The sequence below is a fragment of the Balaenoptera physalus genome (assembly GCF_965194825.1).
Source record: "Balaenoptera physalus genome assembly, contig: HAP1_SCAFFOLD_1560, whole genome shotgun sequence".
Classification (NCBI taxonomy): Eukaryota; Metazoa; Chordata; class Mammalia; order Artiodactyla; family Balaenopteridae; genus Balaenoptera; species Balaenoptera physalus.
In genome coordinates, this window is record NW_028125236.1 from 27,423 (window position 1) to 164,586 (window position 137,164).

A 137,164-nucleotide genomic window follows, 5' to 3' on the forward strand; every position below is an offset into this window, starting at 1 on the left:
ACACTCACAAGCTACCAGGAGGCAAGTAATGGTTAGCGCTGGTGTGGTTAACTCCTTTATAGATAGGGAGGTTGAGGCATGGGTATTGTGGAATTTGCCATGTTTAGGCATGGGTATTGTGGAATGTGCCTAAGGTTATACTATAGCACTGTGTTCTGACTCAGATTCATTCAGATTTATTCCTTCTCTTTCTGTCTCCTGAATTAACTCTTTGTAATTTTGACCTAGGTGTGAGGACACGAAAAGGGTTTTTTCTGTATCTGACGTTTAGTGCTTGTTTTATAGAAGCAATATAGTATAGTTTTTAGAGTATGCACTTTAGCATGTGATTTTTTTTTTTTTCTTAAGTCTTTAATGAATTTGTTACAATATTGCTTCTGTTTTATGTTTTGCACATGCCGGAAAGGTAATAGGCCTTGGCCCCTGGGCCTGGACTTCGTCTCTTGTGCTGTCTCCTGTCCCTGTTGCCGCCGCGCGCTGGCCCGTCCGCGCTGTGTCAGGGCGTATTGGTCGTCTCGCGGCTCAGTTCACAGTAGCTGAAAGGGACAGTGTGTTATGTTCTGATTTCTCCCCATCGTTTTCAAAGGGAGGCTCTGGCCATTGCTCCTCGGGTAAAATGCAGAGGGAGTGCTTTTTAAGATGGGACTGTCAGTGTTGGGGACACTCCTCAATTACCAAAACGGAATCCCCTTCAGTTCCTCCAGCTGTGTTGTTTTGGCACAGAAAATGTGAGTAATAGGAATTTGGAACTAAGTTGGAGTGAAAAAACGCACCGGTCCCGCCGAATTTTCCATCGAAACAGTTGATTTGTGCTGTCTCTAGGAATTCTAAAGGGCGTACCGTTGCTTCCTAACCGGTGTCATGTGGGAGATCTACCTCTGTACGTTCAAATGATTAATGTTGAGACTCTGCTCATGTGTGCAGTAAACCCTTTAATTCCCTAAGACCTTCCTTTCCTCCATCTCATACCCCATTAAGCCCGCCTCAGTTTATCTCCTGAATTTCTCTGGAATCTGTCAGCTCTCCCTCAACATCCTAATACTGAACTTGCCTGTCTGTTGCAATTAGGTCCTAACTAGTGTCCATATATCTTGTTTCCCTCCAATCCATTCTTCACACAAGAAAGCTTCAAAGCAAGTTGGAACATTGCTCATAAACATCGCTCACAAACATTGTTTTGAGAATAGAAAACACACACTGGTGGCCTTTAAGACTCTGCGTGCTCTAGAATCCTCTCTGCTTCTCTAGCCCCATCTTGTGCCACGTTTGCCCTCACTTTCTATGCTTCAGATACACTGAATTAACCTTAGTTCTCACTCATCTGACAGAAGTCAGTTGAGAAATTATTTTTCACTGTGATTCCTAGCATTAAGGAATTTGATGATCAGGTTTTGTATGAGGACTAAAACTAAACTGGGAAGTGGAAGAATTGCGTTTCAACTGTTTCAGTCAACACGCATGTATTAATGATACCTAAGTATTGAACACCGGGCTAGGTTTCATGAGGGATACAGAAGTTCTGGCCATCTCTGGTTTTGGGTATCCCTTATTTGTTGAGACCTTTGCGTTGTTTGGTTGCCTTTTGTCTGTTTTCCAGATGGGAAAACAGGAACAAGGGAAGTATAGGTTATTACTAGGTGGGGTTGAACAAGTGGAGCAGCAAACTGCAAAGCAGAAAGAAGAGGGACGTACTATAGAGGGATGTGATTTCCATTTTCAAGGCGCCTGCGTCCTGTGCAGGGAGACAGCCTAACATAAAATGTGCCTAACAAAAGATCTATTGACTTCTTACTAAAAATCTCCAGTTCATATAACCCAGGGGTTTATACCTTCTCCTTTAAAAGTTCTATTCCTGGGACTTCCCTGGTGGTCCAGTGGTGAAGACTCTGCGCTTCCAATGCAGCAGGCGTGGGTTCAATCCCTGGTTGGGGAGCTAAGATCCCACATGCTGCGCAGCCAAAGAAATTTTTTTCAAAAGTTATACTCCTGTGTTGTTGAATTTAGTGGTTTAGATTTTGTTTGAATGTTAAGAAGATTTCAGTTTATTTACCAGGAACAAACAAAACATAATGTAAAAATAGTTTCCCAGAAACGATTTCCATCGTTCTCTTCTTCCCTTTCTCCCGCAGACTGACTGGTGTTTCATCTTGACAAGTTCTCTGAAGTTCTCTGTCATTCCATAGGAAAGCGGTCTGGCTTGGAGGTTGCAATCCCAGGGAATTTTTCATCAGCGGGGAAGTCTCCATCACTACAGAGGAATCAAGGTTGAAGTCAGTCCCGGGTAAGTGAGATGCTCCCCCAAAACACCAACACAGCAGTCGTGTACCTTTCAAGGGGTTCAGGGGCAAGATGGGCAAGGCATTTCTACTAACTCTTCTTAAGGATCATGGACAGTGTGCCCTATGCTACGAGGTAAGCGGTGACTGTTGTAATTCTTACTGGTGATCATTTCATGTCACTGATCCTTGGCTCTCTTTGTATCTCATAGGACTGTTGTAAGTCCAATACAAAATGAGTCTTCTTTTTAAAAAACTGAAATGTTTTACAAAGCCTAGCATTCTCATAGAGAGTCCTTTGAATTCTCCCCACTTTCCCGAGAGGCTAAGAACACTTCACACCATGAACTAGGAGAGGGGGTAGAGCCCTTTCTGATGAAATATAGAAACAAAGACAGAGTCTTAGCCTGCTTGCTCTCTGGACAGGATCTCGGACCACAAGGTCTTAAATCCTGGTATAAATGACGGAAGTGAGGACACTTCAACTGGCACTCTCATAACAAGAGTTCTGAGACACCTTCCAAAGAGACTGTAGCAGTAGACGAGGGAAGGGAGTGCTACAGTGTGGTAGTACAGGGGGAATGCTCGGCTACAGCAGTGAAAAATGTGGTACCTATTGGTGTGCTCTTGGGGTTCTTGTACATGTAGCATAGATGACCTTTACAGTGTCCCTCCCACCTTCCCACCTGCATTAGGTGTTCTGTTTTTTTGTTTGTTTTTTTTTTTTAATTTACGTTTATTGATTGATTGATTGATTGAACTTATTTATTCTACGTATTTATTTTTTTGGCTGCACTGGGTCCTCATTGGTGTGCACGGGCTTTCTCTAGTTGCGGCTAGCGGGGTCTACTCTTGGTTGCGGTGTGCGGGCTTCTCATCGCGGTGGCCTCTCTTGTTGCGGAGCATGGGCTGTAGGCGCGTGGGCTTCGGTAGTTGCGGCTCACGGGCTCTGGAATGCTGGCTCAGTCGTTGTGGCACATGCGCTTAGTTGCTGCACGGCATGTGGGATCTTCGCAGACCGGGGCTCGAAGCCGTGTCCCCTGCATTGGCAGGCGCCACCAGGGAAGCCCTAGCTGTTCTTATATAGAGTCTAAAAACAGAGAGCACTGAGAGAAGGTAGTGGTTATTAAAGGCTCAGGATCTAAATTCTACCTGTCTCTACACCCCTTCCCAGCTGTCGATTTGACCCCGTTTGTGAATGCCGACCTCATTCTTCAACTTTCTCTGCCGTTTGTATACTCACCTTGAAAACTTGTTTCTGTGATGCGTTGAGCAGACACAGGGTGGCAGATTGCAGAGGTGGAAGCTGGTGGTCGGATATTTGTGGGCTGAATCTCCTTCAGTCCCATTCCCATTTCTGGTTGCGCAGAGGCCCTACTTCCTGTGTATGACGCGGAGCCATAGGATTGCGGGCAGGAGCCAAGTTCTCCATACAGTGAAGACCCCAGTGTGCCTTGGTTATAGTAATATACCTGGCTTCCTTCCTGGTAGGGAAGTGACAGGCGGCTATGCCCCTGATTTGTTCGTGGGCCTCCTGATACAGCAGTTCCCTTGGCTCTGGCCCTGTCGTCAGCTGCCCCTAGGAGGACTCTGAGCCCTAGCCACTTCTCTGGTAGATTTGCCTATTCCCCCACTATAATCACACCTGAATAAGGCAACTCAAACCTTTCAGAGATGTGTCGTGAACCTCTTGTTTTCTGAAATACCTATCTGGTGGTTGTGAGACTTAAGGCCAACCTCCCCGAGAGACTTTGTTTCTATTTCTCCTAGTAAACCTAGACTCATCTCCTGTCACCTTCAACTCTACTCCAATTGTGTTCTTTCAACCCAGACCCCTGACCCTGCTTTTTACTTCTGCCATTTCATCCTCACTCCTGCTTCCTTTCCTAAATCCATACGTCTCTTTTGGCCTTCCTAGCCCTGGGCCAAGTTCCTTCCTCTTTCCTCAGTTTTTACCCCTTTCCTTCATTCTCCCATCCAACTTTCAGGCCTTCCTTTCTCACGCCCCAGTTAGCAGCATCTCAAAATTCGAAAGGTTTATTACTCATCTATTAATTCTATTCCATTTACTTATTCGGTTCTATACCTATCTTACCTATGTATGGAAGAACCGCTGGTAGCCAAGGTGGCAGCAAGAATCCTAGCAGCTGTCACCTGACGTATCCGTAGTAGTCAGCAATTTCCATTTCTTTGTCCCTCTGGGTGAAAAATTGCAGCTTCCCCGAAGAGGTGTATCTGGCAGCATTCTCCCGTTGTTGTTGAGCCCGCCTCTTCATGGCCTCTCGCTCTGGCCTCTGCTCTTGTTCGATGGGCTTTGACATGACTGGCTCAGGCACGTTGGGTTCCCTCCATGGAACTCGTTGCTTGCTGAAGTCTTGGAGTAGAAGTTGGGTTTGGAGCTTGGGTGGGGACTGGCGCTTAGTCACAGCAGGGGGAACAGGCTCGCGCTGGAGAGAAGCGCCAGATGAAGTTTTGTAGGGTGCAGGCCTAGGAGCAGCAGGCTGAGGGACACGAGGCTGGGTATGGTTGGTCCAAGCCGGTTGGGTTGGGTTGGCCACAGTTGGCTGAGCTGGTTTGGCGGGACCTGGCAAAGAGGCAGGAGCTGGCTGGGATGAATTGACTGCAGCAGGTTGAGCTGAGTCAGTAGAACCAGGCTGGGCACGGTAAGCCACAGCAGGCCGATGTGAGGCCAGAGACTGTGGCCTCCGAGGAGCGGGTCGAGCTTGAGGCTTGTCCCAGGCAGAAAAAGGCAGAGGTATCAACTTGACCTTCCCAGGAGGAGGCCGCTCACACTGGGATGGAGATGGACACTCTGTTTCAGCACTGCTGTCTGCTTTCTGGGCTTGGACTTGCGTTTTCTCAGGCCTCTTACCCTCACGTGGGGTATGCCGCCGTGGCTGGATCGCTGGGGGTGGCTGGGGGTCTTTGGGGTTGCTTGAATTTCCCAAGAGCCGACAGGAAGAGAGCCCAGTTTTCGTCTCATTCTTCTTCCCCAGCGCATGAAGAACCTTCACAGACTCCAGCATGCGCACGCCAAGGGAGGTTCGAGGCTTTTGAAAGCTCTCTTGGCGAAGCTCAGTTTGGTGTTCCTTTCGCTTCGTGTTGGGGATTGCTGGCTTGTCTTCTGCCTTGACTTTGTTCCCTGACTGCTTGTTCTCTTCAGCCTTGTTTCTTCCTCTGGTCCTTTTGGTCTTTTCCTGCCCATGGCTCTCAGTTTTGCTGATCTTTCCGGATGCAGCTTTCTGAGGTTTGCCTTGAGAGTGCTTGGCCGTGTTCGCAGGAGCCCTGTCACTGACTGCAGCAGTGCATATAACCGCTTCTCCCCCTAACAGGCACTCTGGATCCTTTGGCTGGATTTTGGCCTTGGGAGCACCACTGATAGGCTCAGAGGCTTTCTGTTTGTTCTTCCTGGGTTGATCAGAGGGAACCTTTACGACACTTGGCTTTTCCTGCACCTGATTCACCTTAATGGCTCTGGTGTCTTCAGCTTTGATCACGTTGGGACCTTGGGATCGATCAAGATCTTTCCAAGAATTAAAGAGCTGGGGAAGGTGAATATCCTCCGCCAGTGTAGTAATGTCTGCAAGACCACTGCTAGGTTCAGTCCCATTTTCAAGTGTCCCTAGGTCCTGACGACTCAGGCTGTTCTCTCCCAGATCAGCATTTTCAGAACCAGGCTGCTTCTCTTGGCTGAGGGGATCGGTGCAGGCCAGCGGCTGGGGAATATCAGGGATTCCCAAAGGGAGTAGTGGAGGATCTTGGTTTTCTATTGGGATCTGGTAGGCCTCCAGAGGCTTTGACAGCTTGGTTTTGATATCCTCCACGTTCTTACTCTCTGTTTGTCCCTGGCTTGGAGCTGGAGGCAGGGCCAGGAGACGCCTGGCACTCTGGACTGGAGCTGTCACTGAAATGTCCCCAAGTTCAGATGGTGGGTTACTCTCAAGTATGTGACTGTTTCTGCTACTGCAGGACTTGGGGAGTTCTTGAGTTTGTGTCACACAAAACGTCTGGCTTGGAGGTTGCAATCCCAGGGAATTTTTCATCACCAGGGAAGTCTCCATCACTACAAAGGGATCAAGGGAGAAGTCAGTCCCTGGTAAATGAGATGCTCCCCCTAAACACCAACACAGCAGTCATGTACCTTTCAAGGGGTTCAGGGGCAAGATGGGCAAGGCATTTCTACTAACTCTTCTTAAGGATCATGGACAGTGCCCTATGCTACGAGGTAAGCGGTGACTGTTGTAATGCTTAACTGGTGATCATTTCATGTCACTGATCCTTGGCTCTCTTTGTATCTCATAGGACTGTTGTAAGTCCAATACAAAATGAGTCTTCTTTTTAAACAACTGAAATGTTTTACAAAGCCTAGCATTCTCATATAGAGTCCTTTCAATTCTCCCCACTTTCCCGAGAGGCTAAGAACACTTCACACCATGAACTAGGAGAGGGGGTAGAGCCCTTTCTGATGAAATACAGAAACAAAGACAGAGTCTTAGCCTGCTTGCTCTCTGGACAGGATCTCGGACCACAAGGTCTTAAATCCTGGTATAAATGACGGAAGTGAGGACACTTCAACTGGCACTCTCATAACAAGAGTTCTGAGACACCTTCCAAAGAGACTGTAGCAGTAGACGAGGGAAGGGAGTGCTACAGTGTGGTAGTACAGGGGGAATGCTCGGCTACAGCAGTGAAAAATGTGGTACCTATTGGTGTGCTCTCGGGGTTCTTGTACATGTAGCATAGATGACCTTTACAGTGTCCCTGCCACCTTCCCACCTGCATTAGGTGTTCTTTTTGTTTTTTTGTTTTTTTTAATTTACGTTTATTTATTGATTGATTGTTTGAACTTATTTATTCTACGTATTTATTTTTTTGGCTGCACAGGGTCTTCATTGCTGTGCACGGGCTTTCTCTAGTTGCGGCTAGCGGGGTCTACTCTTGGTTGCGCTGTGCGGGCTTCTCTTGTTGCGGAGCATGCGCTCTAGGCGCGTGGGCTTCGGTAGTTGCGGCTCACGGGCTCTAGAATGCAGGCTCAGTCGTTGTGGCACATGGGCTTAGTTGCTCCACGGCATGTGGGATCTTCCCAGACCAGGGCTCGAACCCGTGTCCCCCGCATTGCATTGGCAGGCGGATTCTTAACCACGGCGCCACCAGGGAAGCCCTAGGTGTTCTTATATAGAGTCTAAAAACAGAGGGCACTGAGCGAAGGTAGTGGTTACTAAAGGCTCAGGATCTAAATTCTACCTGTCTCTACACCCCTTCCCAGCTGTCGATTTGACCCCATTTGTGAATGCCGACCTCATTCTTCAGCTTTCTCTGCCGTTTGTATACTCACCTTGAAAACTTGTTTCTGTGATGCGTTGAGCAGACACAGGGTGGCAGATTGCAGAGGTGGAAGCTGGTGGTCGGATATTTGTGGGCTGAATCTCCTTCAGTCCCATTCCCATTTCTGGTTGCGCAGAGGCCCTACTTCCTGTGTATGACGCGGAGCCATAGGATTGCGGGCAGGAGCCAAGTTCTCCATACAGTGAAGACCCCAGTGTGCCTTGGTTATAGTAATATACCTGGCTTCCTTCCTGGTAGGGAAGTGACAGGCGGCTATGCCCCTGATTTGGAATCTGAGATGGTGCTCCCTGAGCAAGCCTGGCAGAAAGTGATGGATATAGAGGGACCATGTTATTGGCGTCTGAAGTTTTATCATACTGGGCTGCCATAAACATGGAGGAAGCAGCTGGGTGCCGGTCAGTGAGTGCCAGAGTAAAGTCTCCGAGTGAAGAGGAATTCTTTTCAGTGCTTCCTGTGATGTCCCACTCAAGAACACCTGGATAGGAAGGAGCTGAAGTGGAGATCTGGCTGTGGTCAGTAACTCCAGATAACATAGTCGTGCTGGAATGTTGGTAAAGGTAGGCACTACCCATGAGTGTCTGGAAAGAGGTACCGGTAGCCGATGCCGAACTGACGGCAGGGGCAGAGACTCTGGAGAAGTTGCAGACACTTCGTGTTAGGGAAGTTGCATTGCTCACCACAGGAAGAGAATGCTGCAGAGAATTTAGAGTTCCAAGTAGAGATGGATTTTGGAAATTTTCTGTAAGAACAAGAGGGTCATGAAAAACTCAGGGAGGTTGAGAAATTCTCACTACGTTTGAGGAACAGCATTATCTTAAGGTTCTTGCTCTCAGGACACCTCTACTATCGACCCTTCCTGAGAAACCCAAAATCAGACAGTTAATGATGGCTGTAAGGACTGAGCAGTTTTCCACTCTTCTGTATTAACTGCCTGTGCTCCCATCTTGGGCACAGATGGGCAGAAGAGCCAAGTGGTATGGTTCAGACATTGTTCTCTAGGCTGGAAGCAACCTTCTCCCTGCCCTGTCTTTCCCTTCAGCCTGCACTCGTACTGACTTCTATGCTATTTCCTAGACTGGAAGCATTTTAGAACTAGGAGGCCCTTAGAGAACTTTCTCTTTTTTCAGTCTCATTTCACGAGTAAGGAAACTGAGGCTCAGAGAGGTCGGGTTGACTTGTTCAAGTTCTCTCATTATGTTAGTGTCATTACCAGGTTTCAGAACCTAAGTATCCTGACTTCCTTGCCAGGACTCCACTCTGAGCATGATAGTGCCAGAAAGCAGGAGAAATAGAACTTATAATATAAGCATTTTTTTTGTCCATTAGAAAACAGTACGGCCATTACCATTGTCATCTTCAGTGTCTCCCTTTGCTTGTGCAGTTCCCACGCTATTACCTAGAGTTGACGTATAGCTCAGTCCAACTGGTGAACTGAAAGAGTCATTTTTGCCCTCTTCAAGCCTGGTTTCTCATCCTACCTCAAAATGATTACCCGAAAGTGGATTTCTTAAGTGCTTTTGGAAAGAGAAAAGTTATCTGATTACTTCAGATTACTCATCTATAAAGTGGTTATAACACCACCACCAATAATAATAGCAGTAATAATTAATAGATGAATAAGCTGATCTATTGCGTATGATTTATATGGAGGAAGATACAATAAGTTCTAGAAAGACAAAGAAAAATCATGAAAAACATGTTACGTAACGAAAAAGAAATCCATAGATATTAATGAAAACTGGGGTATGTGGGCAAGTATCAAAGCCTAATGAATTTACTAACAAATGACATTCTGTACCATACATGCAATATTATGAAAGTGAATTTTGCCCACTCTATTTTAGTGAATACTATTAACCAAAAAACACGATGGAGGTGATAGAGGTGAATGAATTCCTAGCCAATGCATACAGACAGAGACGATAAATCAGTAAAAAATGCACAACAAGCAACAGAATGCAACAAATGTGAATGTATAGGTAGCCACAACATATATAGACAAGTATTTCAATGAAAACCGGTACAAAGCAGACAGCAAAATAGTAAGTGTAAAAGAGTTTCATTATTGTGCTCATTCATATTTTTACCCAGCAAGTAACAGGTATTAAGCCTAGGAGAAATATATCTTTCCATGAATATAACTCATATAATAAGCAGAAAGGAAGCTTAAAAAGTATCAAGAAGGTTTTTGTATTTATCCTAGAACTTAGAATCATCTTCCACATCCAAGAAGATGACATCCCAAGACCTCAAAAAACCATCATCCCTAGAATCCAATTAAAAAAGATTTTCAAATGTAAGAAAATCCAAAGGACTCCACAACATTGTTTTAGATAAATGTGGATGTTTGTGTTTTCTTTTTTTCTTTTGCCGCGCCGCGTGGCCCTGGCCGTGAAAGCACCGAGTCCTAAGCGCTGGACCGCCAGGGAATTCCCTAAATGGGGAATTAGAGATGTGGGGCTTGACTTTTTCTTTTTCTTCTCCGGTAGCTAAGATCTACAAGCGAACGATGGCTGTTGATCAATGTGCTCTCTGTGTTAGGAAGGAAATAACTGTAAAAATTGAAAAGCAACCTTGCCTTAGAAGCTACATATCACACAAAGGAAATAGTCCTTCTGATTCAATGTAGAAGATATCATTTAAAATGTTTAATTGGTCAAATGTCTACCTAGTTTAAAAATTAGAAAGAATAGAACACTGAAAAGCAGCCCCCTAGATAACCACTTTGGTTTCTGGTTTCTAGGAAGCATCATTTCTAAAACATACTTCTAAAATGTTTCTATTCCAAACTGTCAAGTGCCAGCTGTATTCAGAGAGGCAATAAAAGAAAGAAAACGGAGTATGACTTTTCTGATAGGCTGCCCTTCCTGGTGATCCCCTGTTCTGGCCTTACTTTCCTTCTTAGTCTGTTAATGTAAGGATTTGCTACCATCAGCTTTGTTTTGCCCTGCTCTGAGCAGACTTCCCTCTGTGCTGTTTCTGCTTTAATTTAAAATCTTTGGCTCCCATCAACATTCCATGGCAAACTGCCTCTTTCTTGAGAGCTCCTCTATGCTTTCCCTCTTCATTCTTATATTTTTTTCCCATCTCTTGGTTCCTGTTGGCCTGTGCTAATGAAAACAATCCTAAACTTGCTTACGTTTGACTCTGTGCCTCCCTATATAGCCCAGTACTCTCCATCCTCTCTCCCTATTCTCTCTTTTCAACTAGTCGAAATACTAGTGGAGGGAGACCATTGGAGATGAAACATCTTGGTATATATCGCTAGTTTTCTGTGTCACCTGGCTTTTCTATGTTTCTGTTGAAACACTCTTTTGAGAAGTCTCTGATTTCATTTTCTACATGGGTACCCTTTAAGGCTGAATATTGGAAAAGAAGGGGATCAGAGTGATCAACCCAATGTGGTATCCTAACGTAACAGATAAGGAAAGCAGCAGGCTTTGTGAGGCAGTCAGTGATTTGTCCAAAGTCACACAGACAGTAAACGTCAAAGTCAAAACTGAAATTAGGTCTCCAGACTTGTAGTTCAATACTTTCCCTCATTATTCCACGCTATTTTGAATCTCCTCCTCAATTTAGGGGCAAAAGAAATCGAACGCAAAACTTTCCAAAGTTTCTTTTCTTACCTGACATGGTCAGAGAAGAGGAGACATCAACTGCAGGTACAAGGGATGAGGAGACAACACTAGAGGATGTCTGAGTGGCTGCAGCTGAACGGCGCACGTGTCCAGTACAAAGGTCACTGGTTACTGGTCCAAACGGCTCCACGGAAACCCCAAGACCTCTACCAAGTGGTAGTAGGTTTGGTAGGAGAGTGATGTCACAAAGCAGGCAGTTGAAAGGTATGAGCTAGCCAATAGGGAGGTCCGATCCCCAACAGGAGGGCGGGCTTGGGTGAAGAGAGCGTAGGAGAGCTAAAACAACCCCTCAATTTCTGAGCTCTGGGGAGGAAATCCTAGAAGACAGATTTACCTCCCCCAGGCTCTTCCATTAGGGAAATCATTGCAACATTTCTTACAGACGTTCATTAATATAATTAACTAACAGTTACTTATATTCTACAGAGTATTCTATTTTATGTATCATATACTTAGAGCTATATAGATCTTATTTAACTAGTATCCTTAGGAAGGAAAGAGCCATGTAGTTTGAACTATTACAGTTGTAACTTGGTTAAAGAGCAGGGTGAAGTTTGTTGAGTGTACCCTGTGGAGAATGTTGTGGTCCAAGGCTCTTCTCTTTTAGTTTCTTCTCCTTGACTCCTACCTTCCTTGGGCTGGGCTAGGCTGGGGGCCAGGTTGGACTTGCGACTTAACATTTCTCTTCTGCTTTCTTTTTTTTTTTTTTTCTTCCATTATGGGCATTGCTTCTAGGACAAGCCTTGGTCTTGCATTGGATGTTCCTTCCTGTCAACTTCCAGCAGCAGGAGTCTTCTTTTCAGTGCTTGATGCTTCACGAAATAGACTCTGCCCATTGGCAGCAAATACCAGAGAGCCAGGAGACAGAGCTGGTTGCAGACCTTTCCTCTTCCAGCCTTTGGTTGCAATTGTTTTGCCCATGATTTGCTAGCTCTAGTTCCTTGGGCCACACAGGTATCCTGCCATCCAGCTCTTTTTATATGTGAGAGACATTCTGAACACTGTCCCTCTTTCTTTGCACAGAAGTATATACAGTGTGGCAGTTACCGTAATCTCCTCCCCCTTGCAAACAGCCCCTCTAGAATCTCGGACCTCTAGGACTCTCTGTCTTGCATGCTTGGGTGCAAGGCCAAGCACAATGAAGAGGAGAATAATTAGAGAAAGAGGAGGACATTGGTGGAGAACTGGGAGCAGGTAAGGTGAAAGGGCACCGGAGAAAAGAGATGCATGTAGGTTTTTTGGTTTCTGTGGGAAACAAGTTGACACACTTGGGCCTCATTTTGTATTAACAGAACAGAGAGTTGTAGATATAAGTAGCTAGATCGTGCAGCAACTGCCATGAAGTCTGTACACTGAAGAGAACAGTCTCACATCTAGTTTTCATTTTGTTTTATGTCATATTACCTTATTTATAGCATTCACTGGTATGTTTGTAGAACGCAGATGTTTTCAAATGCTCTGGTTTTGTCTACATGGTTATTTCCTTGTCCTATTTGTAAGGAATCCAACATTGTAAGACATATTGCATGTTTTTCTCTTGACGATTGTTTACCTTGAAGCGTCATGAACTAACTTGAGCTGTTGGATTTTGTGGAGAAACTTTAAAAAGGGTCTGTGAAAAAGGCATTGTGGTGAGTCGCATTATGCACCCGAGCGTAAGGAGCAGATATCTGCCACCAGCCCAGCTTGGCCTGGATTGCCTCTGTGTTAGTTCCCCTGGTTAGTGCTTTTCTCCCTAACCACTCTTGTGACTGTGATAATGTGAGTTAAGGGCTGAGTTGCTAGTGATTTATGTGTGAGGTAGGCTGGTTTGAGGGAGGAAATCTATGGACCTAGTCATTTTCCTTGGTGGTAAGCTTTCAGGGGTGCAAAGATCGATCTTCCTGGGGACTTCTCTGGTACCAGGAAGATATCGCATAGATGGGACCTCCAAAGACACACATTTAATTTTTAGGCCTGTTGTTCCTATTATGAGATGTGAGTTTCTTCACTGATGGGGATGCTGCTTATCTGAGAAGAAACTGTGAAAGGTGGTGTAGTATAGAGGTGTGGCTTAAGCTTTTAAGTTTTCTTCAAGGTTTTTCCCCTAAGCTTCATACTTCAGACGGCCTACTTACATGAGACTAGTATGTGATGTCAGGCTAACAACTTCCTAAATACCTGCAAGCCAGATCAGTGTCTCTTTTCTCTATATTCCCATGGAAATCAAGGGTCCCGCCGAATTTTCCATCGAAACAGTTGATTTGTGCTGTCTCTAGGAATTCTAAAGGGCGTACCGTTGCTTCCTAACCGGTGTCATTTGGGAGATCCCCCTCTGTACGTTCAAATGATTAATTTTGAGACTCTGCTCATGTGTGCAGTAAACCCTTTAATTCCCTAAGACCTTCCTTTCCTCCATCTCATACCCCATTAAGCCCGCCTCAGTTTATCTCCTGAATTTCTTTGGAATCTGTCAGCTCTCCCTCAACATCCTAATACTGAACTTGCCTGTCTGTTGCGATTAGGTCCTAACTAGTGTCCATATATCTTGTTTCCCTCCAATCCATTCTTCACACAAGAAACCTTCAAAGCAAGTTGGAACATTGCTCATAAACATCGCTCACAAACATTGTTTTGAGAATAGAAAACACACTGGTGGCCTTTAAGACTCTGCGTGCTCTAGAATCCTCTCTGCTTCTCTAGCCCCATCTTGTGCCACGTTTGCCCTCACTTTCTATGCTTCAGATACACTGAATTAACCTTAGTTCTCACTCATCTGACAGAAGTCAGTTGAGAAATTATTTTTCACTGTGATTCCTAGCATTAAGGAATTTGATGATCAGGTTTTGTATGAGGACTAAAACTAAACTGGGAAGTGGAAGAATTGCGTTTCAACTGTTTCAGTCAACACGCATGTATTAATGATACCTAAGTATTGAACACCGGGCTAGGTTTCATGAGGGATACAGAAGTTCTGGCCATCTCTGGTTTTGGGTATCCCTTATTTGTTGAGACCTTTGCGTTGTTTGGTTGCCTTTTGTCTGTTTTCCAGATGGGAAAACAGGAACAAGGGAAGTATAGGTTATTACTAGGTGGGGTTGAACAAGTGGAGCAGCAAACTGCAAAGCAGAAAGAAGAGGGACGTACTATAGAGGGATGTGATTTCCATTTTCAAGGCGCCTGCGTCCTGTGCAGGGAGACAGCCTAACATAAAATGTGCCTAACAAAAGATCTATTGACTTCTTACTAAAAATCTCCAGTTCATATAACCCAGGGGTTTATACCTTCTCCTTTAAAAGTTCTATTCCTGGGACTTCCCTGGTGGTCCAGTGGTGAAGACTCTGCGCTTCCAATGCAGCAGGCGTGGGTTCAATCCCTGGTTGGGGAGCTAAGATCCCACATGCTGCGCAGCCAAAGAAATTTTTTTCAAAAGTTATACTCCTGTGTTGTTGAATTTAGTGGTTTAGATTTTGTTTGAATGTTAAGAAGATTTCAGTTTATTTACCAGGAACAAACAAAACATAATGTAAAAATAGTTTCCCAGAAACGATTTCCATCGTTCTCTTCTTCCCTTTCTCCCGCAGACTGACTGGTGTTTCATCTTGACAAGTTCTCTGAAGTTCTCTGTCATTCCATAGGAAAGCGGTCTGGCTTGGAGGTTGCAATCCCAGGGAATTTTTCATCAGCGGGGAAGTCTCCATCACTACAGAGGAATCAAGGTTGAAGTCAGTCCCGGGTAAGTGAGATGCTCCCCCTAAACACCAACACAGCAGTCGTGTACCTTTCAAGGGGTTCAGGGGCAAGATGGGCAAGGCATTTCTACTAACTCTTCTTAAGGATCATGGACAGTGTGCCCTATGCTACGAGGTAAGCGGTGACTGTTGTAATTCTTACTGGTGATCATTTCATGTCACTGATCCTTGGCTCTCTTTGTATCTCATAGGACTGTTGTAAGTCCAATACAAAATGAGTCTTCTTTTTAAAAAACTGAAATGTTTTACAAAGCCTAGCATTCTCATAGAGAGTCCTTTGAATTCTCCCCACTTTCCCGAGAGGCTAAGAACACTTCACACCATGAACTAGGAGAGGGGGTAGAGCCCTTTCTGATGAAATATAGAAACAAAGACAGAGTCTTAGCCTGCTTGCTCTCTGGACAGGATCTCGGACCACAAGGTCTTAAATCCTGGTATAAATGACGGAAGTGAGGACAGTTCAACTGGCACTCTCATAACAAGAGTTCTGAAACACCTTCCAAAGAGACTGTAGCAGTAGACGAGGGAAGGGAGTGCTACAGTGTGGTAGTACAGGGGGAATGCTCGGCTACAGCAGTGAAAAATGTGGTACCTATTGGTGTGCTCTTGGGGTTCTTGTACATGTAGCATAGATGACCTTTACAGTGTCCCTCCCACCTTCCCACCTGCATTAGGTGTTCTGTTTTTTTGTTTGTTTTTTTTTTTTAATTTACGTTTATTGATTGATTGATTGATTGAACTTATTTATTCTACGTATTTATTTTTTTGGCTGCACTGGGTCCTCATTGGTGTGCACGGGCTTTCTCTAGTTGCGGCTAGCGGGGTCTACTCTTGGTTGCGGTGTGCGGGCTTCTCATTGCGGTGGCCTCTCTTGTTGCGGAGCATGGGCTGTAGGCGCGTGGGCTTCGGTAGTTGCGGCTCACGGGCTCTGGAATGCTGGCTCAGTCGTTGTGGCACATGCGCTTAGTTGCTGCACGGCATGTGGGATCTTCGCAGACCGGGGCTCGAAGCCGTGTCCCCTGCATTGGCAGGCGCCACCAGGGAAGCCCTAGCTGTTCTTATATAGAGTCTAAAAACAGAGAGCACTGAGAGAAGGTAGTGGTTATTAAAGGCTCAGGATCTAAATTCTACCTGTCTCTACACCCCTTCCCAGCTGTCGATTTGACCCCGTTTGTGAATGCCGACCTCATTCTTCAACTTTCTCTGCCGTTTGTATACTCACCTTGAAAACTTGTTTCTGTGATGCGTTGAGCAGACACAGGGTGGCAGATTGCAGAGGTGGAAGCTGGTGGTCGGATATTTGTGGGCTGAATCTCCTTCAGTCCCATTCCCATTTCTGGTTGCGCAGAGGCCCTACTTCCTGTGTATGACGCGGAGCCATAGGATTGCGGGCAGGAGCCAAGTTCTCCATACAGTGAAGACCCCAGTGTGCCTTGGTTATAGTAATATACCTGGCTTCCTTCCTGGTAGGGAAGTGACAGGCGGCTATGCCCCTGATTTGTTCGTGGGCCTCCTGATACAGCAGTTCCCTTGGCTCTGGCCCTGTCGTCAGCTGCCCCTAGGAGGACTCTGAGCCCTAGCCACTTCTCTGGTAGATTTGCCTATTCCCCCACTATAATCACACCTGAATAAGGCAACTCAAACCTTTCAGAGATGTGTCGTGAACCTCTTGTTTTCTGAAATACCTATCTGGTGGTTGTGAGACTTAAGGCCAACCTCCCCGAGAGACTTTGTTTCTATTTCTCCTAGTAAACCTAGACTCATCTCCTGTCACCTTCAACTCTACTCCAATTGTGTTCTTTCAACCCAGACCCCTGACCCTGCTTTTTACTTCTGCCATTTCATCCTCACTCCTGCTTCCTTTCCTAAATCCATACGTCTCTTTTGGCCTTCCTAGCCCTGGGCCAAGTTCCTTCCTCTTTCCTCAGTTTTTACCCCTTTCCTTCATTCTCCCATCCAACTTTCAGGCCTTCCTTTCTCACGCCCCAGTTAGCAGCATCTCAAAATTCGAAAGGTTTATTACTCATCTATTAATTCTATTCCATTTACTTATTCGGTTCTATACCTATCTTACCTATGTATGGAAGAACCGCTGGTAGCCAAGGTGGCAGCAAGAATCCTAGCAGCTGTCACCTGACGTATCCGTAGTAGTCAGCAATTTCCATTTCTTTGTCCCTCTGGGTGAAAAATTGCAGCTTCCCCGAAGAGGTGTATCTGGCAGCATTCTCCCGTTGTTGTTGAGCCCGCCTCTTCATGGCCTCTCGCTCTGGCCTCTGCTCTTGTTCGATGGGCTTTGACATGACTGGCTCAGGCACGTTGGGTTCCCTCCATGGAACTCGTTGCTTGCTGAAGTCTTGGAGTAGAAGTTGGGTTTGGAGCTTGGGTGGGGACTGGCGCTTAGTCACAGCAGGGGGAACAGGCTCGCGCTGGAGAGAAGCGCCAGATGAAGTTTTGTAGGGTGCAGGCCTAGGAGCAGCAGGCTGAGGGACACGAGGCTGGGTATGGTTGGTCCAAGCCGGTTGGGTTGGGTTGGCCACAGTTGGCTGAGCTGGTTTGGCGGGACCTGGCAAAGAGGCAGGAGCTGGCTGGGATGAATTGACTGCAGCAGGTTGAGCTGAGTCAGTAGAACCAGGCTGGGCACGGTAAGCCACAGCAGGCCGATGTGAGGCCAGAGACTGTGGCCTCCGAGGAGCGGGTCGAGCTTGAGGCTTGTCCCAGGCAGAAAAAGGCAGAGGTATCAACTTGACCTTCCCAGGAGGAGGCCGCTCACACTGGGATGGAGATGGACACTCTGTTTCAGCACTGCTGTCTGCTTTCTGGGCTTGGACTTGCGTTTTCTCAGGCCTCTTACCCTCACGTGGGGTATGCCGCCGTGGCTGGATCGCTGGGGGTGGCTGGGGGTCTTTGGGGTTGCTTGAATTTCCCAAGAGCCGACAGGAAGAGAGCCCAGTTTTCGTCTCATTCTTCTTCCCCAGCGCATGAAGAACCTTCACAGACTCCAGCATGCGCACGCCAAGGGAGGTTCGAGGCTTTTGAAAGCTCTCTTGGCGAAGCTCAGTTTGGTGTTCCTTTCGCTTCGTGTTGGGGATTGCTGGCTTGTCTTCTGCCTTGACTTTGTTCCCTGACTGCTTGTTCTCTTCAGCCTTGTTTCTTCCTCTGGTCCTTTTGGTCTTTTCCTGCCCATGGCTCTCAGTTTTGCTGATCTTTCCGGATGCAGCTTTCTGAGGTTTGCCTTGAGAGTGCTTGGCCGTGTTCGCAGGAGCCCTGTCACTGACTGCAGCAGTGCATATAACCGCTTCTCCCCCTAACAGGCACTCTGGATCCTTTGGCTGGATTTTGGCCTTGGGAGCACCACTGATAGGCTCAGAGGCTTTCTGTTTGTTCTTCCTGGGTTGATCAGAGGGAACCTTTACGACACTTGGCTTTTCCTGCACCTGATTCACCTTAATGGCTCTGGTGTCTTCAGCTTTGATCACGTTGGGACCTTGGGATCGATCAAGATCTTTCCAAGAATTAAAGAGCTGGGGAAGGTGAATATCCTCCGCCAGTGTAGTAATGTCTGCAAGACCACTGCTAGGTTCAGTCCCATTTTCAAGTGTCCCTAGGTCCTGACGACTCAGGCTGTTCTCTCCCAGATCAGCATTTTCAGAACCAGGCTGCTCCTCTTGGCTGAGGGGATCGGTGCAGGCCAGCGGCTGGGGAATATCAGGGATTCCCAAAGGGAGTAGTGGAGGATCTTGGTTTTCTATTGGGATCTGGTAGGCCTCCAGAGGCTTTGACAGCTTGGTTTTGATATCCTCCACGTTCTTACTCTCTGTTTGTCCCTGGCTTGGAGCTGGAGGCAGGGCCAGGAGACGCCTGGCACTCTGGACTGGAGCTGTCACTGAAATGTCCCCAAGTTCAGATGGTGGGTTACTCTCAAGTATGTGACTGTTTCTGCTACTGCAGGACTTGGGGAGTTCTTGAGTTTGTGTCACACAAAACGTCTGGCTTGGAGGTTGCAATCCCAGGGAATTTTTCATCACCAGGGAAGTCTCCATCACTACAAAGGGATCAAGGGAGAAGTCAGTCCCTGGTAAATGAGATGCTCCCCCTAAACACCAACACAGCAGTCGTGTACCTTTCAAGGGGTTCAGGGGCAAGATGGGCAAGGCATTTCTACTAACTCTTCTTAAGGATCATGGACAGTGCCCTATGCTACGAGGTAAGCGGTGACTGTTGTAATGCTTAACTGGTGATCATTTCATGTCACTGATCCTTGGCTCTCTTTGTATCTCATAGGACTGTTGTAAGTCCAATACAAAATGAGTCTTCTTTTTAAACAACTGAAATGTTTTACAAAGCCTAGCATTCTCATATAGAGTCCTTTCAATTCTCCCCACTTTCCCGAGAGGCTAAGAACACTTCACACCATGAACTAGGAGAGGGGGTAGAGCCCTTTCTGATGAAATACAGAAACAAAGACAGAGTCTTAGCCTGCTTGCTCTCTGGACAGGATCTCGGACCACAAGGTCTTAAATCCTGGTATAAATGACGGAAGTGAGGACACTTCAACTGGCACTCTCATAACAAGAGTTCTGAGACACCTTCCAAAGAGACTGTAGCAGTAGACGAGGGAAGGGAGTGCTACAGTGTGGTAGTACAGGGGGAATGCTCGGCTACAGCAGTGAAAAATGTGGTACCTATTGGTGTGCTCTCGGGGTTCTTGTACATGTAGCATAGATGACCTTTACAGTGTCCCTGCCACCTTCCCACCTGCATTAGGTGTTCTTTTTGTTTTTTTGTTTTTTTTAATTTACGTTTATTTATTGATTGATTGTTTGAACTTATTTATTCTACGTATTTATTTTTTTGGCTGCACAGGGTCTTCATTGCTGTGCACGGGCTTTCTCTAGTTGCGGCTAGCGGGGTCTACTCTTGGTTGCGCTGTGCGGGCTTCTCTTGTTGCGGAGCATGCGCTCTAGGCGCGTGGGCTTCGGTAGTTGCGGCTCACGGGCTCTAGAATGCAGGCTCAGTCGTTGTGGCACATGGGCTTAGTTGCTCCACGGCATGTGGGATCTTCCCAGACCAGGGCTCGAACCCGTGTCCCCCGCATTGCATTGGCAGGCGGATTCTTAACCACGGCGCCACCAGGGAAGCCCTAGGTGTTCTTATATAGAGTCTAAAAACAGAGGGCACTGAGCGAAGGTAGTGGTTACTAAAGGCTCAGGATCTAAATTCTACCTGTCTCTACACCCCTTCCCAGCTGTCGATTTGACCCCATTTGTGAATGCCGACCTCATTCTTCAGCTTTCTCTGCCGTTTGTATACTCACCTTGAAAACTTGTTTCTGTGATGCGTTGAGCAGACACAGGGTGGCAGATTGCAGAGGTGGAAGCTGGTGGTCGGATATTTGTGGGCTGAATCTCCTTCAGTCCCATTCCCATTTCTGGTTGCGCAGAGGCCCTACTTCCTGTGTATGACGCGGAGCCATAGGATTGCGGGCAGGAGCCAAGTTCTCCATACAGTGAAGACCCCAGTGTGCCTTGGTTATAGTAATATACCTGGCTTCCTTCCTGGTAGGGAAGTGACAGGCGGCTATGCCCCTGATTTGGAATCTGAGATGGTGCTCCCTGAGCAAGCCTGGCAGAAAGTGATGGATATAGAGGGACCATGTTATTGGCGTCTGAAGTTTTATCATACTGGGCTGCCATAAACATGGAGGAAGCAGCTGGGTGCCGGTCAGTGAGTGCCAGAGTAAAGTCTCCGAGTGAAGAGGAATTCTTTTCAGTGCTTCCTGTGATGTCCCACTCAAGAACACCTGGATAGGAAGGAGCTGAAGTGGAGATCTGGCTGTGGTCAGTAACTCCAGATAACATAGTCGTGCTGGAATGTTGGTAAAGGTAGGCACTACCCATGAGTGTCTGGAAAGAGGTACCGGTAGCCGATGCCGAACTGACGGCAGGGGCAGAGACTCTGGAGAAGTTGCAGACACTTCGTGTTAGGGAAGTTGCATTGCTCACCACAGGAAGAGAATGCTGCAGAGAATTTAGAGTTCCAAGTAGAGATGGATTTTGGAAATTTTCTGTAAGAACAAGAGGGTCATGAAAAACTCAGGGAGGTTGAGAAATTCTCACTACGTTTGAGGAACAGCATTATCTTAAGGTTCTTGCTCTCAGGACACCTCTACTATCGACCCTTCCTGAGAAACCCAAAATCAGACAGTTAATGATGGCTGTAAGGACTGAGCAGTTTTCCACTCTTCTGTATTAACTGCCTGTGCTCCCATCTTGGGCACAGATGGGCAGAAGAGCCAAGTGGTATGGTTCAGACATTGTTCTCTAGGCTGGAAGCAACCTTCTCCCTGCCCTGTCTTTCCCTTCAGCCTGCACTCGTATTGACTTCTATGCTATTTCCTAGACTGGAAGCATTTTAGAACTAGGAGGCCCTTAGAGAACTTTCTCTTTTTTCAGTCTCATTTCACGAGTAAGGAAACTGAGGCTCAGAGAGGTCGGGTTGACTTGTTCAGGTTCTCTCATTATGTTAGTGTCATTACCAGGTTTCAGAACCTAAGTATCCTGACTTCCTTGCCAGGACTCCACTCTGAGCATGATAGTGCCAGAAAGCAGGAGAAATAGAACTTATAATATAAGCATTTTTTTTGTCCATTAGAAAACAGTACGGCCATTACCATTGTCATCTTCAGTGTCTCCCTTTGCTTGTGCAGTTCCCACGCTATTACCTAGAGTTGACGTATATATAGCTCAGTCCAACTGGTGAACTGAAAGAGTCATTTTTGCCCTCTTCAAGCCTGGTTTCTCATCCTACCTCAAAATGATTACCCGAAAGTGGATTTCTTAAGTGCTTTTGGAAAGAGAAAAGTTATCTGATTACTTCAGATTACTCATCTATAAAGTGGTTATAACACCACCACCAATAATAATAGCAGTAATAATTAATAGATGAATAAGCTGATCTATTGCGTATGATTTATATGGAGGAAGATACAATAAGTTCTAGAAAGACAAAGAAAAATCATGAAAAACATGTTACGTAACGAAAAAGAAATCCATAGATATTAATGAAAACTGGGGTATGTGGGCAAGTATCAAAGCCTAATGAATTTACTAACAAATGACATTCTGTACCATACATGCAATATTATGAAAGTGAATTTTGCCCACTCTATTTTAGTGAATACTATTAACCAAAAAACACGATGGAGGTGATAGAGGTGAATGAATTCCTAGCCAATGCATACAGACAGAGACGATAAATCAGTAAAAAATGCACAACAAGCAACAGAATGCAACAAATGTGAATGTATAGGTAGCCACAACATATATAGACAAGTATTTCAATGAAAACCGGTACAAAGCAGACAGCAAAATAGTAAGTGTAAAAGAGTTTCATTATTGTGCTCATTCATATTTTTACCCAGCAAGTAACAGGTATTAAGCCTAGGAGAAATATATCTTTCCATGAATATAACTCATATAATAAGCAGAAAGGAAGCTTAAAAAGTATCAAGAAGGTTTTTGTATTTATCCTAGAACTTAGAATCATCTTCCACATCCAAGAAGACGACATCCCAAGACCTCAAAAAACCATCATCCCTAGAATCCAATTAAAAAAGATTTTCAAATGTAAGAAAATCCAAAGGACTCCACAACATTGTTTTAGATAAATGTGGATGTTTGTGTTTTCTTTTTTTCTCTTGCCGCGCCGCGTGGCCCTGGCCGTGAAAGCACCGAGTCCTAAAGCGCTGGACCGCCAGGGAATTCCCTAAATGGGGAATTAGAGATGTGGGGCTTGACTTTTTCTTTTTCTTCTCCGGTAGCTAAGATCTACAAGCGAACGATGGCTGTTGATCAATGTGCTCTCTGTGTTAGGAAGGAAATAACTGTAAAAATGAAAAGCAACCTTGCCTTAGAAGCTACATATCACACAAAGGAAATAGTCCTTCTGATTCAATGTAGAAGATATCATTTAAAATGTTTAATTGGTCAAATGTCTACCTAGTTTAAAAATTAGAAAGAATAGAACACTGAAAAGCAGCCCCCTAGATAACCACTTTGGTTTCTGGTTTCTAGGAAGCATCATTTCTAAAACATACTTCTAAAATGTTTCTATTCCAAACTGTCAAGTGCCAGCTGTATTCAGAGAGGCAATAAAAGAAAGAAAACGGAGTATGACTTTTCTGATAGGCTGCCCTTCCTGGTGATCCCCTGTTCTGGCCTTACTTTCCTTCTTAGTCTGTTAATGTAAGGATTTGCTACCATCAGCTTTGTTTTGCCCTGCTCTGAGCAGATTTCCCTCTGTGCTGTTTCTGCTTTAATTTAAAATCTTTGGCTCCCATCAACATTCCATGGCAAACTGCCTCTTTCTTGAGAGCTCCTCTATGCTTTCCCTCTTCATTCTTATATTTTTTTCCCATCTCTTGGTTCCTGTTGGCCTGTGCTAATGAAAACAATCCTAAACTTGCTTACGTTTGACTCTGTGCCTCCCTATATAGCCCAGTACTCTCCATCCTCTCTCCCTATTCTCTCTTTTCAACTAGTCGAAATACTAGTGGAGGGAGACCATTGGAGATGAAACATCTTGGTATATATCGCTAGTTTTCTGTGTCACCTGGCTTTTCTATGTTTCTGTTGAAACACTCTTTTGAGAAGTCTCTGATTTCATTTTCTACATGGGTACCCTTTAAGGCTCAATATTGGAAAAGAAGGGGATCAGAGTGATCAACCCAATGTGGTATCCTAACGTAACAGATAAGGAAAGCAGCAGGCTTTGTGAGGCAGTCAGTGATTTGTCCAAAGTCACACAGACAGTAAACGTCAAAGTCAAAACTGAAATTAGGTCTCCAGACTTGTAGTTCAATACTTTCCCTCATTATTCCACGCTATTTTGAATCTCCTCCTCAATTTAGGGGCAAAAGAAATCGAACGCAAAACTTTCCAAAGTTTCTTTTCTTACCTGACATGGTCAGAGAAGAGGAGACATCAACTGCAGGTACAAGGGATGAGGAGACAACACTAGAGGATGTCTGAGTGGCTGCAGCTGAACGGCGCACGTGTCCAGTACAAAGGTCACTGGTTACTGGTCCAAACGGCTCCACGGAAACCCCAAGACCTCTACCAAGTGGTAGTAGGTTTGGTAGGAGAGTGATGTCACAAAGCAGGCAGTTGAAAGGTATGAGCTAGCCAATAGGGAGGTCCGATCCCCAACAGGAGGGCGGGCTTGGGTGAAGAGAGCGTAGGAGAGCTAAAACAACCCCTCAATTTCTGAGCTCTGGGGAGGAAATCCTAGAAGACAGATTTACCTCCCCCAGGCTCTTCCATTAGGGAAATCATTGCAACATTTCTTACAGACGTTCATTAATATAATTAACTAACAGTTACTTATATTCTACAGAGTATTCTATTTTATGTATCATATACTTAGAGCTATATAGATCTTATTTAACTAGTATCCTTAGGAAGGAAAGAGCCATGTAGTTTGAACTATTACAGTTGTAACTTGGTTAAAGAGCAGGGTGAAGTTTGTTGAGTGTACCCTGTGGAGAATGTTGTGGTCCAAGGCTCTTCTCTTTTAGTTTCTTCTCCTTGACTCCTACCTTCCTTGGGCTGGGCTAGGCTGGGGGCCAGGTTGGACTTGCGACTTAACATTTCTCTTCCGCTTTCTTTTTTTTTTTTTTTCTTCCATTATGGGCATTGCTTCTAGGACAAGCCTTGGTCTTGCATTGGATGTTCCTTCCTGTCAACTTCCAGCAGCAGGAGTCTTCTTTTCAGTGCTTGATGCTTCACGAAATAGACTCTGCCCATTGGCAGCAAATACCAGAGAGCCAGGAGACAGAGCTGGTTGCAGACCTTTCCTCTTCCAGCCTTTGGTTGCAATTGTTTTGCCCATGATTTGCTAGCTCTAGTTCCTTGGGCCACACAGGTATCCTGCCATCCAGCTCTTTTTATATGTGAGAGACATTCTGAACACTGTCCCTCTTTCTTTGCACAGAAGTATATACAGTGTGGCAGTTACCGTAATCTCCTCCCCCTTGCAAACAGCCCCTCTAGAATCTCGGACCTCTAGGACTCTCTGTCTTGCATGCTTGGGTGCAAGGCCAAGCACAATGAAGAGGAGAATAATTAGAGAAAGAGGAGGACATTGGTGGAGAACTGGGAGCAGGTAAGGTGAAAGGGCACCGGAGAAAAGAGATGCATGTAGGTTTTTTGGTTTCTGTGGGAAACAAGTTGACACACTTGGGCCTCATTTTGTATTAACAGAACAGAGAGTTGTAGATATAAGTAGCTAGATCGTGCAGCAACTGCCATGAAGTCTGTACACTGAAGAGAACAGTCTCACATCTAGTTTTCATTTTGTTTTATGTCATATTACCTTATTTATAGCATTCACTGGTATGTTTGTAGAACGCAGATGTTTTCAAATGCTCTGGTTTTGTCTACATGGTTATTTCCTTGTCCTATTTGTAAGGAATCCAACATTGTAAGACATATTGCATGTTTTTCTCTTGACGATTGTTTACCTTGAAGCGTCATGAACTAACTTGAGCTGTTGGATTTTGTGGAGAAACTTTAAAAAGGGTCTGTGAAAAAGGCATTGTGGTGAGTCGCATTATGCACCCGAGCGTAAGGAGCAGATATCTGCCACCAGCCCAGCTTGGCCTGGATTGCCTCTGTGTTAGTTCCCCTGGTTAGTGCTTTTCTCCCTAACCACTCTTGTGACTGTGATAATGTGAGTTAAGGGCTGAGTTGCTAGTGATTTATGTGTGAGGTAGGCTGGTTTGAGGGAGGAAATCTATGGACCTAGTCATTTTCCTTGGTGGTAAGCTTTCAGGGGTGCAAAGATCGATCTTCCTGGGGACTTCTCTGGTACCAGGAAGATATCGCATAGATGGGACCTCCAAAGACACACATTTAATTTTTAGGCCTGTTGTTCCTATTATGAGATGTGAGTTTCTTCACTGATGGGGATGCTGCTTATCTGAGAAGAAACTGTGAAAGGTGGTGTAGTATAGAGGTGTGGCTTAAGCTTTTAAGTTTTCTTCAAGGTTTTTCCCCTAAGCTTCATACTTCAGACGGCCTACTTACATGAGACTAGTATGTGATGTCAGGCTAACAACTTCCTAAATACCTGCAAGCCAGATCAGTGTCTCTTTTCTCTATATTCCCATGGAAATCAAGGGTCCCGCCGAATTTTCCATCGAAACAGTTGATTTGTGCTGTCTCTAGGAATTCTAAAGGGCGTACCGTTGCTTCCTAACCGGTGTCATTTGGGAGATCCCCCTCTGTACGTTCAAATGATTAATTTTGAGACTCTGCTCATGTGTGCAGTAAACCCTTTAATTCCCTAAGACCTTCCTTTCCTCCATCTCATACCCCATTAAGCCCGCCTCAGTTTATCTCCTGAATTTCTTTGGAATCTGTCAGCTCTCCCTCAACATCCTAATACTGAACTTGCCTGTCTGTTGCGATTAGGTCCTAACTAGTGTCCATATATCTTGTTTCCCTCCAATCCATTCTTCACACAAGAAAGCTTCAAAGCAAGTTGGAACATTGCTCATAAACATCGCTCACAAACATTGTTTTGAGAATAGAAAACACACTGGTGGCCTTTAAGACTCTGCGTGCTCTAGAATCCTCTCTGCTTCTCTAGCCCCATCTTGTGCCACGTTTGCCCTCACTTTCTATGCTTCAGATACACTGAATTAACCTTAGTTCTCACTCATCTGACAGAAGTCAGTTGAGAAATTATTTTTCACTGTGATTCCTAGCATTAAGGAATTTGATGATCAGGTTTTGTATGAGGACTAAAACTAAACTGGGAAGTGGAAGAATTGCGTTTCAACTGTTTCAGTCAACACGCATGTATTAATGATACCTAAGTATTGAACACCGGGCTAGGTTTCATGAGGGATACAGAAGTTCTGGCCATCTCTGGTTTTGGGTATCCCTTATTTGTTGAGACCTTTGCGTTGTTTGGTTGCCTTTTGTCTGTTTTCCAGATGGGAAAACAGGAACAAGGGAAGTATAGGTTATTACTAGGTGGGGTTGAACAAGTGGAGCAGCAAACTGCAAAGCAGGAAGAAGAGGGACGTACTATAGAGGGATGTGATTTCCATTTTCAAGGCGCCTGCGTCCTGTGCAGGGAGACAGCCTAACATAAAATGTGCCTAACAAAAGATCTATTGACTTCTTACTAAAAATCTCCAGTTCATATAACCCAGGGGTTTATACCTTCTCCTTTAAAAGTTCTATTCCTGGGACTTCCCTGGTGGTCCAGTGGTGAAGACTCTGCGCTTCCAATGCAGCAGGCGTGGGTTCAATCCCTGGTTGGGGAGCTAAGATCCCACATGCTGCGCAGCCAAAGAAATTTTTTTCAAAAGTTATACTCCTGTGTTGTTGAATTTAGTGGTTTAGATTTTGTTTGAATGTTAAGAAGATTTCAGTTTATTTACCAGGAACAAACAAAACATAATGTAAAAATAGTTTCCCAGAAACGATTTCCATCGTTCTCTTCTTCCCTTTCTCCCGCAGACTGACTGGTGTTTCATCTTGACAAGTTCTCTGAAGTTCTCTGTCATTCCATAGGAAAGCGGTCTGGCTTGGAGGTTGCAATCCCAGGGAATTTTTCATCAGCGGGGAAGTCTCCATCACTACAGAGGAATCAAGGTTGAAGTCAGTCCCGGGTAAGTGAGATGCTCCCCCTAAACACCAACACAGCAGTCGTGTACCTTTCAAGGGGTTCAGGGGCAAGATGGGCAAGGCATTTCTACTAACTCTTCTTAAGGATCATGGACAGTGTGCCCTATGCTACGAGGTAAGCGGTGACTGTTGTAATTCTTACTGGTGATCATTTCATGTCACTGATCCTTGGCTCTCTTTGTATCTCATAGGACTGTTGTAAGTCCAATACAAAATGAGTCTTCTTTTTAAAAAACTGAAATGTTTTACAAAGCCTAGCATTCTCATAGAGAGTCCTTTGAATTCTCCCCACTTTCCCGAGAGGCTAAGAACACTTCACACCATGAACTAGGAGAGGGGGTAGAGCCCTTTCTGATGAAATATAGAAACAAAGACAGAGTCTTAGCCTGCTTGCTCTCTGGACAGGATCTCGGACCACAAGGTCTTAAATCCTGGTATAAATGACGGAAGTGAGGACAGTTCAACTGGCACTCTCATAACAAGAGTTCTGAAACACCTTCCAAAGAGACTGTAGCAGTAGACGAGGGAAGGGAGTGCTACAGTGTGGTAGTACAGGGGGAATGCTCGGCTACAGCAGTGAAAAATGTGGTACCTATTGGTGTGCTCTTGGGGTTCTTGTACATGTAGCATAGATGACCTTTACAGTGTCCCTCCCACCTTCCCACCTGCATTAGGTGTTCTGTTTTTTTGTTTGTTTTTTTTTTTTAATTTACGTTTATTGATTGATTGATTGATTGAACTTATTTATTCTACGTATTTATTTTTTTGGCTGCACTGGGTCCTCATTGGTGTGCACGGGCTTTCTCTAGTTGCGGCTAGCGGGGTCTACTCTTGGTTGCGGTGTGCGGGCTTCTCATCGCGGTGGCCTCTCTTGTTGCGGAGCATGGGCTGTAGGCGCGTGGGCTTCGGTAGTTGCGGCTCACGGGCTCTGGAATGCTGGCTCAGTCGTTGTGGCACATGCGCTTAGTTGCTGCACGGCATGTGGGATCTTCGCAGACCGGGGCTCGAAGCCGTGTCCCCTGCATTGGCAGGCGCCACCAGGGAAGCCCTAGCTGTTCTTACATAGAGTCTAAAAACAGAGAGCACTGAGAGAAGGTAGTGGTTATTAAAGGCTCAGGATCTAAATTCTACCTGTCTCTACACCCCTTCCCAGCTGTCGATTTGACCCCGTTTGTGAATGCCGACCTCATTCTTCAACTTTCTCTGCCGTTTGTATACTCACCTTGAAAACTTGTTTCTGTGATGCGTTGAGCAGACACAGGGTGGCAGATTGCAGAGGTGGAAGCTGGTGGTCGGATATTTGTGGGCTGAATCTCCTTCAGTCCCATTCCCATTTCTGGTTGCGCAGAGGCCCTACTTCCTGTGTATGACGCGGAGCCATAGGATTGCGGTCAGGAGCCAAGTTCTCCATACAGTGAAGACCCCAGTGTGCCTTGGTTATAGTAATATACCTGGCTTCCTTCCTGGTAGGGAAGTGACAGGCGGCTATGCCCCTGATTTGTTCGTGGGCCTCCTGATACAGCAGTTCCCTTGGCTCTGGCCCTGTCGTCAGCTGCCCCTAGGAGGACTCTGAGCCCTAGCCACTTCTCTGGTAGATTTGCCTATTCCCCCACTATAATCACACCTGAATAAGGCAACTCAAACCTTTCAGAGATGTGTCGTGAACCTCTTGTTTTCTGAAATACCTATCTGGTGGTTGTGAGACTTAAGGCCAACCTCCCCGAGAGACTTTGTTTCTATTTCTCCTAGTAAACCTAGACTCATCTCCTGTCACCTTCAACTCTACTCCAATTGTGTTCTTTCAACCCAGACCCCTGACCCTGCTTTTTACTTCTGCCATTTCATCCTCACTCCTGCTTCCTTTCCTAAATCCATACGTCTCTTTTGGCCTTCCTAGCCCTGGGCCAAGTTCCTTCCTCTTTCCTCAGTTTTTACCCCTTTCCTTCATTCTCCCATCCAACTTTCAGGCCTTCCTTTCTCACGCCCCAGTTAGCAGCATCTCAAAATTCGAAAGGTTTATTACTCATCTATTAATTCTATTCCATTTACTTATTCGGTTCTATACCTATCTTACCTATGTATGGAAGAACCGCTGGTAGCCAAGGTGGCAGCAAGAATCCTAGCAGCTGTCACCTGACGTATCCGTAGTAGTCAGCAATTTCCATTTCTTTGTCCCTCTGGGTGAAAAATTGCAGCTTCCCCGAAGAGGTGTATCTGGCAGCATTCTCCCGTTGTTGTTGAGCCCGCCTCTTCATGGCCTCTCGCTCTGGCCTCTGCTCTTGTTCGATGGGCTTTGACATGACTGGCTCAGGCACGTTGGGTTCCCTCCATGGAACTCGTTGCTTGCTGAAGTCTTGGAGTAGAAGTTGGGTTTGGAGCTTGGGTGGGGACTGGCGCTTAGTCACAGCAGGGGGAACAGGCTCGCGCTGGAGAGAAGCGCCAGATGAAGTTTTGTAGGGTGCAGGCCTAGGAGCAGCAGGCTGAGGGACACGAGGCTGGGTATGGTTGGTCCAAGCCGGTTGGGTTGGGTTGGCCACAGTTGGCTGAGCTGGTTTGGCGGGACCTGGCAAAGAGGCAGGAGCTGGCTGGGATGAATTGACTGCAGCAGGTTGAGCTGAGTCAGTAGAACCAGGCTGGGCACGGTAAGCCACAGCAGGCCGATGTGAGGCCAGAGACTGTGGCCTCCGAGGAGCGGGTCGAGCTTGAGGCTTGTCCCAGGCAGAAAAAGGCAGAGGTATCAACTTGACCTTCCCAGGAGGAGGCCGCTCACACTGGGATGGAGATGGACACTCTGTTTCAGCACTGCTGTCTGCTTTCTGGGCTTGGACTTGCGTTTTCTCAGGCCTCTTACCCTCACGTGGGGTATGCCGCCGTGGCTGGATCGCTGGGGGTGGCTGGGGGTCTTTGGGGTTGCTTGAATTTCCCAAGAGCCGACAGGAAGAGAGCCCAGTTTTCGTCTCATTCTTCTTCCCCAGCGCATGAAGAACCTTCACAGACTCCAGCATGCGCACGCCAAGGGAGGTTCGAGGCTTTTGAAAGCTCTCTTGGCGAAGCTCAGTTTGGTGTTCCTTTCGCTTCGTGTTGGGGATTGCTGGCTTGTCTTCTGCCTTGACTTTGTTCCCTGACTGCTTGTTCTCTTCAGCCTTGTTTCTTCCTCTGGTCCTTTTGGTCTTTTCCTGCCCATGGCTCTCAGTTTTGCTGATCTTTCCGGATGCAGCTTTCTGAGGTTTGCCTTGAGAGTGCTTGGCCGTGTTCGCAGGAGCCCTGTCACTGACTGCAGCAGTGCATATAACCGCTTCTCCCCCTAACAGGCACTCTGGATCCTTTGGCTGGATTTTGGCCTTGGGAGCACCACTGATAGGCTCAGAGGCTTTCTGTTTGTTCTTCCTGGGTTGATCAGAGGGAACCTTTACGACACTTGGCTTTTCCTGCACCTGATTCACCTTAATGGCTCTGGTGTCTTCAGCTTTGATCACGTTGGGACCTTGGGATCGATCAAGATCTTTCCAAGAATTAAAGAGCTGGGGAAGGTGAATATCCTCCGCCAGTGTAGTAATGTCTGCAAGACCACTGCTAGGTTCAGTCCCATTTTCAAGTGTCCCTAGGTCCTGACGACTCAGGCTGTTCTCTCCCAGATCAGCATTTTCAGAACCAGGCTGCTTCTCTTGGCTGAGGGGATCGGTGCAGGCCAGCGGCTGGGGAATATCAGGGATTCCCAAAGGGAGTAGTGGAGGATCTTGGTTTTCTATTGGGATCTGGTAGGCCTCCAGAGGCTTTGACAGCTTGGTTTTGATATCCTCCACGTTCTTACTCTCTGTTTGTCCCTGGCTTGGAGCTGGAGGCAGGGCCAGGAGACGCCTGGCACTCTGGACTGGAGCTGTCACTGAAATGTCCCCAAGTTCAGATGGTGGGTTACTCTCAAGTATGTGACTGTTTCTGCTACTGCAGGACTTGGGGAGTTCTTGAGTTTGTGTCACACAAAACGTCTGGCTTGGAGGTTGCAATCCCAGGGAATTTTTCATCACCAGGGAAGTCTCCATCACTACAAAGGGATCAAGGGAGAAGTCAGTCCCTGGTAAATGAGATGCTCCCCCTAAACACCAACACAGCAGTCATGTACCTTTCAAGGGGTTCAGGGGCAAGATGGGCAAGGCATTTCTACTAACTCTTCTTAAGGATCATGGACAGTGCCCTATGCTACGAGGTAAGCGGTGACTGTTGTAATGCTTAACTGGTGATCATTTCATGTCACTGATCCTTGGCTCTCTTTGTATCTCATAGGACTGTTGTAAGTCCAATACAAAATGAGTCTTCTTTTTAAACAACTGAAATGTTTTACAAAGCCTAGCATTCTCATATAGAGTCCTTTCAATTCTCCCCACTTTCCCGAGAGGCTAAGAACACTTCACACCATGAACTAGGAGAGGGGGTAGAGCCCTTTCTGATGAAATACAGAAACAAAGACAGAGTCTTAGCCTGCTTGCTCTCTGGACAGGATCTCGGACCACAAGGTCTTAAATCCTGGTATAAATGACGGAAGTGAGGACACTTCAACTGGCACTCTCATAACAAGAGTTCTGAGACACCTTCCAAAGAGACTGTAGCAGTAGACGAGGGAAGGGAGTGCTACAGTGTGGTAGTACAGGGGGAATGCTCGGCTACAGCAGTGAAAAATGTGGTACCTATTGGTGTGCTCTCGGGGTTCTTGTACATGTAGCATAGATGACCTTTACAGTGTCCCTGCCACCTTCCCACCTGCATTAGGTGTTCTTTTTGTTTTTTTGTTTTTTTTAATTGACGTTTATTTATTGATTGATTGTTTGAACTTATTTATTCTACGTATTTATTTTTTTGGCTGCACAGGGTCTTCATTGCTGTGCACGGGCTTTCTCTAGTTGCGGCTAGCGGGGTCTACTCTTGGTTGCGCTGTGCGGGCTTCTCTTGTTGCGGAGCATGCGCTCTAGGCGCGTGGGCTTCGGTAGTTGCGGCTCACGGGCTCTAGAATGCAGGCTCAGTCGTTGTGGCACATGGGCTTAGTTGCTCCACGGCATGTGGGATCTTCCCAGACCAGGGCTCGAACCCGTGTCCCCCGCATTGCATTGGCAGGCGGATTCTTAACCACGGCGCCACCAGGGAAGCCCTAGGTGTTCTTATATAGAGTCTAAAAACAGAGGGCACTGAGCGAAGGTAGTGGTTACTAAAGGCTCAGGATCTAAATTCTACCTGTCTCTACACCCCTTCCCAGCTGTCGATTTGACCCCATTTGTGAATGCCGACCTCATTCTTCAGCTTTCTCTGCCGTTTGTATACTCACCTTGAAAACTTGTTTCTGTGATGCGTTGAGCAGACACAGGGTGGCAGATTGCAGAGGTGGAAGCTGGTGGTCGGATATTTGTGGGCTGAATCTCCTTCAGTCCCATTCCCATTTCTGGTTGCGCAGAGGCCCTACTTCCTGTGTATGACGCGGAGCCATAGGATTGCGGGCAGGAGCCAAGTTCTCCATACAGTGAAGACCCCAGTGTGCCTTGGTTATAGTAATATACCTGGCTTCCTTCCTGGTAGGGAAGTGACAGGCGGCTATGCCCCTGATTTGGAATCTGAGATGGTGCTCCCTGAGCAAGCCTGGCAGAAAGTGATGGATATAGAGGGACCATGTTATTGGCGTCTGAAGTTTTATCATACTGGGCTGCCATAAACATGGAGGAAGCAGCTGGGTGCCGGTCAGTGAGTGCCAGAGTAAAGTCTCCGAGTGAAGAGGAATTCTTTTCAGTGCTTCCTGTGATGTCCCACTCAAGAACACCTGGATAGGAAGGAGCTGAAGTGGAGATCTGGCTGTGGTCAGTAACTCCAGATAACATAGTCGTGCTGGAATGTTGGTAAAGGTAGGCACTACCCATGAGTGTCTGGAAAGAGGTACCGGTAGCCGATGCCGAACTGACGGCAGGGGCAGAGACTCTGGAGAAGTTGCAGACACTTCGTGTTAGGGAAGTTGCATTGCTCACCACAGGAAGAGAATGCTGCAGAGAATTTAGAGTTCCAAGTAGAGATGGATTTTGGAAATTTTCTGTAAGAACAAGAGGGTCATGAAAAACTCAGGGAGGTTGAGAAATTCTCACTACGTTTGAGGAACAGCATTATCTTAAGGTTCTTGCTCTCAGGACACCTCTACTATCGACCCTTCCTGAGAAACCCAAAATCAGACAGTTAATGATGGCTGTAAGGACTGAGCAGTTTTCCACTCTTCTGTATTAACTGCCTGTGCTCCCATCTTGGGCACAGATGGGCAGAAGAGCCAAGTGGTATGGTTCAGACATTGTTCTCTAGGCTGGAAGCAACCTTCTCCCTGCCCTGTCTTTCCCTTCAGCCTGCACTCGTATTGACTTCTATGCTATTTCCTAGACTGGAAGCATTTTAGAACTAGGAGGCCCTTAGAGAACTTTCTCTTTTTTCAGTCTCATTTCACGAGTAAGGAAACTGAGGCTCAGAGAGGTCGGGTTGACTTGTTCAAGTTCTCTCATTATGTTAGTGTCATTACCAGGTTTCAGAACCTAAGTATCCTGACTTCCTTGCCAGGACTCCACTCTGAGCATGATAGTGCCAGAAAGCAGGAGAAATAGAACTTATAATATAAGCATTTTTTTTGTCCATTAGAAAACAGTACGGCCATTACCATTGTCATCTTCAGTGTCTCCCTTTGCTTGTGCAGTTCCCACGCTATTACCTAGAGTTGACGTATAGCTCAGTCCAACTGGTGAACTGAAAGAGTCATTTTTGCCCTCTTCAAGCCTGGTTTCTCATCCTACCTCAAAATGATTACCCGAAAGTGGATTTCTTAAGTGCTTTTGGAAAGAGAAAAGTTATCTGATTACTTCAGATTACTCATCTATAAAGTGGTTATAACACCACCACCAATAATAATAGCAGTAATAATTAATAGATGAATAAGCTGATCTATTGCGTATGATTTATATGGAGGAAGATACAATAAGTTCTAGAAAGACAAAGAAAAATCATGAAAAACATGTTACGTAACGAAAAAGAAATCCATAGATATTAATGAAAACTGGGGTATGTGGGCAAGTATCAAAGCCTAATGAATTTACTAACAAATGACATTCTGTACCATACATGCAATATTATGAAAGTGAATTTTGCCCACTCTATTTTAGTGAATACTATTAACCAAAAAACACGATGGAGGTGATAGAGGTGAATGAATTCCTAGCCAATGCATACAGACAGAGACGATAAATCAGTAAAAAATGCACAACAAGCAACAGAATGCAACAAATGTGAATGTATAGGTAGCCACAACATATATAGACAAGTATTTCAATGAAAACCGGTACAAAGCAGACAGCAAAATAGTAAGTGTAAAAGAGTTTCATTATTGTGCTCATTCATATTTTTACCCAGCAAGTAACAGGTATTAAGCCTAGGAGAAATATATCTGTCCATGAATATAACTCATATAATAAGCAGAAAGGAAGCTTAAAAAGTATCAAGAAGGTTTTTGTATTTATCCTAGAACTTAGAATCATCTTCCACATCCAAGAAGATGACATCCCAAGACCTCAAAAAACCATCATCCCTAGAATCCAATTAAAAAAGATTTTCAAATGTAAGAAAATCCAAAGGACTCCACAACATTGTTTTAGATAAATGTGGATGTTTGTGTTTTCTTTTTTTCTTTTGCCGCGCCGCGTGGCCCTGGCCGTGAAAGCACCGAGTCCTAAGCGCTGGACCGCCAGGGAATTCCCTAAATGGGGAATTAGAGATGTGGGGCTTGACTTTTTCTTTTTCTTCTCCGGTAGCTAAGATCTACAAGCGAACGATGGCTGTTGATCAATGTGCTCTCTGTGTTAGGAAGGAAATAACTGTAAAAATTGAAAAGCAACCTTGCCTTAGAAGCTACATATCACACAAAGGAAATAGTCCTTCTGATTCAATGTAGAAGATATCATTTAAAATGTTTAATTGGTCAAATGTCTACCTAGTTTAAAAATTAGAAAGAATAGAACACTGAAAAGCAGCCCCCTAGATAACCACTTTGGTTTCTGGTTTCTAGGAAGCATCATTTCTAAAACATACTTCTAAAATGTTTCTATTCCAAACTGTCAAGTGCCAGCTGTATTCAGAGAGGCAATAAAAGAAAGAAAACGGAGTATGACTTTTCTGATAGGCTGCCCTTCCTGGTGATCCCCTGTTCTGGCCTTACTTTCCTTCTTAGTCTGTTAATGTAAGGATTTGCTACCATCAGCTTTGTTTTGCCCTGCTCTGAGCAGATTTCCCTCTGTGCTGTTTCTGCTTTAATTTAAAATCTTTGGCTCCCATCAACATTCCATGGCAAACTGCCTCTTTCTTGAGAGCTCCTCTATGCTTTCCCTCTTCATTCTTATATTTTTTTCCCATCTCTTGGTTCCTGTTGGCCTGTGCTAATGAAAACAATCCTAAACTTGCTTACGTTTGACTCTGTGCCTCCCTATATAGCCCAGTACTCTCCATCCTCTCTCCCTATTCTCTCTTTTCAACTAGTCGAAATACTAGTGGAGGGAGACCATTGGAGATGAAACATCTTGGTATATATCGCTAGTTTTCTGTGTCACCTGGCTTTTCTATGTTTCTGTTGAAACACTCTTTTGAGAAGTCTCTGATTTCATTTTCTACATGGGTACCCTTTAAGGCTGAATATTGGAAAAGAAGGGGATCAGAGTGATCAACCCAATGTGGTATCCTAACGTAACAGATAAGGAAAGCAGCAGGCTTTGTGAGGCAGTCAGTGATTTGTCCAAAGTCACACAGACAGTAAACGTCAAAGTCAAAACTGAAATTAGGTCTCCAGACTTGTAGTTCAATACTTTCCCTCATTATTCCACGCTATTTTGAATCTCCTCCTCAATTTAGGGGCAAAAGAAATCGAACGCAAAACTTTCCAAAGTTTCTTTTCTTACCTGACATGGTCAGAGAAGAGGAGACATCAACTGCAGGTACAAGGGATGAGGAGACAACACTAGAGGATGTCTGAGTGGCTGCAGCTGAACGGCGCACGTGTCCAGTACAAAGGTCACTGGTTACTGGTCCAAACGGCTCCACGGAAACCCCAAGACCTCTACCAAGTGGTAGTAGGTTTGGTAGGAGAGTGATGTCACAAAGCAGGCAGTTGAAAGGTATGAGCTAGCCAATAGGGAGGTCCGATCCCCAACAGGAGGGCGGGCTTGGGTGAAGAGAGCGTAGGAGAGCTAAAACAACCCCTCAATTTCTGAGCTCTGGGGAGGAAATCCTAGAAGACAGATTTACCTCCCCCAGGCTCTTCCATTAGGGAAATCATTGCAACATTTCTTACAGACGTTCATTAATATAATTAACTAACAGTTACTTATATTCTACAGAGTATTCTATTTTATGTATCATATACTTAGAGCTATATAGATCTTATTTAACTAGTATCCTTAGGAAGGAAAGAGCCATGTAGTTTGAACTATTACAGTTGTAACTTGGTTAAAGAGCAGGGTGAAGTTTGTTGAGTGTACCCTGTGGAGAATGTTGTGGTCCAAGGCTCTTCTCTTTTAGTTTCTTCTCCTTGACTCCTACCTTCCTTGGGCTGGGCTAGGCTGGGGGCCAGGTTGGACTTGCGACTTAACATTTCTCTTCCGCTTTCTTTTTTTTTTTTTTTCTTCCATTATGGGCATTGCTTCTAGGACAAGCCTTGGTCTTGCATTGGATGTTCCTTCCTGTCAACTTCCAGCAGCAGGAGTCTTCTTTTCAGTGCTTGATGCTTCACGAAATAGACTCTGCCCATTGGCAGCAAATACCAGAGAGCCAGGAGACAGAGCTGGTTGCAGACCTTTCCTCTTCCAGCCTTTGGTTGCAATTGTTTTGCCCATGATTTGCTAGCTCTAGTTCCTTGGGCCACACAGGTATCCTGCCATCCAGCTCTTTTTATATGTGAGAGACATTCTGAACACTGTCCCTCTTTCTTTGCACAGAAGTATATACAGTGTGGCAGTTACCGTAATCTCCTCCCCCTTGCAAACAGCCCCTCTAGAATCTCGGACCTCTAGGACTCTCTGTCTTGCATGCTTGGGTGCAAGGCCAAGCACAATGAAGAGGAGAATAATTAGAGAAAGAGGAGGACATTGGTGGAGAACTGGGAGCAGGTAAGGTGAAAGGGCACCGGAGAAAAGAGATGCATGTAGGTTTTTTGGTTTCTGTGGGAAACAAGTTGACACACTTGGGCCTCATTTTGTATTAACAGAACAGAGAGTTGTAGATATAAGTAGCTAGATCGTGCAGCAACTGCCATGAAGTCTGTACACTGAAGAGAACAGTCTCACATCTAGTTTTCATTTTGTTTTATGTCATATTACCTTATTTATAGCATTCACTGGTATGTTTGTAGAACGCAGATGTTTTCAAATGCTCTGGTTTTGTCTACATGGTTATTTCCTTGTCCTATTTGTAAGGAATCCAACATTGTAAGACATATTGCATGTTTTTCTCTTGACGATTGTTTACCTTGAAGCGTCATGAACTAACTTGAGCTGTTGGATTTTGTGGAGAAACTTTAAAAAGGGTCTGTGAAAAAGGCATTGTGGTGAGTCGCATTATGCACCCGAGCGTAAGGAGCAGATATCTGCCACCAGCCCAGCTTGGCCTGGATTGCCTCTGTGTTAGTTCCCCTGGTTAGTGCTTTTCTCCCTAACCACTCTTGTGACTGTGATAATGTGAGTTAAGGGCTGAGTTGCTAGTGATTTATGTGTGAGGTAGGCTGGTTTGAGGGAGCAAATCTATGGACCTAGTCATTTTCCTTGGTGGTAAGCTTTCAGGGGTGCAAAGATCGATCTTCCTGGGGACTTCTCTGGTACCAGGAAGATATCGCATAGATGGGACCTCCAAAGACACACATTTAATTTTTAGGCCTGTTGTTCCTATTATGAGATGTGAGTTTCTTCACTGATGGGGATGCTGCTTATCTGAGAAGAAACTGTGAAAGGTGGTGTAGTATAGAGGTGTGGCTTAAGCTTTTAAGTTTTCTTCAAGGTTTTTCCCCTAAGCTTCATACTTCAGACGGCCTACTTACATGAGACTAGTATGTGATGTCAGGCTAACAACTTCCTAAATACCTGCAAGCCAGATCAGTGTCTCTTTTCTCTATATTCCCATGGAAATCAAGGGTCCCGCCGAATTTTCCATCGAAACAGTTGATTTGTGCTGTCTCTAGGAATTCTAAAGGGCGTACCGTTGCTTCCTAACCGGTGTCATTTGGGAGATCCCCCTCTGTACGTTCAAATGATTAATTTTGAGACTCTGCTCATGTGTGCAGTAAACCCTTTAATTCCCTAAGACCTTCCTTTCCTCCATCTCATACCCCATTAAGCCCGCCTCAGTTTATCTCCTGAATTTCTTTGGAATCTGTCAGCTCTCCCTCAACATCCTAATACTGAACTTGCCTGTCTGTTGCGATTAGGTCCTAACTAGTGTCCATATATCTTGTTTCCCTCCAATCCATTCTTCACACAAGAAACCTTCAAAGCAAGTTGGAACATTGCTCATAAACATCGCTCACAAACATTGTTTTGAGAATAGAAAACACACTGGTGGCCTTTAAGACTCTGCGTGCTCTAGAATCCTCTCTGCTTCTCTAGCCCCATCTTGTGCCACGTTTGCCCTCACTTTCTATGCTTCAGATACACTGAATTAACCTTAGTTCTCACTCATCTGACAGAAGTCAGTTGAGAAATTATTTTTCACTGTGATTCCTAGCATTAAGGAATTTGATGATCAGGTTTTGTATGAGGACTAAAACTAAACTGGGAAGTGGAAGAATTGCGTTTCAACTGTTTCAGTCAACACGCATGTATTAATGATACCTAAGTATTGAACACCGGGCTAGGTTTCATGAGGGATACAGAAGTTCTGGCCATCTCTGGTTTTGGGTATCCCTTATTTGTTGAGACCTTTGCGTTGTTTGGTTGCCTTTTGTCTGTTTTCCAGATGGGAAAACAGGAACAAGGGAAGTATAGGTTATTACTAGGTGGGGTTGAACAAGTGGAGCAGCAAACTGCAAAGCAGAAAGAAGAGGGACGTACTATAGAGGGATGTGATTTCCATTTTCAAGGCGCCTGCGTCCTGTGCAGGGAGACAGCCTAACATAAAATGTGCCTAACAAAAGATCTATTGACTTCTTACTAAAAATCTCCAGTTCATATAACCCAGGGGTTTATACCTTCTCCTTTAAAAGTTCTATTCCTGGGACTTCCCTGGTGGTCCAGTGGTGAAGACTCTGCGCTTCCAATGCAGCAGGCGTGGGTTCAATCCCTGGTTGGGGAGCTAAGATCCCACATGCTGCGCAGCCAAAGAAATTTTTTTCAAAAGTTATACTCCTGTGTTGTTGAATTTAGTGGTTTAGATTTTGTTTGAATGTTAAGAAGATTTCAGTTTATTTACCAGGAACAAACAAAACATAATGTAAAAATAGTTTCCCAGAAACGATTTCCATCGTTCTCTTCTTCCCTTTCTCCCGCAGACTGACTGGTGTTTCATCTTGACAAGTTCTCTGAAGTTCTCTGTCATTCCATAGGAAAGCGGTCTGGCTTGGAGGTTGCAATCCCAGGGAATTTTTCATCAGCGGGGAAGTCTCCATCACTACAGAGGAATCAAGGTTGAAGTCAGTCCCGGGTAAGTGAGATGCTCCCCCTAAACACCAACACAGCAGTCGTGTACCTTTCAAGGGGTTCAGGGGCAAGATGGGCAAGGCATTTCTACTAACTCTTCTTAAGGATCATGGACAGTGTGCCCTATGCTACGAGGTAAGCGGTGACTGTTGTAATTCTTACTGGTGATCATTTCATGTCACTGATCCTTGGCTCTCTTTGTATCTCATAGGACTGTTGTAAGTCCAATACAAAATGAGTCTTCTTTTTAAAAAACTGAAATGTTTTACAAAGCCTAGCATTCTCATAGAGAGTCCTTTGAATTCTCCCCACTTTCCCGAGAGGCTAAGAACACTTCACACCATGAACTAGGAGAGGGGGTAGAGCCCTTTCTGATGAAATATAGAAACAAAGACAGAGTCTTAGCCTGCTTGCTCTCTGGACAGGATCTCGGACCACAAGGTCTTAAATCCTGGTATAAATGACGGAAGTGAGGACAGTTCAACTGGCACTCTCATAACAAGAGTTCTGAAACACCTTCCAAAGAGACTGTAGCAGTAGACGAGGGAAGGGAGTGCTACAGTGTGGTAGTACAGGGGGAATGCTCGGCTACAGCAGTGAAAAATGTGGTACCTATTGGTGTGCTCTTGGGGTTCTTGTACATGTAGCATAGATGACCTTTACAGTGTCCCTCCCACCTTCCCACCTGCATTAGGTGTTCTGTTTTTTTGTTTGTTTTTTTTTTTTAATTTACGTTTATTGATTGATTGATTGATTGAACTTATTTATTCTACGTATTTATTTTTTTGGCTGCACTGGGTCCTCATTGGTGTGCACGGGCTTTCTCTAGTTGCGGCTAGCGGGGTCTACTCTTGGTTGCGGTGTGCGGGCTTCTCATTGCGGTGGCCTCTCTTGTTGCGGAGCATGGGCTGTAGGCGCGTGGGCTTCGGTAGTTGCGGCTCACGGGCTCTGGAATGCTGGCTCAGTCGTTGTGGCACATGCGCTTAGTTGCTGCACGGCATGTGGGATCTTCGCAGACCGGGGCTCGAAGCCGTGTCCCCTGCATTGGCAGGCGCCACCAGGGAAGCCCTAGCTGTTCTTATATAGAGTCTAAAAACAGAGAGCACTGAGAGAAGGTAGTGGTTATTAAAGGCTCAGGATCTAAATTCTACCTGTCTCTACACCCCTTCCCAGCTGTCGATTTGACCCCGTTTGTGAATGCCGACCTCATTCTTCAACTTTCTCTGCCGTTTGTATACTCACCTTGAAAACTTGTTTCTGTGATGCGTTGAGCAGACACAGGGTGGCAGATTGCAGAGGTGGAAGCTGGTGGTCGGATATTTGTGGGCTGAATCTCCTTCAGTCCCATTCCCATTTCTGGTTGCGCAGAGGCCCTACTTCCTGTGTATGACGCGGAGCCATAGGATTGCGGGCAGGAGCCAAGTTCTCCATACAGTGAAGACCCCAGTGTGCCTTGGTTATAGTAATATACCTGGCTTCCTTCCTGGTAGGGAAGTGACAGGCGGCTATGCCCCTGATTTGTTCGTGGGCCTCCTGATACAGCAGTTCCCTTGGCTCTGGCCCTGTCGTCAGCTGCCCCTAGGAGGACTCTGAGCCCTAGCCACTTCTCTGGTAGATTTGCCTATTCCCCCACTATAATCACACCTGAATAAGGCAACTCAAACCTTTCAGAGATGTGTCGTGAACCTCTTGTTTTCTGAAATACCTATCTGGTGGTTGTGAGACTTAAGGCCAACCTCCCCGAGAGACTTTGTTTCTATTTCTCCTAGTAAACCTAGACTCATCTCCTGTCACCTTCAACTCTACTCCAATTGTGTTCTTTCAACCCAGACCCCTGACCCTGCTTTTTACTTCTGCCATTTCATCCTCACTCCTGCTTCCTTTCCTAAATCCATACGTCTCTTTTGGCCTTCCTAGCCCTGGGCCAAGTTCCTTCCTCTTTCCTCAGTTTTTACCCCTTTCCTTCATTCTCCCATCCAACTTTCAGGCCTTCCTTTCTCACGCCCCAGTTAGCAGCATCTCAAAATTCGAAAGGTTTATTACTCATCTATTAATTCTATTCCATTTACTTACTCGGTTCTATACCTATCTTACCTATGTATGGAAGAACCGCTGGTAGCCAAGGTGGCAGCAAGAATCCTAGCAGCTGTCACCTGACGTATCCGTAGTAGTCAGCAATTTCCATTTCTTTGTCCCTCTGGGTGAAAAATTGCAGCTTCCCCGAAGAGGTGTATCTGGCAGCATTCTCCCGTTGTTGTTGAGCCCGCCTCTTCATGGCCTCTCGCTCTGGCCTCTGCTCTTGTTCGATGGGCTTTGACATGACTGGCTCAGGCACGTTGGGTTCCCTCCATGGAACTCGTTGCTTGCTGAAGTCTTGGAGTAGAAGTTGGGTTTGGAGCTTGGGTGGGGACTGGCGCTTAGTCACAGCAGGGGGAACAGGCTCGCGCTGGAGAGAAGCGCCAGATGAAGTTTTGTAGGGTGCAGGCCTAGGAGCAGCAGGCTGAGGGACACGAGGCTGGGTATGGTTGGTCCAAGCCGGTTGGGTTGGGTTGGCCACAGTTGGCTGAGCTGGTTTGGCGGGACCTGGCAAAGAGGCAGGAGCTGGCTGGGATGAATTGACTGCAGCAGGTTGAGCTGAGTCAGTAGAACCAGGCTGGGCACGGTAAGCCACAGCAGGCCGATGTGAGGCCAGAGACTGTGGCCTCCGAGGAGCGGGTCGAGCTTGAGGCTTGTCCCAGGCAGAAAAAGGCAGAGGTATCAACTTGACCTTCCCAGGAGGAGGCCGCTCACACTGGGATGGAGATGGACACTCTGTTTCAGCACTGCTGTCTGCTTTCTGGGCTTGGACTTGCGTTTTCTCAGGCCTCTTACCCTCACGTGGGGTATGCCGCCGTGGCTGGATCGCTGGGGGTGGCTGGGGGTCTTTGGGGTTGCTTGAATTTCCCAAGAGCCGACAGGAAGAGAGCCCAGTTTTCGTCTCATTCTTCTTCCCCAGCGCATGAAGAACCTTCACAGACTCCAGCATGCGCACGCCAAGGGAGGTTCGAGGCTTTTGAAAGCTCTCTTGGCGAAGCTCAGTTTGGTGTTCCTTTCGCTTCGTGTTGGGGATTGCTGGCTTGTCTTCTGCCTTGACTTTGTTCCCTGACTGCTTGTTCTCTTCAGCCTTGTTTCTTCCTCTGGTCCTTTTGGTCTTTTCCTGCCCATGGCTCTCAGTTTTGCTGATCTTTCCGGATGCAGCTTTCTGAGGTTTGCCTTGAGAGTGCTTGGCCGTGTTCGCAGGAGCCCTGTCACTGACTGCAGCAGTGCATATAACCGCTTCTCCCCCTAACAGGCACTCTGGATCCTTTGGCTGGATTTTGGCCTTGGGAGCACCACTGATAGGCTCAGAGGCTTTCTGTTTGTTCTTCCTGGGTTGATCAGAGGGAACCTTTACGACACTTGGCTTTTCCTGCACCTGATTCACCTTAATGGCTCTGGTGTCTTCAGCTTTGATCACGTTGGGACCTTGGGATCGATCAAGATCTTTCCAAGAATTAAAGAGCTGGGGAAGGTGAATATCCTCCGCCAGTGTAGTAATGTCTGCAAGACCACTGCTAGGTTCAGTCCCATTTTCAAGTGTCCCTAGGTCCTGACGACTCAGGCTGTTCTCTCCCAGATCAGCATTTTCAGAACCAGGCTGCTCCTCTTGGCTGAGGGGATCGGTGCAGGCCAGCGGCTGGGGAATATCAGGGATTCCCAAAGGGAGTAGTGGAGGATCTTGGTTTTCTATTGGGATCTGGTAGGCCTCCAGAGGCTTTGACAGCTTGGTTTTGATATCCTCCACGTTCTTACTCTCTGTTTGTCCCTGGCTTGGAGCTGGAGGCAGGGCCAGGAGACGCCTGGCACTCTGGACTGGAGCTGTCACTGAAATGTCCCCAAGTTCAGATGGTGGGTTACTCTCAAGTATGTGACTGTTTCTGCTACTGCAGGACTTGGGGAGTTCTTGAGTTTGTGTCACACAAAACGTCTGGCTTGGAGGTTGCAATCCCAGGGAATTTTTCATCACCAGGGAAGTCTCCATCACTACAAAGGGATCAAGGGAGAAGTCAGTCCCTGGTAAATGAGATGCTCCCCCTAAACACCAACACAGCAGTCGTGTACCTTTCAAGGGGTTCAGGGGCAAGATGGGCAAGGCATTTCTACTAACTCTTCTTAAGGATCATGGACAGTGCCCTATGCTACGAGGTAAGCGGTGACTGTTGTAATGCTTAACTGGTGATCATTTCATGTCACTGATCCTTGGCTCTCTTTGTATCTCATAGGACTGTTGTAAGTCCAATACAAAATGAGTCTTCTTTTTAAACAACTGAAATGTTTTACAAAGCCTAGCATTCTCATATAGAGTCCTTTCAATTCTCCCCACTTTCCCGAGAGGCTAAGAACACTTCACACCATGAACTAGGAGAGGGGGTAGAGCCCTTTCTGATGAAATACAGAAACAAAGACAGAGTCTTAGCCTGCTTGCTCTCTGGACAGGATCTCGGACCACAAGGTCTTAAATCCTGGTATAAATGACGGAAGTGAGGACACTTCAACTGGCACTCTCATAACAAGAGTTCTGAGACACCTTCCAAAGAGACTGTAGCAGTAGACGAGGGAAGGGAGTGCTACAGTGTGGTAGTACAGGGGGAATGCTCGGCTACAGCAGTGAAAAATGTGGTACCTATTGGTGTGCTCTCGGGGTTCTTGTACATGTAGCATAGATGACCTTTACAGTGTCCCTGCCACCTTCCCACCTGCATTAGGTGTTCTTTTTGTTTTTTTGTTTTTTTTAATTTACGTTTATTTATTGATTGATTGTTTGAACTTATTTATTCTACGTATTTATTTTTTTGGCTGCACAGGGTCTTCATTGCTGTGCACGGGCTTTCTCTAGTTGCGGCTAGCGGGGTCTACTCTTGGTTGCGCTGTGCGGGCTTCTCTTGTTGCGGAGCATGCGCTCTAGGCGCGTGGGCTTCGGTAGTTGCGGCTCACGGGCTCTAGAATGCAGGCTCAGTCGTTGTGGCACATGGGCTTAGTTGCTCCACGGCATGTGGGATCTTCCCAGACCAGGGCTCGAACCCGTGTCCCCCGCATTGCATTGGCAGGCGGATTCTTAACCACGGCGCCACCAGGGAAGCCCTAGGTGTTCTTATATAGAGTCTAAAAACAGAGGGCACTGAGCGAAGGTAGTGGTTACTAAAGGCTCAGGATCTAAATTCTACCTGTCTCTACACCCCTTCCCAGCTGTCGATTTGACCCCATTTGTGAATGCCGACCTCATTCTTCAGCTTTCTCTGCCGTTTGTATACTCACCTTGAAAACTTGTTTCTGTGATGCGTTGAGCAGACACAGGGTGGCAGATTGCAGAGGTGGAAGCTGGTGGTCGGATATTTGTGGGCTGAATCTCCTTCAGTCCCATTCCCATTTCTGGTTGCGCAGAGGCCCTACTTCCTGTGTATGACGCGGAGCCATAGGATTGCGGGCAGGAGCCAAGTTCTCCATACAGTGAAGACCCCAGTGTGCCTTGGTTATAGTAATATACCTGGCTTCCTTCCTGGTAGGGAAGTGACAGGCGGCTATGCCCCTGATTTGGAATCTGAGATGGTGCTCCCTGAGCAAGCCTGGCAGAAAGTGATGGATATAGAGGGACCATGTTATTGGCGTCTGAAGTTTTATCATACTGGGCTGCCATAAACATGGAGGAAGCAGCTGGGTGCCGGTCAGTGAGTGCCAGAGTAAAGTCTCCGAGTGAAGAGGAATTCTTTTCAGTGCTTCCTGTGATGTCCCACTCAAGAACACCTGGATAGGAAGGAGCTGAAGTGGAGATCTGGCTGTGGTCAGTAACTCCAGATAACATAGTCGTGCTGGAATGTTGGTAAAGGTAGGCACTACCCATGAGTGTCTGGAAAGAGGTACCGGTAGCCGATGCCGAACTGACGGCAGGGGCAGAGACTCTGGAGAAGTTGCAGACACTTCGTGTTAGGGAAGTTGCATTGCTCACCACAGGAAGAGAATGCTGCAGAGAATTTAGAGTTCCAAGTAGAGATGGATTTTGGAAATTTTCTGTAAGAACAAGAGGGTCATGAAAAACTCAGGGAGGTTGAGAAATTCTCACTACGTTTGAGGAACAGCATTATCTTAAGGTTCTTGCTCTCAGGACACCTCTACTATCGACCCTTCCTGAGAAACCCAAAATCAGACAGTTAATGATGGCTGTAAGGACTGAGCAGTTTTCCACTCTTCTGTATTAACTGCCTGTGCTCCCATCTTGGGCACAGATGGGCAGAAGAGCCAAGTGGTATGGTTCAGACATTGTTCTCTAGGCTGGAAGCAACCTTCTCCCTGCCCTGTCTTTCCCTTCAGCCTGCACTCGTATTGACTTCTATGCTATTTCCTAGACTGGAAGCATTTTAGAACTAGGAGGCCCTTAGAGAACTTTCTCTTTTTTCAGTCTCATTTCACGAGTAAGGAAACTGAGGCTCAGAGAGGTCGGGTTGACTTGTTCAGGTTCTCTCATTATGTTAGTGTCATTACCAGGTTTCAGAACCTAAGTATCCTGACTTCCTTGCCAGGACTCCACTCTGAGCATGATAGTGCCAGAAAGCAGGAGAAATAGAACTTATAATATAAGCATTTTTTTTGTCCATTAGAAAACAGTACGGCCATTACCATTGTCATCTTCAGTGTCTCCCTTTGCTTGTGCAGTTCCCACGCTATTACCTAGAGTTGACGTATATATAGCTCAGTCCAACTGGTGAACTGAAAGAGTCATTTTTGCCCTCTTCAAGCCTGGTTTCTCATCCTACCTCAAAATGATTACCCGAAAGTGGATTTCTTAAGTGCTTTTGGAAAGAGAAAAGTTATCTGATTACTTCAGATTACTCATCTATAAAGTGGTTATAACACCACCACCAATAATAATAGCAGTAATAATTAATAGATGAATAAGCTGATCTATTGCGTATGATTTATATGGAGGAAGATACAATAAGTTCTAGAAAGACAAAGAAAAATCATGAAAAACATGTTACGTAACGAAAAAGAAATCCATAGATATTAATGAAAACTGGGGTATGTGGGCAAGTATCAAAGCCTAATGAATTTACTAACAAATGACATTCTGTACCATACATGCAATATTATGAAAGTGAATTTTGCCCACTCTATTTTAGTGAATACTATTAACCAAAAAACACGATGGAGGTGATAGAGGTGAATGAATTCCTAGCCAATGCATACAGACAGAGACGATAAATCAGTAAAAAATGCACAACAAGCAACAGAATGCAACAAATGTGAATGTATAGGTAGCCACAACATATATAGACAAGTATTTCAATGAAAACCGGTACAAAGCAGACAGCAAAATAGTAAGTGTAAAAGAGTTTCATTATTGTGCTCATTCATATTTTTACCCAGCAAGTAACAGGTATTAAGCCTAGGAGAAATATATCTTTCCATGAATATAACTCATATAATAAGCAGAAAGGAAGCTTAAAAAGTATCAAGAAGGTTTTTGTATTTATCCTAGAACTTAGAATCATCTTCCACATCCAAGAAGACGACATCCCAAGACCTCAAAAAACCATCATCCCTAGAATCCAATTAAAAAAGATTTTCAAATGTAAGAAAATCCAAAGGACTCCACAACATTGTTTTAGATAAATGTGGATGTTTGTGTTTTCTTTTTTTCTCTTGCCGCGCCGCGTGGCCCTGGCCGTGAAAGCACCGAGTCCTAAAGCGCTGGACCGCCAGGGAATTCCCTAAATGGGGAATTAGAGATGTGGGGCTTGACTTTTTCTTTTTCTTCTCCGGTAGCTAAGATCTACAAGCGAACGATGGCTGTTGATCAATGTGCTCTCTGTGTTAGGAAGGAAATAACTGTAAAAATGAAAAGCAACCTTGCCTTAGAAGCTACATATCACACAAAGGAAATAGTCCTTCTGATTCAATGTAGAAGATATCATTTAAAATGTTTAATTGGTCAAATGTCTACCTAGTTTAAAAATTAGAAAGAATAGAACACTGAAAAGCAGCCCCCTAGATAACCACTTTGGTTTCTGGTTTCTAGGAAGCATCATTTCTAAAACATACTTCTAAAATGTTTCTATTCCAAACTGTCAAGTGCCAGCTGTATTCAGAGAGGCAATAAAAGAAAGAAAACGGAGTATGACTTTTCTGATAGGCTGCCCTTCCTGGTGATCCCCTGTTCTGGCCTTACTTTCCTTCTTAGTCTGTTAATGTAAGGATTTGCTACCATCAGCTTTGTTTTGCCCTGCTCTGAGCAGATTTCCCTCTGTGCTGTTTCTGCTTTAATTTAAAATCTTTGGCTCCCATCAACATTCCATGGCAAACTGCCTCTTTCTTGAGAGCTCCTCTATGCTTTCCCTCTTCATTCTTATATTTTTTTCCCATCTCTTGGTTCCTGTTGGCCTGTGCTAATGAAAACAATCCTAAACTTGCTTACGTTTGACTCTGTGCCTCCCTATATAGCCCAGTACTCTCCATCCTCTCTCCCTATTCTCTCTTTTCAACTAGTCGAAATACTAGTGGAGGGAGACCATTGGAGATGAAACATCTTGGTATATATCGCTAGTTTTCTGTGTCACCTGGCTTTTCTATGTTTCTGTTGAAACACTCTTTTGAGAAGTCTCTGATTTCATTTTCTACATGGGTACCCTTTAAGGCTCAATATTGGAAAAGAAGGGGATCAGAGTGATCAACCCAATGTGGTATCCTAACGTAACAGATAAGGAAAGCAGCAGGCTTTGTGAGGCAGTCAGTGATTTGTCCAAAGTCACACAGACAGTAAACGTCAAAGTCAAAACTGAAATTAGGTCTCCAGACTTGTAGTTCAATACTTTCCCTCATTATTCCACGCTATTTTGAATCTCCTCCTCAATTTAGGGGCAAAAGAAATCGAACGCAAAACTTTCCAAAGTTTCTTTTCTTACCTGACATGGTCAGAGAAGAGGAGACATCAACTGCAGGTACAAGGGATGAGGAGACAACACTAGAGGATGTCTGAGTGGCTGCAGCTGAACGGCGCACGTGTCCAGTACAAAGGTCACTGGTTACTGGTCCAAACGGCTCCACGGAAACCCCAAGACCTCTACCAAGTGGTAGTAGGTTTGGTAGGAGAGTGATGTCACAAAGCAGGCAGTTGAAAGGTATGAGCTAGCCAATAGGGAGGTCCGATCCCCAACAGGAGGGCGGGCTTGGGTGAAGAGAGCGTAGGAGAGCTAAAACAACCCCTCAATTTCTGAGCTCTGGGGAGGAAATCCTAGAAGACAGATTTACCTCCCCCAGGCTCTTCCATTAGGGAAATCATTGCAACATTTCTTACAGACGTTCATTAATATAATTAACTAACAGTTACTTATATTCTACAGAGTATTCTATTTTATGTATCATATACTTAGAGCTATATAGATCTTATTTAACTAGTATCCTTAGGAAGGAAAGAGCCATGTAGTTTGAACTATTACAGTTGTAACTTGGTTAAAGAGCAGGGTGAAGTTTGTTGAGTGTACCCTGTGGAGAATGTTGTGGTCCAAGGCTCTTCTCTTTTAGTTTCTTCTCCTTGACTCCTACCTTCCTTGGGCTGGGCTAGGCTGGGGGCCAGGTTGGACTTGCGACTTAACATTTCTCTTCCGCTTTCTTTTTTTTTTTTTTTCTTCCATTATGGGCATTGCTTCTAGGACAAGCCTTGGTCTTGCATTGGATGTTCCTTCCTGTCAACTTCCAGCAGCAGGAGTCTTCTTTTCAGTGCTTGATGCTTCACGAAATAGACTCTGCCCATTGGCAGCAAATACCAGAGAGCCAGGAGACAGAGCTGGTTGCAGACCTTTCCTCTTCCAGCCTTTGGTTGCAATTGTTTTGCCCATGATTTGCTAGCTCTAGTTCCTTGGGCCACACAGGTATCCTGCCATCCAGCTCTTTTTATATGTGAGAGACATTCTGAACACTGTCCCTCTTTCTTTGCACAGAAGTATATACAGTGTGGCAGTTACCGTAATCTCCTCCCCCTTGCAAACAGCCCCTCTAGAATCTCGGACCTCTAGGACTCTCTGTCTTGCATGCTTGGGTGCAAGGCCAAGCACAATGAAGAGGAAAATAATTAGAGAAAGAGGAGGACATTGGTGGAGAACTGGGAGCAGGTAAGGTGAAAGGGCACCGGAGAAAAGAGATGCATGTAGGTTTTTTGGTTTCTGTGGGAAACAAGTTGACACACTTGGGCCTCATTTTGTATTAACAGAACAGAGAGTTGTAGATATAAGTAGCTAGATCGTGCAGCAACTGCCATGAAGTCTGTACACTGAAGAGAACAGTCTCACATCTAGTTTTCATTTTGTTTTATGTCATATTACCTTATTTATAGCATTCACTGGTATGTTTGTAGAACGCAGATGTTTTCAAATGCTCTGGTTTTGTCTACATGGTTATTTCCTTGTCCTATTTGTAAGGAATCCAACATTGTAAGACATATTGCATGTTTTTCTCTTGACGATTGTTTACCTTGAAGCGTCATGAACTAACTTGAGCTGTTGGATTTTGTGGAGAAACTTTAAAAAGGGTCTGTGAAAAAGGCATTGTGGTGAGTCGCATTATGCACCCGAGCGTAAGGAGCAGATATCTGCCACCAGCCCAGCTTGGCCTGGATTGCCTCTGTGTTAGTTCCCCTGGTTAGTGCTTTTCTCCCTAACCACTCTTGTGACTGTGATAATGTGAGTTAAGGGCTGAGTTGCTAGTGATTTATGTGTGAGGTAGGCTGGTTTGAGGGAGGAAATCTATGGACCTAGTCATTTTCCTTGGTGGTAAGCTTTCAGGGGTGCAAAGATCGATCTTCCTGGGGACTTCTCTGGTACCAGGAAGATATCGCATAGATGGGACCTCCAAAGACACACATTTAATTTTTAGGCCTGTTGTTCCTATTATGAGATGTGAGTTTCTTCACTGATGGGGATGCTGCTTATCTGAGAAGAAACTGTGAAAGGTGGTGTAGTATAGAGGTGTGGCTTAAGCTTTTAAGTTTTCTTCAAGGTTTTTCCCCTAAGCTTCATACTTCAGACGGCCTACTTACATGAGACTAGTATGTGATGTCAGGCTAACAACTTCCTAAATACCTGCAAGCCAGATCAGTGTCTCTTTTCTCTATATTCCCATGGAAATCAAGGGTCCCGCCGAATTTTCCATCGAAACAGTTGATTTGTGCTGTCTCTAGGAATTCTAAAGGGCGTACCGTTGCTTCCTAACCGGTGTCATTTGGGAGATCCCCCTCTGTACGTTCAAATGATTAATTTTGAGACTCTGCTCATGTGTGCAGTAAACCCTTTAATTCCCTAAGACCTTCCTTTCCTCCATCTCATACCCCATTAAGCCCGCCTCAGTTTATCTCCTGAATTTCTTTGGAATCTGTCAGCTCTCCCTCAACATCCTAATACTGAACTTGCCTGTCTGTTGCGATTAGGTCCTAACTAGTGTCCATATATCTTGTTTCCCTCCAATCCATTCTTCACACAAGAAACCTTCAAAGCAAGTTGGAACATTGCTCATAAACATCGCTCACAAACATTGTTTTGAGAATAGAAAACACACTGGTGGCCTTTAAGACTCTGCGTGCTCTAGAATCCTCTCTGCTTCTCTAGCCCCATCTTGTGCCACGTTTGCCCTCACTTTCTATGCTTCAGATACACTGAATTAACCTTAGTTCTCACTCATCTGACAGAAGTCAGTTGAGAAATTATTTTTCACTGTGATTCCTAGCATTAAGGAATTTGATGATCAGGTTTTGTATGAGGACTAAAACTAAACTGGGAAGTGGAAGAATTGCGTTTCAACTGTTTCAGTCAACACGCATGTATTAATGATACCTAAGTATTGAACACCGGGCTAGGTTTCATGAGGGATACAGAAGTTCTGGCCATCTCTGGTTTTGGGTATCCCTTATTTGTTGAGACCTTTGCGTTGTTTGGTTGCCTTTTGTCTGTTTTCCAGATGGGAAAACAGGAACAAGGGAAGTATAGGTTATTACTAGGTGGGGTTGAACAAGTGGAGCAGCAAACTGCAAAGCAGGAAGAAGAGGGACGTACTATAGAGGGATGTGATTTCCATTTTCAAGGCGCCTGCGTCCTGTGCAGGGAGACAGCCTAACATAAAATGTGCCTAACAAAAGATCTATTGACTTCTTACTAAAAATCTCCAGTTCATATAACCCAGGGGTTTATACCTTCTCCTTTAAAAGTTCTATTCCTGGGACTTCCCTGGTGGTCCAGTGGTGAAGACTCTGCGCTTCCAATGCAGCAGGCGTGGGTTCAATCCCTGGTTGGGGAGCTAAGATCCCACATGCTGCGCAGCCAAAGAAATTTTTTTCAAAAGTTATACTCCTGTGTTGTTGAATTTAGTGGTTTAGATTTTGTTTGAATGTTAAGAAGATTTCAGTTTATTTACCAGGAACAAACAAAACATAATGTAAAAATAGTTTCCCAGAAACGATTTCCATCGTTCTCTTCTTCCCTTTCTCCCGCAGACTGACTGGTGTTTCATCTTGACAAGTTCTCTGAAGTTCTCTGTCATTCCATAGGAAAGCGGTCTGGCTTGGAGGTTGCAATCCCAGGGAATTTTTCATCAGCGGGGAAGTCTCCATCACTACAGAGGAATCAAGGTTGAAGTCAGTCCCGGGTAAGTGAGATGCTCCCCCTAAACACCAACACAGCAGTCGTGTACCTTTCAAGGGGTTCAGGGGCAAGATGGGCAAGGCATTTCTACTAACTCTTCTTAAGGATCATGGACAGTGTGCCCTATGCTACGAGGTAAGCGGTGACTGTTGTAATTCTTACTGGTGATCATTTCATGTCACTGATCCTTGGCTCTCTTTGTATCTCATAGGACTGTTGTAAGTCCAATACAAAATGAGTCTTCTTTTTAAAAAACTGAAATGTTTTACAAAGCCTAGCATTCTCATAGAGAGTCCTTTGAATTCTCCCCACTTTCCCGAGAGGCTAAGAACACTTCACACCATGAACTAGGAGAGGGGGTAGAGCCCTTTCTGATGAAATATAGAAACAAAGACAGAGTCTTAGCCTGCTTGCTCTCTGGACAGGATCTCGGACCACAAGGTCTTAAATCCTGGTATAAATGACGGAAGTGAGGACAGTTCAACTGGCACTCTCATAACAAGAGTTCTGAAACACCTTCCAAAGAGACTGTAGCAGTAGACGAGGGAAGGGAGTGCTACAGTGTGGTAGTACAGGGGGAATGCTCGGCTACAGCAGTGAAAAATGTGGTACCTATTGGTGTGCTCTTGGGGTTCTTGTACATGTAGCATAGATGACCTTTACAGTGTCCCTCCCACCTTCCCACCTGCATTAGGTGTTCTGTTTTTTTGTTTGTTTGTTTGTTTTTAATTTACGTTTATTGATTGATTGATTGATTGAACTTATTTATTCTACGTATTTATTTTTTTGGCTGCACTGGGTCCTCATTGGTGTGCACGGGCTTTCTCTAGTTGCGGCTAGCGGGGTCTACTCTTGGTTGCGGTGTGCGGGCTTCTCATCGCGGTGGCCTCTCTTGTTGCGGAGCATGGGCTGTAGGCGCGTGGGCTTCGGTAGTTGCGGCTCACGGGCTCTGGAATGCTGGCTCAGTCGTTGTGGCACATGCGCTTAGTTGCTGCACGGCATGTGGGATCTTCGCAGACCGGGGCTCGAAGCCGTGTCCCCTGCATTGGCAGGCGCCACCAGGGAAGCCCTAGCTGTTCTTACATAGAGTCTAAAAACAGAGAGCACTGAGAGAAGGTAGTGGTTATTAAAGGCTCAGGATCTAAATTCTACCTGTCTCTACACCCCTTCCCAGCTGTCGATTTGACCCCGTTTGTGAATGCCGACCTCATTCTTCAACTTTCTCTGCCGTTTGTATACTCACCTTGAAAACTTGTTTCTTTGATGCGTTGAGCAGACACAGGGTGGCAGATTGCAGAGGTGGAAGCTGGTGGTCGGATATTTGTGGGCTGAATCTCCTTCAGTCCCATTCCCATTTCTGGTTGCGCAGAGGCCCTACTTCCTGTGTATGACGCGGAGCCATAGGATTGCGGTCAGGAGCCAAGTTCTCCATACAGTGAAGACCCCAGTGTGCCTTGGTTATAGTAATATACCTGGCTTCCTTCCTGGTAGGGAAGTGACAGGCGGCTATGCCCCTGATTTGTTCGTGGGCCTCCTGATACAGCAGTTCCCTTGGCTCTGGCCCTGTCGTCAGCTGCCCCTAGGAGGACTCTGAGCCCTAGCCACTTCTCTGGTAGATTTGCCTATTCCCCCACTATAATCACACCTGAATAAGGCAACTCAAACCTTTCAGAGATGTGTCGTGAACCTCTTGTTTTCTGAAATACCTATCTGGTGGTTGTGAGACTTAAGGCCAACCTCCCCGAGAGACTTTGTTTCTATTTCTCCTAGTAAACCTAGACTCATCTCCTGTCACCTTCAACTCTACTCCAATTGTGTTCTTTCAACCCAGACCCCTGACCCTGCTTTTTACTTCTGCCATTTCATCCTCACTCCTGCTTCCTTTCCTAAATCCATACGTCTCTTTTGGCCTTCCTAGCCCTGGGCCAAGTTCCTTCCTCTTTCCTCAGTTTTTACCCCTTTCCTTCATTCTCCCATCCAACTTTCAGGCCTTCCTTTCTCACGCCCCAGTTAGCAGCATCTCAAAATTCGAAAGGTTTATTACTCATCTATTAATTCTATTCCATTTACTTATTCGGTTCTATACCTATCTTACCTATGTATGGAAGAACCGCTGGTAGCCAAGGTGGCAGCAAGAATCCTAGCAGCTGTCACCTGACGTATCCGTAGTAGTCAGCAATTTCCATTTCTTTGTCCCTCTGGGTGAAAAATTGCAGCTTCCCCGAAGAGGTGTATCTGGCAGCATTCTCCCGTTGTTGTTGAGCCCGCCTCTTCATGGCCTCTCGCTCTGGCCTCTGCTCTTGTTCGATGGGCTTTGACATGACTGGCTCAGGCACGTTGGGTTCCCTCCATGGAACTCGTTGCTTGCTGAAGTCTTGGAGTAGAAGTTGGGTTTGGAGCTTGGGTGGGGACTGGCGCTTAGTCACAGCAGGGGGAACAGGCTCGCGCTGGAGAGAAGCGCCAGATGAAGTTTTGTAGGGTGCAGGCCTAGGAGCAGCAGGCTGAGGGACACGAGGCTGGGTATGGTTGGTCCAAGCCGGTTGGGTTGGGTTGGCCACAGTTGGCTGAGCTGGTTTGGCGGGACCTGGCAAAGAGGCAGGAGCTGGCTGGGATGAATTGACTGCAGCAGGTTGAGCTGAGTCAGTAGAACCAGGCTGGGCACGGTAAGCCACAGCAGGCCGATGTGAGGCCAGAGACTGTGGCCTCCGAGGAGCGGGTCGAGCTTGAGGCTTGTCCCAGGCAGAAAAAGGCAGAGGTATCAACTTGACCTTCCCAGGAGGAGGCCGCTCACACTGGGATGGAGATGGACACTCTGTTTCAGCACTGCTGTCTGCTTTCTGGGCTTGGACTTGCGTTTTCTCAGGCCTCTTACCCTCACGTGGGGTATGCCGCCGTGGCTGGATCGCTGGGGGTGGCTGGGGGTCTTTGGGGTTGCTTGAATTTCCCAAGAGCCGACAGGAAGAGAGCCCAGTTTTCGTCTCATTCTTCTTCCCCAGCGCATGAAGAACCTTCACAGACTCCAGCATGCGCACGCCAAGGGAGGTTCGAGGCTTTTGAAAGCTCTCTTGGCGAAGCTCAGTTTGGTGTTCCTTTCGCTTCGTGTTGGGGATTGCTGGCTTGTCTTCTGCCTTGACTTTGTTCCCTGACTGCTTGTTCTCTTCAGCCTTGTTTCTTCCTCTGGTCCTTTTGGTCTTTTCCTGCCCATGGCTCTCAGTTTTGCTGATCTTTCCGGATGCAGCTTTCTGAGGTTTGCCTTGAGAGTGCTTGGCCGTGTTCGCAGGAGCCCTGTCACTGACTGCAGCAGTGCATATAACCGCTTCTCCCCCTAACAGGCACTCTGGATCCTTTGGCTGGATTTTGGCCTTGGGAGCACCACCGATAGGCTCAGAGGCTTTCTGTTTGTTCTTCCTGGGTTGATCAGAGGGAACCTTTACGACACTTGGCTTTTCCTGCACCTGATTCACCTTAATGGCTCTGGTGTCTTCAGCTTTGATCACGTTGGGACCTTGGGATCGATCAAGATCTTTCCAAGAATTAAAGAGCTGGGGAAGGTGAATATCCTCCGCCAGTGTAGTAATGTCTGCAAGACCACTGCTAGGTTCAGTCCCATTTTCAAGTGTCCCTAGGTCCTGACGACTCAGGCTGTTCTCTCCCAGATCAGCATTTTCAGAACCAGGCTGCTCCTCTTGGCTGAGGGGATCGGTGCAGGCCAGCGGCTGGGGAATATCAGGGATTCCCAAAGGGAGTAGTGGAGGATCTTGGTTTTCTATTGGGATCTGGTAGGCCTCCAGAGGCTTTGACAGCTTGGTTTTGATATCCTCCACGTTCTTACTCTCTGTTTGTCCCTGGCTTGGAGCTGGAGGCAGGGCCAGGAGACGCCTGGCACTCTGGACTGGAGCTGTCACTGAAATGTCCCCAAGTTCAGATGGTGGGTTACTCTCAAGTATGTGACTGTTTCTGCTACTGCAGGACTTGGGGAGTTCTTGAGTTTGTGTCACACAAAACGTCTGGCTTGGAGGTTGCAATCCCAGGGAATTTTTCATCACCAGGGAAGTCTCCATCACTACAAAGGGATCAAGGGAGAAGTCAGTCCCTGGTAAATGAGATGCTCCCCCTAAACACCAACACAGCAGTCATGTACCTTTCAAGGGGTTCAGGGGCAAGATGGGCAAGGCATTTCTACTAACTCTTCTTAAGGATCATGGACAGTGCCCTATGCTACGAGGTAAGCGGTGACTGTTGTAATGCTTAACTGGTGATCATTTCATGTCACTGATCCTTGGCTCTCTTTGTATCTCATAGGACTGTTGTAAGTCCAATACAAAATGAGTCTTCTTTTTAAACAACTGAAATGTTTTACAAAGCCTAGCATTCTCATATAGAGTCCTTTCAATTCTCCCCACTTTCCCGAGAGGCTAAGAACACTTCACACCATGAACTAGGAGAGGGGGTAGAGCCCTTTCTGATGAAATACAGAAACAAAGACAGAGTCTTAGCCTGCTTGCTCTCTGGACAGGATCTCGGACCACAAGGTCTTAAATCCTGGTATAAATGACGGAAGTGAGGACACTTCAACTGGCACTCTCATAACAAGAGTTCTGAGACACCTTCCAAAGAGACTGTAGCAGTAGACGAGGGAAGGGAGTGCTACAGTGTGGTAGTACAGGGGGAATGCTCGGCTACAGCAGTGAAAAATGTGGTACCTATTGGTGTGCTCTCGGGGTTCTTGTACATGTAGCATAGATGACCTTTACAGTGTCCCTGCCACCTTCCCACCTGCATTAGGTGTTCTTTTTGTTTTTTTGTTTTTTTTAATTTACGTTTATTTATTGATTGATTGTTTGAACTTATTTATTCTACGTATTTATTTTTTTGGCTGCACAGGGTCTTCATTGCTGTGCACGGGCTTTCTCTAGTTGCGGCTAGCGGGGTCTACTCTTGGTTGCGCTGTGCGGGCTTCTCTTGTTGCGGAGCATGCGCTCTAGGCGCGTGGGCTTCGGTAGTTGCGGCTCACGGGCTCTAGAATGCAGGCTCAGTCGTTGTGGCACATGGGCTTAGTTGCTCCACGGCATGTGGGATCTTCCCAGACCAGGGCTCGAACCCGTGTCCCCCGCATTGCATTGGCAGGCGGATTCTTAACCACGGCGCCACCAGGGAAGCCCTAGGTGTTCTTATATAGAGTCTAAAAACAGAGGGCACTGAGCGAAGGTAGTGGTTACTAAAGGCTCAGGATCTAAATTCTACCTGTCTCTACACCCCTTCCCAGCTGTCGATTTGACCCCATTTGTGAATGCCGACCTCATTCTTCAGCTTTCTCTGCCGTTTGTATACTCACCTTGAAAACTTGTTTCTGTGATGCGTTGAGCAGACACAGGGTGGCAGATTGCAGAGGTGGAAGCTGGTGGTCGGATATTTGTGGGCTGAATCTCCTTCAGTCCCATTCCCATTTCTGGTTGCGCAGAGGCCCTACTTCCTGTGTATGACGCGGAGCCATAGGATTGCGGGCAGGAGCCAAGTTCTCCATACAGTGAAGACCCCAGTGTGCCTTGGTTATAGTAATATACCTGGCTTCCTTCCTGGTAGGGAAGTGACAGGCGGCTATGCCCCTGATTTGTTCGTGGGCCTCCTGATACAGCAGTTCCCTTGGCTCTGGCCCTGTCGTCAGCTGCCCCTAGGAGGACTCTGAGCCCTAGCCACTTCTCTGGTAGATTTGCCTATTCCCCCACTATAATCACACCTGAATAAGGCAACTCAAACCTTTCAGAGATGTGTCGTGAACCTCTTGTTTTCTGAAATACCTATCTGGTGGTTGTGAGACTTAAGGCCAACCTCCCCGAGAGACTTTGTTTCTATTTCTCCTAGTAAACCTAGACTCATCTCCTGTCACCTTCAACTCTACTCCAATTGTGTTCTTTCAACCCAGACCCCTGACCCTGCTTTTTACTTCTGCCATTTCATCCTCACTCCTGCTTCCTTTCCTAAATCCATACGTCTCTTTTGGCCTTCCTAGCCCTGGGCCAAGTTCCTTCCTCTTTCCTCAGTTTTTACCCCTTTCCTTCATTCTCCCATCCAACTTTCAGGCCTTCCTTTCTCACGCCCCAGTTAGCAGCATCTCAAAATTCGAAAGGTTTATTACTCATCTATTAATTCTATTCCATTTACTTATTCGGTTCTATACCTATCTTACCTATGTATGGAAGAACCGCTGGTAGCCAAGGTGGCAGCAAGAATCCTAGCAGCTGTCACCTGACGTATCCGTAGTAGTCAGCAATTTCCATTTCTTTGTCCCTCTGGGTGAAAAATTGCAGCTTCCCCGAAGAGGTGTATCTGGCAGCATTCTCCCGTTGTTGTTGAGCCCGCCTCTTCATGGCCTCTCGCTCTGGCCTCTGCTCTTGTTCGATGGGCTTTGACATGACTGGCTCAGGCACGTTGGGTTCCCTCCATGGAACTCGTTGCTTGCTGAAGTCTTGGAGTAGAAGTTGGGTTTGGAGCTTGGGTGGGGACTGGCGCTTAGTCACAGCAGGGGGAACAGGCTCGCGCTGGAGAGAAGCGCCAGATGAAGTTTTGTAGGGTGCAGGCCTAGGAGCAGCAGGCTGAGGGACACGAGGCTGGGTATGGTTGGTCCAAGCCGGTTGGGTTGGGTTGGCCACAGTTGGCTGAGCTGGTTTGGCGGGACCTGGCAAAGAGGCAGGAGCTGGCTGGGATGAATTGACTGCAGCAGGTTGAGCTGAGTCAGTAGAACCAGGCTGGGCACGGTAAGCCACAGCAGGCCGATGTGAGGCCAGAGACTGTGGCCTCCGAGGAGCGGGTCGAGCTTGAGGCTTGTCCCAGGCAGAAAAAGGCAGAGGTATCAACTTGACCTTCCCAGGAGGAGGCCGCTCACACTGGGATGGAGATGGACACTCTGTTTCAGCACTGCTGTCTGGTTTCTGGGCTTGGACTTGCGTTTTCTCAGGCCTCTTACCCTCACGTGGGGTATGCCGCCGTGGCTGGATCGCTGGGGGTGGCTGGGGGTCTTTGGGGTTGCTTGAATTTCCCAAGAGCCGACAGGAAGAGAGCCCAGTTTTCGTCTCATTCTTCTTCCCCAGCGCATGAAGAACCTTCACAGACTCCAGCATGCGCACGCCAAGGGAGGTTCGAGGCTTTTGAAAGCTCTCTTGGCGAAGCTCAGTTTGGTGTTCCTTTCGCTTCGTGTTGGGGATTGCTGGCTTGTCTTCTGCCTTGACTTTGTTCCCTGACTGCTTGTTCTCTTCAGCCTTGTTTCTTCCTCTGGTCCTTTTGGTCTTTTCCTGCCCATGGCTCTCAGTTTTGCTGATCTTTCCGGATGCAGCTTTCTGAGGTTTGCCTTGAGAGTGCTTGGCCGTGTTCGCAGGAGCCCTGTCACTGACTGCAGCAGTGCATATAACCGCTTCTCCCCCTAACAGGCACTCTGGATCCTTTGGCTGGATTTTGGCCTTGGGAGCACCACCGATAGGCTCAGAGGCTTTCTGTTTGTTCTTCCTGGGTTGATCAGAGGGAACCTTTACGACACTTGGCTTTTCCTGCACCTGATTCACCTTAATGGCTCTGGTGTCTTCAGCTTTGATCACGTTGGGACCTTGGGATCGATCAAGATCTTTCCAAGAATTAAAGAGCTGGGGAAGGTGAATATCCTCCGCCAGTGTAGTAATGTCTGCAAGACCACTGCTAGGTTCAGTCCCATTTTCAAGTGTCCCTAGGTCCTGACGACTCAGGCTGTTCTCTCCCAGATCAGCATTTTCAGAACCAGGCTGCTCCTCTTGGCTGAGGGGATCGGTGCAGGCCAGCGGCTGGGGAATATCAGGGATTCCCAAAGGGAGTAGTGGAGGATCTTGGTTTTCTATTGGGATCTGGTAGGCCTCCAGAGGCTTTGACAGCTTGGTTTTGATATCCTCCACGTTCTTACTCTCTGTTTGTCCCTGGCTTGGAGCTGGAGGCAGGGCCAGGAGACGCCTGGCACTCTGGACTGGAGCTGTCACTGAAATGTCCCCAAGTTCAGATGGTGGGTTACTCTCAAGTATGTGACTGTTTCTGCTACTGCAGGACTTGGGGAGTTCTTGAGTTTGTGTCACACAAAACGTCTGGCTTGGAGGTTGCAATCCCAGGGAATTTTTCATCACCAGGGAAGTCTCCATCACTACAAAGGGATCAAGGGAGAAGTCAGTCCCTGGTAAATGAGATGCTCCCCCTAAACACCAACACAGCAGTCATGTACCTTTCAAGGGGTTCAGGGGCAAGATGGGCAAGGCATTTCTACTAACTCTTCTTAAGGATCATGGACAGTGCCCTATGCTACGAGGTAAGCGGTGACTGTTGTAATGCTTAACTGGTGATCATTTCATGTCACTGATCCTTGGCTCTCTTTGTATCTCATAGGACTGTTGTAAGTCCAATACAAAATGAGTCTTCTTTTTAAACAACTGAAATGTTTTACAAAGCCTAGCATTCTCATATAGAGTCCTTTCAATTCTCCCCACTTTCCCGAGAGGCTAAGAACACTTCACACCATGAACTAGGAGAGGGGGTAGAGCCCTTTCTGATGAAATACAGAAACAAAGACAGAGTCTTAGCCTGCTTGCTCTCTGGACAGGATCTCGGACCACAAGGTCTTAAATCCTGGTATAAATGACGGAAGTGAGGACACTTCAACTGGCACTCTCATAACAAGAGTTCTGAGACACCTTCCAAAGAGACTGTAGCAGTAGACGAGGGAAGGGAGTGCTACAGTGTGGTAGTACAGGGGGAATGCTCGGCTACAGCAGTGAAAAATGTGGTACCTATTGGTGTGCTCTCGGGGTTCTTGTACATGTAGCATAGATGACCTTTACAGTGTCCCTGCCACCTTCCCACCTGCATTAGGTGTTCTTTTTGTTTTTTTGTTTTTTTTAATTGACGTTTATTTATTGATTGATTGTTTGAACTTATTTATTCTACGTATTTATTTTTTTGGCTGCACAGGGTCTTCATTGCTGTGCACGGGCTTTCTCTAGTTGCGGCTAGCGGGGTCTACTCTTGGTTGCGCTGTGCGGGCTTCTCTTGTTGCGGAGCATGCGCTCTAGGCGCGTGGGCTTCGGTAGTTGCGGCTCACGGGCTCTAGAATGCAGGCTCAGTCGTTGTGGCACATGGGCTTAGTTGCTCCACGGCATGTGGGATCTTCCCAGACCAGGGCTCGAACCCGTGTCCCCCGCATTGCATTGGCAGGCGGATTCTTAACCACGGCGCCACCAGGGAAGCCCTAGGTGTTCTTATATAGAGTCTAAAAACAGAGGGCACTGAGCGAAGGTAGTGGTTACTAAAGGCTCAGGATCTAAATTCTACCTGTCTCTACACCCCTTCCCAGCTGTCGATTTGACCCCATTTGTGAATGCCGACCTCATTCTTCAGCTTTCTCTGCCGTTTGTATACTCACCTTGAAAACTTGTTTCTGTGATGCGTTGAGCAGACACAGGGTGGCAGATTGCAGAGGTGGAAGCTGGTGGTCGGATATTTGTGGGCTGAATCTCCTTCAGTCCCATTCCCATTTCTGGTTGCGCAGAGGCCCTACTTCCTGTGTATGACGCGGAGCCATAGGATTGCGGGCAGGAGCCAAGTTCTCCATACAGTGAAGACCCCAGTGTGCCTTGGTTATAGTAATATACCTGGCTTCCTTCCTGGTAGGGAAGTGACAGGCGGCTATGCCCCTGATTTGTTCGTGGGCCTCCTGATACAGCAGTTCCCTTGGCTCTGGCCCTGTCGTCAGCTGCCCCTAGGAGGACTCTGAGCCCTAGCCACTTCTCTGGTAGATTTGCCTATTCCCCCACTATAATCACACCTGAATAAGGCAACTCAAACCTTTCAGAGATGTGTCGTGAACCTCTTGTTTTCTGAAATACCTATCTGGTGGTTGTGAGACTTAAGGCCAACCTCCCCGAGAGACTTTGTTTCTATTTCTCCTAGTAAACCTAGACTCATCTCCTGTCACCTTCAACTCTACTCCAATTGTGTTCTTTCAACCCAGACCCCTGACCCTGCTTTTTACTTCTGCCATTTCATCCTCACTCCTGCTTCCTTTCCTAAATCCATACGTCTCTTTTGGCCTTCCTAGCCCTGGGCCAAGTTCCTTCCTCTTTCCTCAGTTTTTACCCCTTTCCTTCATTCTCCCATCCAACTTTCAGGCCTTCCTTTCTCACGCCCCAGTTAGCAGCATCTCAAAATTCGAAAGGTTTATTACTCATCTATTAATTCTATTCCATTTACTTATTCGGTTCTATACCTATCTTACCTATGTATGGAAGAACCGCTGGTAGCCAAGGTGGCAGCAAGAATCCTAGCAGCTGTCACCTGACGTATCCGTAGTAGTCAGCAATTTCCATTTCTTTGTCCCTCTGGGTGAAAAATTGCAGCTTCCCCGAAGAGGTGTATCTGGCAGCATTCTCCCGTTGTTGTTGAGCCCGCCTCTTCATGGCCTCTCGCTCTGGCCTCTGCTCTTGTTCGATGGGCTTTGACATGACTGGCTCAGGCACGTTGGGTTCCCTCCATGGAACTCGTTGCTTGCTGAAGTCTTGGAGTAGAAGTTGGGTTTGGAGCTTGGGTGGGGACTGGCGCTTAGTCACAGCAGGGGGAACAGGCTCGCGCTGGAGAGAAGCGCCAGATGAAGTTTTGTAGGGTGCAGGCCTAGGAGCAGCAGGCTGAGGGACACGAGGCTGGGTATGGTTGGTCCAAGCCGGTTGGGTTGGGTTGGCCACAGTTGGCTGAGCTGGTTTGGCGGGACCTGGCAAAGAGGCAGGAGCTGGCTGGGATGAATTGACTGCAGCAGGTTGAGCTGAGTCAGTAGAACCAGGCTGGGCACGGTAAGCCACAGCAGGCCGATGTGAGGCCAGAGACTGTGGCCTCCGAGGAGCGGGTCGAGCTTGAGGCTTGTCCCAGGCAGAAAAAGGCAGAGGTATCAACTTGACCTTCCCAGGAGGAGGCCGCTCACACTGGGATGGAGATGGACACTCTGTTTCAGCACTGCTGTCTGGTTTCTGGGCTTGGACTTGCGTTTTCTCAGGCCTCTTACCCTCACGTGGGGTATGCCGCCGTGGCTGGATCGCTGGGGGTGGCTGGGGGTCTTTGGGGTTGCTTGAATTTCCCAAGAGCCGACAGGAAGAGAGCCCAGTTTTCGTCTCATTCTTCTTCCCCAGCGCATGAAGAACCTTCACAGACTCCAGCATGCGCACGCCAAGGGAGGTTCGAGGCTTTTGAAAGCTCTCTTGGCGAAGCTCAGTTTGGTGTTCCTTTCGCTTCGTGTTGGGGATTGCTGGCTTGTCTTCTGCCTTGACTTTGTTCCCTGACTGCTTGTTCTCTTCAGCCTTGTTTCTTCCTCTGGTCCTTTTGGTCTTTTCCTGCCCATGGCTCTCAGTTTTGCTGATCTTTCCGGATGCAGCTTTCTGAGGTTTGCCTTGAGAGTGCTTGGCCGTGTTCGCAGGAGCCCTGTCACTGACTGCAGCAGTGCATATAACCGCTTCTCCCCCTAACAGGCACTCTGGATCCTTTGGCTGGATTTTGGCCTTGGGAGCACCACCGATAGGCTCAGAGGCTTTCTGTTTGTTCTTCCTGGGTTGATCAGAGGGAACCTTTACGACACTTGGCTTTTCCTGCACCTGATTCACCTTAATGGCTCTGGTGTCTTCAGCTTTGATCACGTTGGGACCTTGGGATCGATCAAGATCTTTCCAAGAATTAAAGAGCTGGGGAAGGTGAATATCCTCCGCCAGTGTAGTAATGTCTGCAAGACCACTGCTAGGTTCAGTCCCATTTTCAAGTGTCCCTAGGTCCTGACGACTCAGGCTGTTCTCTCCCAGATCAGCATTTTCAGAACCAGGCTGCTCCTCTTGGCTGAGGGGATCGGTGCAGGCCAGCGGCTGGGGAATATCAGGGATTCCCAAAGGGAGTAGTGGAGGATCTTGGTTTTCTATTGGGATCTGGTAGGCCTCCAGAGGCTTTGACAGCTTGGTTTTGATATCCTCCACGTTCTTACTCTCTGTTTGTCCCTGGCTTGGAGCTGGAGGCAGGGCCAGGAGACGCCTGGCACTCTGGACTGGAGCTGTCACTGAAATGTCCCCAAGTTCAGATGGTGGGTTACTCTCAAGTATGTGACTGTTTCTGCTACTGCAGGACTTGGGGAGTTCTTGAGTTTGTGTCACACAAAACGTCTGGCTTGGAGGTTGCAATCCCAGGGAATTTTTCATCACCAGGGAAGTCTCCATCACTACAAAGGGATCAAGGGAGAAGTCAGTCCCTGGTAAATGAGATGCTCCCCCTAAACACCAACACAGCAGTCATGTACCTTTCAAGGGGTTCAGGGGCAAGATGGGCAAGGCATTTCTACTAACTCTTCTTAAGGATCATGGACAGTGCCCTATGCTACGAGGTAAGCGGTGACTGTTGTAATGCTTAACTGGTGATCATTTCATGTCACTGATCCTTGGCTCTCTTTGTATCTCATAGGACTGTTGTAAGTCCAATACAAAATGAGTCTTCTTTTTAAACAACTGAAATGTTTTACAAAGCCTAGCATTCTCATATAGAGTCCTTTCAATTCTCCCCACTTTCCCGAGAGGCTAAGAACACTTCACACCATGAACTAGGAGAGGGGGTAGAGCCCTTTCTGATGAAATACAGAAACAAAGACAGAGTCTTAGCCTGCTTGCTCTCTGGACAGGATCTCGGACCACAAGGTCTTAAATCCTGGTATAAATGACGGAAGTGAGGACACTTCAACTGGCACTCTCATAACAAGAGTTCTGAGACACCTTCCAAAGAGACTGTAGCAGTAGACGAGGGAAGGGAGTGCTACAGTGTGGTAGTACAGGGGGAATGCTCGGCTACAGCAGTGAAAAATGTGGTACCTATTGGTGTGCTCTCGGGGTTCTTGTACATGTAGCATAGATGACCTTTACAGTGTCCCTGCCACCTTCCCACCTGCATTAGGTGTTCTTTTTGTTTTTTTGTTTTTTTTAATTGACGTTTATTTATTGATTGATTGTTTGAACTTATTTATTCTACGTATTTATTTTTTTGGCTGCACAGGGTCTTCATTGCTGTGCACGGGCTTTCTCTAGTTGCGGCTAGCGGGGTCTACTCTTGGTTGCGCTGTGCGGGCTTCTCTTGTTGCGGAGCATGCGCTCTAGGCGCGTGGGCTTCGGTAGTTGCGGCTCACGGGCTCTAGAATGCAGGCTCAGTCGTTGTGGCACATGGGCTTAGTTGCTCCACGGCATGTGGGATCTTCCCAGACCAGGGCTCGAACCCGTGTCCCCCGCATTGCATTGGCAGGCGGATTCTTAACCACGGCGCCACCAGGGAAGCCCTAGGTGTTCTTATATAGAGTCTAAAAACAGAGGGCACTGAGCGAAGGTAGTGGTTACTAAAGGCTCAGGATCTAAATTCTACCTGTCTCTACACCCCTTCCCAGCTGTCGATTTGACCCCATTTGTGAATGCCGACCTCATTCTTCAGCTTTCTCTGCCGTTTGTATACTCACCTTGAAAACTTGTTTCTGTGATGCGTTGAGCAGACACAGGGTGGCAGATTGCAGAGGTGGAAGCTGGTGGTCGGATATTTGTGGGCTGAATCTCCTTCAGTCCCATTCCCATTTCTGGTTGCGCAGAGGCCCTACTTCCTGTGTATGACGCGGAGCCATAGGATTGCGGGCAGGAGCCAAGTTCTCCATACAGTGAAGACCCCAGTGTGCCTTGGTTATAGTAATATACCTGGCTTCCTTCCTGGTAGGGAAGTGACAGGCGGCTATGCCCCTGATTTGGAATCTGAGATGGTGCTCCCTGAGCAAGCCTGGCAGAAAGTGATGGATATAGAGGGACCATGTTATTGGCGTCTGAAGTTTTATCATACTGGGCTGCCATAAACATGGAGGAAGCAGCTGGGTGCCGGTCAGTGAGTGCCAGAGTAAAGTCTCCGAGTGAAGAGGAATTCTTTTCAGTGCTTCCTGTGATGTCCCACTCAAGAACACCTGGATAGGAAGGAGCTGAAGTGGAGATCTGGCTGTGGTCAGTAACTCCAGATAACATAGTCGTGCTGGAATGTTGGTAAAGGTAGGCACTACCCATGAGTGTCTGGAAAGAGGTACCGGTAGCCGATGCCGAACTGACGGCAGGGGCAGAGACTCTGGAGAAGTTGCAGACACTTCGTGTTAGGGAAGTTGCATTGCTCACCACAGGAAGAGAATGCTGCAGAGAATTTAGAGTTCCAAGTAGAGATGGATTTTGGAAATTTTCTGTAAGAACAAGAGGGTCATGAAAAACTCAGGGAGGTTGAGAAATTCTCACTACGTTTGAGGAACAGCATTATCTTAAGGTTCTTGCTCTCAGGACACCTCTACTATCGACCCTTCCTGAGAAACCCAAAATCAGACAGTTAATGATGGCTGTAAGGACTGAGCAGTTTTCCACTCTTCTGTATTAACTGCCTGTGCTCCCATCTTGGGCACAGATGGGCAGAAGAGCCAAGTGGTATGGTTCAGACATTGTTCTCTAGGCTGGAAGCAACCTTCTCCCTGCCCTGTCTTTCCCTTCAGCCTGCACTCGTATTGACTTCTATGCTATTTCCTAGACTGGAAGCATTTTAGAACTAGGAGGCCCTTAGAGAACTTTCTCTTTTTTCAGTCTCATTTCACGAGTAAGGAAACTGAGGCTCAGAGAGGTCGGGTTGACTTGTTCAAGTTCTCTCATTATGTTAGTGTCATTACCAGGTTTCAGAACCTAAGTATCCTGACTTCCTTGCCAGGACTCCACTCTGAGCATGATAGTGCCAGAAAGCAGGAGAAATAGAACTTATAATATAAGCATTTTTTTTGTCCATTAGAAAACAGTACGGCCATTACCATTGTCATCTTCAGTGTCTCCCTTTGCTTGTGCAGTTCCCACGCTATTACCTAGAGTTGACGTATAGCTCAGTCCAACTGGTGAACTGAAAGAGTCATTTTTGCCCTCTTCAAGCCTGGTTTCTCATCCTACCTCAAAATGATTACCCGAAAGTGGATTTCTTAAGTGCTTTTGGAAAGAGAAAAGTTATCTGATTACTTCAGATTACTCATCTATAAAGTGGTTATAACACCACCACCAATAATAATAGCAGTAATAATTAATAGATGAATAAGCTGATCTATTGCGTATGATTTATATGGAGGAAGATACAATAAGTTCTAGAAAGACAAAGAAAAATCATGAAAAACATGTTACGTAACGAAAAAGAAATCCATAGATATTAATGAAAACTGGGGTATGTGGGCAAGTATCAAAGCCTAATGAATTTACTAACAAATGACATTCTGTACCATACATGCAATATTATGAAAGTGAATTTTGCCCACTCTATTTTAGTGAATACTATTAACCAAAAAACACGATGGAGGTGATAGAGGTGAATGAATTCCTAGCCAATGCATACAGACAGAGACGATAAATCAGTAAAAAATGCACAACAAGCAACAGAATGCAACAAATGTGAATGTATAGGTAGCCACAACATATATAGACAAGTATTTCAATGAAAACCGGTACAAAGCAGACAGCAAAATAGTAAGTGTAAAAGAGTTTCATTATTGTGCTCATTCATATTTTTACCCAGCAAGTAACAGGTATTAAGCCTAGGAGAAATATATCTTTCCATGAATATAACTCATATAATAAGCAGAAAGGAAGCTTAAAAAGTATCAAGAAGGTTTTTGTATTTATCCTAGAACTTAGAATCATCTTCCACATCCAAGAAGACGACATCCCAAGACCTCAAAAAACCATCATCCCTAGAATCCAATTAAAAAAGATTTTCAAATGTAAGAAAATCCAAAGGACTCCACAACATTGTTTTAGATAAATGTGGATGTTTGTGTTTTCTTTTTTTCTCTTGCCGCGCCGCGTGGCCCTGGCCGTGAAAGCACCGAGTCCTAAAGCGCTGGACCGCCAGGGAATTCCCTAAATGGGGAATTAGAGATGTGGGGCTTGACTTTTTCTTTTTCTTCTCCGGTAGCTAAGATCTACAAGCGAACGATGGCTGTTGATCAATGTGCTCTCTGTGTTAGGAAGGAAATAACTGTAAAAATGAAAAGCAACCTTGCCTTAGAAGCTACATATCACACAAAGGAAATAGTCCTTCTGATTCAATGTAGAAGATATCATTTAAAATGTTTAATTGGTCAAATGTCTACCTAGTTTAAAAATTAGAAAGAATAGAACACTGAAAAGCAGCCCCCTAGATAACCACTTTGGTTTCTGGTTTCTAGGAAGCATCATTTCTAAAACATACTTCTAAAATGTTTCTATTCCAAACTGTCAAGTGCCAGCTGTATTCAGAGAGGCAATAAAAGAAAGAAAACGGAGTATGACTTTTCTGATAGGCTGCCCTTCCTGGTGATCCCCTGTTCTGGCCTTACTTTCCTTCTTAGTCTGTTAATGTAAGGATTTGCTACCATCAGCTTTGTTTTGCCCTGCTCTGAGCAGATTTCCCTCTGTGCTGTTTCTGCTTTAATTTAAAATCTTTGGCTCCCATCAACATTCCATGGCAAACTGCCTCTTTCTTGAGAGCTCCTCTATGCTTTCCCTCTTCATTCTTATATTTTTTTCCCATCTCTTGGTTCCTGTTGGCCTGTGCTAATGAAAACAATCCTAAACTTGCTTACGTTTGACTCTGTGCCTCCCTATATAGCCCAGTACTCTCCATCCTCTCTCCCTATTCTCTCTTTTCAACTAGTCGAAATACTAGTGGAGGGAGACCATTGGAGATGAAACATCTTGGTATATATCGCTAGTTTTCTGTGTCACCTGGCTTTTCTATGTTTCTGTTGAAACACTCTTTTGAGAAGTCTCTGATTTCATTTTCTACATGGGTACCCTTTAAGGCTCAATATTGGAAAAGAAGGGGATCAGAGTGATCAACCCAATGTGGTATCCTAACGTAACAGATAAGGAAAGCAGCAGGCTTTGTGAGGCAGTCAGTGATTTGTCCAAAGTCACACAGACAGTAAACGTCAAAGTCAAAACTGAAATTAGGTCTCCAGACTTGTAGTTCAATACTTTCCCTCATTATTCCACGCTATTTTGAATCTCCTCCTCAATTTAGGGGCAAAAGAAATCGAACGCAAAACTTTCCAAAGTTTCTTTTCTTACCTGACATGGTCAGAGAAGAGGAGACATCAACTGCAGGTACAAGGGATGAGGAGACAACACTAGAGGATGTCTGAGTGGCTGCAGCTGAACGGCGCACGTGTCCAGTACAAAGGTCACTGGTTACTGGTCCAAACGGCTCCACGGAAACCCCAAGACCTCTACCAAGTGGTAGTAGGTTTGGTAGGAGAGTGATGTCACAAAGCAGGCAGTTGAAAGGTATGAGCTAGCCAATAGGGAGGTCCGATCCCCAACAGGAGGGCGGGCTTGGGTGAAGAGAGTGTAGGAGAGCTAAAACAACCCCTCAATTTCTGAGCTCTGGGGAGGAAATCCTAGAAGACAGATTTACCTCCCCCAGGCTCTTCCATTAGGGAAATCATTGCAACATTTCTTACAGACGTTCATTAATATAATTAACTAACAGTTACTTATATTCTACAGAGTATTCTATTTTATGTATCATATACTTAGAGCTATATAGATCTTATTTAACTAGTATCCTTAGGAAGGAAAGAGCCATGTAGTTTGAACTATTACAGTTGTAACTTGGTTAAAGAGCAGGGTGAAGTTTGTTGAGTGTACCCTGTGGAGAATGTTGTGGTCCAAGGCTCTTCTCCTTGACTCCTACCTTCCTTGGGCTGGGCTAGGCTGGGGGCCAGGTTGGACTTGCGACTTAACATTTCTCTTCCGCTTTCTTTTTTTTTTTTTTTCTTCCATTATGGGCATTGCTTCTAGGACAAGCCTTGGTCTTGCATTGGATGTTCCTTCCTGTCAACTTCCAGCAGCAGGAGTCTTCTTTTCAGTGCTTGATGCTTCACGAAATAGACTCTGCCCATTGGCAGCAAATACCAGAGAGCCAGGAGACAGAGCTGGTTGCAGACCTTTCCTCTTCCAGCCTTTGGTTGCAATTGTTTTGCCCATGATTTGCTAGCTCTAGTTCCTTGGGCCACACAGGTATCCTGCCATCCAGCTCTTTTTATATGTGAGAGACATTCTGAACACTGTCCCTCTTTCTTTGCACAGAAGTATATACAGTGTGGCAGTTACCGTAATCTCCTCCCCCTTGCAAACAGCCCCTCTAGAATCTCGGACCTCTAGGACTCTCTGTCTTGCATGCTTGGGTGCAAGGCCAAGCACAATGAAGAGGAGAATAATTAGAGAAAGAGGAGGACATTGGTGGAGAACTGGGAGCAGGTAAGGTGAAAGGGCACCGGAGAAAAGAGATGCATGTAGGTTTTTTGGTTTCTGTGGGAAACAAGTTGACACACTTGGGCCTCATTTTGTATTAACAGAACAGAGAGTTGTAGATATAAGTAGCTAGATCGTGCAGCAACTGCCATGAAGTCTGTACACTGAAGAGAACAGTCTCACATCTAGTTTTCATTTTGTTTTATGTCATATTACCTTATTTATAGCATTCACTGGTATGTTTGTAGAACGCAGATGTTTTCAAATGCTCTGGTTTTGTCTACATGGTTATTTCCTTGTCCTATTTGTAAGGAATCCAACATTGTAAGACATATTGCATGTTTTTCTCTTGACGATTGTTTACCTTGAAGCGTCATGAACTAACTTGAGCTGTTGGATTTTGTGGAGAAACTTTAAAAAGGGTCTGTGAAAAAGGCATTGTGGTGAGTCGCATTATGCACCCGAGCGTAAGGAGCAGATATCTGCCACCAGCCCAGCTTGGCCTGGATTGCCTCTGTGTTAGTTCCCCTGGTTAGTGCTTTTCTCCCTAACCACTCTTGTGACTGTGATAATGTGAGTTAAGGGCTGAGTTGCTAGTGATTTATGTGTGAGGTAGGCTGGTTTGAGGGAGGAAATCTATGGACCTAGTCATTTTCCTTGGTGGTAAGCTTTCAGGGGTGCAAAGATCGATCTTCCTGGGGACTTCTCTGGTACCAGGAAGATATCGCATAGATGGGACCTCCAAAGACACACATTTAATTTTTAGGCCTGTTGTTCCTATTATGAGATGTGAGTTTCTTCACTGATGGGGATGCTGCTTATCTGAGAAGAAACTGTGAAAGGTGGTGTAGTATAGAGGTGTGGCTTAAGCTTTTAAGTTTTCTTCAAGGTTTTTCCCCTAAGCTTCATACTTCAGACGGCCTACTTACATGAGACTAGTATGTGATGTCAGGCTAACAACTTCCTAAATACCTGCAAGCCAGATCAGTGTCTCTTTTCTCTATATTCCCATGGAAATCAAGGGTCCCGCCGAATTTTCCATCGAAACAGTTGATTTGTGCTGTCTCTAGGAATTCTAAAGGGCGTACCGTTGCTTCCTAACCGGTGTCATTTGGGAGATCCCCCTCTGTACGTTCAAATGATTAATTTTGAGACTCTGCTCATGTGTGCAGTAAACCCTTTAATTCCCTAAGACCTTCCTTTCCTCCATCTCATACCCCATTAAGCCCGCCTCAGTTTATCTCCTGAATTTCTTTGGAATCTGTCAGCTCTCCCTCAACATCCTAATACTGAACTTGCCTGTCTGTTGCGATTAGGTCCTAACTAGTGTCCATATATCTTGTTTCCCTCCAATCCATTCTTCACACAAGAAAGCTTCAAAGCAAGTTGGAACATTGCTCATAAACATCGCTCACAAACATTGTTTTGAGAATAGAAAACACACTGGTGGCCTTTAAGACTCTGCGTGCTCTAGAATCCTCTCTGCTTCTCTAGCCCCATCTTGTGCCACGTTTGCCCTCACTTTCTATGCTTCAGATACACTGAATTAACCTTAGTTCTCACTCATCTGACAGAAGTCAGTTGAGAAATTATTTTTCACTGTGATTCCTAGCATTAAGGAATTTGATGATCAGGTTTTGTATGAGGACTAAAACTAAACTGGGAAGTGGAAGAATTGCGTTTCAACTGTTTCAGTCAACACGCATGTATTAATGATACCTAAGTATTGAACACCGGGCTAGGTTTCATGAGGGATACAGAAGTTCTGGCCATCTCTGGTTTTGGGTATCCCTTATTTGTTGAGACCTTTGCGTTGTTTGGTTGCCTTTTGTCTGTTTTCCAGATGGGAAAACAGGAACAAGGGAAGTATAGGTTATTACTAGGTGGGGTTGAACAAGTGGAGCAGCAAACTGCAAAGCAGAAAGAAGAGGGACGTACTATAGAGGGATGTGATTTCCATTTTCAAGGCGCCTGCGTCCTGTGCAGGGAGACAGCCTAACATAAAATGTGCCTAACAAAAGATCTATTGACTTCTTACTAAAAATCTCCAGTTCATATAACCCAGGGGTTTATACCTTCTCCTTTAAAAGTTCTATTCCTGGGACTTCCCTGGTGGTCCAGTGGTGAAGACTCTGCGCTTCCAATGCAGCAGGCGTGGGTTCAATCCCTGGTTGGGGAGCTAAGATCCCACATGCTGCGCAGCCAAAGAAATTTTTTTCAAAAGTTATACTCCTGTGTTGTTGAATTTAGTGGTTTAGATTTTGTTTGAATGTTAAGAAGATTTCAGTTTATTTACCAGGAACAAACAAAACATAATGTAAAAATAGTTTCCCAGAAACGATTTCCATCGTTCTCTTCTTCCCTTTCTCCCGCAGACTGACTGGTGTTTCATCTTGACAAGTTCTCTGAAGTTCTCTGTCATTCCATAGGAAAGCGGTCTGGCTTGGAGGTTGCAATCCCAGGGAATTTTTCATCAGCGGGGAAGTCTCCATCACTACAGAGGAATCAAGGTTGAAGTCAGTCCCGGGTAAGTGAGATGCTCCCCCTAAACACCAACACAGCAGTCGTGTACCTTTCAAGGGGTTCAGGGGCAAGATGGGCAAGGCATTTCTACTAACTCTTCTTAAGGATCATGGACAGTGTGCCCTATGCTACGAGGTAAGCGGTGACTGTTGTAATTCTTACTGGTGATCATTTCATGTCACTGATCCTTGGCTCTCTTTGTATCTCATAGGACTGTTGTAAGTCCAATACAAAATGAGTCTTCTTTTTAAAAAACTGAAATGTTTTACAAAGCCTAGCATTCTCATAGAGAGTCCTTTGAATTCTCCCCACTTTCCCGAGAGGCTAAGAACACTTCACACCATGAACTAGGAGAGGGGGTAGAGCCCTTTCTGATGAAATATAGAAACAAAGACAGAGTCTTAGCCTGCTTGCTCTCTGGACAGGATCTCGGACCACAAGGTCTTAAATCCTGGTATAAATGACGGAAGTGAGGACAGTTCAACTGGCACTCTCATAACAAGAGTTCTGAAACACCTTCCAAAGAGACTGTAGCAGTAGACGAGGGAAGGGAGTGCTACAGTGTGGTAGTACAGGGGGAATGCTCGGCTACAGCAGTGAAAAATGTGGTACCTATTGGTGTGCTCTTGGGGTTCTTGTACATGTAGCATAGATGACCTTTACAGTGTCCCTCCCACCTTCCCACCTGCATTAGGTGTTCTGTTTTTTTGTTTGTTTTTTTTTTTAATTTACGTTTATTGATTGATTGATTGATTGAACTTATTTATTCTACGTATTTATTTTTTTGGCTGCACTGGGTCCTCATTGGTGTGCACGGGCTTTCTCTAGTTGCGGCTAGCGGGGTCTACTCTTGGTTGCGGTGTGCGGGCTTCTCATCGCGGTGGCCTCTCTTGTTGCGGAGCATGGGCTGTAGGCGCGTGGGCTTCGGTAGTTGCGGCTCACGGGCTCTGGAATGCTGGCTCAGTCGTTGTGGCACATGCGCTTAGTTGCTGCACGGCATGTGGGATCTTCGCAGACCGGGGCTCGAAGCCGTGTCCCCTGCATTGGCAGGCGCCACCAGGGAAGCCCTAGCTGTTCTTATATAGAGTCTAAAAACAGAGAGCACTGAGAGAAGGTAGTGGTTATTAAAGGCTCAGGATCTAAATTCTACCTGTCTCTACACCCCTTCCCAGCTGTCGATTTGACCCCGTTTGTGAATGCCGACCTCATTCTTCAACTTTCTCTGCCGTTTGTATACTCACCTTGAAAACTTGTTTCTGTGATGCGTTGAGCAGACACAGGGTGGCAGATTGCAGAGGTGGAAGCTGGTGGTCGGATATTTGTGGGCTGAATCTCCTTCAGTCCCATTCCCATTTCTGGTTGCGCAGAGGCCCTACTTCCTGTGTATGACGCGGAGCCATAGGATTGCGGGCAGGAGCCAAGTTCTCCATACAGTGAAGACCCCAGTGTGCCTTGGTTATAGTAATATACCTGGCTTCCTTCCTGGTAGGGAAGTGACAGGCGGCTATGCCCCTGATTTGTTCGTGGGCCTCCTGATACAGCAGTTCCCTTGGCTCTGGCCCTGTCGTCAGCTGCCCCTAGGAGGACTCTGAGCCCTAGCCACTTCTCTGGTAGATTTGCCTATTCCCCCACTATAATCACACCTGAATAAGGCAACTCAAACCTTTCAGAGATGTGTCGTGAACCTCTTGTTTTCTGAAATACCTATCTGGTGGTTGTGAGACTTAAGGCCAACCTCCCCGAGAGACTTTGTTTCTATTTCTCCTAGTAAACCTAGACTCATCTCCTGTCACCTTCAACTCTACTCCAATTGTGTTCTTTCAACCCAGACCCCTGACCCTGCTTTTTACTTCTGCCATTTCATCCTCACTCCTGCTTCCTTTCCTAAATCCATACGTCTCTTTTGGCCTTCCTAGCCCTGGGCCAAGTTCCTTCCTCTTTCCTCAGTTTTTACCCCTTTCCTTCATTCTCCCATCCAACTTTCAGGCCTTCCTTTCTCACGCCCCAGTTAGCAGCATCTCAAAATTCGAAAGGTTTATTACTCATCTATTAATTCTATTCCATTTACTTATTCGGTTCTATACCTATCTTACCTATGTATGGAAGAACCGCTGGTAGCCAAGGTGGCAGCAAGAATCCTAGCAGCTGTCACCTGACGTATCCGTAGTAGTCAGCAATTTCCATTTCTTTGTCCCTCTGGGTGAAAAATTGCAGCTTCCCCGAAGAGGTGTATCTGGCAGCATTCTCCCGTTGTTGTTGAGCCCGCCTCTTCATGGCCTCTCGCTCTGGCCTCTGCTCTTGTTCGATGGGCTTTGACATGACTGGCTCAGGCACGTTGGGTTCCCTCCATGGAACTCGTTGCTTGCTGAAGTCTTGGAGTAGAAGTTGGGTTTGGAGCTTGGGTGGGGACTGGCGCTTAGTCACAGCAGGGGGAACAGGCTCGCGCTGGAGAGAAGCGCCAGATGAAGTTTTGTAGGGTGCAGGCCTAGGAGCAGCAGGCTGAGGGACACGAGGCTGGGTATGGTTGGTCCAAGCCGGTTGGGTTGGGTTGGCCACAGTTGGCTGAGCTGGTTTGGCGGGACCTGGCAAAGAGGCAGGAGCTGGCTGGGATGAATTGACTGCAGCAGGTTGAGCTGAGTCAGTAGAACCAGGCTGGGCACGGTAAGCCACAGCAGGCCGATGTGAGGCCAGAGACTGTGGCCTCCGAGGAGCGGGTCGAGCTTGAGGCTTGTCCCAGGCAGAAAAAGGCAGAGGTATCAACTTGACCTTCCCAGGAGGAGGCCGCTCACACTGGGATGGAGATGGACACTCTGTTTCAGCACTGCTGTCTGGTTTCTGGGCTTGGACTTGCGTTTTCTCAGGCCTCTTACCCTCACGTGGGGTATGCCGCCGTGGCTGGATCGCTGGGGGTGGCTGGGGGTCTTTGGGGTTGCTTGAATTTCCCAAGAGCCGACAGGAAGAGAGCCCAGTTTTCGTCTCATTCTTCTTCCCCAGCGCATGAAGAACCTTCACAGACTCCAGCATGCACACGCCAAGGGAGGTTCGAGGCTTTTGAAAGCTCTCTTGGCGAAGCTCAGTTTGGTGTTCCTTTCGCTTCGTGTTGGGGATTGCTGGCTTGTCTTCTGCCTTGACTTTGTTCCCTGACTGCTTGTTCTCTTCAGCCTTGTTTCTTCCTCTGGTCCTTTTGGTCTTTTCCTGCCCATGGCTCTCAGTTTTGCTGATCTTTCCGGATGCAGCTTTCTGAGGTTTGCCTTGAGAGTGCTTGGCCGTGTTCGCAGGAGCCCTGTCACTGACTGCAGCAGTGCATATAACCGCTTCTCCCCCTAACAGGCACTCTGGATCCTTTGGCTGGATTTTGGCCTTGGGAGCACCACCGATAGGCTCAGAGGCTTTCTGTTTGTTCTTCCTGGGTTGATCAGAGGGAACCTTTACGACACTTGGCTTTTCCTGCACCTGATTCACCTTAATGGCTCTGGTGTCTTCAGCTTTGATCACGTTGGGACCTTGGGATCGATCAAGATCTTTCCAAGAATTAAAGAGCTGGGGAAGGTGAATATCCTCCGCCAGTGTAGTAATGTCTGCAAGACCACTGCTAGGTTCAGTCCCATTTTCAAGTGTCCCTAGGTCCTGACGACTCAGGCTGTTCTCTCCCAGATCAGCATTTTCAGAACCAGGCTGCTCCTCTTGGCTGAGGGGATCGGTGCAGGCCAGCGGCTGGGGAATATCAGGGATTCCTAAAGGGAGTAGTGGAGGATCTTGGTTTTCTATTGGGATCTGGTAGGCCTCCAGAGGCTTTGACAGCTTGGTTTTGATATCCTCCACGTTCTTACTCTCTGTTTGTCCCTGGCTTGGAGCTGGAGGCAGGGCCAGGAGACGCCTGGCACTCTGGACTGGAGCTGTCACTGAAATGTCCCCAAGTTCAGATGGTGGGTTACTCTCAAGTATGTGACTGTTTCTGCTACTGCAGGACTTGGGGAGTTCTTGAGTTTGTGTCACACAAAACGTCTGGCTTGGAGGTTGCAATCCCAGGGAATTTTTCATCACCAGGGAAGTCTCCATCACTACAAAGGGATCAAGGGAGAAGTCAGTCCCTGGTAAATGAGATGCTCCCCCTAAACACCAACACAGCAGTCATGTACCTTTCAAGGGGTTCAGGGGCAAGATGGGCAAGGCATTTCTACTAACTCTTCTTAAGGATCATGGACAGTGCCCTATGCTACGAGGTAAGCGGTGACTGTTGTAATGCTTAACTGGTGATCATTTCATGTCACTGATCCTTGGCTCTCTTTGTATCTCATAGGACTGTTGTAAGTCCAATACAAAATGAGTCTTCTTTTTAAACAACTGAAATGTTTTACAAAGCCTAGCATTCTCATATAGAGTCCTTTCAATTCTCCCCACTTTCCCGAGAGGCTAAGAACACTTCACACCATGAACTAGGAGAGGGGGTAGAGCCCTTTCTGATGAAATACAGAAACAAAGACAGAGTCTTAGCCTGCTTGCTCTCTGGACAGGATCTCGGACCACAAGGTCTTAAATCCTGGTATAAATGACGGAAGTGAGGACACTTCAACTGGCACTCTCATAACAAGAGTTCTGAGACACCTTCCAAAGAGACTGTAGCAGTAGACGAGGGAAGGGAGTGCTACAGTGTGGTAGTACAGGGGGAATGCTCGGCTACAGCAGTGAAAAATGTGGTACCTATTGGTGTGCTCTCGGGGTTCTTGTACATGTAGCATAGATGACCTTTACAGTGTCCCTGCCACCTTCCCACCTGCATTAGGTGTTCTTTTTGTTTTTTTGTTTTTTTGTTTTTTTTAAATTTACGTTTATTTATTGATTGATTGTTTGAACTTATTTATTCTACGTATTTATTTTTTTGGCTGCACAGGGTCTTCATTGCTGTGCACGGGCTTTCTCTAGTTGCGGCTAGCGGGGTCTACTCTTGGTTGCGGTGTGCGGGCTTCTCTTGTTGCGGAGCATGCGCTCTAGGCGCGTGGGCTTCGGTAGTTGCGGCTCACGGGCTCTAGAATGCAGGCTCAGTCGTTGTGGCACATGGGCTTAGTTGCTCCACGGCATGTGGGATCTTCCCAGACCAGGGCTCGAACCCGTGTCCCCCGCATTGCATTGGCAGGCGGATTCTTAACCACGGCGCCACCAGGGAAGCCCTAGGTGTTCTTACATAGAGTCTAAAAACAGAGGGCACTGAGCGAAGGTAGTGGTTACTAAAGGCTCAGGATCTAAATTCTACCTGTCTCTACACCCTTTCCCAGCTGTCGATTTGACCCCATTTGTGAATGCCGACCTCATTCTTCAACTTTCTCTGCCGTTTGTATACTCACCTTGAAAACTTGTTTCTGTGATGCGTTGAGCAGACACAGGGTGGCAGATTGCAGAGGTGGAAGCTGGTGGTCGGATATTTGTGGGCTGAATCTCCTTCAGTCCCATTCCCATTTCTGGTTGCGCAGAGGCCCTACTTCCTGTGTATGACGCGGAGCCATAGGATTGCGGGCAGGAGCCAAGTTCTCCATACAGTGAAGACCCCAGTGTGCCTTGGTTATAGTAATATACCTGGCTTCCTTCCTGGTAGGGAAGTGACAGGCGGCTATGCCCCTGATTTGGAATCTGAGATGGTGCTCCCTGAGCAAGCCTGGCAGAAAGTGATGGATATAGAGGGACCATGTTATTGGCGTCTGAAGTTTTATCATACTGGGCTGCCATAAACATGGAGGAAGCAGCTGGGTGCCGGTCAGTGAGTGCCAGAGTAAAGTCTCCGAGTGAAGAGGAATTCTTTTCAGTGCTTCCTGTGATGTCCCACTCAAGAACACCTGGATAGGAAGGAGCTGAAGTGGAGATCTGGCTGTGGTCAGTAACTCCAGATAACATAGTCGTGCTGGAATGTTGGTAAAGGTAGGCACTACCCATGAGTGTCTGGAAAGAGGTACCGGTAGCCGATGCCGAACTGACGGCAGGGGCAGAGACTCTGGAGAAGTTGCAGACACTTCGTGTTAGGGAAGTTGCATTGCTCACCACAGGAAGAGAATGCTGCAGAGAATTTAGAGTTCCAAGTAGAGATGGATTTTGGAAATTTTCTGTAAGAACAAGAGGGTCATGAAAAACTCAGGGAGGTTGAGAAATTCTCACTACGTTTGAGGAACAGCATTATCTTAAGGTTCTTGCTCTCAGGACACCTCTACCATCGACCCTTCCTGAGAAACCCAAAATCAGACAGTTAATGATGGCTGTAAGGACTGAGCAGTTTTCCACTCTTCTGTATTAACTGCCTGTGCTCCCATCTTGGGCACAGATGGGCAGAAGAGCCAAGTGGTATGGTTCAGACATTGTTCTCTAGGCTGGAAGCAACCTTCTCCCTGCCCTGTCTTTCCCTTCAGCCTGCACTCGTATTGACTTCTATGCTATTTCCTAGACTGGAAGCATTTTAGAACTAGGAGGCCCTTAGAGAACTTTCTCTTTTTTCAGTCTCATTTCACGAGTAAGGAAACTGAGGCTCAGAGAGGTCGGGTTGACTTGTTCAAGTTCTCTCATTATGTTAGTGTCATTACCAGGTTTCAGAACCTAAGTATCCTGACTTCCTTGCCAGGACTCCACTCTGAGCATGATAGTGCCAGAAAGCAGGAGAAATAGAACTTATAATATAAGCATTTTTTTTGTCCATTAGAAAACAGTACGGCCATTACCATTGTCATCTTCAGTGTCTCCCTTTGCTTGTGCAGTTCCCACGCTATTACCTAGAGTTGACGTATAGCTCAGTCCAACTGGTGAACTGAAAGAGTCATTTTTGCCCTCTTCAAGCCTGGTTTCTCATCCTACCTCAAAATGATTACCCGAAAGTGGATTTCTTAAGTGCTTTTGGAAAGAGAAAAGTTATCTGATTACTTCAGATTACTCATCTATAAAGTGGTTATAACACCACCACCAATAATAATAGCAGTAATAATTAATAGATGAATAAGCTGATCTATTGCGTATGATTTATATGGAGGAAGATACAATAAGTTCTAGAAAGACAAAGAAAAATCATGAAAAACATGTTACGTAACGAAAAAGAAATCCATAGATATTAATGAAAACTGGGGTATGTGGGCAAGTATCAAAGCCTAATGAATTTACTAACAAATGACATTCTGTACCATACATGCAATATTATGAAAGTGAATTTTGCCCACTCTATTTTAGTGAATACTATTAACCAAAAAACACGATGGAGGTGATAGAGGTGAATGAATTCCTAGCCAATGCATACAGACAGAGACGATAAATCAGTAAAAAATGCACAACAAGCAACAGAATGCAACAAATGTGAATGTATAGGTAGCCACAACATATATAGACAAGTATTTCAATGAAAACCGGTACAAAGCAGACAGCAAAATAGTAAGTGTAAAAGAGTTTCATTATTGTGCTCATTCATATTTTTACCCAGCAAGTAACAGGTATTAAGCCTAGGAGAAATATATCTGTCCATGAATATAACTCATATAATAAGCAGAAAGGAAGCTTAAAAAGTATCAAGAAGGTTTTTGTATTTATCCTAGAACTTAGAATCATCTTCCACATCCAAGAAGATGACATCCCAAGACCTCAAAAAACCATCATCCCTAGAATCCAATTAAAAAAGATTTTCAAATGTAAGAAAATCCAAAGGACTCCACAACATTGTTTTAGATAAATGTGGATGTTTGTGTTTTCTTTTTTTCTTTTGCCGCGCCGCGTGGCCCTGGCCGTGAAAGCACCGAGTCCTAAGCGCTGGACCGCCAGGGAATTCCCTAAATGGGGAATTAGAGATGTGGGGCTTGACTTTTTCTTTTTCTTCTCCGGTAGCTAAGATCTACAAGCGAACGATGGCTGTTGATCAATGTGCTGTCTGTGTTAGGAAGGAAATAACTGTAAAAATTGAAAAGCAACCTTGCCTTAGAAGCTACATATCACACAAAGGAAATAGTCCTTCTGATTCAATGTAGAAGATATCATTTAAAATGTTTAATTGGTCAAATGTCTACCTAGTTTAAAAATTAGAAAGAATAGAACACTGAAAAGCAGCCCCCTAGATAACCACTTTGGTTTCTGGTTTCTAGGAAGCATCATTTCTAAAACATACTTCTAAAATGTTTCTATTCCAAACTGTCAAGTGCCAGCTGTATTCAGAGAGGCAATAAAAGAAAGAAAACGGAGTATGACTTTTCTGATAGGCTGCCCTTCCTGGTGATCCCCTGTTCTGGCCTTACTTTCCTTCTTAGTCTGTTAATGTAAGGATTTGCTACCATCAGCTTTGTTTTGCCCTGCTCTGAGCAGATTTCCCTCTGTGCTGTTTCTGCTTTAATTTAAAATCTTTGGCTCCCATCAACATTCCATGGCAAACTGCCTCTTTCTTGAGAGCTCCTCTATGCTTTCCCTCTTCATTCTTATATTTTTTTCCCATCTCTTGGTTCCTGTTGGCCTGTGCTAATGAAAACAATCCTAAACTTGCTTACGTTTGACTCTGTGCCTCCCTATATAGCCCAGTACTCTCCATCCTCTCTCCCTATTCTCTCTTTTCAACTAGTCGAAATACTAGTGGAGGGAGACCATTGGAGATGAAACATCTTGGTATATATCGCTAGTTTTCTGTGTCACCTGGCTTTTCTATGTTTCTGTTGAAACACTCTTTTGAGAAGTCTCTGATTTCATTTTCTACATGGGTACCCTTTAAGGCTCAATATTGGAAAAGAAGGGGATCAGAGTGATCAACCCAATGTGGTATCCTAACGTAACAGATAAGGAAAGCAGCAGGCTTTGTGAGGCAGTCAGTGATTTGTCCAAAGTCACACAGACAGTAAACGTCAAAGTCAAAACTGAAATTAGGTCTCCAGACTTGTAGTTCAATACTTTCCCTCATTATTCCACGCTATTTTGAATCTCCTCCTCAATTTAGGGGCACAAGAAATCGAACGCAAAACTTTCCAAAGTTTCTTTTCTTACCTGACATGGTCAGAGAAGAGGAGACATCAACTGCAGGTACAAGGGATGAGGAGACAACACTAGAGGATGTCTGAGTGGCTGCAGCTGAACGGCGCACGTGTCCAGTACAAAGGTCACTGGTTACTGGTCCAAACGGCTCCACGGAAACCCCAAGACCTCTACCAAGTGGTAGTAGGTTTGGTAGGAGAGTGATGTCACAAAGCAGGCAGTTGAAAGGTATGAGCTAGCCAATAGGGAGGTCCGATCCCCAACAGGAGGGCGGGCTTGGGTGAAGAGAGCGTAGGAGAGCTAAAACAACCCCTCAATTTCTGAGCTCTGGGGAGGAAATCCTAGAAGACAGATTTACCTCCCCCAGGCTCTTCCATTAGGGAAATCATTGCAACATTTCTTACAGACGTTCATTAATATAATTAACTAACAGTTACTTATATTCTACAGAGTATTCTATTTTATGTATCATATACTTAGAGCTATATAGATCTTATTTAACTAGTATCCTTAGGAAGGAAAGAGCCATGTAGTTTGAACTATTACAGTTGTAACTTGGTTAAAGAGCAGGGTGAAGTTTGTTGAGTGTACCCTGTGGAGAATGTTGTGGTCCAAGGCTCTTCTCTTTTAGTTTCTTCTCCTTGACTCCTACCTTCCTTGGGCTGGGCTAGGCTGGGGGCCAGGTTGGACTTGCGACTTAACATTTCTCTTCCGCTTTCTTTTTTTTTTTTTTTCTTCCATTATGGGCATTGCTTCTAGGACAAGCCTTGGTCTTGCATTGGATGTTCCTTCCTGTCAACTTCCAGCAGCAGGAGTCTTCTTTTCAGTGCTTGATGCTTCACGAAATAGACTCTGCCCATTGGCAGCAAATACCAGAGAGCCAGGAGACAGAGCTGGTTGCAGACCTTTCCTCTTCCAGCCTTTGGTTGCAATTGTTTTGCCCATGATTTGCTAGCTCTAGTTCCTTGGGCCACACAGGTATCCTGCCATCCAGCTCTTTTTATATGTGAGAGACATTCTGAACACTGTCCCTCTTTCTTTGCACAGAAGTATATACAGTGTGGCAGTTACCGTAATCTCCTCCCCCTTGCAAACAGCCCCTCTAGAATCTCGGACCTCTAGGACTCTCTGTCTTGCATGCTTGGGTGCAAGGCCAAGCACAATGAAGAGGAGAATAATTAGAGAAAGAGGAGGACATTGGTGGAGAACTGGGAGCAGGTAAGGTGAAAGGGCACCGGAGAAAAGAGATGCATGTAGGTTTTTTGGTTTCTGTGGGAAACAAGTTGACACACTTGGGCCTCATTTTGTATTAACAGAACAGAGAGTTGTAGATATAAGTAGCTAGATCGTGCAGCAACTGCCATGAAGTCTGTACACTGAAGAGAACAGTCTCACATCTAGTTTTCATTTTGTTTTATGTCATATTACCTTATTTATAGCATTCACTGGTATGTTTGTAGAACGCAGATGTTTTCAAATGCTCTGGTTTTGTCTACATGGTTATTTCCTTGTCCTATTTGTAAGGAATCCAACATTGTAAGACATATTGCATGTTTTTCTCTTGACGATTGTTTACCTTGAAGCGTCATGAACTAACTTGAGCTGTTGGATTTTGTGGAGAAACTTTAAAAAGGGTCTGTGAAAAAGGCATTGTGGTGAGTCGCATTATGCACCCGAGCGTAAGGAGCAGATATCTGCCACCAGCCCAGCTTGGCCTGGATTGCCTCTGTGTTAGTTCCCCTGGTTAGTGCTTTTCTCCCTAACCACTCTTGTGACTGTGATAATGTGAGTTAAGGGCTGAGTTGCTAGTGATTTATGTGTGAGGTAGGCTGGTTTGAGGGAGGAAATCTATGGACCTAGTCATTTTCCTTGGTGGTAAGCTTTCAGGGGTGCAAAGATCGATCTTCCTGGGGACTTCTCTGGTACCAGGAAGATATCGCATAGATGGGACCTCCAAAGACACACATTTAATTTTTAGGCCTGTTGTTCCTATTATGAGATGTGAGTTTCTTCACTGATGGGGATGCTGCTTATCTGAGAAGAAACTGTGAAAGGTGGTGTAGTATAGAGGTGTGGCTTAAGCTTTTAAGTTTTCTTCAAGGTTTTTCCCCTAAGCTTCATACTTCAGACGGCCTACTTACATGAGACTAGTATGTGATGTCAGGCTAACAACTTCCTAAATACCTGCAAGCCAGATCAGTGTCTCTTTTCTCTATATTCCCATGGAAATCAAGGGTCCCGCCGAATTTTCCATCGAAACAGTTGATTTGTGCTGTCTCTAGGAATTCTAAAGGGCGTACCGTTGCTTCCTAACCGGTGTCATTTGGGAGATCCCCCTCTGTACGTTCAAATGATTAATTTTGAGACTCTGCTCATGTGTGCAGTAAACCCTTTAATTCCCTAAGACCTTCCTTTCCTCCATCTCATACCCCATTAAGCCCGCCTCAGTTTATCTCCTGAATTTCTTTGGAATCTGTCAGCTCTCCCTCAACATCCTAATACTGAACTTGCCTGTCTGTTGCGATTAGGTCCTAACTAGTGTCCATATATCTTGTTTCCCTCCAATCCATTCTTCACACAAGAAAGCTTCAAAGCAAGTTGGAACATTGCTCATAAACATCGCTCACAAACATTGTTTTGAGAATAGAAAACACACTGGTGGCCTTTAAGACTCTGCGTGCTCTAGAATCCTCTCTGCTTCTCTAGCCCCATCTTGTGCCACGTTTGCCCTCACTTTCTATGCTTCAGATACACTGAATTAACCTTAGTTCTCACTCATCTGACAGAAGTCAGTTGAGAAATTATTTTTCACTGTGATTCCTAGCATTAAGGAATTTGATGATCAGGTTTTGTATGAGGACTAAAACTAAACTGGGAAGTGGAAGAATTGCGTTTCAACTGTTTCAGTCAACACGCATGTATTAATGATACCTAAGTATTGAACACCGGGCTAGGTTTCATGAGGGATACAGAAGTTCTGGCCATCTCTGGTTTTGGGTATCCCTTATTTGTTGAGACCTTTGCGTTGTTTGGTTGCCTTTTGTCTGTTTTCCAGATGGGAAAACAGGAACAAGGGAAGTATAGGTTATTACTAGGTGGGGTTGAACAAGTGGAGCAGCAAACTGCAAAGCAGAAAGAAGAGGGACGTACTATAGAGGGATGTGATTTCCATTTTCAAGGCGCCTGCGTCCTGTGCAGGGAGACAGCCTAACATAAAATGTGCCTAACAAAAGATCTATTGACTTCTTACTAAAAATCTCCAGTTCATATAACCCAGGGGTTTATACCTTCTCCTTTAAAAGTTCTATTCCTGGGACTTCCCTGGTGGTCCAGTGGTGAAGACTCTGCGCTTCCAATGCAGCAGGCGTGGGTTCAATCCCTGGTTGGGGAGCTAAGATCCCACATGCTGCGCAGCCAAAGAAATTTTTTTCAAAAGTTATACTCCTGTGTTGTTGAATTTAGTGGTTTAGATTTTGTTTGAATGTTAAGAAGATTTCAGTTTATTTACCAGGAACAAACAAAACATAATGTAAAAATAGTTTCCCAGAAACGATTTCCATCGTTCTCTTCTTCCCTTTCTCCCGCAGACTGACTGGTGTTTCATCTTGACAAGTTCTCTGAAGTTCTCTGTCATTCCATAGGAAAGCGGTCTGGCTTGGAGGTTGCAATCCCAGGGAATTTTTCATCAGCGGGGAAGTCTCCATCACTACAGAGGAATCAAGGTTGAAGTCAGTCCCGGGTAAGTGAGATGCTCCCCCTAAACACCAACACAGCAGTCGTGTACCTTTCAAGGGGTTCAGGGGCAAGATGGGCAAGGCATTTCTACTAACTCTTCTTAAGGATCATGGACAGTGTGCCCTATGCTACGAGGTAAGCGGTGACTGTTGTAATTCTTACTGGTGATCATTTCATGTCACTGATCCTTGGCTCTCTTTGTATCTCATAGGACTGTTGTAAGTCCAATACAAAATGAGTCTTCTTTTTAAAAAACTGAAATGTTTTACAAAGCCTAGCATTCTCATAGAGAGTCCTTTGAATTCTCCCCACTTTCCCGAGAGGCTAAGAACACTTCACACCATGAACTAGGAGAGGGGGTAGAGCCCTTTCTGATGAAATATAGAAACAAAGACAGAGTCTTAGCCTGCTTGCTCTCTGGACAGGATCTCGGACCACAAGGTCTTAAATCCTGGTATAAATGACGGAAGTGAGGACAGTTCAACTGGCACTCTCATAACAAGAGTTCTGAAACACCTTCCAAAGAGACTGTAGCGGTAGACGAGGGAAGGGAGTGCTACAGTGTGGTAGTACAGGGGGAATGCTCGGCTACAGCAGTGAAAAATGTGGTACCTATTGGTGTGCTCTTGGGGTTCTTGTACATGTAGCATAGATGACCTTTACAGTGTCCCTCCCACCTTCCCACCTGCATTAGGTGTTCTGTTTTTTTGTTTGTTTTTTTTTTTAATTTACGTTTATTGATTGATTGATTGATTGAACTTATTTATTCTACGTATTTATTTTTTTGGCTGCACTGGGTCCTCATTGGTGTGCACGGGCTTTCTCTAGTTGCGGCTAGCGGGGTCTACTCTTGGTTGCGGTGTGCGGGCTTCTCATCGCGGTGGCCTCTCTTGTTGCGGAGCATGGGCTGTAGGCGCGTGGGCTTCGGTAGTTGCGGCTCACGGGCTCTGGAATGCTGGCTCAGTCGTTGTGGCACATGCGCTTAGTTGCTGCACGGCATGTGGGATCTTCGCAGACCGGGGCTCGAAGCCGTGTCCCCTGCATTGGCAGGCGCCACCAGGGAAGCCCTAGCTGTTCTTACATAGAGTCTAAAAACAGAGAGCACTGAGAGAAGGTAGTGGTTATTAAAGGCTCAGGATCTAAATTCTACCTGTCTCTACACCCCTTCCCAGCTGTCGATTTGACCCCGTTTGTGAATGCCGACCTCATTCTTCAACTTGCTCTGCCGTTTGTATACTCACCTTGAAAACTTGTTTCTGTGATGCGTTGAGCAGACACAGGGTGGCAGATTGCAGAGGTGGAAGCTGGTGGTCGGATATTTGTGGGCTGAATCTCCTTCAGTCCCATTCCCATTTCTGGTTGCGCAGAGGCCCTACTTCCTGTGTATGACGCGGAGCCATAGGATTGCGGGCAGGAGCCAAGTTCTCCATACAGTGAAGACCCCAGTGTGCCTTGGTTATAGTAATATACCTGGCTTCCTTCCTGGTAGGGAAGTGACAGGCGGCTATGCCCCTGATTTGTTCGTGGGCCTCCTGATGCAGCAGTTCCCTTGGCTCTGGCCCTGTCGTCAGCTGCCCCTAGGAGGACTCTGAGCCCTAGCCACTTCTCTGGTAGATTTGCCTATTCCCCCACTATAATCACACCTGAATAAGGCAACTCAAACCTTTCAGAGATGTGTCGTGAACCTCTTGTTTTCTGAAATACCTATCTGGTGGTTGTGAGACTTAAGGCCAACCTCCCCGAGAGACTTTGTTTCTATTTCTCCTAGTAAACCTAGACTCATCTCCTGTCACCTTCAACTCTACTCCAATTGTGTTCTTTCAACCCAGACCCCTGACCCTGCTTTTTACTTCTGCCATTTCATCCTCACTCCTGCTTCCTTTCCTAAATCCATACGTCTCTTTTGGCCTTCCTAGCCCTGGGCCAAGTTCCTTCCTCTTTCCTCAGTTTTTACCCCTTTCCTTCATTCTCCCATCCAACTTTCAGGCCTTCCTTTCTCACGCCCCAGTTAGCAGCATCTCAAAATTCGAAAGGTTTATTACTCATCTATTAATTCTATTCCATTTACTTATTCGGTTCTATACCTATCTTACCTATGTATGGAAGAACCGCTGGTAGCCAAGGTGGCAGCAAGAATCCTAGCAGCTGTCACCTGACGTATCCGTAGTAGTCAGCAATTTCCATTTCTTTGTCCCTCTGGGTGAAAAATTGCAGCTTCCCCGAAGAGGTGTATCTGGCAGCATTCTCCCGTTGTTGTTGAGCCCGCCTCTTCATGGCCTCTCGCTCTGGCCTCTGCTCTTGTTCGATGGGCTTTGACATGACTGGCTCAGGCACGTTGGGTTCCCTCCATGGAACTCGTTGCTTGCTGAAGTCTTGGAGTAGAAGTTGGGTTTGGAGCTTGGGTGGGGACTGGCGCTTAGTCACAGCAGGGGGAACAGGCTCGCGCTGGAGAGAAGCGCCAGATGAAGTTTTGTAGGGTGCAGGCCTAGGAGCAGCAGGCTGAGGGACACGAGGCTGGGTATGGTTGGTCCAAGCCGGTTGGGTTGGGTTGGCCACAGTTGGCTGAGCTGGTTTGGCGGGACCTGGCAAAGAGGCAGGAGCTGGCTGGGATGAATTGACTGCAGCAGGTTGAGCTGAGTCAGTAGAACCAGGCTGGGCACGGTAAGCCACAGCAGGCCGATGTGAGGCCAGAGACTGTGGCCTCCGAGGAGCGGGTCGAGCTTGAGGCTTGTCCCAGGCAGAAAAAGGCAGAGGTATCAACTTGACCTTCCCAGGAGGAGGCCGCTCACACTGGGATGGAGATGGACACTCTGTTTCAGCACTGCTGTCTGGTTTCTGGGCTTGGACTTGCGTTTTCTCAGGCCTCTTACCCTCACGTGGGGTATGCCGCCGTGGCTGGATCGCTGGGGGTGGCTGGGGGTCTTTGGGGTTGCTTGAATTTCCCAAGAGCCGACAGGAAGAGAGCCCAGTTTTCGTCTCATTCTTCTTCCCCAGCGCATGAAGAACCTTCACAGACTCCAGCATGCGCACGCCAAGGGAGGTTCGAGGCTTTTGAAAGCTCTCTTGGCGAAGCTCAGTTTGGTGTTCCTTTCGCTTCGTGTTGGGGATTGCTGGCTTGTCTTCTGCCTTGACTTTGTTCCCTGACTGCTTGTTCTCTTCAGCCTTGTTTCTTCCTCTGGTCCTTTTGGTCTTTTCCTGCCCATGGCTCTCAGTTTTGCTGATCTTTCCGGATGCAGCTTTCTGAGGTTTGCCTTGAGAGTGCTTGGCCGTGTTCGCAGGAGCCCTGTCACTGACTGCAGCAGTGCATATAACCGCTTCTCCCCCTAACAGGCACTCTGGATCCTTTGGCTGGATTTTGGCCTTGGGAGCACCACCGATAGGCTCAGAGGCTTTCTGTTTGTTCTTCCTGGGTTGATCAGAGGGAACCTTTACGACACTTGGCTTTTCCTGCACCTGATTCACCTTAATGGCTCTGGTGTCTTCAGCTTTGATCACGTTGGGACCTTGGGATCGATCAAGATCTTTCCAAGAATTAAAGAGCTGGGGAAGGTGAATATCCTCCGCCAGTGTAGTAATGTCTGCAAGACCACTGCTAGGTTCAGTCCCATTTTCAAGTGTCCCTAGGTCCTGACGACTCAGGCTGTTCTCTCCCAGATCAGCATTTTCAGAACCAGGCTGCTCCTCTTGGCTGAGGGGATCGGTGCAGGCCAGCGGCTGGGGAATATCAGGGATTCCCAAAGGGAGTAGTGGAGGATCTTGGTTTTCTATTGGGATCTGGTAGGCCTCCAGAGGCTTTGACAGCTTGGTTTTGATATCCTCCACGTTCTTACTCTCTGTTTGTCCCTGGCTTGGAGCTGGAGGCAGGGCCAGGAGACGCCTGGCACTCTGGACTGGAGCTGTCACTGAAATGTCCCCAAGTTCAGATGGTGGGTTACTCTCAAGTATGTGACTGTTTCTGCTACTGCAGGACTTGGGGAGTTCTTGAGTTTGTGTCACACAAAACGTCTGGCTTGGAGGTTGCAATCCCAGGGAATTTTTCATCACCAGGGAAGGCTCCATCACTACAAAGGGATCAAGGGAGAAGTCAGTCCCTGGTAAATGAGATGCTCCCCCTAAACACCAACACAGCAGTCATGTACCTTTCAAGGGGTTCAGGGGCAAGATGGGCAAGGCATTTCTACTAACTCTTCTTAAGGATCATGGACAGTGCCCTGTGCTACGAGGTAAGCGGTGACTGTTGTAATGCTTAACTGGTGATCATTTCATGTCACTGATCCTTGGCTCTCTTTGTATCTCATAGGACTGTTGTAAGTCCAATACAAAATGAGTCTTCTTTTTAAACAACTGAAATGTTTTACAAAGCCTAGCATTCTCATATAGAGTCCTTTCAATTCTCCCCACTTTCCCGAGAGGCTAAGAACACTTCACACCATGAACTAGGAGAGGGGGTAGAGCCCTTTCTGATGAAATATAGAAACAAAGACAGAGTCTTAGCCTGCTTGCTCTCTGGACAGGATCTCGGACCACAAGGTCTTAAATCCTGGTATAAATGACGGAAGTGAGGACACTTCAACTGGCACTCTCATAACAAGAGTTCTGAGACACCTTCCAAAGAGACTGTAGCAGTAGACGAGGGAAGGGAGTGCTACAGTGTGGTAGTACAGGGGGAATGCTCGGCTACAGCAGTGAAAAATGTGGTACCTATTGGTGTGCTCTCGGGGTTCTTGTACATGTAGCATAGATGACCTTTACAGTGTCCCTGCCACCTTCCCACCTGCATTAGGTGTTCTTTTTGTTTTTTTGTTTTTTTGTTTTTTTTAAATTTACGTTTATTTATTGATTGATTGTTTGAACTTATTTATTCTACGTATTTATTTTTTTGGCTGCACAGGGTCTTCATTGCTGTGCACGGGCTTTCTCTAGTTGCGGCTAGCGGGGTCTACTCTTGGTTGCGCTGTGCGGGCTTCTCTTGTTGCGGAGCATGCGCTCTAGGCGCGTGGGCTTCGGTAGTTGCGGCTCACGGGCTCTAGAATGCAGGCTCAGTCGTTGTGGCACATGGGCTTAGTTGCTCCACGGCATGTGGGATCTTCCCAGACCAGGGCTCGAACCCGTGTCCCCCGCATTGCATTGGCAGGCGGATTCTTAACCACGGCGCCACCAGGGAAGCCCTAGGTGTTCTTACATAGAGTCTAAAAACAGAGGGCACTGAGCGAAGGTAGTGGTTACTAAAGGCTCAGGATCTAAATTCTACCTGTCTCTACACCCCTTCCCAGCTGTCGATTTGACCCCATTTGTGAATGCCGACCTCATTCTTCAGCTTTCTCTGCCGTTTGTATACTCACCTTGAAAACTTGTTTCTGTGATGCGTTGAGCAGACACAGGGTGGCAGATTGCAGAGGTGGAAGCTGGTGGTCGGATATTTGTGGGCTGAATCTCCTTCAGTCCCATTCCCATTTCTGGTTGCGCAGAGGCCCTACTTCCTGTGTATGACGCGGAGCCATAGGATTGCGGGCAGGAGCCAAGTTCTCCATACAGTGAAGACCCCAGTGTGCCTTGGTTATAGTAATATACCTGGCTTCCTTCCTGGTAGGGAAGTGACAGGCGGCTATGCCCCTGATTTGGAATCTGAGATGGTGCTCCCTGAGCAAGCCTGGCAGAAAGTGATGGATATAGAGGGACCATGTTATTGGCGTCTGAAGTTTTATCATACTGGGCTGCCATAAACATGGAGGAAGCAGCTGGGTGCCGGTCAGTGAGTGCCAGAGTAAAGTCTCCGAGTGAAGAGGAATTCTTTTCAGTGCTTCCTGTGATGTCCCACTCAAGAACACCTGGATAGGAAGGAGCTGAAGTGGAGATCTGGCTGTGGTCAGTAACTCCAGATAACATAGTCGTGCTGGAATGTTGGTAAAGGTAGGCACTACCCATGAGTGTCTGGAAAGAGGTACCGGTAGCCGATGCCGAACTGACGGCAGGGGCAGAGACTCTGGAGAAGTTGCAGACACTTCGTGTTAGGGAAGTTGCATTGCTCACCACAGGAAGAGAATGCTGCAGAGAATTTAGAGTTCCAAGTAGAGATGGATTTTGGAAATTTTCTGTAAGAACAAGAGGGTCATGAAAAACTCAGGGAGGTTGAGAAATTCTCACTACGTTTGAGGAACAGCATTATCTTAAGGTTCTTGCTCTCAGGACACCTCTACCATCGACCCTTCCTGAGAAACCCAAAATCAGACAGTTAATGATGGCTGTAAGGACTGAGCAGTTTTCCACTCTTCTGTATTAACTGCCTGTGCTCCCATCTTGGGCACAGATGGGCAGAAGAGCCAAGTGGTATGGTTCAGACATTGTTCTCTAGGCTGGAAGCAACCTTCTCCCTGCCCTGTCTTTCCCTTCAGCCTGCACTCGTATTGACTTCTATGCTATTTCCTAGACTGGAAGCATTTTAGAACTAGGAGGCCCTTAGAGAACTTTCTCTTTTTTCAGTCTCATTTCACGAGTAAGGAAACTGAGGCTCAGAGAGGTCGGGTTGACTTGTTCAGGTTCTCTCATTATGTTAGTGTCATTACCAGGTTTCAGAACCTAAGTATCCTGACTTCCTTGCCAGGACTCCACTCTGAGCATGATAGTGCCAGAAAGCAGGAGAAATAGAACTTATAATATAAGCATTTTTTTTGTCCATTAGAAAACAGTACGGCCATTACCATTGTCATCTTCAGTGTCTCCCTTTGCTTGTGCAGTTCCCACGCTATTACCTAGAGTTGACGTATAGCTCAGTCCAACTGGTGAACTGAAAGAGTCATGTTTGCCCTCTTCAAGCCTGGTTTCTCATCCTACCTCAAAATGATTACCCGAAAGTGGATTTCTTAAGTGCTTTTGGAAAGAGAAAAGTTATCTGATTACTTCAGACTACTCATCTATAAAGTGGTTATAACACCACCACCAATAATAATAGCAGTAATAATTAATAGATGAATAAGCTGATCTATTGCGTATGATTTATATGGAGGAAGATACAATAAGTTCTAGAAAGACAAAGAAAAATCATGAAAAACATGTTACGTAACGAAAAAGAAATCCATAGATATTAATGAAAACTGGGGTATGTGGGCAAGTATCAAAGCCTAATGAATTTACTAACAAATGACATTCTGTACCATACATGCAATATTATGAAAGTGAATTTTGCCCACTCTATTTTAGTGAATACTATTAACCAAAAAACACGATGGAGGTGATAGAGGTGAATGAATTCCTAGCCAATGCATACAGACAGAGACGATAAATCAGTAAAAAATGCATAACAAGCAACAGAATGCAACAAATGTGAATGTATAGGTAGCCACAACATATATAGACAAGTATTTCAATGAAAACCGGTACAAAGCAGACAGCAAAATAGTAAGTGTAAAAGAGTTTCATTATTGTGCTCATTCATATTTTTACCCAGCAAGTAACAGGTATTAAGCCTAGGAGAAATATATCTTTCCATGAATATAACTCATATAATAAGCAGAAAGGAAGCTTAAAAAGTATCAAGAAGGTTTTTGTATTTATCCTAGAACTTAGAATCATCTTCCACATCCAAGAAGATGACATCCCAAGACCTCAAAAAACCATCATCCCTAGAATCCAATTAAAAAAGATTTTCAAATGTAAGAAAATCCAAAGGACTCCACAACATTGTTTTAGATAAACGTGGATGTTTGTGTTTTCTTTTTTTCTTTTGCCGCGCCGCGTGGCCCTGGCCGTGAAAGCACCGAGTCCTAAGCGCTGGACCGCCAGGGAATTCCCTAAATGGGGAATTAGAGATGTGGGGCTTGACTTTTTCTTTTTCTTCTCCGGTAGCTAAGATCTACAAGCGAACGATGGCTGTTGATCAATGTGCTGTCTGTGTTAGGAAGGAAATAACTGTAAAAATTGAAAAGCAACCTTGCCTTAGAAGCTACATATCACACAAAGGAAATAGTCCTTCTGATTCAATGTAGAAGATATCATTTAAAATGTTTAATTGGTCAAATGTCTACCTAGTTTAAAAATTAGAAAGAATAGAACACTGAAAAGCAGCCCCCTAGATAACCACTTTGGTTTCTGGTTTCTAGGAAGCATCATTTCTAAAACATACTTCTAAAATGTTTCTATTCCAAACTGTCAAGTGCCAGCTGTATTCAGAGAGGCAATAAAAGAAAGAAAACGGAGTATGACTTTTCTGATAGGCTGCCCTTCCTGGTGATCCCCTGTTCTGGCCTTACTTTCCTTCTTAGTCTGTTAATGTAAGGATTTGCTACCATCAGCTTTGTTTTGCCCTGCTCTGAGCAGATTTCCCTCTGTGCTGTTTCTGCTTTAATTTAAAATCTTTGGCTCCCATCAACATTCCATGGCAAACTGCCTCTTTCTTGAGAGCTCCTCTATGCTTTCCCTCTTCATTCTTATATTTTTTTCCCATCTCTTGGTTCCTGTTGGCCTGTGCTAATGAAAACAATCCTAAACTTGCTTACGTTTGACTCTGTGCCTCCCTATATAGCCCAGTACTCTCCATCCTCTCTCCCTATTCTCTCTTTTCAACTAGTCGAAATACTAGTGGAGGGAGACCATTGGAGATGAAACATCTTGGTATATATCGCTAGTTTTCTGTGTCACCTGGCTTTTCTATGTTTCTGTTGAAACACTCTTTTGAGAAGTCTCTGATTTCATTTTCTACATGGGTACCCTTTAAGGCTCAATATTGGAAAAGAAGGGGATCAGAGTGATCAACCCAATGTGGTATCCTAACGTAACAGATAAGGAAAGCAGCAGGCTTTGTGAGGCAGTCAGTGATTTGTCCAAAGTCACACAGACAGTAAACGTCAAAGTCAAAACTGAAATTAGGTCTCCAGACTTGTAGTTCAATACTTTCCCTCATTATTCCACGCTATTTTGAATCTCCTCCTCAATTTAGGGGCACAAGAAATCGAACGCAAAACTTTCCAAAGTTTCTTTTCTTACCTGACATGGTCAGAGAAGAGGAGACATCAACTGCAGGTACAAGGGATGAGGAGACAACACTAGAGGATGTCTGAGTGGCTGCAGCTGAACGGCGCACGTGTCCAGTACAAAGGTCACTGGTTACTGGTCCAAACGGCTCCACGGAAACCCCAAGACCTCTACCAAGTGGTAGTAGGTTTGGTAGGAGAGTGATGTCACAAAGCAGGCAGTTGAAAGGTATGAGCTAGCCAATAGGGAGGTCCGATCCCCAACAGGAGGGCGGGCTTGGGTGAAGAGAGCGTAGGAGAGCTAAAACAACCCCTCAATTTCTGAGCTCTGGGGAGGAAATCCTAGAAGACAGATTTACCTCCCCCAGGCTCTTCCATTAGGGAAATCATTGCAACATTTCTTACAGACGTTCATTAATATAATTAACTAACAGTTACTTATATTCTACAGAGTATTCTATTTTATGTATCATATACTTAGAGCTATATAGATCTTATTTAACTAGTATCCTTAGGAAGGAAAGAGCCATGTAGTTTGAACTATTACAGTTGTAACTTGGTTAAAGAGCAGGGTGAAGTTTGTTGAGTGTACCCTGTGGAGAATGTTGTGGTCCAAGGCTCTTCTCTTTTAGTTTCTTCTCCTTGACTCCTACCTTCCTTGGGCTGGGCTAGGCTGGGGGCCAGGTTGGACTTGCGACTTAACATTTCTCTTCCGCTTTCTTTTTTTTTTTTTTTCTTCCATTATGGGCATTGCTTCTAGGACAAGCCTTGGTCTTGCATTGGATGTTCCTTCCTGTCAACTTCCAGCAGCAGGAGTCTTCTTTTCAGTGCTTGATGCTTCACGAAATAGACTCTGCCCATTGGCAGCAAATACCAGAGAGCCAGGAGACAGAGCTGGTTGCAGACCTTTCCTCTTCCAGCCTTTGGTTGCAATTGTTTTGCCCATGATTTGCTAGCTCTAGTTCCTTGGGCCACACAGGTATCCTGCCATCCAGCTCTTTTTATATGTGAGAGACATTCTGAACACTGTCCCTCTTTCTTTGCACAGAAGTATATACAGTGTGGCAGTTACCGTAATCTCCTCCCCCTTGCAAACAGCCCCTCTAGAATCTCGGACCTCTAGGACTCTCTGTCTTGCATGCTTGGGTGCAAGGCCAAGCACAATGAAGAGGAGAATAATTAGAGAAAGAGGAGGACATTGGTGGAGAACTGGGAGCAGGTAAGGTGAAAGGGCACCGGAGAAAAGAGATGCATGTAGGTTTTTTGGTTTCTGTGGGAAACAAGTTGACACACTTGGGCCTCATTTTGTATTAACAGAACAGAGAGTTGTAGATATAAGTAGCTAGATCGTGCAGCAACTGCCATGAAGTCTGTACACTGAAGAGAACAGTCTCACATCTAGTTTTCATTTTGTTTTATGTCATATTACCTTATTTATAGCATTCACTGGTATGTTTGTAGAACGCAGATGTTTTCAAATGCTCTGGTTTTGTCTACATGGTTATTTCCTTGTCCTATTTGTAAGGAATCCAACATTGTAAGACATATTGCATGTTTTTCTCTTGACGATTGTTTACCTTGAAGCGTCATGAGCTAACTTGAGCTGTTGGATTTTGTGGAGAAACTTTAAAAAGGGTCTGTGAAAAAGGCATTGTGGTGAGTCGCATTATGCACCCGAGCGTAAGGAGCAGATATCTGCCACCAGCCCAGCTTGGCCTGGATTGCCTCTGTGTTAGTTCCCCTGGTTAGTGCTTTTCTCCCTAACCACTCTTGTGACTGTGATAATGTGAGTTAAGGGCTGAGTTGCTAGTGATTTATGTGTGAGGTAGGCTGGTTTGAGGGAGGAAATCTATGGACCTAGTCATTTTCCTTGGTGGTAAGCTTTCAGGGGTGCAAAGATCGATCTTCCTGGGGACTTTTCTGGTACCAGGAAGATATCGCATAGATGGGACCTCCAAAGACACACATTTAATTTTTAGGCCTGTTGTTCCTATTATGGGATGTGAGTTTCTTCACTGATGGGGATGCTGCTTATCTGAGAAGAAACTGTGAAAGGTGGTGTAGTATAGAGGTGTGGCTTAAGCTTTTAAGTTTTCTTCAAGGTTTTTCCCCTAAGCTTCATACTTCAGACGGCCTACTTACATGAGACTAGTATGTGATGTCAGGCTAACAACTTCCTAAATACCTGCAAGCCAGATCAGTGTCTCTTTTCTCTATATTCCCATGGAAATCAAGGGTCCCGCCGAATTTTCCATCGAAACAGTTGATTTGTGCTGTCTCTAGGAATTCTACAGGGCGTACCGTTGCTTCCTAACCGGTGTCATTTGGGAGATCGATCCCCCTCTGTACGTTCAAATGATTAATTTTGAGACTCTGCTCATGTGTGCAGTAAACCCTTTAATTCCCTAAGACCTTCCTTTCCTCCATCTCATACCCCATGAAGCCCGCTTCAGTTTATCTCCTGAATTTCTTTGGAATCTGTCAGCTCTCCCTCAACATCCTAATACTGAACTTGCCTGTCTGTTGCGATTAGGTCCTAACTAGTGTCCATATATCTTGTTTCCCTCCAATCCATTCTTCACACAAGAAAGCTTCAAAGCAAGTTGGAACATTGCTCATAAACATCGCTCACAAACATTGTTTTGAGACTAGAAAACACACTGGTGGCCTTTAAGACTCTGCGTGCTCTAGAATCCTCTCTGCTTCTCTAGCCCCATCTTGTGCCACGTTTGCCCTCACTTTCTATGCTTCAGATACACTGAATTAACCTTAGTTCTCACTCATCTGACAGAAGTCAGTTGAGAAATTATTTTTCACTGTGATTCCTAGCATTAAGGAATTTGATGATCAGGTTTTGTATGAGGACTAAAACTAAACTGGGAAGTGGAAGAATTGCGTTTCAACTGTTTCAGTCAACACGCATGTATTAATGATACCTAAGTATTGAACACCGGGCTAGGTTTCATGAGGGATACAGAAGTTCTGGCCATCTCTGGTTTTGGGTATCCCTTATTTGTTGAGACCTTTGCGTTGTTTGGTTGCCTTTTGTCTGTTTTCCAGATGGGAAAACAGGAACAAGGGAAGTATAGGTTATTACTAGGTGGGGTTGAACAAGTGGAGCAGCAAACTGCAAAGCAGAAAGAAGAGGGACGTACTATAGAGGGATGTGATTTCCATTTTCAAGGCGCCTGCGTCCTGTGCAGGGAGACAGCCTAACATAAAATGTGCCTAACAAAAGATCTATTGACTTCTTACTAAAAATCTCCAGTTCATATAACCCAGGGGTTTATACCTTCTCCTTTAAAAGTTCTATTCCTGGGACTTCCCTGGTGGTCCAGTGGTGAAGACTCTGCGCTTCCAATGCAGCAGGCGTGGGTTCAATCCCTGGTTGGGGAGCTAAGATCCCACATGCTGCGCAGCCAAAGAAATTTTTTTCAAAAGTTATACTCCTGTGTTGTTGAATTTAGTGGTTTAGATTTTGTTTGAATGTTAAGAAGATTTCAGTTTATTTACCAGGAACAAACAAAACATAATGTAAAAATAGTTTCCCAGAAACGATTTCCATCGTTCTCTTCTTCCCTTTCTCCCGCAGACTGACTGGTGTTTCATCTTGACAAGTTCTCTGAAGTTCTCTGTCATTCCATAGGAAAGCGGTCTGGCTTGGAGGTTGCAATCCCAGGGAATTTTTCATCAGCGGGGAAGTCTCCATCACTACAGAGGAATCAAGGTTGAAGTCAGTCCCGGGTAAGTGAGATGCTCCCCCTAAACACCAACACAGCAGTCGTGTACCTTTCAAGGGGTTCAGGGGCAAGATGGGCAAGGCATTTCTACTAACTCTTCTTAAGGATCATGGACAGTGTGCCCTATGCTACGAGGTAAGCGGTGACTGTTGTAATTCTTACTGGTGATCATTTCATGTCACTGATCCTTGGCTCTCTTTGTATCTCATAGGACTGTTGTTAAGTCCAATACAAAATGAGTCTTCTTTTTAAAAAACTGAAATGTTTTACAAAGCCTAGCATTCTCATAGAGAGTCCTTTGAATTCTCCCCACTTTCCCGAGAGGCTAAGAACACTTCACACCATGAACTAGGAGAGGGGGTAGAGCCCTTTCTGATGAAATATAGAAACAAAGACAGAGTCTTAGCCTGCTTGCTCTCTGGACAGGATCTCGGACCACAAGGTCTTAAATCCTGGTATAAATGACGGAAGTGAGGACACTTCAACTGGCACTCTCATAACAAGAGTGCTGAAACACCTTCCAAAGAGACTGTAGCAGTAGACGAGGGAAGGGAGTGCTACAGTGTGGTAGTACAGGGGGAATGCTCGGCTACAGCAGTGAAAAATGTGGTACCTATTGGTGTGCTCTCGGGGTTCTTGTACATGTAGCATAGATGACCTTTACAGTGTCCCTCCCACCTTCCCACCTGCATTAGGTGTTCTGTTTTTTTGTTTGTTTGTTTGTTTTTAATTTACGTTTATTGATTGATTGATTGATTGAACTTATTTATTCTACGTATTTATTTTTTTGGCTGCACTGGGTCCTCATTGCTGTGCACGGGCTTTCTCTAGTTGCGGCTAGCGGGGTCTACTCTTGGTTGCGGTGTGCGGGCTTCTCATCGCGGTGGCCTCTCTTGTTGCGGAGCATGGGCTGTAGGCGCGTGGGCTTCGGTAGTTGCGGCTCACGGGCTCTGGAATGCAGGCTCAGTCGTTGTGGCACATGCGCTTAGTTGCAGCACGGCATGTGGGATCTTCGCAGACCGGGGCTCGAAGCCGTGTCCCCTGCATTGGCAGGCGCCACCAGGGAAGCCCTAGCTGTTCTTACATAGAGTCTAAAAACAGAGAGCACTGAGAGAAGGTAGTGGTTATTAAAGGCTCAGGATCTAAATTCTACCTGTCTCTACACCCCTTCCCAGCTGTCGATTTGACCCCGTTTGTGAATGCCGACCTCATTCTTCAACTTGCTCTGCCGTTTGTATACTCACCTTGAAAACTTGTTTCTGTGATGCGTTGAGCAGACACAGGGTGGCAGATTGCAGAGGTGGAAGCTGGTGGTCGGATATTTGCGGGCTGAATCTCCTTCAGTCCCATTCCCATTTCTGGTTGCGCAGAGGCCCTACTTCCTGTGTATGACGCGGAGCCATAGGATTGCGGGCAGGAGCCAAGTTCTCCATACAGTGAAGACCCCAGTGTGCCTTGGTTATAGTAATATACCTGGCTTCCTTCCTGGTAGGGAAGTGACAGGCGGCTATGCCCCTGATTTGTTCGTGGGCCTCCTGATGCAGCAGTTCCCTTGGCTCTGCCCCTGTCGTCAGCTGCCCCTAGGAGGACTCTGAGCCCTAGCCACTTCTCTGGTAGATTTGCCTATTCCCCCACTATAATCACACCTGAATAAGGCAACTCAAACCTTTCAGAGATGTGTCGTGAACCTCTTGTTTTCTGAAATACCTATCTGGTGGTTGTGAGACTTAAGGCCAACCTCCCCGAGAGACTTTGTTTCTATTTCTCCTAGTAAACCTAGACTCATCTCCTGTCACCTTCAACTCTACTCGAATTGTGTTCTTTCAACCCAGACCCCTGACCCTGCTTTTTACTTCTGCCATTTCATCCTCACTCCTGCTTCCTTTCCTAAATCCATACGTCTCTTTTGGCCTTCCTAGCCCTGGGCCAAGTTCCTTCCTCTTTCCTCAGTTTTTACCCCTTTCCTTCATTCTCCCATCCAACTTTCAGGCCTTCCTTTCTCACGCCCCAGTTAGCAGCATCTCAAAATTCGAAAGGTTTATTACTCATCTATTAATTCTATTCCATTTACTTATTCGGTTCTATACCTATCTTACCTATGTATGGAAGAACCGCTGGTAGCCAAGGTGGCAGCAAGAATCCTAGCAGCTGTCACCTGACGTATCCGTAGTAGTCAGCAATTTCCATTTCTTTGTCCCTCTGGGTGAAAAATTGCAGCTTCCCCGAAGAGGTGTATCTGGCAGCATTCTCCCGTTGTTGTTGAGCCCGCCTCTTCATGGCCTCTCGCTCTGGCCTCTGCTCTTGTTCGATGGGCTTTGACATGACTGGCTCAGGCACGTTGGGTTCCCTCCATGGAACTCGTTGCTTGCTGAAGTCTTGGAGTAGAAGTTGGGTTTGGAGCTTGGGTGGGGACTGGCGCTTAGTCACAGCAGGGGGAACAGGCTCGCGCTGGAGAGAAGCGCCAGATGAAGTTTTGTAGGGTGCAGGCCTAGGAGCAGCAGGCTGAGGGACACGAGGCTGGGTATGGTTGGTCCAAGCCGGTTGGGTTGGGTTGGCCACAGTTGGCTGAGCTGGTTTGGCGGGACCTGGCAAAGAGGCAGGAGCTGGCTGGGATGAATTGACTGCAGCAGGTTGAGCTGAGTCAGTAGAACCAGGCTGGGCACGGTAAGCCACAGCAGGCCGATGTGAGGCCAGAGACTGTGGCCTCCGAGGAGCGGGTCGAGCTTGAGGCTTGTCCCAGGCAGAAAAAGGCAGAGGTATCAACTTGACCTTCCCAGGAGGAGGCCGCTCACACTGGGATGGAGATGGACACTCTGTTTCAGCACTGCTGTCTGGTTTCTGGGCTTGGACTTGCGTTTTCTCAGGCCTCTTACCCTCACGTGGGGTATGCCGCCGTGGCTGGATCGCTGGGGGTGGCTGGGGGTCTTTGGGGTTGCTTGAATTTCCCAAGAGCCGACAGGAAGAGAGCCCAGTTTTCGTCTCATTCTTCTTCCCCAGCGCATGAAGAACCTTCACAGACTCCAGCATGCGCACGCCAAGGGAGGTTCGAGGCTTTTGAAAGCTCTCTTGGCGAAGCTCAGTTTGGTGTTCCTTTCGCTTCGTGTTGGGGATTGCTGGCTTGTCTTCTGCCTTGACTTTGTTCCCTGACTGCTTGTTCTCTTCAGCCTTGTTTCTTCCTCTGGTCCTTTTGGTCTTTTCCTGCCCATGGCTCTCAGTTTTGCTGATCTTTCCGGATGCAGCTTTCTGAGGTTTGCCTTGAGAGTGCTTGGCCGTGTTCGCAGGAGCCCTGTCACTGACTGCAGCAGTGCATATAACCGCTTCTCCCCCTAACAGGCACTCTGGATCCTTTGGCTGGATTTTGGCCTTGGGAGCACCACCGATAGGCTCAGAGGCTTTCTGTTTGTTCTTCCTGGGTTGATCAGAGGGAACCTTTACGACACTTGGCTTTTCCTGCACCTGATTCACCTTAATGGCTCTGGTGTCTTCAGCTTTGATCACGTTGGGACCTTGGGATCGATCAAGATCTTTCCAAGAATTAAAGAGCTGGGGAAGGTGAATATCCTCCGCCAGTGTAGTAATGTCTGCAAGACCACTGCTAGGTTCAGTCCCATTTTCAAGTGTCCCTAGGTCCTGACGACTCAGGCTGTTCTCTCCCAGATCAGCATTTTCAGAACCAGGCTGCTCCTCTTGGCTGAGGGGATCGGTGCAGGCCAGCGGCTGGGGAATATCAGGGATTCCTAAAGGGAGTAGTGGAGGATCTTGGTTTTCTATTGGGATCTGGTAGGCCTCCAGAGGCTTTGACAGCTTGGTTTTGATATCCTCCACGTTCTTACTCTCTGTTTGTCCCTGGCTTGGAGCTGGAGGCAGGGCCAGGAGACGCCTGGCACTCTGGACTGGAGCTGTCACTGAAATGTCCCCAAGTTCAGATGGTGGGTTACTCTCAAGTATGTGACTGTTTCTGCTACTGCAGGACTTGGGGAGTTCTTGAGTTTGTGTCACACAAAACGTCTGGCTTGGAGGTTGCAATCCCAGGGAATTTTTCATCACCAGGGAAGGCTCCATCACTACAAAGGGATCAAGGGAGAAGTCAGTCCCTGGTAAATGAGATGCTCCCCCTAAACACCAACACAGCAGTCATGTACCTTTCAAGGGGTTCAGGGGCAAGATGGGCAAGGCATTTCTACTAACTCTTCTTAAGGATCATGGACAGTGCCCTGTGCTACGAGGTAAGCGGTGACTGTTGTAATGCTTAACTGGTGATCATTTCATGTCACTGATCCTTGGCTCTCTTTGTATCTCATAGGACTGTTGTAAGTCCAATACAAAATGAGTCTTCTTTTTAAACAACTGAAATGTTTTACAAAGCCTAGCATTCTCATATAGAGTCCTTTCAATTCTCCCCACTTTCCCGAGAGGCTAAGAACACTTCACACCATGAACTAGGAGAGGGGGTAGAGCCCTTTCTGATGAAATATAGAAACAAAGACAGAGTCTTAGCCTGCTTGCTCTCTGGACAGGATCTCGGACCACAAGGTCTTAAATCCTGGTATAAATGACGGAAGTGAGGACACTTCAACTGGCACTCTCATAACAAGAGTTCTGAGACACCTTCCAAAGAGACTGTAGCAGTAGACGAGGGAAGGGAGTGCTACAGTGTGGTAGTACAGGGGGAATGCTCGGCTACAGCAGTGAAAAATGTGGTACCTATTGGTGTGCTCTCGGGGTTCTTGTACATGTAGCATAGATGACCTTTACAGTGTCCCTGCCACCTTCCCACCTGCATTAGGTGTTCTTTTTGTTTTTTTGTTTTTTTGTTTTTTTTAAATTTACGTTTATTTATTGATTGATTGTTTGAACTTATTTATTCTACGTATTTATTTTTTTGGCTGCACAGGGTCTTCATTGCTGTGCACGGGCTTTCTCTAGTTGCGGCTAGCGGGGTCTACTCTTGGTTGCGCTGTGCGGGCTTCTCTTGTTGCGGAGCATGCGCTCTAGGCGCGTGGGCTTCGGTAGTTGCGGCTCACGGGCTCTAGAATGCAGGCTCAGTCGTTGTGGCACATGGGCTTAGTTGCTCCACGGCATGTGGGATCTTCCCAGACCAGGGCTCGAACCCGTGTCCCCCGCATTGCATTGGCAGGCGGATTCTTAACCACGGCGCCACCAGGGAAGCCCTAGGTGTTCTTACATAGAGTCTAAAAACAGAGGGCACTGAGCGAAGGTAGTGGTTACTAAAGGCTCAGGATCTAAATTCTACCTGTCTCTACACCCCTTCCCAGCTGTCGATTTGACCCCATTTGTGAATGCCGACCTCATTCTTCAGCTTTCTCTGCCGTTTGTATACTCACCTTGAAAACTTGTTTCTGTGATGCGTTGAGCAGACACAGGGTGGCAGATTGCAGAGGTGGAAGCTGGTGGTCGGATATTTGTGGGCTGAATCTCCTTCAGTCCCATTCCCATTTCTGGTTGCGCAGAGGCCCTACTTCCTGTGTATGACGCGGAGCCATAGGATTGCGGGCAGGAGCCAAGTTCTCCATACAGTGAAGACCCCAGTGTGCCTTGGTTATAGTAATATACCTGGCTTCCTTCCTGGTAGGGAAGTGACAGGCGGCTATGCCCCTGATTTGGAATCTGAGATGGTGCTCCCTGAGCAAGCCTGGCAGAAAGTGATGGATATAGAGGGACCATGTTATTGGCGTCTGAAGTTTTATCATACTGGGCTGCCATAAACATGGAGGAAGCAGCTGGGTGCCGGTCAGTGAGTGCCAGAGTAAAGTCTCCGAGTGAAGAGGAATTCTTTTCAGTGCTTCCTGTGATGTCCCACTCAAGAACACCTGGATAGGAAGGAGCTGAAGTGGAGATCTGGCTGTGGTCAGTAACTCCAGATAACATAGTCGTGCTGGAATGTTGGTAAAGGTAGGCACTACCCATGAGTGTCTGGAAAGAGGTACCGGTAGCCGATGCCGAACTGACGGCAGGGGCAGAGACTCTGGAGAAGTTGCAGACACTTCGTGTTAGGGAAGTTGCATTGCTCACCACAGGAAGAGAATGCTGCAGAGAATTTAGAGTTCCAAGTAGAGATGGATTTTGGAAATTTTCTGTAAGAACAAGAGGGTCATGAAAAACTCAGGGAGGTTGAGAAATTCTCACTACGTTTGAGGAACAGCATTATCTTAAGGTTCTTGCTCTCAGGACACCTCTACCATCGACCCTTCCTGAGAAACCCAAAATCAGACAGTTAATGATGGCTGTAAGGACTGAGCAGTTTTCCACTCTTCTGTATTAACTGCCTGTGCTCCCATCTTGGGCACAGATGGGCAGAAGAGCCAAGTGGTATGGTTCAGACATTGTTCTCTAGGCTGGAAGCAACCTTCTCCCTGCCCTGTCTTTCCCTTCAGCCTGCACTCGTATTGACTTCTATGCTATTTCCTAGACTGGAAGCATTTTAGAACTAGGAGGCCCTTAGAGAACTTTCTCTTTTTTCAGTCTCATTTCACGAGTAAGGAAACTGAGGCTCAGAGAGGTCGGGTTGACTTGTTCAGGTTCTCTCATTATGTTAGTGTCATTACCAGGTTTCAGAACCTAAGTATCCTGACTTCCTTGCCAGGACTCCACTCTGAGCATGATAGTGCCAGAAAGCAGGAGAAATAGAACTTATAATATAAGCATTTTTTTTGTCCATTAGAAAACAGTACGGCCATTACCATTGTCATCTTCAGTGTCTCCCTTTGCTTGTGCAGTTCCCACGCTATTACCTAGAGTTGACGTATAGCTCAGTCCAACTGGTGAACTGAAAGAGTCATGTTTGCCCTCTTCAAGCCTGGTTTCTCATCCTACCTCAAAATGATTACCCGAAAGTGGATTTCTTAAGTGCTTTTGGAAAGAGAAAAGTTATCTGATTACTTCAGACTACTCATCTATAAAGTGGTTATAACACCACCACCAATAATAATAGCAGTAATAATTAATAGATGAATAAGCTGATCTATTGCGTATGATTTATATGGAGGAAGATACAATAAGTTCTAGAAAGACAAAGAAAAATCATGAAAAACATGTTACGTAACGAAAAAGAAATCCATAGATATTAATGAAAACTGGGGTATGTGGGCAAGTATCAAAGCCTAATGAATTTACTAACAAATGACATTCTGTACCATACATGCAATATTATGAAAGTGAATTTTGCCCACTCTATTTTAGTGAATACTATTAACCAAAAAACACGATGGAGGTGATAGAGGTGAATGAATTCCTAGCCAATGCATACAGACAGAGACGATAAATCAGTAAAAAATGCATAACAAGCAACAGAATGCAACAAATGTGAATGTATAGGTAGCCACAACATATATAGACAAGTATTTCAATGAAAACCGGTACAAAGCAGACAGCAAAATAGTAAGTGTAAAAGAGTTTCATTATTGTGCTCATTCATATTTTTACCCAGCAAGTAACAGGTATTAAGCCTAGGAGAAATATATCTTTCCATGAATATAACTCATATAATAAGCAGAAAGGAAGCTTAAAAAGTATCAAGAAGGTTTTTGTATTTATCCTAGAACTTAGAATCATCTTCCACATCCAAGAAGATGACATCCCAAGACCTCAAAAAACCATCATCCCTAGAATCCAATTAAAAAAGATTTTCAAATGTAAGAAAATCCAAAGGACTCCACAACATTGTTTTAGATAAACGTGGATGTTTGTGTTTTCTTTTTTTCTTTTGCCGCGCCGCGTGGCCCTGGCCGTGAAAGCACCGAGTCCTAAGCGCTGGACCGCCAGGGAATTCCCTAAATGGGGAATTAGAGATGTGGGGCTTGACTTTTTCTTTTTCTTCTCCGGTAGCTAAGATCTACAAGCGAACGATGGCTGTTGATCAATGTGCTGTCTGTGTTAGGAAGGAAATAACTGTAAAAATTGAAAAGCAACCTTGCCTTAGAAGCTACATATCACACAAAGGAAATAGTCCTTCTGATTCAATGTAGAAGATATCATTTAAAATGTTTAATTGGTCAAATGTCTACCTAGTTTAAAAATTAGAAAGAATAGAACACTGAAAAGCAGCCCCCTAGATAACCACTTTGGTTTCTGGTTTCTAGGAAGCATCATTTCTAAAACATACTTCTAAAATGTTTCTATTCCAAACTGTCAAGTGCCAGCTGTATTCAGAGAGGCAATAAAAGAAAGAAAACGGAGTATGACTTTTCTGATAGGCTGCCCTTCCTGGTGATCCCCTGTTCTGGCCTTACTTTCCTTCTTAGTCTGTTAATGTAAGGATTTGCTACCATCAGCTTTGTTTTGCCCTGCTCTGAGCAGATTTCCCTCTGTGCTGTTTCTGCTTTAATTTAAAATCTTTGGCTCCCATCAACATTCCATGGCAAACTGCCTCTTTCTTGAGAGCTCCTCTATGCTTTCCCTCTTCATTCTTATATTTTTTTCCCATCTCTTGGTTCCTGTTGGCCTGTGCTAATGAAAACAATCCTAAACTTGCTTACGTTTGACTCTGTGCCTCCCTATATAGCCCAGTACTCTCCATCCTCTCTCCCTATTCTCTCTTTTCAACTAGTCGAAATACTAGTGGAGGGAGACCATTGGAGATGAAACATCTTGGTATATATCGCTAGTTTTCTGTGTCACCTGGCTTTTCTATGTTTCTGTTGAAACACTCTTTTGAGAAGTCTCTGATTTCATTTTCTACATGGGTACCCTTTAAGGCTCAATATTGGAAAAGAAGGGGATCAGAGTGATCAACCCAATGTGGTATCCTAACGTAACAGATAAGGAAAGCAGCAGGCTTTGTGAGGCAGTCAGTGATTTGTCCAAAGTCACACAGACAGTAAACGTCAAAGTCAAAACTGAAATTAGGTCTCCAGACTTGTAGTTCAATACTTTCCCTCATTATTCCACGCTATTTTGAATCTCCTCCTCAATTTAGGGGCACAAGAAATCGAACGCAAAACTTTCCAAAGTTTCTTTTCTTACCTGACATGGTCAGAGAAGAGGAGACATCAACTGCAGGTACAAGGGATGAGGAGACAACACTAGAGGATGTCTGAGTGGCTGCAGCTGAACGGCGCACGTGTCCAGTACAAAGGTCACTGGTTACTGGTCCAAACGGCTCCACGGAAACCCCAAGACCTCTACCAAGTGGTAGTAGGTTTGGTAGGAGAGTGATGTCACAAAGCAGGCAGTTGAAAGGTATGAGCTAGCCAATAGGGAGGTCCGATCCCCAACAGGAGGGCGGGCTTGGGTGAAGAGAGCGTAGGAGAGCTAAAACAACCCCTCAATTTCTGAGCTCTGGGGAGGAAATCCTAGAAGACAGATTTACCTCCCCCAGGCTCTTCCATTAGGGAAATCATTGCAACATTTCTTACAGACGTTCATTAATATAATTAACTAACAGTTACTTATATTCTACAGAGTATTCTATTTTATGTATCATATACTTAGAGCTATATAGATCTTATTTAACTAGTATCCTTAGGAAGGAAAGAGCCATGTAGTTTGAACTATTACAGTTGTAACTTGGTTAAAGAGCAGGGTGAAGTTTGTTGAGTGTACCCTGTGGAGAATGTTGTGGTCCAAGGCTCTTCTCTTTTAGTTTCTTCTCCTTGACTCCTACCTTCCTTGGGCTGGGCTAGGCTGGGGGCCAGGTTGGACTTGCGACTTAACATTTCTCTTCCGCTTTCTTTTTTTTTTTTTTTCTTCCATTATGGGCATTGCTTCTAGGACAAGCCTTGGTCTTGCATTGGATGTTCCTTCCTGTCAACTTCCAGCAGCAGGAGTCTTCTTTTCAGTGCTTGATGCTTCACGAAATAGACTCTGCCCATTGGCAGCAAATACCAGAGAGCCAGGAGACAGAGCTGGTTGCAGACCTTTCCTCTTCCAGCCTTTGGTTGCAATTGTTTTGCCCATGATTTGCTAGCTCTAGTTCCTTGGGCCACACAGGTATCCTGCCATCCAGCTCTTTTTATATGTGAGAGACATTCTGAACACTGTCCCTCTTTCTTTGCACAGAAGTATATACAGTGTGGCAGTTACCGTAATCTCCTCCCCCTTGCAAACAGCCCCTCTAGAATCTCGGACCTCTAGGACTCTCTGTCTTGCATGCTTGGGTGCAAGGCCAAGCACAATGAAGAGGAGAATAATTAGAGAAAGAGGAGGACATTGGTGGAGAACTGGGAGCAGGTAAGGTGAAAGGGCACCGGAGAAAAGAGATGCATGTAGGTTTTTTGGTTTCTGTGGGAAACAAGTTGACACACTTGGGCCTCATTTTGTATTAACAGAACAGAGAGTTGTAGATATAAGTAGCTAGATCGTGCAGCAACTGCCATGAAGTCTGTACACTGAAGAGAACAGTCTCACATCTAGTTTTCATTTTGTTTTATGTCATATTACCTTATTTATAGCATTCACTGGTATGTTTGTAGAACGCAGATGTTTTCAAATGCTCTGGTTTTGTCTACATGGTTATTTCCTTGTCCTATTTGTAAGGAATCCAACATTGTAAGACATATTGCATGTTTTTCTCTTGACGATTGTTTACCTTGAAGCGTCATGAGCTAACTTGAGCTGTTGGATTTTGTGGAGAAACTTTAAAAAGGGTCTGTGAAAAAGGCATTGTGGTGAGTCGCATTATGCACCCGAGCGTAAGGAGCAGATATCTGCCACCAGCCCAGCTTGGCCTGGATTGCCTCTGTGTTAGTTCCCCTGGTTAGTGCTTTTCTCCCTAACCACTCTTGTGACTGTGATAATGTGAGTTAAGGGCTGAGTTGCTAGTGATTTATGTGTGAGGTAGGCTGGTTTGAGGGAGGAAATCTATGGACCTAGTCATTTTCCTTGGTGGTAAGCTTTCAGGGGTGCAAAGATCGATCTTCCTGGGGACTTTTCTGGTACCAGGAAGATATCGCATAGATGGGACCTCCAAAGACACACATTTAATTTTTAGGCCTGTTGTTCCTATTATGGGATGTGAGTTTCTTCACTGATGGGGATGCTGCTTATCTGAGAAGAAACTGTGAAAGGTGGTGTAGTATAGAGGTGTGGCTTAAGCTTTTAAGTTTTCTTCAAGGTTTTTCCCCTAAGCTTCATACTTCAGACGGCCTACTTACATGAGACTAGTATGTGATGTCAGGCTAACAACTTCCTAAATACCTGCAAGCCAGATCAGTGTCTCTTTTCTCTATATTCCCATGGAAATCAAGGGTCCCGCCGAATTTTCCATCGAAACAGTTGATTTGTGCTGTCTCTAGGAATTCTACAGGGCGTACCGTTGCTTCCTAACCGGTGTCATTTGGGAGATCGATCCCCCTCTGTACGTTCAAATGATTAATTTTGAGACTCTGCTCATGTGTGCAGTAAACCCTTTAATTCCCTAAGACCTTCCTTTCCTCCATCTCATACCCCATGAAGCCCGCTTCAGTTTATCTCCTGAATTTCTTTGGAATCTGTCAGCTCTCCCTCAACATCCTAATACTGAACTTGCCTGTCTGTTGCGATTAGGTCCTAACTAGTGTCCATATATCTTGTTTCCCTCCAATCCATTCTTCACACAAGAAAGCTTCAAAGCAAGTTGGAACATTGCTCATAAACATCGCTCACAAACATTGTTTTGAGACTAGAAAACACACTGGTGGCCTTTAAGACTCTGCGTGCTCTAGAATCCTCTCTGCTTCTCTAGCCCCATCTTGTGCCACGTTTGCCCTCACTTTCTATGCTTCAGATACACTGAATTAACCTTAGTTCTCACTCATCTGACAGAAGTCAGTTGAGAAATTATTTTTCACTGTGATTCCTAGCATTAAGGAATTTGATGATCAGGTTTTGTATGAGGACTAAAACTAAACTGGGAAGTGGAAGAATTGCGTTTCAACTGTTTCAGTCAACACGCATGTATTAATGATACCTAAGTATTGAACACCGGGCTAGGTTTCATGAGGGATACAGAAGTTCTGGCCATCTCTGGTTTTGGGTATCCCTTATTTGTTGAGACCTTTGCGTTGTTTGGTTGCCTTTTGTCTGTTTTCCAGATGGGAAAACAGGAACAAGGGAAGTATAGGTTATTACTAGGTGGGGTTGAACAAGTGGAGCAGCAAACTGCAAAGCAGAAAGAAGAGGGACGTACTATAGAGGGATGTGATTTCCATTTTCAAGGCGCCTGCGTCCTGTGCAGGGAGACAGCCTAACATAAAATGTGCCTAACAAAAGATCTATTGACTTCTTACTAAAAATCTCCAGTTCATATAACCCAGGGGTTTATACCTTCTCCTTTAAAAGTTCTATTCCTGGGACTTCCCTGGTGGTCCAGTGGTGAAGACTCTGCGCTTCCAATGCAGCAGGCGTGGGTTCAATCCCTGGTTGGGGAGCTAAGATCCCACATGCTGCGCAGCCAAAGAAATTTTTTTCAAAAGTTATACTCCTGTGTTGTTGAATTTAGTGGTTTAGATTTTGTTTGAATGTTAAGAAGATTTCAGTTTATTTACCAGGAACAAACAAAACATAATGTAAAAATAGTTTCCCAGAAACGATTTCCATCGTTCTCTTCTTCCCTTTCTCCCGCAGACTGACTGGTGTTTCATCTTGACAAGTTCTCTGAAGTTCTCTGTCATTCCATAGGAAAGCGGTCTGGCTTGGAGGTTGCAATCCCAGGGAATTTTTCATCAGCGGGGAAGTCTCCATCACTACAGAGGAATCAAGGTTGAAGTCAGTCCCGGGTAAGTGAGATGCTCCCCCTAAACACCAACACAGCAGTCGTGTACCTTTCAAGGGGTTCAGGGGCAAGATGGGCAAGGCATTTCTACTAACTCTTCTTAAGGATCATGGACAGTGTGCCCTATGCTACGAGGTAAGCGGTGACTGTTGTAATTCTTACTGGTGATCATTTCATGTCACTGATCCTTGGCTCTCTTTGTATCTCATAGGACTGTTGTTAAGTCCAATACAAAATGAGTCTTCTTTTTAAAAAACTGAAATGTTTTACAAAGCCTAGCATTCTCATAGAGAGTCCTTTGAATTCTCCCCACTTTCCCGAGAGGCTAAGAACACTTCACACCATGAACTAGGAGAGGGGGTAGAGCCCTTTCTGATGAAATATAGAAACAAAGACAGAGTCTTAGCCTGCTTGCTCTCTGGACAGGATCTCGGACCACAAGGTCTTAAATCCTGGTATAAATGACGGAAGTGAGGACACTTCAACTGGCACTCTCATAACAAGAGTGCTGAAACACCTTCCAAAGAGACTGTAGCAGTAGACGAGGGAAGGGAGTGCTACAGTGTGGTAGTACAGGGGGAATGCTCGGCTACAGCAGTGAAAAATGTGGTACCTATTGGTGTGCTCTCGGGGTTCTTGTACATGTAGCATAGATGACCTTTACAGTGTCCCTCCCACCTTCCCACCTGCATTAGGTGTTCTGTTTTTTTGTTTGTTTGTTTGTTTTTAATTTACGTTTATTGATTGATTGATTGATTGAACTTATTTATTCTACGTATTTATTTTTTTGGCTGCACTGGGTCCTCATTGCTGTGCACGGGCTTTCTCTAGTTGCGGCTAGCGGGGTCTACTCTTGGTTGCGGTGTGCGGGCTTCTCATCGCGGTGGCCTCTCTTGTTGCGGAGCATGGGCTGTAGGCGCGTGGGCTTCGGTAGTTGCGGCTCACGGGCTCTGGAATGCAGGCTCAGTCGTTGTGGCACATGCGCTTAGTTGCAGCACGGCATGTGGGATCTTCGCAGACCGGGGCTCGAAGCCGTGTCCCCTGCATTGGCAGGCGCCACCAGGGAAGCCCTAGCTGTTCTTACATAGAGTCTAAAAACAGAGAGCACTGAGAGAAGGTAGTGGTTATTAAAGGCTCAGGATCTAAATTCTACCTGTCTCTACACCCCTTCCCAGCTGTCGATTTGACCCCGTTTGTGAATGCCGACCTCATTCTTCAACTTGCTCTGCCGTTTGTATACTCACCTTGAAAACTTGTTTCTGTGATGCGTTGAGCAGACACAGGGTGGCAGATTGCAGAGGTGGAAGCTGGTGGTCGGATATTTGCGGGCTGAATCTCCTTCAGTCCCATTCCCATTTCTGGTTGCGCAGAGGCCCTACTTCCTGTGTATGACGCGGAGCCATAGGATTGCGGGCAGGAGCCAAGTTCTCCATACAGTGAAGACCCCAGTGTGCCTTGGTTATAGTAATATACCTGGCTTCCTTCCTGGTAGGGAAGTGACAGGCGGCTATGCCCCTGATTTGTTCGTGGGCCTCCTGATGCAGCAGTTCCCTTGGCTCTGCCCCTGTCGTCAGCTGCCCCTAGGAGGACTCTGAGCCCTAGCCACTTCTCTGGTAGATTTGCCTATTCCCCCACTATAATCACACCTGAATAAGGCAACTCAAACCTTTCAGAGATGTGTCGTGAACCTCTTGTTTTCTGAAATACCTATCTGGTGGTTGTGAGACTTAAGGCCAACCTCCCCGAGAGACTTTGTTTCTATTTCTCCTAGTAAACCTAGACTCATCTCCTGTCACCTTCAACTCTACTCGAATTGTGTTCTTTCAACCCAGACCCCTGACCCTGCTTTTTACTTCTGCCATTTCATCCTCACTCCTGCTTCCTTTCCTAAATCCATACGTCTCTTTTGGCCTTCCTAGCCCTGGGCCAAGTTCCTTCCTCTTTCCTCAGTTTTTACCCCTTTCCTTCATTCTCCCATCCAACTTTCAGGCCTTCCTTTCTCACGCCCCAGTTAGCAGCATCTCAAAATTCGAAAGGTTTATTACTCATCTATTAATTCTATTCCATTTACTTATTCGGTTCTATACCTATCTTACCTATGTATGGAAGAACCGCTGGTAGCCAAGGTGGCAGCAAGAATCCTAGCAGCTGTCACCTGACGTATCCGTAGTAGTCAGCAATTTCCATTTCTTTGTCCCTCTGGGTGAAAAATTGCAGCTTCCCCGAAGAGGTGTATCTGGCAGCATTCTCCCGTTGTTGTTGAGCCCGCCTCTTCATGGCCTCTCGCTCTGGCCTCTGCTCTTGTTCGATGGGCTTTGACATGACTGGCTCAGGCACGTTGGGTTCCCTCCATGGAACTCGTTGCTTGCTGAAGTCTTGGAGTAGAAGTTGGGTTTGGAGCTTGGGTGGGGACTGGCGCTTAGTCACAGCAGGGGGAACAGGCTCGCGCTGGAGAGAAGCGCCAGATGAAGTTTTGTAGGGTGCAGGCCTAGGAGCAGCAGGCTGAGGGACACGAGGCTGGGTATGGTTGGTCCAAGCCGGTTGGGTTGGGTTGGCCACAGTTGGCTGAGCTGGTTTGGCGGGACCTGGCAAAGAGGCAGGAGCTGGCTGGGATGAATTGACTGCAGCAGGTTGAGCTGAGTCAGTAGAACCAGGCTGGGCACGGTAAGCCACAGCAGGCCGATGTGAGGCCAGAGACTGTGGCCTCCGAGGAGCGGGTCGAGCTTGAGGCTTGTCCCAGGCAGAAAAAGGCAGAGGTATCAACTTGACCTTCCCAGGAGGAGGCCGCTCACACTGGGATGGAGATGGACACTCTGTTTCAGCACTGCTGTCTGGTTTCTGGGCTTGGACTTGCGTTTTCTCAGGCCTCTTACCCTCACGTGGGGTATGCCGCCGTGGCTGGATCGCTGGGGGTGGCTGGGGGTCTTTGGGGTTGCTTGAATTTCCCAAGAGCCGACAGGAAGAGAGCCCAGTTTTCGTCTCATTCTTCTTCCCCAGCGCATGAAGAACCTTCACAGACTCCAGCATGCGCACGCCAAGGGAGGTTCGAGGCTTTTGAAAGCTCTCTTGGCGAAGCTCAGTTTGGTGTTCCTTTCGCTTCGTGTTGGGGATTGCTGGCTTGTCTTCTGCCTTGACTTTGTTCCCTGACTGCTTGTTCTCTTCAGCCTTGTTTCTTCCTCTGGTCCTTTTGGTCTTTTCCTGCCCATGGCTCTCAGTTTTGCTGATCTTTCCGGATGCAGCTTTCTGAGGTTTGCCTTGAGAGTGCTTGGCCGTGTTCGCAGGAGCCCTGTCACTGACTGCAGCAGTGCATATAACCGCTTCTCCCCCTAACAGGCACTCTGGATCCTTTGGCTGGATTTTGGCCTTGGGAGCACCACCGATAGGCTCAGAGGCTTTCTGTTTGTTCTTCCTGGGTTGATCAGAGGGAACCTTTACGACACTTGGCTTTTCCTGCACCTGATTCACCTTAATGGCTCTGGTGTCTTCAGCTTTGATCACGTTGGGACCTTGGGATCGATCAAGATCTTTCCAAGAATTAAAGAGCTGGGGAAGGTGAATATCCTCCGCCAGTGTAGTAATGTCTGCAAGACCACTGCTAGGTTCAGTCCCATTTTCAAGTGTCCCTAGGTCCTGACGACTCAGGCTGTTCTCTCCCAGATCAGCATTTTCAGAACCAGGCTGCTCCTCTTGGCTGAGGGGATCGGTGCAGGCCAGCGGCTGGGGAATATCAGGGATTCCTAAAGGGAGTAGTGGAGGATCTTGGTTTTCTATTGGGATCTGGTAGGCCTCCAGAGGCTTTGACAGCTTGGTTTTGATATCCTCCACGTTCTTACTCTCTGTTTGTCCCTGGCTTGGAGCTGGAGGCAGGGCCAGGAGACGCCTGGCACTCTGGACTGGAGCTGTCACTGAAATGTCCCCAAGTTCAGATGGTGGGTTACTCTCAAGTATGTGACTGTTTCTGCTACTGCAGGACTTGGGGAGTTCTTGAGTTTGTGTCACACAAAACGTCTGGCTTGGAGGTTGCAATCCCAGGGAATTTTTCATCACCAGGGAAGTCTCCATCACTACAAAGGGATCAAGGGAGAAGTCAGTCCCTGGTAAATGAGATGCTCCCCCTAAACACCAACACAGCAGTCATGTACCTTTCAAGGGGTTCAGGGGCAAGATGGGCAAGGCATTTCTACTAACTCTTCTTAAGGATCATGGACAGTGCCCTGTGCTACGAGGTAAGCGGTGACTGTTGTAATGCTTAACTGGTGATCATTTCATGTCACTGATCCTTGGCTCTCTTTGTATCTCATAGGACTGTTGTAAGTCCAATACAAAATGAGTCTTCTTTTTAAACAACTGAAATGTTTTACAAAGCCTAGCATTCTCATATAGAGTCCTTTCAATTCTCCCCACTTTCCCGAGAGGCTAAGAACACTTCACACCATGAACTAGGAGAGGGGGTAGAGCCCTTTCTGATGAAATACAGAAACAAAGACAGAGTCTTAGCCTGCTTGCTCTCTGGACAGGATCTCGGACCACAAGGTCTTAAATCCTGGTATAAATGACGGAAGTGAGGACACTTCAACTGGCACTCTCATAACAAGAGTTCTGAGACACCTTCCAAAGAGACTGTAGCAGTAGACGAGGGAAGGGAGTGCTACAGTGTGGTAGTACAGGGGGAATGCTCGGCTACAGCAGTGAAAAATGTGGTACCTATTGGTGTGCTCTCGGGGTTCTTGTACATGTAGCATAGATGACCTTTACAGTGTCCCTGCCACCTTCCCACCTGCATTAGGTGTTCTTTTTGTTTTTTTGTTTTTTTTAATTTACGTTTATTTATTGATTGATTGTTTGAACTTATTTTTTCTACGTATTTATTTTTTTGGCTGCACAGGGTCTTCATTGCTGTGCACGGGCTTTCTCTAGTTGCGGCTAGCGGGGTCTACTCTTGGTTGCGCTGTGCGGGCTTCTCTTGTTGCGGAGCATGCGCTCTAGGCGCGTGGGCTTCGGTAGTTGCGGCTCACGGGCTCTAGAATGCAGGCTCAGTCGTTGTGGCACATGGGCTTAGTTGCTCCACGGCATGTGGGATCTTCCCAGACCAGGGCTCGAACCCGTGTCCCCCGCATTGCATTGGCAGGCGGATTCTTAACCACGGCGCCACCAGGGAAGCCCTAGGTGTTCTTATATAGAGTCTAAAAACAGAGGGCACTGAGCGAAGGTAGTGGTTACTGAAGGCTCAGGATCTAAATTCTACCTGTCTCTACACCCCTTCCCAGCTGTCGATTTGACCCCATTTGTGAATGCCGACCTCATTCTTCAACTTTCTCTGCCGTTTGTATACTCACCTTGAAAACTTGTTTCTGTGATGCGTTGAGCAGACACAGGGTGGCAGATTGCAGAGGTGGAAGCTGGTGGTCGGATATTTGTGGGCTGAATCTCCTTCAGTCCCATTCCCATTTCTGGTTGCGCAGAGGCCCTACTTCCTGTGTATGACGCGGAGCCATAGGATTGCGGGCAGGAGCCAAGTTCTCCATACAGTGAAGACCCCAGTGTGCCTTGGTTATAGTAATATACCTGGCTTCCTTCCTGGTAGGGAAGTGACAGGCGGCTATGCCCCTGATTTGGAATCTGAGATGGTGCTCCCTGAGCAAGCCTGGCAGAAAGTGATGGATATAGAGGGACCATGTTATTGGCGTCTGAAGTTTTATCATACTGGGCTGCCATAAACATGGAGGAAGCAGCTGGGTGCCGGTCAGTGAGTGCCAGAGTAAAGTCTCCGAGTGAAGAGGAATTCTTTTCAGTGCTTCCTGTGATGTCCCACTCAAGAACACCTGGATAGGAAGGAGCTGAAGTGGAGATCTGGCTGTGGTCAGTAACTCCAGATAACATAGTCGTGCTGGAATGTTGGTAAAGGTAGGCACTACCCATGAGTGTCTGGAAAGAGGTACCGGTAGCCGATGCCGAACTGACGGCAGGGGCAGAGACTCTGGAGAAGTTGCAGACACTTCGTGTTAGGGAAGTTGCATTGCTCACCACAGGAAGAGAATGCTGCAGAGAATTTAGAGTTCCAAGTAGAGATGGATTTTGGAAATTTTCTGTAAGAACAAGAGGGTCATGAAAAACTCAGGGAGGTTGAGAAATTCTCACTACGTTTGAGGAACAGCATTATCTTAAGGTTCTTGCTCTCAGGACACCTCTACCATCGACCCTTCCTGAGAAACCCAAAATCAGACAGTTAATGATGGCTGTAAGGACTGAGCAGTTTTCCACTCTTCTGTATTAACTGCCTGTGCTCCCATCTTGGGCACAGATGGGCAGAAGAGCCAAGTGGTATGGTTCAGACATTGTTCTCTAGGCTGGAAGCAACCTTCTCCCTGCCCTGTCTTTCCCTTCAGCCTGCACTCGTATTGACTTCTATGCTGTTTCCTAGACTGGAAGCATTTTAGAACTAGGAGGCCCTTAGAGAACTTTCTCTTTTTTCAGTCTCATTTCACGAGTAAGGAAACTGAGGCTCAGAGAGGTCGGGTTGACTTGTTCAGGTTCTCTCATTATGTTAGTGTCATTACCAGGTTTCAGAACCTAAGTATCCTGACTTCCTTGCCAGGACTCCACTCTGAGCATGATAGTGCCAGAAAGCAGGAGAAATAGAACTTATAATATAAGCATTTTTTTTGTCCATTAGAAAACAGTACGGCCATTACCATTGTCATCTTCAGTGTCTCCCTTTGCTTGTGCAGTTCCCACGCTATTACCTAGAGTTGACGTATAGCTCAGTCCAACTGGTGAACTGAAAGAGTCATGTTTGCCCTCTTCAAGCCTGGTTTCTCATCCTACCTCAAAATGATTACCCGAAAGTGGATTTCTTAAGTGCTTTTGGAAAGAGAAAAGTTATCTGATTACTTCAGACTACTCATCTATAAAGTGGTTATAACACCACCACCAATAATAATAGCAGTAATAATTAATAGATGAATAAGCTGATCTATTGCGTATGATTTATATGGAGGAAGATACAATAAGTTCTAGAAAGACAAAGAAAAATCATGAAAAACATGTTACGTAACGAAAAAGAAATCCATAGATATTAATGAAAACTGGGGTATGTGGGCAAGTATCAAAGCCTAATGAATTTACTAACAAATGACATTCTGTACCATACATGCAATATTATGAAAGTGAATTTTGCCCACTCTATTTTAGTGAATACTATTAACCAAAAAACACGATGGAGGTGATAGAGGTGAATGAATTCCTAGCCAATGCATACAGACTGAGACGATAAATCAGTAAAAAATGCATAACAAGCAACAGAATGCAACAAATGTGAATGTATAGGTAGCCACAACATATATAGACAAGTATTTCAATGAAAACCGGTACAAAGCAGACAGCAAAATAGTAAGTGTAAAAGAGTTTCATTATTGTGCTCATTCATATTTTTACCCAGCAAGTAACAGGTATTAAGCCTAGGAGAAATATATCTGTCCATGAATATAACTCATATAATAAGCAGAAAGGAAGCTTAAAAAGTATCAAGAAGGTTTTTGTATTTATCCTAGAACTTAGAATCATCTTCCACATCCAAGAAGATGACATCCCAAGACCTCAAAAAACCATCATCCCTAGAATCCAATTAAAAAAGATTTTCAAATGTAAGAAAATCCAAAGGACTCCACAACATTGTTTTAGATAAACGTGGATGTTTGTGTTTTCTTTTTTTCTTTTGCCGCGCCGCGTGGCCCTGGCCGTGAAAGCACCGAGTCCTAAGCGCTGGACCGCCAGGGAATTCCCTAAATGGGGAATTAGAGATGTGGGGCTTGACTTTTTCTTTTTCTTCTCCGGTAGCTAAGATCTACAAGCGAACGATGGCTGTTGATCAATGTGCTGTCTGTGTTAGGAAGGAAATAACTGTAAAAATTGAAAAGCAACCTTGCCTTAGAAGCTACATATCACACAAAGGAAATAGTCCTTCTGATTCAATGTAGAAGATATCATTTAAAATGTTTAATTGGTCAAATGTCTACCTAGTTTAAAAATTAGAAAGAATAGAACACTGAAAAGCAGCCCCCTAGATAACCACTTTGGTTTCTGGTTTCTAGGAAGCATCATTTCTAAAACATACTTCTAAAATGTTTCTATTCCAAACTGTCAAGTGCCAGCTGTATTCAGAGAGGCAATAAAAGAAAGAAAACGGAGTATGACTTTTCTGATAGGCTGCCCTTCCTGGTGATCCCCTGTTCTGGCCTTACTTTCCTTCTTAGTCTGTTAATGTAAGGATTTGCTACCATCAGCTTTGTTTTGCCCTGCTCTGAGCAGATTTCCCTCTGTGCTGTTTCTGCTTTAATTTAAAATCTTTGGCTCCCATCAACATTCCATGGCAAACTGCCTCTTTCTTGAGAGCTCCTCTATGCTTTCCCTCTTCATTCTTATATTTTTTTCCCATCTCTTGGTTCCTGTTGGCCTGTGCTAATGAAAACAATCCTAAACTTGCTTACGTTTGACTCTGTGCCTCCCTATATAGCCCAGTACTCTCCATCCTCTCTCCCTATTCTCTCTTTTCAACTAGTCGAAATACTAGTGGAGGGAGACCATTGGAGATGAAACATCTTGGTATATATCGCTAGTTTTCTGTGTCACCTGGCTTTTCTATGTTTCTGTTGAAACACTCTTTTGAGAAGTCTCTGATTTCATTTTCTACATGGGTACCCTTTAAGGCTCAATATTGGAAAAGAAGGGGATCAGAGTGATCAACCCAATGTGGTATCCTAACGTAACAGATAAGGAAAGCAGCAGGCTTTGTGAGGCAGTCAGTGATTTGTCCAAAGTCACACAGACAGTAAACGTCAAAGTCAAAACTGAAATTAGGTCTCCAGACTTGTAGTTCAATACTTTCCCTCATTATTCCACGCTATTTTGAATCTCCTCCTCAATTTAGGGGCACAAGAAATCGAACGCAAAACTTTCCAAAGTTTCTTTTCTTACCTGACATGGTCAGAGAAGAGGAGACATCAACTGCAGGTACAAGGGATGAGGAGACAACACTAGAGGATGTCTGAGTGGCTGCAGCTGAACGGCGCACGTGTCCAGTACGAAGGTCACTGGTTACTGGTCCAAACGGCTCCACGGAAACCCCAAGACCTCTACCAAGTGGTAGTAGGTTTGGTAGGAGAGTGATGTCACAAAGCAGGCAGTTGAAAGGTATGAGCTAGCCAATAGGGAGGTCCGATCCCCAACAGGAGGGCGGGCTTGGGTGAAGAGAGCGTAGGAGAGCTAAAACAACCCCTCAATTTCTGAGCTCTGGGGAGGAAATCCTAGAAGACAGATTTACCTCCCCCAGGCTCTTCCATTAGGGAAATCATTGCAACATTTCTTACAGACGTTCATTAATATAATTAACTAACAGTTACTTATATTCTACAGAGTATTCTATTTTATGTATCATATACTTAGAGCTATATAGATCTTATTTAACTAGTATCCTTAGGAAGGAAAGAGCCATGTAGTTTGAACTATTACAGTTGTAACTTGGTTAAAGAGCAGGGTGAAGTTTGTTGAGTGTACCCTGTGGAGAATGTTGTGGTCCAAGGCTCTTCTCTTTTAGTTTCTTCTCCTTGACTCCTACCTTCCTTGGGCTGGGCTAGGCTGGGGGCCAGGTTGGACTTGCGACTTAACATTTCTCTTCCGCTTTCTTTTTTTTTTTTTTTTTTCTTCCATTATGGGCATTGCTTCTAGGACAAGCCTTGATCTTGCATTGGATGTTCCTTCCTGTCAACTTCCAGCAGCAGGAGTCTTCTTTTCAGTGCTTGATGCTTCACGAAATAGACTCTGCCCATTGGCAGCAAATACCAGAGAGCTAGGAGACAGAGCTGGTTGCAGACCTTTCCTCTTCCAGCCTTTGGTTGCAATTGTTTTGCCCATGATTTGCTAGCTCTAGTTCCTTGGGCCACACAGGTATCCTGCCATCCAGCTCTTTTTATATGTGAGAGACATTCTGAACACTGTCCCTCTTTCTTTGCACAGAAGTATATACAGTGTGGCAGTTACCGTAATCTCCTCCCCCTTGCAAACAGCCCCTCTAGAATCTCGGACCTCTAGGACTCTCTGTCTTGCATGCTTGGGTGCAAGGCCAAGCACAATGAAGAGGAGAATAATTAGAGAAAGAGGAGGACATTGGTGGAGAACTGGGAGCAGGTAAGGTGAAAGGGCACCGGAGAAAAGAGATGCATGTAGGTTTTTTGGTTTCTGTGGGAAACAAGTTGACACACTTGGGCCTCATTTTGTATTAACAGAACAGAGAGTTGTAGATATAAGTAGCTAGATCGTGCAGCAACTGCCATGAAGTCTGTACACTGAAGAGAACAGTCTCACATCTAGTTTTCATTTTGTTTTATGTCATATTACCTTATTTATAGCATTCACTGGTATGTTTGTAGAACGCAGATGTTTTCAAATGCTCTGGTTTTGTCTACATGGTTATTTCCTTGTCCTATTTGTAAGGAATCCAACATTGTAAGACATATTGCATGTTTTTCTCTTGACGATTGTTTACCTTGAAGCGTCATGAGCTAACTTGAGCTGTTGGATTTTGTGGAGAAACTTTAAAAAGGGTCTGTGAAAAAGGCATTGTGGTGAGTCGCATTATGCACCCGAGCGTAAGGAGCAGATATCTGCCACCAGCCCAGCTTGGCCTGGATTGCCTCTGTGTTAGTTCCCCTGGTTAGTGCTTTTCTCCCTAACCACTCTTGTGACTGTGATAATGTGAGTTAAGGGCTGAGTTGCTAGTGATTTATGTGTGAGGTAGGCTGGTTTGAGGGAGGAAATCTATGGACCTAGTCATTTTCCTTGGTGGTAAGCTTTCAGGGGTGCAAAGATCGATCTTCCTGGGGACTTTTCTGGTACCAGGAAGATATCGCATAGATGGGACCTCCAAAGACACACATTTAATTTTTAGGCCTGTTGTTCCTATTATGGGATGTGAGTTTCTTCACTGATGGGGATGCTGCTTATCTGAGAAGAAACTGTGAAAGGTGGTGTAGTATAGAGGTGTGGCTTAAGCTTTTAAGTTTTCTTCAAGGTTTTTCCCCTAAGCTTCATACTTCAGACGGCCTACTTACATGAGACTAGTATGTGATGTCAGGCTAACAACTTCCTAAATACCTGCAAGCCAGATCAGTGTCTCTTTTCTCTATATTCCCATGGAAATCAAGGGTCCCGCCGAATTTTCCATCGAAACAGTTGATTTGTGCTGTCTCTAGGAATTCTACAGGGCGTACCGTTGCTTCCTAACCGGTGTCATTTGGGAGATCCACCTCTGTACGTTCAAATGATTAATTTTGAGACTCTGCTCATGTGTGCAGTAAACCCTTTAATTCCCTAAGACCTTCCTTTCCTCCATCTCATACCCCATGAAGCCCGCTTCAGTTTATCTCCTGAATTTCTTTGGAATCTGTCAGCTCTCCCTCAACATCCTAATACTGAACTTGCCTGTCTGTTGCGATTAGGTCCTAACTAGTGTCCATATATCTTGTTTCCCTCCAATCCATTCTTCACACAAGAAAGCTTCAAAGCAAGTTGGAACATTGCTCATAAACATCGCTCACAAACATTGTTTTGAGAATAGAAAACACACTGGTGGCCTTTAAGACTCTGCGTGCTCTAGAATCCTCTCTGCTTCTCTAGCCCCATCTTGTGCCACGTTTGCCCTCACTTTCTATGCTTCAGATACACTGAATTAACCTTAGTTCTCACTCATCTGACAGAAGTCAGTTGAGAAATTATTTTTCACTGTGATTCCTAGCATTAAGGAATTTGATGATCAGGTTTTGTATGAGGACTAAAACTAAACTGGGAAGTGGAAGAATTGCGTTTCAACTGTTTCAGTCAACACGCATGTATTAATGATACCTAAGTATTGAACACCGGGCTAGGTTTCATGAGGGATACAGAAGTTCTGGCCATCTCTGGTTTTGGGTATCCCTTATTTGTTGAGACCTTTGCGTTGTTTGGTTGCCTTTTGTCTGTTTTCCAGATGGGAAAACAGGAACAAGGGAAGTATAGGTTATTACTAGGTGGGGTTGAACAAGTGGAGCAGCAAACTGCAAAGCAGAAAGAAGAGGGACGTACTATAGAGGGATGTGATTTCCATTTTCAAGGCGCCTGCGTCCTGTGCAGGGAGACAGCCTAACATAAAATGTGCCTAACAAAAGATCTATTGACTTCTTACTAAAAATCTCCAGTTCATATAACCCAGGGGTTTATACCTTCTCCTTTAAAAGTTCTATTCCTGGGACTTCCCTGGTGGTCCAGTGGTGAAGACTCTGCGCTTCCAATGCAGCAGGCGTGGGTTCAATCCCTGGTTGGGGAGCTAAGATCCCACATGCTGCGCAGCCAAAGAAATTTTTTTCAAAAGTTATACTCCTGTGTTGTTGAATTTAGTGGTTTAGATTTTGTTTGAATGTTAAGAAGATTTCAGTTTATTTACCAGGAACAAACAAAACATAATGTAAAAATAGTTTCCCAGAAACGATTTCCATCGTTCTCTTCTTCCCTTTCTCCCGCAGACTGACTGGTGTTTCATCTTGACAAGTTCTCTGAAGTTCTCTGTCATTCCATAGGAAAGCGGTCTGGCTTGGAGGTTGCAATCCCAGGGAATTTTTCATCAGCGGGGAAGTCTCCATCACTACAGAGGAATCAAGGGAGAAGTCAGTCCCGGGTAAGTGAGATGCTCCCCCTAAACACCAACACAGCAGTCGTGTACCTTTCAAGGGGTTCAGGGGCAAGATGGGCAAGGCATTTCTACTAACTCTTCTTAAGGATCATGGACAGTGTGCCCTATGCTACGAGGTAAGCGGTGACTGTTGTAATTCTTACTGGTGATCATTTCATGTCACTGATCCTTGGCTCTCTTTGTATCTCATAGGACTGTTGTTAAGTCCAATACAAAATGAGTCTTCTTTTTAAAAAACTGAAATGTTTTACAAAGCCTAGCATTCTCATAGAGAGTCCTTTGAATTCTCCCCACTTTCCCGAGAGGCTAAGAACACTTCACACCATGAACTAGGAGAGGGGGTAGAGCCCTTTCTGATGAAATATAGAAACAAAGACAGAGTCTTAGCCTGCTTGCTCTCTGGACAGGATCTCGGACCACAAGGTCTTAAATCCTGGTATAAATGACGGAAGTGAGGACACTTCAACTGGCACTCTCATAACAAGAGTGCTGAAACACCTTCCAAAGAGACTGTAGCAGTAGACGAGGGAAGGGAGTGCTACAGTGTGGTAGTACAGGGGGAATGCTCGGCTACAGCAGTGAAAAATGTGGTACCTATTGGTGTGCTCTCGGGGTTCTTGTACATGTAGCATAGATGACCTTTACAGTGTCCCTCCCACCTTCCCACCTGCATTAGGTGTTCTGTTTTTTTGTTTGTTTGTTTGTTTTTAATTTACGTTTATTGATTGATTGATTGATTGAACTTATTTATTCTACGTATTTATTTTTTTGGCTGCACTGGGTCCTCATTGCTGTGCACGGGCTTTCTCTAGTTGCGGCTAGCGGGGTCTACTCTTGGTTGCGGTGTGCGGGCTTCTCATCGCGGTGGCCTCTCTTGTTGCGGAGCATGGGCTGTAGGCGCGTGGGCTTCGGTAGTTGCGGCTCACGGGCTCTGGAATGCAGGCTCAGTCGTTGTGGCACATGCGCTTAGTTGCAGCACGGCATGTGGGATCTTCGCAGACCGGGGCTCGAAGCCGTGTCCCCTGCATTGGCAGGCGCCACCAGGGAAGCCCTAGCTGTTCTTACATAGAGTCTAAAAACAGAGAGCACTGAGAGAAGGTAGTGGTTATTAAAGGCTCAGGATCTAAATTCTACCTGTCTCTACACCCCTTCCCAGCTGTCGATTTGACCCCGTTTGTGAATGCCGACCTCATTCTTCAACTTGCTCTGCCGTTTGTATACTCACCTTGAAAACTTGTTTCTGTGATGCGTTGAGCAGACACAGGGTGGCAGATTGCAGAGGTGGAAGCTGGTGGTCGGATATTTGCGGGCTGAATCTCCTTCAGTCCCATTCCCATTTCTGGTTGCGCAGAGGCCCTACTTCCTGTGTATGACGCGGAGCCATAGGATTGCGGGCAGGAGCCAAGTTCTCCATACAGTGAAGACCCCAGTGTGCCTTGGTTATAGTAATATACCTGGCTTCCTTCCTGGTAGGGAAGTGACAGGCGGCTATGCCCCTGATTTGTTCGTGGGCCTCCTGATGCAGCAGTTCCCTTGGCTCTGCCCCTGTCGTCAGCTGCCCCTAGGAGGACTCTGAGCCCTAGCCACTTCTCTGGTAGATTTGCCTATTCCCCCACTATAATCACACCTGAATAAGGCAACTCAAACCTTTCAGAGATGTGTCGTGAACCTCTTGTTTTCTGAAATACCTATCTGGTGGTTGTGAGACTTAAGGCCAACCTCCCCGAGAGACTTTGTTTCTATTTCTCCTAGTAAACCTAGACTCATCTCCTGTCACCTTCAACTCTACTCCAATTGTGTTCTTTCAACCCAGACCCCTGACCCTGCTTTTTACTTCTGCCATTTCATCCTCACTCCTGCTTCCTTTCCTAAATCCATACGTCTCTTTTGGCCTTCCTAGCCCTGGGCCAAGTTCCTTCCTCTTTCCTCAGTTTTTACCCCTTTCCTTCATTCTCCCATCCAACTTTCAGGCCTTCCTTTCTCACGCCCCAGTTAGCAGCATCTCAAAATTCGAAAGGTTTATTACTCATCTATTAATTCTATTCCATTTACTTATTCGGTTCTATACCTATCTTACCTATGTATGGAAGAACCGCTGGTAGCCAAGGTGGCAGCAAGAATCCTAGCAGCTGTCACCTGACGTATCCGTAGTAGTCAGCAATTTCCATTTCTTTGTCCCTCTGGGTGAAAAATTGCAGCTTCCCCGAAGAGGTGTATCTGGCAGCATTCTCCCGTTGTTGTTGAGCCCGCCTCTTCATGGCCTCTCGCTCTGGCCTCTGCTCTTGTTCGATGGGCTTTGACATGACTGGCTCAGGCACGTTGGGTTCCCTCCATGGAACTCGTTGCTTGCTGAAGTCTTGGAGTAGAAGTTGGGTTTGGAGCTTGGGTGGGGACTGGCGCTTAGTCACAGCAGGGGGAACAGGCTCGCGCTGGAGAGAAGCGCCAGATGAAGTTTTGTAGGGTGCAGGCCTAGGAGCAGCAGGCTGAGGGACACGAGGCTGGGTATGGTTGGTCCAAGCCGGTTGGGTTGGGTTGGCCACAGTTGGCTGAGCTGGTTTGGCGGGACCTGGCAAAGAGGCAGGAGCTGGCTGGGATGAATTGACTGCAGCAGGTTGAGCTGAGTCAGTAGAACCAGGCTGGGCACGGTAAGCCACAGCAGGCCGATGTGAGGCCAGAGACTGTGGCCTCCGAGGAGCGGGTCGAGCTTGAGGCTTGTCCCAGGCAGAAAAAGGCAGAGGTATCAACTTGACCTTCCCAGGAGGAGGCCGCTCACACTGGGATGGAGATGGACACTCTGTTTCAGCACTGCTGTCTGGTTTCTGGGCTTGGACTTGCGTTTTCTCAGGCCTCTTACCCTCACGTGGGGTATGCCGCCGTGGCTGGATCGCTGGGGGTGGCTGGGGGTCTTTGGGGTTGCTTGAATTTCCCAAGAGCCGACAGGAAGAGAGCCCAGTTTTCGTCTCATTCTTCTTCCCCAGCGCATGAAGAACCTTCACAGACTCCAGCATGCGCACGCCAAGGGAGGTTCGAGGCTTTTGAAAGCTCTCTTGGCGAAGCTCAGTTTGGTGTTCCTTTCGCTTCGTGTTGGGGATTGCTGGCTTGTCTTCTGCCTTGACTTTGTTCCCTGACTGCTTGTTCTCTTCAGCCTTGTTTCTTCCTCTGGTCCTTTTGGTCTTTTCCTGCCCATGGCTCTCAGTTTTGCTGATCTTTCCGGATGCAGCTTTCTGAGGTTTGCCTTGAGAGTGCTTGGCCGTGTTCGCAGGAGCCCTGTCACTGACTGCAGCAGTGCATATAACCGCTTCTCCCCCTAACAGGCACTCTGGATCCTTTGGCTGGATTTTGGCCTTGGGAGCACCACCGATAGGCTCAGAGGCTTTCTGTTTGTTCTTCCTGGGTTGATCAGAGGGAACCTTTACGACACTTGGCTTTTCCTGCACCTGATTCACCTTAATGGCTCTGGTGTCTTCAGCTTTGATCACGTTGGGACCTTGGGATCGATCAAGATCTTTCCAAGAATTAAAGAGCTGGGGAAGGTGAATATCCTCCGCCAGTGTAGTAATGTCTGCAAGACCACTGCTAGGTTCAGTCCCATTTTCAAGTGTCCCTAGGTCCTGACGACTCAGGCTGTTCTCTCCCAGATCAGCATTTTCAGAACCAGGCTGCTCCTCTTGGCTGAGGGGATCGGTGCAGGCCAGCGGCTGGGGAATATCAGGGATTCCCAAAGGGAGTAGTGGAGGATCTTGGTTTTCTATTGGGATCTGGTAGGCCTCCAGAGGCTTTGACAGCTTGGTTTTGATATCCTCCACGTTCTTACTCTCTGTTTGTCCCTGGCTTGGAGCTGGAGGCAGGGCCAGGAGACGCCTGGCACTCTGGACTGGAGCTGTCACTGAAATGTCCCCAAGTTCAGATGGTGGGTTACTCTCAAGTATGTGACTGTTTCTGCTACTGCAGGACTTGGGGAGTTCTTGAGTTTGTGTCACACAAAACGTCTGGCTTGGAGGTTGCAATCCCAGGGAATTTTTCATCACCAGGGAAGTCTCCATCACTACAAAGGGATCAAGGGAGAAGTCAGTCCCTGGTAAATGAGATGCTCCCCCTAAACACCAACACAGCAGTCATGTACCTTTCAAGGGGTTCAGGGGCAAGATGGGCAAGGCATTTCTACTAACTCTTCTTAAGGATCATGGACAGTGCCCTGTGCTACGAGGTAAGCGGTGACTGTTGTAATGCTTAACTGGTGATCATTTCATGTCACTGATCCTTGGCTCTCTTTGTATCTCATAGGACTGTTGTAAGTCCAATACAAAATGAGTCTTCTTTTTAAACAACTGAAATGTTTTACAAAGCCTAGCATTCTCATATAGAGTCCTTTCAATTCTCCCCACTTTCCCGAGAGGCTAAGAACACTTCACACCATGAACTAGGAGAGGGGGTAGAGCCCTTTCTGATGAAATACAGAAACAAAGACAGAGTCTTAGCCTGCTTGCTCTCTGGACAGGATCTCGGACCACAAGGTCTTAAATCCTGGTATAAATGACGGAAGTGAGGACACTTCAACTGGCACTCTCATAACAAGAGTTCTGAGACACCTTCCAAAGAGACTGTAGCAGTAGACGAGGGAAGGGAGTGCTACAGTGTGGTAGTACAGGGGGAATGCTCGGCTACAGCAGTGAAAAATGTGGTACCTATTGGTGTGCTCTCGGGGTTCTTGTACATGTAGCATAGATGACCTTTACAGTGTCCCTGCCACCTTCCCACCTGCATTAGGTGTTCTTTTTGTTTTTTTGTTTTTTTTAATTTACGTTTATTTATTGATTGATTGTTTGAACTTATTTATTCTACGTATTTATTTTTTTGGCTGCACAGGGTCTTCATTGCTGTGCACGGGCTTTCTCTAGTTGCGGCTAGCGGGGTCTACTCTTGGTTGCGGTGTGCGGGCTTCTCTTGTTGCGGAGCATGCGCTCTAGGCGCGTGGGCTTCGGTAGTTGCGGCTCACGGGCTCTAGAATGCAGGCTCAGTCGTTGTGGCACATGGGCTTAGTTGCTCCACGGCATGTGGGATCTTCCCAGACCAGGGCTCGAACCCGTGTCCCCCGCATTGCATTGGCAGGCGGATTCTTAACCACGGCGCCACCAGGGAAGCCCTAGGTGTTCTTATATAGAGTCTAAAAACAGAGGGCACTGAGCGAAGGTAGTGGTTACTGAAGGCTCAGGATCTAAATTCTACCTGTCTCTACACCCCTTCCCAGCTGTCGATTTGACCCCATTTGTGAATGCCGACCTCATTCTTCAACTTTCTCTGCCGTTTGTATACTCACCTTGAAAACTTGTTTCTGTGATGCGTTGAGCAGACACAGGGTGGCAGATTGCAGAGGTGGAAGCTGGTGGTCGGATATTTGTGGGCTGAATCTCCTTCAGTCCCATTCCCATTTCTGGTTGCGCAGAGGCCCTACTTCCTGTGTATGACGCGGAGCCATAGGATTGCGGGCAGGAGCCAAGTTCTCCATACAGTGAAGACCCCAGTGTGCCTTGGTTATAGTAATATACCTGGCTTCCTTCCTGGTAGGGAAGTGACAGGCGGCTATGCCCCTGATTTGGAATCTGAGATGGTGCTCCCTGAGCAAGCCTGGCAGAAAGTGATGGATATAGAGGGACCATGTTATTGGCGTCTGAAGTTTTATCATACTGGGCTGCCATAAACATGGAGGAAGCAGCTGGGTGCCGGTCAGTGAGTGCCAGAGTAAAGTCTCCGAGTGAAGAGGAATTCTTTTCAGTGCTTCCTGTGATGTCCCACTCAAGAACACCTGGATAGGAAGGAGCTGAAGTGGAGATCTGGCTGTGGTCAGTAACTCCAGATAACATAGTCGTGCTGGAATGTTGGTAAAGGTAGGCACTACCCATGAGTGTCTGGAAAGAGGTACCGGTAGCCGATGCCGAACTGACGGCAGGGGCAGAGACTCTGGAGAAGTTGCAGACACTTCGTGTTAGGGAAGTTGCATTGCTCACCACAGGAAGACAATGCTGCAGAGAATTTAGAGTTCCAAGTAGAGATGGATTTTGGAAATTTTCTGTAAGAACAAGAGGGTCATGAAAAACTCAGGGAGGTTGAGAAATTCTCACTACGTTTGAGGAACAGCATTATCTTAAGGTTCTTGCTCTCAGGACACCTCTACTATCGACCCTTCCTGAGAAACCCAAAATCAGACAGTTAATGATGGCTGTAAGGACTGAGCAGTTTTCCACTCTTCTGTATTAACTGCCTGTGCTCCCATCTTGGGCACAGATGGGCAGAAGAGCCAAGTGGTATGGTTCAGACATTGTTCTCTAGGCTGGAAGCAACCTTCTCCCTGCCCTGTCTTTCCCTTCAGCCTGCACTCGTATTGACTTCTATGCTGTTTCCTAGACTGGAAGCATTTTAGAACTAGGAGGCCCTTAGAGAACTTTCTCTTTTTTCAGTCTCATTTCACGAGTAAGGAAACTGAGGCTCAGAGAGGTCGGGTTGACTTGTTCAGGTTCTCTCATTATGTTAGTGTCATTACCAGGTTTCAGAACCTAAGTATCCTGACTTCCTTGCCAGGACTCCACTCTGAGCATGATAGTGCCAGAAAGCAGGAGAAATAGAACTTATAATATAAGCATTTTTTTTGTCCATTAGAAAACAGTACGGCCATTACCATTGTCATCTTCAGTGTCTCCCTTTGCTTGTGCAGTTCCCACGCTATTACCTAGAGTTGACGTATAGCTCAGTCCAACTGGTGAACTGAAAGAGTCATGTTTGCCCTCTTCAAGCCTGGTTTCTCATCCTACCTCAAAATGATTACCCGAAAGTGGATTTCTTAAGTGCTTTTGGAAAGAGAAAAGTTATCTGATTACTTCAGATTACTCATCTATAAAGTGGTTATAACACCACCACCAATAATAATAGCAGTAATAATTAATAGATGAATAAGCTGATCTATTGCGTATGATTTATATGGAGGAAGATACAATAAGTTCTAGAAAGACAAAGAAAAATCATGAAAAACATGTTACGTAACGAAAAAGAAATCCATAGATATTAATGAAAACTGGGGTATGTGGGCAAGTATCAAAGCCTAATGAATTTACTAACAAATGACATTCTGTACCATACATGCAATATTATGAAAGTGAATTTTGCCCACTCTATTTTAGTGAATACTATTAACCAAAAAACACGATGGAGGTGATAGAGGTGAATGAATTCCTAGCCAATGCATACAGACTGAGACGATAAATCAGTAAAAAATGCATAACAAGCAACAGAATGCAACAAATGTGAATGTATAGGTAGCCACAACATATATAGACAAGTATTTCAATGAAAACCGGTACAAAGCAGACAGCAAAATAGTAAGTGTAAAAGAGTTTCATTATTGTGCTCATTCATATTTTTACCCAGCAAGTAACAGGTATTAAGCCTAGGAGAAATATATCTGTCCATGAATATAACTCATATAATAAGCAGAAAGGAAGCTTAAAAAGTATCAAGAAGGTTTTTGTATTTATCCTAGAACTTAGAATCATCTTCCACATCCAAGAAGATGACATCCCAAGACCTCAAAAAACCATCATCCCTAGAATCCAATTAAAAAAGATTTTCAAATGTAAGAAAATCCAAAGGACTCCACAACATTGTTTTAGATAAACGTGGATGTTTGTGTTTTCTTTTTTTCTTTTGCCGCGCCGCGTGGCCCTGGCCGTGAAAGCACCGAGTCCTAAGCGCTGGACCGCCAGGGAATTCCCTAAATGGGGAATTAGAGATGTGGGGCTTGACTTTTTCTTTTTCTTCTCCGGTAGCTAAGATCTACAAGCGAACGATGGCTGTTGATCAATGTGCTGTCTGTGTTAGGAAGGAAATAACTGTAAAAATTGAAAAGCAACCTTGCCTTAGAAGCTACATATCACACAAAGGAAATAGTCCTTCTGATTCAATGTAGAAGATATCATTTAAAATGTTTAATTGGTCAAATGTCTACCTAGTTTAAAAATTAGAAAGAATAGAACACTGAAAAGCAGCCCCCTAGATAACCACTTTGGTTTCTGGTTTCTAGGAAGCATCATTTCTAAAACATACTTCTAAAATGTTTCTATTCCAAACTGTCAAGTGCCAGCTGTATTCAGAGAGGCAATAAAAGAAAGAAAACGGAGTATGACTTTTCTGATAGGCTGCCCTTCCTGGTGATCCCCTGTTCTGGCCTTACTTTCCTTCTTAGTCTGTTAATGTAAGGATTTGCTACCATCAGCTTTGTTTTGCCCTGCTCTGAGCAGATTTCCCTCTGTGCTGTTTCTGCTTTAATTTAAAATCTTTGGCTCCCATCAACATTCCATGGCAAACTGCCTCTTTCTTGAGAGCTCCTCTATGCTTTCCCTCTTCATTCTTATATTTTTTTCCCATCTCTTGGTTCCTGTTGGCCTGTGCTAATGAAAACAATCCTAAACTTGCTTACGTTTGACTCTGTGCCTCCCTATATAGCCCAGTACTCTCCATCCTCTCTCCCTATTCTCTCTTTTCAACTAGTCGAAATACTAGTGGAGGGAGACCATTGGAGATGAAACATCTTGGTATATATCGCTAGTTTTCTGTGTCACCTGGCTTTTCTATGTTTCTGTTGAAACACTCTTTTGAGAAGTCTCTGATTTCATTTTCTACATGGGTACCCTTTAAGGCTCAATATTGGAAAAGAAGGGGATCAGAGTGATCAACCCAATGTGGTATCCTAACGTAACAGATAAGGAAAGCAGCAGGCTTTGTGAGGCAGTCAGTGATTTGTCCAAAGTCACACAGACAGTAAACGTCAAAGTCAAAACTGAAATTAGGTCTCCAGACTTGTAGTTCAATACTTTCCCTCATTATTCCACGCTATTTTGAATCTCCTCCTCAATTTAGGGGCAAAAGAAATCGAACGCAAAACTTTCCAAAGTTTCTTTTCTTACCTGACATGGTCAGAGAAGAGGAGACATCAACTGCAGGTACAAGGGATGAGGAGACAACACTAGAGGATGTCTGAGTGGCTGCAGCTGAACGGCGCACGTGTCCAGTACAAAGGTCACTGGTTACTGGTCCAAACGGCTCCACGGAAACCCCAAGACCTCTACCAAGTGGTAGTAGGTTTGGTAGGAGAGTGATGTCACAAAGCAGGCAGTTGAAAGGTATGAGCTAGCCAATAGGGAGGTCCGATCCCCAACAGGAGGGCGGGCTTGGGTGAAGAGAGCGTAGGAGAGCTAAAACAACCCCTCAATTTCTGAGCTCTGGGGAGGAAATCCTAGAAGACAGATTTACCTCCCCCAGGCTCTTCCATTAGGGAAATCATTGCAACATTTCTTACAGACGTTCATTAATATAATTAACTAACAGTTACTTATATTCTACAGAGTATTCTATTTTATGTATCATATACTTAGAGCTATATAGATCTTATTTAACTAGTATCCTTAGGAAGGAAAGAGCCATGTAGTTTGAACTATTACAGTTGTAACTTGGTTAAAGAGCAGGGTGAAGTTTGTTGAGTGTACCCTGTGGAGAATGTTGTGGTCCAAGGCTCTTCTCTTTTAGTTTCTTCTCCTTGACTCCTACCTTCCTTGGGCTGGGCTAGGCTGGGGGCCAGGTTGGACTTGCGACTTAACATTTCTCTTCCGCTTTCTTTTTTTTTTTTTTTTTTCTTCCATTATGGGCATTGCTTCTAGGACAAGCCTTGATCTTGCATTGGATGTTCCTTCCTGTCAACTTCCAGCAGCAGGAGTCTTCTTTTCAGTGCTTGATGCTTCACGAAATAGACTCTGCCCATTGGCAGCAAATACCAGAGAGCTAGGAGACAGAGCTGGTTGCAGACCTTTCCTCTTCCAGCCTTTGGTTGCAATTGTTTTGCCCATGATTTGCTAGCTCTAGTTCCTTGGGCCACACAGGTATCCTGCCATCCAGCTCTTTTTATATGTGAGAGACATTCTGAACACTGTCCCTCTTTCTTTGCACAGAAGTATATACAGTGTGGCAGTTACCGTAATCTCCTCCCCCTTGCAAACAGCCCCTCTAGAATCTCGGACCTCTAGGACTCTCTGTCTTGCATGCTTGGGTGCAAGGCCAAGCACAATGAAGAGGAGAATAATTAGAGAAAGAGGAGGACATTGGTGGAGAACTGGGAGCAGGTAAGGTGAAAGGGCACCGGAGAAAAGAGATGCATGTAGGTTTTTTGGTTTCTGTGGGAAACAAGTTGACACACTTGGGCCTCATTTTGTATTAACAGAACAGAGAGTTGTAGATATAAGTAGCTAGATCGTGCAGCAACTGCCATGAAGTCTGTACACTGAAGAGAACAGTCTCACATCTAGTTTTCATTTTGTTTTATGTCATATTACCTTATTTATAGCATTCACTGGTATGTTTGTAGAACGCAGATGTTTTCAAATGCTCTGGTTTTGTCTACATGGTTATTTCCTTGTCCTATTTGTAAGGAATCCAACATTGTAAGACATATTGCATGTTTTTCTCTTGACGATTGTTTACCTTGAAGCGTCATGAGCTAACTTGAGCTGTTGGATTTTGTGGAGAAACTTTAAAAAGGGTCTGTGAAAAAGGCATTGTGGTGAGTCGCATTATGCACCCGAGCGTAAGGAGCAGATATCTGCCACCAGCCCAGCTTGGCCTGGATTGCCTCTGTGTTAGTTCCCCTGGTTAGTGCTTTTCTCCCTAACCACTCTTGTGACTGTGATAATGTGAGTTAAGGGCTGAGTTGCTAGTGATTTATGTGTGAGGTAGGCTGGTTTGAGGGAGGAAATCTATGGACCTAGTCATTTTCCTTGGTGGTAAGCTTTCAGGGGTGCAAAGATCGATCTTCCTGGGGACTTTTCTGGTACCAGGAAGATATCGCATAGATGGGACCTCCAAAGACACACATTTAATTTTTAGGCCTGTTGTTCCTATTATGGGATGTGAGTTTCTTCACTGATGGGGATGCTGCTTATCTGAGAAGAAACTGTGAAAGGTGGTGTAGTATAGAGGTGTGGCTTAAGCTTTTAAGTTTTCTTCAAGGTTTTTCCCCTAAGCTTCATACTTCAGACGGCCTACTTACATGAGACTAGTATGTGATGTCAGGCTAACAACTTCCTAAATACCTGCAAGCCAGATCAGTGTCTCTTTTCTCTATATTCCCATGGAAATCAAGGGTCCCGCCGAATTTTCCATCGAAACAGTTGATTTGTGCTGTCTCTAGGAATTCTACAGGGCGTACCGTTGCTTCCTAACCGGTGTCATTTGGGAGATCCACCTCTGTACGTTCAAATGATTAATTTTGAGACTCTGCTCATGTGTGCAGTAAACCCTTTAATTCCCTAAGACCTTCCTTTCCTCCATCTCATACCCCATGAAGCCCGCTTCAGTTTATCTCCTGAATTTCTTTGGAATCTGTCAGCTCTCCCTCAACATCCTAATACTGAACTTGCCTGTCTGTTGCGATTAGGTCCTAACTAGTGTCCATATATCTTGTTTCCCTCCAATCCATTCTTCACACAAGAAAGCTTCAAAGCAAGTTGGAACATTGCTCATAAACATCGCTCACAAACATTGTTTTGAGAATAGAAAACACACTGGTGGCCTTTAAGACTCTGCGTGCTCTAGAATCCTCTCTGCTTCTCTAGCCCCATCTTGTGCCACGTTTGCCCTCACTTTCTATGCTTCAGATACACTGAATTAACCTTAGTTCTCACTCATCTGACAGAAGTCAGTTGAGAAATTATTTTTCACTGTGATTCCTAGCATTAAGGAATTTGATGATCAGGTTTTGTATGAGGACTAAAACTAAACTGGGAAGTGGAAGAATTGCGTTTCAACTGTTTCAGTCAACACGCATGTATTAATGATACCTAAGTATTGAACACCGGGCTAGGTTTCATGAGGGATACAGAAGTTCTGGCCATCTCTGGTTTTGGGTATCCCTTATTTGTTGAGACCTTTGCGTTGTTTGGTTGCCTTTTGTCTGTTTTCCAGATGGGAAAACAGGAACAAGGGAAGTATAGGTTATTACTAGGTGGGGTTGAACAAGTGGAGCAGCAAACTGCAAAGCAGAAAGAAGAGGGACGTACTATAGAGGGATGTGATTTCCATTTTCAAGGCGCCTGCGTCCTGTGCAGGGAGACAGCCTAACATAAAATGTGCCTAACAAAAGATCTATTGACTTCTTACTAAAAATCTCCAGTTCATATAACCCAGGGGTTTATACCTTCTCCTTTAAAAGTTCTATTCCTGGGACTTCCCTGGTGGTCCAGTGGTGAAGACTCTGCGCTTCCAATGCAGCAGGCGTGGGTTCAATCCCTGGTTGGGGAGCTAAGATCCCACATGCTGCGCAGCCAAAGAAATTTTTTTCAAAAGTTATACTCCTGTGTTGTTGAATT

The 137,164-nt window shown here is 45.8% G+C and overlaps 1 protein-coding gene and 1 pseudogene across 2 annotated transcripts in view; one reads left to right on the forward strand and one right to left on the reverse strand.

Moving 5' to 3' along the window:
* Nucleotides 1–133, forward strand: part of LOC309653967 (heterogeneous nuclear ribonucleoprotein A3-like) — a 10,584-nt pseudogene extending 10,451 nt beyond the window's left edge. Inside the window, exon 4 of the transcript in view lies at nucleotides 108–133. The product of the transcript in view is annotated as a heterogeneous nuclear ribonucleoprotein A3-like (transcript). The remainder of the gene's footprint in view (nucleotides 1–107) is intronic.
* Nucleotides 134–4,426: 4,293 nt separating this feature from the next.
* LOC309653971 (uncharacterized protein) lies at nucleotides 4,427–108,399 on the reverse strand (the record flags this gene model as incomplete). The annotated part of the gene is made up of 15 exons (XM_082478675.1): nucleotides 4,427–6,339; nucleotides 7,612–8,361; nucleotides 11,249–11,364; nucleotides 17,125–19,033; nucleotides 20,306–21,055; nucleotides 23,947–24,062; nucleotides 29,823–31,731; nucleotides 33,004–33,753; nucleotides 36,641–36,756; nucleotides 42,517–44,425; nucleotides 45,698–46,447; nucleotides 49,339–49,454; nucleotides 101,489–103,397; nucleotides 104,679–105,428; nucleotides 108,316–108,399. Coding segments are annotated over 15 exons (13,847 nt in total), but the record flags the coding sequence as incomplete, so codon positions are not given.
* Between the last annotated feature and the right edge of the window lie 28,765 nt (nucleotides 108,400–137,164).